The sequence below is a fragment of the Aotus nancymaae genome, unplaced genomic scaffold (genome assembly GCF_030222135.1).
Source record: "Aotus nancymaae isolate 86718 unplaced genomic scaffold, 86718_ANA_hifiasm-v0.15.2.pri h1tg000089l, whole genome shotgun sequence".
Lineage (NCBI taxonomy): Eukaryota > Metazoa > Chordata > Mammalia > Primates > Aotidae > Aotus > Aotus nancymaae.
In genome coordinates, this window is record NW_026988504.1 from 1,661,720 (window position 1) to 1,800,511 (window position 138,792).

A 138,792-nucleotide genomic window follows, 5' to 3' on the forward strand; every position below is an offset into this window, starting at 1 on the left:
CCCAAACTGCTCTTCAGGATAACATCTCCATTATAAAACAGATCAGCTCTGAAGATATTTTGCAGACCCTGCACTCCATGGTTCAGCTGGCACCACCCAGATTGATAAACTGGCTCATCTGGTCTGTGGCCTCTGACCCAGGAACTGACTCAGCCCAAGAGGACAATTTTGACTCCCTGTCATTTCATCTCTGACCCAACCAATCAACACTCCCTACTTTCTGACCCCATACACACCAAATTATCCTTTAAAACTCAGATCCCTGGCTGGGCCTGGTGGCTCACACCTGTAATCCCAACACTTTGAAAGGCCAAAGTGGGCAGATCACCTGAGGTTGGGAGTTGGAGACCAGCCTGACCAACATGGAGAAACCCTGACTCTACTAAAAACACAAAATTATCTGGGCGTGGTGGCTGTCGCGTGTAATTCCAGCTACTGGGGAGGCTGAGGCAGGAGAATCGCTTGAACTCGGGAGGCAGAGGTTTTGGTGAGCTGAGATCACACCGTTGCACTCCAGCCTGGGCAACAAGAGCAAAACTGTCTCAAAGAAAAAAGAAAAAAACAAAAACAAAAACTCCAATCCTCGAATTAGCGAGGATACTGATTTTTTGAGTAGCAATAAAACCCCGGTCCCTGGTAACCTGAACAGCTGGCTCTAGGTGAATTAAACTCTTTCTCTATTGCAATTCGCCTGTCTTGATAAAGTCTAGGCAGTGGGCAGGGAGCACCCATTGGGCAGTTACAATGGCAGTCTGAGTAAACTAATACAATTACTAACATAATTTAATCAATCAATATAATTTAACATAGTTAAAAAGAACCCTCAAATTGTGATGTTGTGAAATACGTATATATTTGGTCTTCCAGTTTCCCGGCATGCAGCTCCTAGAATCCTTAGAATCTGTGAAGTGGTGTCTTTTTTCTGTTGTTTTTTGAGATGAAGTCTTGCCTGGGCTAAAGTACAGTGGCACTATCTTGGCTCACCGCAGCCTTGACCTCCTGATCTCAGGTACCTCACTGCCTCAGCTTCCTGAGTAGCTGGGATTATAGGCATGAGCCACCTCACCAAGCTAATTTTTTTTTTTCTTTTTTGAGATGGAGACAGTCTTGCTCTGTCGCCCAGGCTGGAGAACAGTGACCGCATCTCCGCTCACTGCAACCTCTGCCTCACAACTTCAAGTGATTCTCCGGCCTCAGACTCCTGAGAATCTGGGAATATAGGCGCGCAAGACCACATCTGGGTAATTTTTGTATTTTTAGTAGCGATGGGTTTCACCATGTTGGCCAAGCTGGTCTCGAATTCCTGACCTCAGATGATCCACCTGCCTCCGCCTCCCAAAGTGCTGAGACTACAGGCGTGGGCCACCGCGCCTGGCCTGAGTTTGTGTTTTTAGTAGAGACGGGTTTCACCATGTTGGCCAGCCGGGTCTCAAACTTCTGGCCTCAGGTAATCCGTCCACTTCAGCTTCGGTAACCCACCGCGCCCGGCCTGAAATGCAGTGTAAATTCATTTGTTTTTCTCATGTTAAATTTAAAAAAGACAAAGAAAATAACAAAGGTGTCGTCCTTTCTTCCTGAAATTGTTTCTCTCCTCACCTGTGCACGGAGGGAAGTGTGGAATGCTATTCCCCCAGTTATAATTCGCAGTAATACGCAGCAGTAGTTATTTTTGGGTGAGATTTCGGATGCTTGTCTTTGCCTCCTTTTTGGGCTTTTCTTTACGGCTTGGGTTTCCGAGGACGAGCATTTATCATCGACGGGGCATTTTTCCAAAATTCGCCTCCTCGCGGTGCCGGGAGGGGAGGCGGGTCGGCGGCGCCACTCTGCGCATGCGTCGGGCCGTTGGTGGGGCCGGAACCTGGTTTCCCGGCCGCGCGCCCGGGGGAGAGTCTTGAGCGAGGCACCGGGACGTCGGCGGCTGGCGGAGCCGGGCGGGCGAAGCTGGAGCGGCGGTGGCGGCGGCGTAGGGAGGCCGGGGCCGGGTCTGAGGCCGCGGCCGGGTCTGCGAGGCCCTTGGGGCGGCAGGCGGCGGCGGCGGCCCGGGACTCGAGCCCGGAGGCAGGAGCGGCCGCCATGGCCGAGAGCATCGTGAGTGCGGCAGCCGGGCGGGAGCGGGGACGCCGGCATGAGGCAGCAGATTTGCCGGCCGCGGCCTGTGGGGGAGGCGGGCCTGTCGGCCCCGCGACCGGGTCCCTTTCCCCTTTCTCGCCCGGGCTTCTCAGCAGAGGCCGGGCCCCCCTCGGCGACTTTCACCCCCTCGGCTGCTTCCCGTCCCTGTCCCTTCCCGGAGGACTCGCGACCCGGGTTCCCCGCCCTGGGCAGGGAAGGGCCGAGCCTTTCTGCAGGGAGAATGGACTGTGCCGAAGAGAAACCGCCCTCCTTCCTCACCCGGTTCCCGGCGCCGGGAGACTTCCTGGTCCAGTTCCAGGGACTCCCAGCCAGTCCCCCCTCTCAGGCCAGGGCCGCTTCTTACCCCAGTCTCCCTCCGGTTCTCTTCTGCCGCTCTCCCGCTTCCCAGCAAGTGCCTTGTCATGAATCACTGAGGAGAGCAACTCTGCAGACGGGGACGTTACAGAGCTCCCTCCCCGCCCGCGGAGCTGGGAAAATGAAAACGCAGTAACTTCTGGCTTTGCTCCTTCTTGGAAGGAAAACTTGACAACTTCTCTTTAAAAGGAATGTCATAAATGAGGTTTATTTCACTTTTTACCTGAAACTTAGAATTGTCGGCCGGGCGCAGTGGCTCACGCCTGTAATCCCAACACTTTGGGAGGTTGAGGTGGGTGGATCACGTGAGGTCAGGAGTTCGAGACCAGCCTGGCCAACGTGACGAAACCCCGTCTCTACTAAAAGTACAAATAATTAGCCGGTCGTGGTGCCTGGCGCCTGTAATCCCACTTGGGAGGCTGAGGCAGGAGAATCGCTTGAACCTGGGAAGTGGCGGTTGCAGTGAGCCGAGATCGCGCCACTGCACTCCAGCCTGGGCAACAGAGTGAGACTGCATCTCAAAAAAAGGAAAAACGAACTGTCATCCCTACCACGGTAAAAAATGTCAGTGAAAAATCAGAGAAAACCAGCCCCTCGTTAACTTTTGAGAAGCTTTTCCCCAAAAGTAAATGTGATGGGAAAAAATTAACTGACCTTTGGACAGAATTTCGGTTAATTTTTTGTGTGTGTGTGAGACAGAGTTTTGCTTCTCTGTTGCCCAGGCTGGAGTGCAGTGGCCCTGTCTCTGCTCACTGCAAACTCCACCTCCCGGGTTCAGGCGATTCTCCTGCCTCAGCCTTCCGAGTAGCTGGGATTACAGGCGCCCGCCACAACGCCCGGCTAATTTTTTTGTATTTATAGTAGAGATGGGTTTTTGCCGTGTTGGTCAGGCTGGTCTCGGACTCCTGACCTCTGGTGATCTGCCTGTCTCAGCCTCCCAAAGTGCTGGGACTTACAGGCATCAGCTACCGCGCCTAGCCGAATTTTGGTTAGTATTAAGGAAGATTTGGGATTTCTGGGGGAAGCTGAGCAGTATTGGGTGAGGAGTAATGTTCATGCTGTAGCATTGTGACAGTCTCCGCAGTTTTACCAGGTGTCAAGAATCAGTCTTCAGGCTGGACGTGGTGGCTTACGCCTGTAATCCCAGCACTTTGGGAGGCTGAGGTGGGTGGATCACAAGATCAGGAGTTCGAGACCAGCCTGACTAACATGGTGAAACCCCATCTCTACTAAGAATACAAAAAATTAGCTGAGCGTTGCGGCGCACGCCTGTAATCCTAGCCTCTTGGGAGGCTGAAGCAGGAGAATTGCTTGAACCTGGTAGGTGGAGGTTGCAGTGAGCCTAGACTGCACCATTGCTCTCCAGCCTGGGCCACTAAAGCGAACTCCGTCTCCAAAAAAAAAAAGAATAAAATGAGCTAAAGACAAGAGATGATAATGCAGGTAATAGAAGATCCGCAGTGCACCACCAGTCATTGCTGAGAGGAGAAGCTAGGACTCGAGCACTTGCAGCGTGCTCCTGTCGGCCTCCTTCCCGTCTGTAGGGGGTTGGAGCAGGTCTTTGCTGCAGAGCATGCCATTTCATCCTCCCTGTCTGAACAGGGACCTGTACTGTTGGCTAGGCATTATAGCTCACCTTCACAATGGCTTTCATCAGCATAAAAATCAAGTCGTCTTAGGAAGTAATGCTCTTTGTCCCATAGTATTCCAGATCTTCCCAACCTTTTTAGGCTTACCATGGGGGAAAAAAATACTTAAAAATATATATATATAGGCCGGGCACAGTGGCTCACGTCTGTAATCCCAGGACTTTGGGCGGCCGAGGCGGGTGGATCATGAGGTCAAGAGATCGAGACCATCCTGGTCAACAAGGTGAAACCCCATCTCTACTAAAAATACAAAAATTAGCTGGGCATGGTGGCGCGCGCCTGTAGTCCCAGCTACTCGGGAGGCTGAGGCAGGAGAATTGCTTGAACCCAGGAGGCGGAGATTGTGGTGAGCCAAGATCGCGCCATTGCACTCCAGACTGGGTAACAAGAGCGAAACTCCATCTCAAGATATATATATATATGAGTGTGTGTGTGTGTATATTGTGTAAATAAAATACGCACATATTAAATTAGGATGGAGTCAAGCTTGCTGTGTTGGCCAGGCTGATCTTGAACTCCGGGGCTAAAGGGATTCTTCTGCCTTGGCTTCCTGAAGTGCTGAGATTATAGGCATGAACCACTGTGCCCAGCCGAAAATATTTTTTTAAAACCCTACTAAATTTTACCATTAATGACCTTTGTTGTTTTTAACTTTAATCTCTCTCTTTTTTTTTTTTTTTTTGAGGCAAGGTCTTACTATGTCACCCATGCTGGAGTGCAGTGGCACCAAAGTACTACAATTACAGACGTGAGCCACTGTGCCTGGCCATTTTAAAATCTTTTTTACAGAAAGTAAGTAATAGCTAGGTGTGGTTGCTCATGCCTGAAATTCCAGCACAGTGGCAGGGTCACCTGATCCTAGGAGCTTGAGATCAGCCTGGGCAGTATGGTGACACTCCATCACTACAAAAAAAAAAAAAAAAAAATTAACCTGACCTTGTGGTGCAGGCCTGTGGTCCCAGGGACTCAGGAGGCTGAGTTCAGAGGATCACTTGAACCTTGGAGGTCAAGGCTGCAGTAAGCTGTGATTTTGCTACTGTATTTCAGCCTGGGTGACAGCAAGACCCCGTCTCAAAAAAGTAAAAAAGAAAATAAGTAACAATTAGAAAATTTCCTATGATTCTTTTTTTTGAGACGGAGTTTTGCTCTTGTTACCCAGGCTGGAGTGCAATGGCCCGATCTCAGCTCACCGCAACCTCCGCCTCCTGGGTTCAAGCAATTCTCCTGCCTCAGCCTCCCAAGTAGTGGGACTACAGGCGTGCACGACCACGCCCAGCTAATTTTTGTATTTTTAGTAGAGATGGGGTTTCACCTTGTTGACCAGGATGTTCTCGATCTCTTGACCTCGTCATCCACCCACCTGGGCCTCCCAAAGTGCTGGGATTATAGGTGTGAGTCACCACACCCTGGCCCCTATGATTCTTTTAATTGTAGGACTCTTAAAGACTGTCTAATGTTTGTATAAATCCTGGAACAAAGTAACATCTTCTATAAAGAATGCAGTTCCTTCATGGTTCATGGTGGGTTTTTTTTTTTCCAAGTTAAGCCTGGAGATAGTTTTTGTTTAAGTTTGAAGAGTCAAAAAGCATTTCACATATACTCTATAAATAGTGGTTAGGAAATAAAGTTGTTTTCCAAGTGAAACTGAGTTGGGAGGACAGTATTCTTAAACTATCTCCCCAGATGTTGATGAATCTCACCCCTTGGCTTCGTCTTCTAGAAAGATTGAGCCGAGTATTCAAAAGTGAAGAATGAAGTTTGGCTTTTTTTTTTTTTTAATCCAGATCACAGGAGAAGGATTTAAATGAGGTTTGGCTTTAAATTTTAGTGACTCAGATACTAAAAGACCACAGATGTAAGTCTTAGCAGTAGAGCAGGACCTCACTAGGTTGTGCAGTAACCATCATATTTCATTTACAACAGATAATTCGTGTCCAGTCCCCAGATGGAGTGAAGCGGATCACAGCAACAAAGAGAGAAACAGCAGCAACATTTTTGAAAAAGGTATCCATGGCTTGGGTATTTACCCTCAGGATCTTTCTTATCCTCTACTGTTACTCCCATCAATACCTTTTCTCTCTTCCCCATTTTCTTATTTTCCCTATTCCCAAATAGCCCCTTGCATTGCTTTTCTCTATCTTGGTTGGGTTGGATTACTATAGGATGAGATGTTTGTCACAGCTGATCACTGCTCAGAATTATAGGACCAAGAGCCCAAAGGTAAATGTAAAAGTGTTTTACAAGAGTGGTCGGGTATAGTGGCTCACGCCTGTAATCCCAGCATTTTGGGAGGCTGAGGCGGGAGTTTGAGACTAGGATGGCCAACATGGTGAAACCTTGTCTCTACTAAAAATACAAAAATTACCTGGGCATGGTGGTGGGCACCTGTAATCCCAGCTACTCAGGAGGCTAAGGCAGGAGAATCACTTGAACTCGGGAATCAGGTTATAGTGAACTGAGATTGCACCACTGCACTCCAGCCTGGGCAGCAGAGCCAGGCTCTGTCAAAAAAAAAAAATTATTTCACAAGAATAATATTTATCAGAGTGTCCGGGCGTGGTGGCTCATGCCTGTAATCCCAGCACTTTGGGAGGCCGAGGCAGGTGGATCACCTGAGGTCAGGACTTTGAGACCATCCTCACCAATACGATGAAACCCTGTCTCTACTAAAATTACAAGAATTAGATGGGCGTGGTGGCATGTGCCTGTGATCCCAGCTCCTCAGGAGACTGAGGCATAAAACTTGCTTGAACTCGGGAGGTGGAGGCTGCAGTGAGCTGAAAATGTGCCACTGCACTCCAGTCTGGGCAACAAGAGCAAAACTGTCTAAAAAAAAATAAAAGGGAATCTTCTTTGTCATGTAGTCTGAACTTTTTTTTTAACCCTTGAATTGGAATCTTGCTCTGTTGCCCAGGCTGAAGTATAGTGGAGTGATCTTGGTTCACTGCAACCTCCATCTCCTGGGTTTAAGTGATTCTCCCTCCTCAGCCTCCCCAGTAGCTGGGATTACAGGTGTGTACCACCACACCTGATTAATTTTTGGATTTTTCAGTAGAGACTGGGTTTCACTATGTTGGCCAGGCTGTTCTCAAACTCCTGACCTCAAGCAATCTGCCCACCTTGGCCTCCCAAAATGCTGGGATTACAGGTGTGAGCCACTGTACCTGGCTGTTCCGATCTTTTTATTTTCACAAAGGATTGAAGGCTGGAGGGATAGAGATTTGCCGAGGATCACACTAGGTCTGTAATATATTAGTGAAGTCACAGTGCTTACTTGGAAAATTTAGTTTCTGAAAGGTAGCTGTCATTCCAATCGCAGTGCTTAAGGGACCACCTTGATAAGATTAAAAGGAAGAAGAATTAGATGCAATAGATGACAGAGAAGAGAATCTCTGCAGTCCAAAGTAGAAGAGAATCTTTGAGTCTTCAAGAAATTTTTAATAGCCTACTATTTGACATTTTACTAGCAGTTAACCATATTGGTTTGCTTCTAAGGATGATACTAGAATTCAGGAAATGGCTAGACTTCTTTTTTTTTTTTTTCTTTAGCTAAGATCGCACTACCTCACTCTATCTTGGGCGACAGAGTGAGACTCCATCTCAAAATAATAATAAAAAAAATAAAATAAATAAGTAAAATATAGGCCAGGCTCGGTGGCTCACACCTGTAATCCTAGCACTTCGGGAGGCCGAGGCAGGCAGATCACAAGGTCAGGAGATTGAGACCAACATGATGATACCCTGTCTCTGCTAAAAATACAAAAAAATTAACTGGGCGTGGTGGTGCATGCCTGTAGTCCCAGCTACTTGGGAGGCTGACGCAGCAGAATTGCTGATTGCAGTGAGCCGAGATTGCGCCACTGCACTACAGCCTGAGTGATAGTGCGAGACTGTCTCAAAAAAAAAAAAAAAAAAAAAAAGTCTAGGCGTGGTGGCTCATGCCTGTAATCTCAGCACTTTGGGAGGCCAAGGCAGGCGGATCACCTGAGGTCAGGAGTTCCAGACCAGCTTGGCCAACATGGTGAAACCCTGTCTTTAAAAAAAAAAAAAAAAAAAAAAAAAAAATGGCAGATTAGTGCCCTCAAAAAAGAAAGAAAAATAAATTAAAAAACAACTCCAGGCCAGGCATTGTGGCTCATGATACTTGTTAAAACAAGACCCCATCTATGCAAAAAAACAAAAAAGTAAGAAAAAGCTGGATGTGAGAGCACAGGCCTGTAGTTCTAGCTACTCAGGAGACCACAAAAAGATAAAAAAACAACTCCACCCGGTTGGGCGCAGTGGCTCACACCTATAATCCCAGCACTTTAGGAGGCTGCGGTGGGTGGATCACCTGAGGTCAGGAGTTCGAGACTAGCCAGGCCAACATGGTGAAACCATGTCTCTACTAATAAGACAAAAAAAACCCCACCGTTCTCCCGTAGCTCCTGGTCACCATGATTCTACCTTTTGTTTCATGAATTTGACTACTTCAGGTTCCTCATAAGTGAGAATTTGTTTTGTTTTGTTTTTTGAGACGGAGTCTTACTCTGTCACCCAGGTTGGAGTACAGTGGTCTGATCTCAGCTCACTGTGACCTCTGCCTCAGCCTCCCGGGTAGTTGGGATTACCAGTGCCCATAACTATTTGGGGGTAATTTTTTTTGTCTTTGGGTAGAGATGCTGTTTTGCCACGTTGGCCAGGCTGGTATTGAACTCTTAACCTCAAGTGATCGGCTCACCTTGACCTACCAAAGTGCTGGGATTACAGGTGTGAGCCACCATGCCAGTCTGTCATTAAATCTTTTAATCAGTTATATTTTTTAGTAGAAAATAGGGTTAGTATATAAAAATCATTAAATTTAACTCCTTTTTCCTAATAGTACTTATTAGGTCTTGCTCAGTATTCCATATCGAAGGATAAATGCATCGTCTGTATGAATTGAAGATATGACTACAGTGGATTCAAAAAATCATCCCTGGCTCCTCCCTGGTCTCCTGACCTGCATTGTGTCCAGGATGTTCATGACAGTTTTTCTTTTTTGAACCAATCACAAAATATTTTACTTACTGTGATGGTTGCATATTATGTACCTCCTGGCTTATCTTCACAGTTTCTCCCTTATCTACTTTTCCTGTGGAGTCCCTCAGACTGTTTCTGTCTGGTGTTACTTCCCTTCAGCCTGAAAAACATCCATTAGCCGTTGTTGTAGTATAGGCTTGTTGGTCACAGACTCTTGAGTTTTTTTTAAGTTTTCATTCTGCTCTTGTATTTATTGGAAGGATATTTTCATTCCATACCGATTTCTGAGCTGACATTTCTTTTTTGTTCCCCTCATGCACCGTTTTTCTTTTTTTGAGACAGAGTCTCACTCTGTTGCCAGGCTGGAGTGCAGTGATACAATCTTGCCTCACTGCAACCTCCACCTCCCAGGTTCAAGCGATTCTCCTTCCTCAGCTTCCTGAGTAGCTGGGACCATAGGCAGGTGCCACCATACCTGGCTCATTTTTGTATTTTTAGTAGAGACGGGGTTTCACCATGTTGGCCAGGCTGGTCTTGAACTCCTGACCTCAGGTGATCCACCCACCTCGGCATCCCAAAGTGCTGGGATTACAGGCATGAGCCACCGTGCCCACTCCTCCCACCTTTTTTTTTTTGGGTGGGGGGGCCTAGGTTGGAGTGCACTGGCTCAGTCACAGCTCATTGCAGCCTTGACTTCCTGGGCTCAAGTGATGTTCCCACCTCAGCCTCCTGAGTAGCTGGAAATACAAGCGCACGCCACTGCACCTAGCTAAAAAAAATTTCTTAATTTTTTTGTAGAAATGGGGTTTTACCATGTTGTCTAGGCTTGTCTTGATCTCCTCAAGTGATTCTTCCCACTTTGCCTCCCAAAGTGCTGGGATTCCAGGCGGGAGCTGCAGCGCCCAGCTATGTTTGGTGTTTGAAGCTGTCATTCCACTGTATTCTTGTCTTCATTGATCTCTGGATTTCAGCAGTGTGACTCTGGTGTGCCTTGCAGTGGTGTTCTGTTTGTATCCTAACTTGAGAGAGTTTACTGAACTTCCTGTATTTGTTATTTGATGTTATTTCTATCAAATTTGGGTTTTTTGGCCACTTCTTATTTATTTTTCTGTTCTGTCCTCATTCTTTGTTGTTTTTTTCTTTTTGAGATGGAGTCTTGCTCTGTCACCCAGGCTGGAGTGCAGTGGTGAGATCTTGGCTCACTGCAACCCTCGCCTCCTGGGTTCAAGCAGTTCTCCTGCCTCAGCCTCCTGAGTAGCTGGGATTACAGGTGTGCACCACTATGCCAGGCTAATTTTTTTTTGCATTTTTAGTAGAGACAGGGTTTTACCATGTTGCCCAGGCTGGTCTCGAACTCCTGACCTCAGATGATCTGCTGACCCCAGCTTCTGAAAGCACTGGGATTACAGGTGTGAGCCACCGCACCTGATCCTTATTCTTTTCTTTTCTTTTTTTTTTTTGAGATGTGGAGTCTTGCTTTGTTGCCCAGGCTGGGGTCCAGTGGTGTGATCTTGGCTCACTGCAACCTCCGCTTCCTGAGTTTAAATGATTCTCCTTTCTCAGCCTCCTGGGATTACAGGCGCGCACCACCACACCAGGCTGTTTTGTATTTTTAGTAGAGACGGGGTTCACCATGTCTCCAACTCCTGGCTTCGTGATCTGCTCACCTTGGCCTCCCGAAGTGCTGGGATTACAAGTGTGAGCCACCGCTCCCGGCAGCCCTCATTCTTTCGTAGTGAGGATCATCTGATGCTGTCCCATGAGTTCCTAAGGCTCTGTTCTTTTTTTTTTTTTTTTAATTTCTGTCTTCAGATTATATAGCTGAGGGGATGGAGTTATTTTTATTGATTGATTTTTTTTTTCTTTTTAGAGTTGGAGTCTCACTCTGTTGCTCAGGCTGGAGTGCAGTGGTGTGATCCTATCTCACTGTAGCTTTGAACTTCTGGGCTCAAGCAGTCCTCCCACCTCAGCGTCCCAAGTTGCTGGAACCACAAGCTATTTACCTATGTTTAGGTTGACTTTTCTGCTCTCTCCCTGCTGCTGATAAGCCCATTCAGTGAATTTTTTATTTCTGTTACTGTGTTTTTCAGTTGAGAATTTCCATTTCATTGTTCTTTTATAATTTGTTTGTTTTCTGCAATTCACATTCCTTTCATTTGGGTACTTGTACTCTGATGACCCCTAAATGTAGAGCTCTATCTGTGGCCCCTTTCCTGGGCTCATACACAGATGCCCACCGGCCCTGCTGGATGGCTTCACTGGAGTGTCTGGCTGTCATTTCAGATCTCAGTGTCAAATGGAATTCCTGATTATCCCTCTAGTCTTCTTCCTTTTTTAACCTTTCCTTTCATGGTTCCCTCACAGGTGTTACCTCCACATAGTTATTCAATCTGAAATTCTCAGCTTTACTCTGACATCCTTCCTTTCTCTTGTTGCATTCCTGCCCCTGGTCCTGCTCGTCAGCAGGGCCTAGCTATGCTCACCTTTGGAAGGGGTGCTCTTGTCTCCATCCCCACCGTTCTGTCCCTCTCATCCCATCTCAGCCCGTCTCTCTTATCTCTAGGATTGGCACTCCGGCTTCCTCTTCATGGTGGTGTTGAGAAACAGGAATTTTGTGGACAATGATTCCCTCTGCTTTTAGTCTCTGTGCTTCCCACAGCTCTTGGGATAGAATCCCAGACCTCGCAGCTCACATGGTCCTGTGTGGCTGGCCCCGTCTGCCTCGCCAGCCTCATCCCTTTCCATCTTCCTTCTTGTTTCTTGGGCTCTGGCCTCCGTGTTTCCAGTGCCCTTCCTGCCTCCTGGCCTTTGTGCTTGCTCCTGCTGCCTGTGGCCTTTCCTCCCAGCTCGTACATGGCAGGCTTTGGAGAGACCTCTAGCCTCCCATCTGGGATGACTTTTCCTTTTCTGTCATAGTGCTTATGTTAACCTTTGTTGACTTTGTCTCCCCCATTTGATGGTAAACTACTTAACAGCAGGAACCTTGTCTTTTTTTTCTTTTTTTTTGAAACAGAATCTTCTTATTCTGTTGCCCAGGCTAGAGTGCAGTGGCGTGATCTAGGCTCACTGCAACCTCTGTTTCTCAGGTTCAAGTGAGTCTCCTGCCTCAGCCCACTGACTAGCTGGGACTGTAGGCATGTGCCACCACGCCCAGCTACTTTTGTATTTTTAGTATAGGCGGGGTTTTTCCATGTTGGTCAGGCGATCCGCCCACCTCAGCCTCTTAAAGTGTTGGGATTACAGGCATGAGCCACCAAGCCCGGCTTGCTTCATACTGTTAGTTGTGTTACAAAGTTTCATCATTGACAACAAGACCTTTGCTTTTTTTGGCCACCTTTTAAATTTTAACTGACATCTTTGTGAGCAGTACAGATTTCTTTGAAATAACAAAATAACAAGAGGAATTTCGTAAATGATGAGCACTTTCCAAATTTGGCGAATACTCTTCTAGTAATGTCTGTGGTATGTGTGGCATGTGTAGTGATACTTAAATGTTTCATTAAGTTTCTGTTCTTTGGGGCTTGTTTTAGGTTGCAAAGGAGTTTGGCTTCCAAAATAATGGCTTCTCAGTTTACATCAATAGAAACAAGACTGGAGAGATAACGGCCTCCTCCAACAAATCCCTCAACTTGCTAAAAATCAAGTAAGTGTCCTCTGAGGAGGAAGCAGGGAATGGGGGAAGATGAGACTCCCATGATCTGCCCGAGGTTGCCCAGTTTTATCCTCTTTCCTTTTCACACCACTCTCATCATGGTCTTATTAATTGACCAGAATACATGCACCCATATTTCTTGCCAGGGATTCAGTAATTATCCTGAATCTGCAGTTGCTATTGAGCAGATTTGGTTGACTTTGCAGAATTCTGGAATTGGTGTCACTGAGGAGAAGGTTATCGTCTTGGTCCATGTATGGCCTGGAGCGTGCTGCATATTCAGCTGCGGGTCTGGAGTGAAAGACCTTGAACGCAGCTCTGTGCAAGGAAATCCTGTTTGCCTGCTTGCTTGGGTAGGAGGGCCGGCAGCACAGTGGCCCACTGCCACCCCTTAGAGTTGGTTATTCAGGACCTTCGGGACTCAGAGACCTATCACAGCCTGGCTACTGCCTATTTTTGTAAAGTGTTACTGGAACAGAGCCAGGTCACGTTGTTCCTGCTGGTTTTCACATTACAAGGGCAGAGTTGAGTAGTTGTAATAGACCATGAGGCCTGCAGAGCTGAAAGTATTGACTGTTTGGCCCTTTACAGAACAAGTGTGCTGGCTCCCATCTAAACCGTCTGGGCGCTTGCTCACATATCCCTCAGATCAGTTCGGTCCTTAAGGAGCAAGCAGTCAGTTTTCCTCCTGACGCTGTAGGCAGTGTGTGCTGTGCCCACTGGCTCAGTGGTGGGCCTGGGACCTGCTGGCAGTTGGCTGTGAGCCTGTTTACCAGCCAGAATGATAGGCTGTTTTGCACTTTGGTGACTTTTAGGTTCACATATCGATATATCTAGGGAAACAATATGCAGTTGTAGCATTCATTGATTTGTTCTTCAGCAAAGAGTTACTGGGCACCTACTGTTTGCCTACCCCTGTGATAAGGTGAAACAAAAGCTCTTGTTGATGTCATTTCCAGAATGACCCTGGTTCATCCTTCCTTTGAGCTTGTGAAGGGTTTTGCATCTTGATAATTCCTTCTTTCTTTCTTTTCTTGAGACAGAATCTCACCCTGTCACCCAGGCTGGAGTGTAGTGGTGCAATCATAGGTCATCGTAGCCTTGACTTTCTGGTTGCAAGTGATCCTCCTGCCTCAGCCTCCTGAGTAGCTGGGACTACAGGCACATTTTTCACTTTTAAATATTCTGTTTTATTCCTTTTTAAATCTGACTGGTAATTTTTTAAATAAAGTTTAAATCTAGAACCCGTAACTATATTTAAAAATAAAGAGAGTGACTGTGAGTGCACATGTTCAGTCCCAGCCAGAGGAATTCTCTGCTCATCACCAGGCTTGTGTCCCACTGCGCTTGCCCTCCTTCCTTCTCTCCTGTGGCGTGGCCTTTTTTTCTCCCTCCCCTTTTTAGTTATTAAACAAAATGTGTACTGAACACCTCAGAACAGTATGTGTCTTGATGGATGAACCTTATGTGTCACCATTGCAAGCACTGAGCAGGTCTGGGGATAAGGCATTGGTAGCCACCCCAGAAGCTTCTGCCTAACAGTTCCGCTGTACTGGTTTCTGTAATAATCATGGGTTTGCATTTCTTTATTCTTCCATTACTTGAGTGTCTATCCCTAGACACTGCCAGTTAGTCTTGGTTTTTTTTTTCGCCGTGTTAGCCAGGATGGTCTCTGTCTCAGTCTCCTGATCTTGTGATCTGCCCTCCTCGGCCTCCCAAAGTGCTGGGATTATAGGCAGTTAGTCTTGCTTTTTTTTTTTGAGATGGAGTCTCACTCTGTAGCCCAGACTGGAGTGCAGTGTCACGACCTCGGCTCACTGCAACCTCCGCCCCCCTGGTCCCGGTTCAAGCAATTCTCCTACCTCAGCCTCCCAAGCAGATGGGATTACAGATGTGAGCCACCATGCCCAGCTAATTTTTGTATTTTAGTAGAGACAGGGTTTCACCATGTTGGCCAGTCTGGTCTTGAACTCCTGACCTCGTGACCCGCCCGCCTCGGCCTCCCAAAGGCCAGGATTACAGGTGTGAGTCACTGAGCCCGGCCAGTCTTGCTTTGTAAGGAAATTTATGTCTTACATCTTTTAGTTTCCACATCCTTTTCCTTTTCTTAAAATTTGTTGAGGAACGTGGTCCATTGACCTGTAGGGTTTCCCACCTCTAGGATCTTGCTGATTTCACATTTGCAGGACCCTTCAGCGTGATCCTCTGTGTCCTGGATTTCCTCCTGATCCAAAGTGGGATGCAGAGGCCTGAAAGACTCAGGCCAGTCCCTCAGCAGGACCCTGGGGTGCTGTGTACACACCTCTCCTTTTTTTTTTTTGAGGCAGGGTCTTACTACGTTGCCTGGCTGGAGTGCAGTGGCATGATCTCAGCTCACTGTAGCCTCTGCTTCCTGGATTCAAGCGATTCCCCTGCCTTAGCCTCCTAAGTAGCTGGGATTACAGGTGCCCACCACCATGCCCAGGTAATTTTTATATTTTTAGTAGAGACGGGGTTTCACCATGTTGGCCAGGCTGGTCTCAATCTCTTGACCTCAAGTGATCCACCCGCCTTAGCCTCCGAAAGTGCTGGCATTACAGGTGTGAGCCTGTGTCCGCCCCCCGCCACCCTTTTGTTTTTTAGAGACAGGGTCTTTGTCGAACTGCTGTGAGCTGTGATTGTGCTCACCACTGCACTGCACCTGGGCAACAGAGCGAGACCTTGTCTTAAAAGTATATACATAAATAAATGATCTGATTTTTTTTTTCCCCCTAAACCTGGCTGTTGGCTTCAAGTGCTCACAGGGGCCATGTTGCTCCTGGTTTCTGCTCTGCTGTCACAGTGGCCCACCGGCCTCCAGTGAAGACCACTGGGTGGCTGAGGGCTCCCCCACGGGCTGTGAGACATGGGGGCCTACCTCTTGGTCTCGTGATGATTGGCGTCTGTCTGTCCCGCTTGTGCCCCTGCCCCCTGCATTGCTGTTGATGCATCAGTGGGACTTGGCACGTGGTCTGTCTGTCTGCAGGAGGGAGATATTGGAGGAGCCACTGACTTTGGCGCTTGCCACCTCCACGTCCTAGAATCCCGCCTGGTCATTTTGGATAGCCTCTGTCACTCACAGTCTTCCATTCCATTGTTCATTTAACATCCCCTCTAGAAGTTAATATTCTGTCTCAACCTCCATGCCTCAGTCCTTGGCAGTCTAACTCTGTTAATTATGTCTCTGCCCACTCTTGCTTGCATGGTGGTGTGTTACTCTTCTACAGTTCTTTTTTGGTCCTTATGACAGGTTATGTTTGACCAAACTTGGTCTTGGGAAATCCCGAAGGATCCAGATTAGTAGCTTTTCTACAGAGAAGGTTTTGCATTTGCTTTTGTTAGCACAGCGGGGTGCGATGGACCTACAGCTCCTTTGAATCAATTTCTGTCTTTGGGATTTCTGAACCAAATGGCTTCTTCCCTGGTTCTGTCCCAGATGTATGGCATAGCAGGCCTTTAGTTACAGAGTCTCAGAGGTGTCTTTTTTGGTTTATTTTGCTATGCACTGAATAGAGGCAGATGGGATTCCTCCTTGGTTCGTATTTTCAGCTGGTGGGTTTTTCACAGCTGTTCAGGCATCCTTCAGTTTATGTGGGAGTTTCAGACTCAGACCCCACTCTGGGCAGGGAGGCTCAAGTCTTTTGTCTCCCAGTGCCCAGCAAACCTCTGTAGGCCCAAAGCTGTAAGTGAATTCCTGATAGTGGCCTTGGCCCCACCAGCAGCTCTGAGCTCTGTGTCGCTGGCTGCTGTCTGGGTTTGTCCCCTGGGGATTTCCTCCACTTTCTTTAGAGCTCAGCAATTGATTTTGGAGTATATTTGTTAAAATTGGTGTAGTGTCCAAGTCAAGTTTTTATATTAGTAGTTAGAGGGTGTTTAGGAATATCTAATCTGCTGTTAGAAACAGATGTCTCAGGCCCAGTGCTGTGGCTCACGTTTGTAATCCCAGCACTTTGGGAGGCTGACACAGGTGGATCATGAGGTCAGGAGATTGAGGCCATCCTGGCTAACTTGGTGAAAACTCATCTCTACTAAAAATACAAAAGATTAGCCAGGTGTGGTGGCATGCACCTGTAGTCCCAGCTATTCGGGAGGCTGAAGTAGGAGAATCGCTTGAACCCTGGAGGTGGAGGTTGCAGTGAGCCAGGATAGCACCACTGCATTCCATCCTGGGTGACAGAGTGAGACGCCATCCTCCAAAAAAGAAACAGATGTCTCGGCTGGACACGGTAGCTCATACCTATCATCCTAGCATTTTAGAAGGCTGAGGGGGGTGGACCACCTGAGGTCAGGAGTTCCAGACCTTTTTGGAAAGTATGTCAGCAGCTTCAGAGACAAACATAAACCCTTAAGTCTGACAGGGCACTCCTGGGAGTTTGCCTTTAGAAGGAAAATTGCAGGGACGTCTGTCCGTGGGTGTTTTTGGGTGGTGTTGATGGTGGCAGAAACTGGCAGACAGTGTGCATACTCCTCAGTGTGAGAGTGACTGAAGGAGGGGTTAGGCAGCCTCACCAGGAATGTGCAGCCACTGTCATAGCAATTAGACGTGGACCCCTTCTCTTTGGAGGATTTTATGAGGGGTTGTTGAAGGAGAAAAGCATGTGTCCGGTAATCCCACTTTTTTTTTTCTCACCACCTCCTCCCATCCCACTTTTTAAAAGCAGAAATAGTTCCCATGCGTGTCTGTGCTTACGTGTGTATGTGAGCGCCGAGAAAGCAGTCACAGTTCCCTGCGTGTCTGTGCTTAACGTGTGTATGTGAGCGCCGAGAAAGCAGTCGCAGTTCCCTGCGTGTCTGTGCTTACGTGTGTATGTGAGCGCCGAGGAAGCAGTGACAGTTCCCTGCGTGTCTGTGCTTACGTGTGTATGTGAGCGCCGAGGAAGCAGTGACAGTTCCCTGCGTGTCTGTGCTTACGTGTGTATGTGAGCGCCGAGAAAGCAGTGACAGTTCCCTGCGTGTCTGTGCTTAACGTGTGTATGTGAGCGCCGAGAAAGCAGTCACAGTTCCCTGCGTGTCTGTGCTTAACGTGTGTATGTGAGCGCCGAGGAAGCAGTGACAGTTCCCTGCGTGTCTGTGCTTACGTGTGTATGTGAGCGCCGAGGAAGCAGTGACAGTTCCCTGCGTGTCTGTGCTTACGTGTGTATGTGAGCGCCGAGGAAGCAGTGACAGTTCCCTGCGTGTCTGTGCTTAACGTGTGTATGTGAGCGCCGAGGAAGCAGTGACAGTTCCCTGCGTGTCTGTGCTTACGTGTGTATGTGAGCGCCGAGGAAGCAGTGACAGTTCCCTGTGTGTCTGTGCTTACGTGTGTATGTGAGCGCCGAGGAAGCAGTGACAGTTCCCTGCGTGTCCGTGCTTAACGTGTGTATGTGAGCGCCGAGGAAGCAGTGACAGTTCCCTGCGTGTCTGTGCTTACGTGTGTATGTGAGCGCCGAGAACGCAGTGACAGTTCCCTGCGTGTCTGTGCTTAACGTGTGTATGTGAGCGCCGAGGAAGCAGTGACAGTTCCCTGCGTGTCTGTGCTTAACGTGTGTATGTGAGCGCCGAGGAAGCAGTGACAGTTCCCTGCGTGTCTGTGCTTACGTGTGTATGTGAGCGCCGAGGAAGCAGTGACAGTTCCCTGCGTGTCTGTGCTTACGTGTGTATGTGAGCGCCGAGGAAGCAGTGACAGTTCCCTGCGTGTCTGTGCTTAACGTGTGTATGTGAGCGCCGAGGAAGCAGTGACAGTTCCCTGCGTGTCTGTGCTTACGTGTGTATGTGAGCGCCGAGGAAGCAGTGACAGTTCCCTGCGTGTCCGTGCTTAACGTGTGTATGTGAGCGCCGAGGAAGCAGTGACAGTTCCCTGCGTGTCTGTGCTTAACGTGTGTATGTGAGCGCCGAGAAAGCAGTGACAGTTCCCTGCGTGTCTGTGCTTACGTGTGTATGTGAGCGCCGAGGAAGCAGTGACAGTTCCCTGCGTGTCCGTGCTTACGTGTGTATGTGAGCGCCGAGGAAGCAGTGACAGTTCCCTGCGTGTCTGTGCTTACGTGTGTATGTGAGCGCCGAGAAAGCAGTGACAGTTCCATGTGTGTCTGTGCTTAACGTGTGTATGTGAGCGCCGAGAAAGCAGTGACAGTTCCCTGCGTGTCTGTGCTTAACGTGTGTATGTGAGCGCCGAGGAAGCAGTGACAGTTCCATGTGTGTCTGTGCTTATGTGTGTATGTGAAGCAGTGGAGATGCATGTGACAATCACGTGCAGTGTTAGGAGAGGAGGAGCCTCCTGGAGGGCAGAATAATGCCTGAGGGAGGCAGGGGCCAAGCAGAGGGTGAGACTGGGAGGAGAGGGAAGCTTCCCAGTAAGGTAAAATTGTAAGAGAAATTAGATTCCTGAGAACCTGTATACTCATCTATATAATGCCAAGAAACACAGGGGAGATGTTAGAAGAGAATTCTGGTCTTAAAATTAGAAACCTCGGCCAGGCGTGGTAACTCACGCCCATGATCCCAGCACTTCGGGAGGCCGAGGCAGGCCGATCACCTGAGGTCGGGAGTTTGAGACCAGCCTGACCAACATGGAGAAACCCCATCTCTACTAAAAATACCAAAATTAGCTGGATGTGGTGCTCATGCCTGTAATCCCAGCTACTCTGGAGTCTGAGGCAGGAGAATTGCTTGAACCCAGGAGGTGGAGGTTGTAGTGAGCCAAGATTATGCCGAGCCGAGATTGCACCATTGTACTCCAGCCTGGGCAACAAGCGAAATTCCACCTAAAAAAAAAAAATTGGAAACCTCATTATTTAGGCCTACAGGGGTGGTTGGCATTTGCTTTATGCAGATATCCAAGCGGGTCTTCCATGAAGCTCAGGTGGTTTGTCATTTGAACAGGCATGGCGATTTGTTGTTCCTGTTTCCCTCGAGCCTTGCTGGGCCGTCATCTGAAATGGAGATGTCAGTTCCACCGGGCTTCAAAGGCTTTGGCACTCCCAACGTGGTGGAGGATGAGATCGATCAGTACCTCAGCAAACAGGACGGGAAGATTTACAGAAGCCGAGACCCACAGCTGTAAGTGATCCGTGGGATTCCAGGGTCCCACATGTGGTGATCTTAATGAGTGAATAAAGGGAAATATGTACAACATGTCACATTTTAGTAAGTATCTGATGAAGAAGTGTGTTTTTTACTATCTTCAGATTACATTTCACTTCAAGTTATCTTGTTAGCTTTTTATCAGGTTTTTTTTTTAGCATCTTATCAGTTTGAACCTCAAAATATGTTCCACATAAAAAGTTTTGAAGTATTTAGGTGCTAAGAGACTGGAAAGGTATCCGGGGAGCTGGGGGTCTTTACTGTGATGTCCCCTGGGGATGCTGACTCTCGTGCAGAGTGGGGCTTAGTCAGCAGCCTTGGGGGGATGGAGAAGGGAAGAGGAGGTGGTTGTGTGTGCGCCCGTGCGAGGCACTTGCTCTGTCTCTCATTTCCGAGCAGTTGCATGGTTTTGGCCTGACACACTAGTGTGCGCTCTCCATCCCTGCAGCGAGCATTTCACTTGCAGAAGATGCTGTGCCTTGGAATATTCCCTCCTTACCTGGGGCTATGTGAAGTGCTTATTCATATGTACATTTGTTTATTTTAGATTTTTTGCAGTTCCTTTTAAAGAAACCAGTGAGAAGGGTCTGAGTTTACACTTAGCCATGTGAAATTATCTGAGTGAAAGTTGTCTCTGCAGTGGAGTCTTTTTAAAAATGCATCACTCTGTAGATGTGACGGCGTGCTGACATTGAGATACTGGGATTCCAAATGCTGCATTAGCAACTTTTATGTCTTCGATCAGAGAGCTGTAAATGGCTCTCAGCTGCCGTTGGCATGGAGCCACTTTGTAGCCATCACCATTAGCCGGCATGCCTCTTCCACTGTGTTTCCTCCCAGGGGCCCTGTGCTGGCTTGCTTGCATGATCTGTGTCTCCGTTGCTTCATTATCAGCTTTTGAGAGTGTGGGTACCTGCACACCTGTGTGTAAGAATTCTGACCCATCGGCAGCAAATCATACTGCCACGTGTGCACCTGTGCAACAACCTTGCATGTTATTCACATGTACCCCAAAACCTAAAATGCAATAAAAATAAAATAAAATAAAATAAAATAAAAAAATAAATTAAAAAAAAAAAAAAAAAGAATTCTGACCCATCATCAGTTAGAGCCTGCCTATTGGGAAATGCACAGAGGCGATCTCTGTTCCGAAACACAGAGCTCGCATGCATCTAAGAATTCTGACCCCATTTAGAAAGGGATCTGATTGAGTCCCAGAGGGACTGCCACCTGCGTTCTCACCAACCCACCGCTGCCCTCATAAACTGGCAGATCTCCTTCAGGCTGTGTGTGTTGTGCTCCCAAGGTTTCTGTGACTGAAAATGTCAGAAACTCATGGGACGAGGCTTTTGTTATTGTTCTCTTCCAAAATGCACACGAAGTAGGTATTTTCCAAACTTGGGTAATTCATGCACCACTCACAGGCCCTTTGCCATGTTCACATGCCAGCTTTGTTAATATTTATTTAACACTTTTATTTAAATTGACTTGGCCAGGTGCGGTGGCTCATACCTGTAATCCCACCTGGATTTGGGAGGCTGAAGCAGGTGGATCACCTGAGGTCAGGAGTTTGAGACCAGTCTGACCAATATGGTGAAACCCATTGCCACTAAAAACACAAAAATTAGCTGGGCTCGGTGGCATGTGCCTGTAATCCCAGCTACTCGGGAGACTGAGACAAGAGAATCAATTGAACCCGGGAGGCAGAGGTTGCAGTGAGCCGAGATCACGCCATTGCACTCCAGCCTATGTGACAGGGCGAAAACTCAAATCTCAAAAAACAAAAACAACTATTTATTTTAGTTATTTATTTGAGAGGCCACCTTGGCCTCACAAAATGTTGGGATTAGAGGCATGAGCCACTGCCTTCGGCCAAAAAACTACTTAAATTGACTTTGAGTTCATTCACTTTTATCTTTCGTTTGTGTCATTTTAAGCAGTCGATGTCCATGAAGTCACAGGTTTGATGTGCGGGTCAGTTTTTTCTAATTCATGTCAAAATAAATAGTAAATTGCTGGGCGTGGTGGTGCACACCTGGAGTCACAGCTACTTGGGAGGTGGAGGCAGGAGGAGTGCTTGAGCCCAGGAGGTCAAGGCTGCAGTGAACCATGATGGCATCACTGCACTTCAGCCTGGGTGACAGAGTGAGAGCCTGTCTTTAAACACAACCAAACAATTAAAATATACATGTTCATCCATGTGCCATCTGGAATATAACTCCATGTGAGCAGGGAAACAGTCTGTTAATGCAGGACGTGCCTGTGGGATGGCAGCAGCGGAACACAGACGTCCTCACCGTTTTGCCTTTCTTCTGTCTTGTGCTCTCCTCAGATGCCGCCATGGCCCTTTGGGGAAATGTGTGCACTGCGTCCCTCTAGAGGTGAGAGTCTCTGTGGAGTAAGTTCTGGCCTGCGTGTGGGGCTGCGGGTGGACAGCCGTCTAAGTACTTTCCCTGAGTCCATGCACTTGGTTGTCCTGGTTCAAAGAACTTACCTATTTATTGCCCTGGGCCTCATAGTCCCCTAGTGCAGGCTGCACACAGGAAAAGCCTTTATTTATGGGAGTGACCTTCTCTCTGGATTATGAATGGCTGAAGCATTTGTGTGGCTGTGATGAAGGGGCAGCATTTACAGCGGGCTCCCTGGACAATCCTTTTCAGATCTGACACGAAGCTGAGCCTGTTGGCTTCCGTGCTTGTCATTGTTTTGATTTACTTTGCCTTGAATTTCGCATTTCTTCTACTGGTTTGTCCTGGTGAGATTGAGAGTTACCATAATAATGCTGACTGGAACTGTTAATGCTGGATTTACAGCAGCAAGGCCAACCTGATTTTCCTCCTGAGGCATCTCTTGCCTCATCTTTTGGCATTTCTTTTTGCAAAATTTTCCTGAAACTCATTTGACTTAGAACGTTTTGTGTTTAATAGGGATTCATTTTAATCTTGAAAAGATAATTGCCACACAAAGAAAAACTTGCCTCTGGTTCTGTGCAGAGGTTCATGCCTGTAGTCCCAACACTTTAGGAGGCCAAGGCGAGAGGATTGCTTGAGCCTAGGAGTTCAAGGAGCTTAGGAGTTTAGCCTAGGCAACTGGTTTTTTGTATACCCTGTCTCCTCTACAAAAAATTTAAAACATTAGCTGGGTGTGGTGGCTCATGCCTGTAGTCCCAGCTACTTGGGAGGCTGAGGCAAGAGAATCACTTGAGGCTGGGAGGTTGAGGCTGCAGTGAGCTGTGATTGCTCCACTGCACTCCAGCCTGGGCAACAGAGTAAGCCCCATCTCTACAAAATTAAATTAATTAAGAAAAAAGAAAGAAAAACGTAGTTCTGACCTAGAGTGTTAAGGGAGACCCCAGTACCTGCTTTTGCTGTGGGCCTTGACTTGCCAGGGCCGTGCTGCCTGGCCTCCCTGCACAGCGGAGGCTCCGTGCCTGCGGCGCCCGGCAGGTGTGGGACTGCGCTCGCTTACTCTGTGTTTTGGCAGCCGTTCGATGAGGACTATCTAAACCATCTCGAGCCTCCCGTGAAGCACATGTCCTTCCATGCCTACATCCGGAAACTGACTGGAGGGGCTGACAAGTAAGCAACTCGCTGTAACCTGGTTGTGTGTAAATCCTTTTTTGTGTGTCTGGCAGTTGTTGCTTATAGCCACTGAACGTGTGAATGAGAGAAGTAAAGATGAGAAGGGGTCACACGCCTTTGAATTTGTGAATGTTACCCTGGTTCTATTTTTATTTATTTTTTATATACATATATGTTTTTAAGAAACGGCCTCACTGTGTTGCCCAGGCTGATCTTGAACTCCTTGGCTCAAGTGATTCTCCTGCCTTGGTTTCACAAAGTGCTGGATTACAGGCATGAGCCACCTTACCTGGCCGACCTGATTGTAGAAGTGAGCTAGCTAGGCAGCGACTGCAGGCGCCTGGCTGCAGGTCCACAGTGACGTGTTGGACAGAGGCTGTCCCCTCGCACGCTGCCCCGGGAGGTTAGCATCTGTGATGGTGGCCTTCTGTGTCTGCAGTTTGAGTTCATTCTCTGCTTTTCAGAGAAACAACTACCCTGTCAGAATCTCAACTCCCCCATTTTAGCCCCTGCCAATCCTTTCCCTAGAGCCCAGCCTCTGAGTCAGCCTGGTTTTCAGCCACTCGTCCTCGTGGTACCACAGTAGTTGCCCACAGGCTGAGCCAGGTGGGCACAGGTGGTAACAGTGACCAGAAAGGGGTGAACTGAGCATTTTGATTTCGTTTAAGCCATGCCACACACTTGCCTGTACGACCTTCTCCTGTTGGCTGTCCGTACACCCTACCAGAAAGTAACAGGCTTCAGCTATTATTTTATAATTCTTGTCAGTGCGACAAGAGGAGATGGTGGCTGAACTGAAGTCAGCAACATTTTGTGAAGAATGTCATATTCGCCTGATTGTAGCTTTACTCTGACAGCCTGCTGACATCCTAAAATGACTTTTTAAAAATGTTAGACCAGGAGAAAAACCTACTAGAAATCCACTCTTGCTTGTCAGTGGGAAAGCCATGGAACTCTCTGGACTACGGAGTGGGTGCAGATTGATTGCTGTGAAAGCAACTTGGTCAGCCTTTTGTCAGTCTAGGTCAAGGAACACAGTCTCTAGTGGGGGTGTGTTTGTGGCTGCCATTAACTTGCAGATTTGGTGATGAGTCATTGCTTCCTAGATGCTGTGATTCCAAAAATGGTTCACCACAAAAAATGATAAGTATGTGACGACATAATGCATATGTTAGTTAGCTCAGTGTAGCCATTGGACATGTTTCAGAATATCATTTTGTACACTATAAGTATATAATTTTTATTTGAGAAACAAAACCTCAAGTCCACCTTAAAGATACAGATTTTTTTTTTTTTTGTCCATTATATTTCAATGAAGCTGGAAAAAAAGAAAGTTCAGAGTAGGGTCCAGGACTTTCTCATTGACAATCTTCAACAGTAGTTTTTATTTTCGCCTAAAGCAGAGTGAAGATGCCTTAATTATATATCCTAATCAGATTTTTGCCATGAATAAGAATTTTTTACAAATATGTAAGTACTGGACTAATATCAAAGTTTCTGATAACTTATGAATGAGCCTCATGTCCTCTCAGTTGGCATAGGTGAGATCAATAGATACTCCGCAATATTCTTGCAGACTTTCATGGATGCTAGTGATAGATGGTAAAAACAAAAATACCGTAGTTTGGTAGGAAAATAGTTGCTTGTTTCTGTGTAGTTTAAGTATGTGGGACAGAAGCTAGACATTTGAATGTGCTGAAACTACAGGTGGAGCTTCCAGTAGAATTATTTTTAGCACATCTTCTCTGCGGCCTGCCACATGCTTAGCTCCTGTGAGGCTACTGAGGTGTGAGATATTTACCTGTCATTTCCAGCCTCTTGCTCACCTTTTCACCAACGTAATGTTTAATTACATTGCTTCTCTTTTTAGGGGAAAATTTGTTGCCCTGGAGAACATCAGCTGCAAGATTAAGTCGGGGTGCGAGGGGCACCTCCCATGGCCGAACGGCATCTGCACCAAGTGCCAGCCGAGCGCCATCACGCTCAACAGACAGGTGAGATCTTCCCTGCCTGTCCAGATTTGTTTTCATGGCTGAGAAATGGATATTTCCAGAAGAGCCCCTTGGAGTGGAATGCCACTGGCACAGGGTGTTATGCGTGGTGGTTTTCAGTACGTTGGATGAATTGAATGACCCTTTTGTGGAAGTGGTACACTGAAGACGTCATTTTTAAGACTGCTTGCTCCTGGAGGTGTGCAGTGCGAGCCCTCAGTTCTCTGTTTTGCTGGCTCATGTGGAGGCAGAATGTTCCTGGTGATTATTTAACATCCTCAGTGGTAGTGAGGAAACTGGCTCTGAAGGTTGGTAAAGGGGCTCTCCTTGGACCAGCTGAGAGCACCTGTCCAGGTTGGCTTAAGGATAAAACGTGGCTCAGGAAGAAAGGCTGATCCAGCCTTTCTGGAGTTCTGCTCACCTTGTCCTGCCTCTAAGAGTGGCCTGCCTCGCCTTCCCGCTGCCTCTGCGCCCTTAGAGAAAATAGCTCTTTAGAGAGTTCCATGGCCTCCTTGACTTTTTTCAAAACCTCCCTTTCTCCATTCCTTTTTTTCTTCTTGAAAACTACTTTATTTTGGCTGAGCATGGTGACTCACACCTGTAATCCCAGCACTTTGGGAGGCTGAGGCAGGCAGATCACCTGAGGTCAGGAGTTCGAGACCAGCCTGGCTAATATGGTGAAACCCCACCTCCACTAAAAATACAAAAATTAGCTGGACGTGATGGTGGGCACCTGTGGTCCCATTGCTCAGGAGGCTAAGGCAGGAGAATCACTTGAACCTGGGAGGCAGAGATTGCAGTGAGCCCAGATCACACCACTGCACTTCATCCTGGGTGACAGAGTGAGAGACTTCGTCTAAAACAAAAAGGAAAATAGTTTGTTTTTTGCCCTCGAGACTGTGAAAACCTGTATTTTAGCTTAAATCACATTGGAATTATTTTGAATTTGTTGATAGATGAAATCTGTCTCCACCCTCCTATACCCCCACCCTGCCCCCTAGAGTCTGAAGTGGTCTAAAGGGCAGAGCTTTTTTTGAGACAGAATCTCACTCTGTAGCCCAGGCTAGATTGCAGTGGTGCAATCTAGGCTCACTGCAACCTTAGCCTCCCAGGTTCAAGCGATTCTCCTGCCTCAGCCTCCTGAGTAGCTTGGATTACAGGCATGAGCCATCATGCCTGGCTAATTTTTGTATTCTTAGTAGAGACAGGGTTTTACCATGTTGACCAGGCTGGTCTCGAACTTCTGGCTCAAGACATCCGCCAGCCTCAGCCTCCCAAAGTGGCGGGTTTACAGGCGTGAGCCAGTGTGCCTGACTGTTTTTTTTCTTAAGTAATGTTTATTGGCCGGGCGCGGTGGCTCACATTTGTAAACCCAGCACTTTGGGAGGCCAAGGCGGGAGGATCACCTGAAGTCAGGAGTTTGAGACCAGCCTGGCCAACATGGAGAAACCCCTGTCTCTACTAAAAATACAAAAAAATTAGCCAGGCATTGTGGCAAGTGCCTTTAATCCCTGCTACTGGGGAGGCCGAGGAAGGACAATCACTTGAACCCAGTAGGCAGAGTTTGCAGTGAGCTAACGCCACTGGACTCCAGTCTAGGTGACCGAGTGAGACTGTGTCTCCAAAAAAAAAAAAAGGAATGTTTATTGTTTTTATTTTTTAATAGAATAGCAGATTATTATTATTATTATTATTATTATTATTTTTGAGCCCTGCCTAAGCAGGACATCAAAAAATTCAGTTAGAAACTCATAATTGTTCCTCTCCACGGAAATCTTTAGTAAAAGGCAAAAGATTTATTCATTATGAAGAGAAACCAGAGCATGATTATTATTTTTTAAGATGCACTGGTCTCTGTCGCCCAGGCTGGACTTGAACTCCCAGGGTTAAGCGATCCTCCAGCCTCGGCCTCCTGAGTATCTGGGACCACAGGCGTGCACCACCACACCCTGTTGGTTTGTTGTTTAAAGATAAAAGATAATTACAAACAGTATGAGCTAGAAAAACAAGTGATTTATTTTTGATGACATGTTTTCATCAGCCCACTCTTGTTAACTCTACAGAAGTACAGGCATGTGGACAATATCATGTTTGAGAATCACACTGTCGCTGACCGCTTTCTTGACTTCTGGAGAAAGACAGGGAACCAGCATTTCGGGTACTTATATGGACGGTACACAGAGCACAAAGACATTCCCCTCGGCATCAGGGCTGAAGTGGCTGCGATTTATGAGCCTCCGCAGGTAAACATGACGGGATCCAAGTTCCTGGGTGTCCGAGTTTCTGTGTTTGGAGGCCGTGGGGGATGCCCTTTTGGATCAGGCCTTGCCCCGTTTGCTGTCATTTGTGCCTGCTCTGTCTCACACCAGTGCATGTGCACAACATTTTCTGAATTATTGGAGAGTGAAATCATGGGCCCTAAAAACTTCAGTGTATGTTACTAAGGATAAGGATGTTTTCTTATGCAACCAGTACATGTACCAATATTGATCGCATGTTTTCATTTCGGCTGCGGTCTGTGTCCAGGTGCTCAGTCCTCCTTGTGTCATTCTGTCTCTTCCACCGTGTAGCAGTCACTGTCTTAGGGACGATGGAGAGGGCCACAGACGCACCATAGCACCAGTCACCAGAGTGTCACCAGAATAACAAAAACAGCCACCAAAATAGGACTGAAAACAATTTAAGATTTGTTTGGAGGGAAGAGAAGGGTTCTGAGGGTGTGTCCCGTAGGTTGTGTGCACTGCTAGTCACTGTTGGAAGTCATTGGAATGCCCTCTGGGTATGATTTTGCTACCAACCAGTTACACGTTGTATTTCCAGTTTTTAGGAAATGGGCTGTGTAATTTTTTTTCTTTTCTTTTCTTTTTTTTTTTTTTTGAGATAGAGTCTCACTCCGTCACCAGGCGCCAGGCTGGAGTGCAGTGGTACAACCTCGGCTCACTGCAACCTCCGCCTCCCGGGTTCAAGCAATTCTCCTGCCTCAGCCTGCCGAGTAGCTGGGACTACAGGCGCGCACCACCACACCCAGCTAATTTTTTTGTATTTTTAGTAGAGACGGAGTTTCACCATGTTGGCCAAGATGGTCTCGATCTCTTGACCTCGTGATCTGCCCCCCTTGGCCTCCCAAAGTGCTGGGATTACAGGTGTGAGCCACTGCGCCCGGCGTGTGTGTATATTTATATAAATTTTAATTTGTTTTGTAACTATGTATAATATTTAGTGTATTTTACATACATTTTATTGCAAAAGTTAAAACAGATATTCAATGCTAGTTAATGATATGCAAGCTGAACTATTTAGGGAGAAGTGCACTTATGTCTAATTTACTTGAAATCCAGTAGAAAAATAAAGTAGACCGATGGGTGACTAGAGGGACAGATAGTGCATAGGACACGCTTACGCTGAGAGTCCAGTGGTGGGTAGGTGAGTATTCATTGTAAAATTCTTTAAATTAGCTGTATGCTAGAAAGTTTTAATTTTCATTTATTTTATTTTTTTTTTTTTTAGAGATGAGTCTTGCACTGTTGCCCAGACTGGAGTGCAGTTGTTCAGTTATAGCTTACTGCAGTCTTGACCTCCTGGGCTCAAGCAATCCTCCTGCCTCAGCCTTCTGAGTAGCTGGGACTACAGTTGCATGCCACCATGCCAAGCTAATTTTTAAATTTTTGGTAGCGTCAAGGTCTCGCTGTATTGCCCAGGTTGGTCTTGAACTACTAGCCTCAAGTGATCCTCACATCTTGGCCTCCCAAAGTGTTGGGATTACAGGTATGAGCCACTGTGCCCAGCCAGAAATATTTTTAAAAGTTGGAAAGGAAAAAAAATGTGCACAGTTCCAGTTATATTTACAAACAAGGTATATTCATTTCCCTTTACCCTGCTTTCTTTTATGCGTAGCCACCACAATTTAAAACTTTCTTTTTGAGACAGTGTCTCAGTCTGTTGCCTAGGCTGAAGTGCATATGCCATCATGGCTTAGTGCAGCCTCAATTGCAGCCTTCCTGGGCTCAAGCAATCCTTCTGCCTCAGCCTCCCAAGTATCTGGGACTACAGGCGTGCATCACCATGCCTAACATACATACATACATACGTGTGTGTGTGTATTTTTTTTTCCTGGGAGACATGTCTCACCATGTTGCCCAGGCTGGTCTGGAACTCCTGAGCTCACGCAGTCCACTCACCTCAGCCTCCCAAAGTTCTGGGATTATAAGCATGAGCCACCACGCACAGCCTAAAAATTTTTTAGTTGGACTTTCTGAAGTTTGATTTGATTTATTTATTTGTTTGTTTGTTTGTTTTTGAGATGGAGTCTCACTCTGTCACCCAGGCTGGAGTGCAGTGGTGTGATCTTGGCTCACTGCAACCTCCACTTCCTGCTTCAAGCAATTCTCCTGCCTCAGCCTCCTGAGTAGCTGGTATTACAGGCATGCGCCACCACGCCTGGCTGATTTGTGTATTTTTAGTAGAGATTAGGTTTCACCATGTTGGCCAGGCTGGTCTTGAACTCCGAACCTTGCAATCTGCCCGCCTTGGCCTCCCAAAGTGCTGGGATTACCAGCATGAGCCATTGTGCCTGGCAAAAGTTTGCTTTTTTTTTTCAAACAGTGTCTCACTCCTGACCTCCAGTGATCTTCTCTCCTCTGGCTCCCAAGTAGCTGGGACTACAGGTGTATATGACACTGAGCCTGGCTAGTTTTGTTGTGTGTGTGTTTGACATTTTTGATGTAAGCAGATACACACATGCATGCATACACATTCATACTGTCCCCCTTCTTTGTTTCTTTTTGCGTGTACTATATTATACGCACTTTTTCCACCTAATGCTGTCTTGTGGAGATCACTTGATGGCTAGCTTCCTATTTAGATAACCTGACTGGGAGGCTAGCTGGGGTGCCCTGCAGCTGCTTTCAGAGTTTGCTAATCAGAGTTTGAAACTGCAGGCTGTGCTGGTTGATAGCTGGTGTACAGGCTTGCTTGTGGCCCCTGGTCAAAAGTGTGTTTTTCTTAGCTATATTTATATGGATTTTCAGTGACATTTTGGTATCTTTGCATAGCAATAGATGTAGTGTTTCTTGAGGCATTTTGCCATGCCATGGTTCCTTTAAAAACAGACACTAGGTGGCAGTAGAGACCCCACCAGGGAAGTCTCAACCCTTAGGTCACTCTGTGTTGTGCTCAGGATGCTGCTTTTTGAAGCACAAAGTATTCAAATTTAGTTTTTTTTGTTTTTTTTTTTGTTTTTTTTTGAGACGGAGTTTCGCTCCTGTTACCCAGGTTGGAGTGCAACGGCGCGATCTCGGCTCACTGCAACTTCCGCCTCCTGGGTTCAGGCAATTCTTCTGCCTCAGCCTCTTGAGTAGTTGGGATTACAGGCACGCGCCACCATGCCCAGCTAATTTTTTGTATCTTTAGTAGAGACGGGGTTTCACCATGTTGACCAGGATGGTCTCGATCTCTTGACCTCGTGATCCACCCACCTCGGCCTCCCAAAGTGCTGGGATTACAGGCTTGAGCCACCGCGCCCGGCCTCAAATTTAGTTTTTTAAGGGGTCTTTTTCATGGGGAGTTCAACAGTTCTATTAAAACTATAATTGAGGCCAGGTGTGGTGGCTCATACCTGTAATCCCAGCACTTTGTGGGGGCGAGGCAGATCACTTGAGGCCAGGAGTTTAAGACCATCCTGGCCAACACAGCAAAACCCCATTTCTACTAAAAATACAAAAAAAAAAAAAAAAATTGCTGAGTGGAGGCTGCAGTAAGCGGAGATTGCACACTGCATTACCGCCTGGGCAACAGAGTAAGACTCTGTCTCAAAAAAATAAATAAATAAAATAAAAATATAATTGAAAAAAATTTGAGCAGAAACCTGGCATCCAGAGCACTGACAGCACCATCAGAGCTCCCAGCTCAGGAGTCCTGGAGGTTGAAGCAGTTGACCTGTAATAACCTCCAGCTCAGTAGAAGTTGGAGCTTATGCTGCCACATGTCATGAAACAACTCCTTTTCCTTAGATTTTCTCAGTTTGTGATTTGACCTGTGTTCTGGAGGTATTCATGACCTCCATATGGGTAATACTCAGCAAATGTAAAGTTCTTTGTGGTTTTGCCAAATTTTGACTAATTTACAAGGCTATGCCCAGTTACTGTAACTCAATTTGGGATGACCTTGACTTTTCCTTTTCTTATGGCTGGGATTTCTTCATCGAATGATACCTATTAATGAAATGACCCTCAAGCTGCATTTAAGTGAACATTGATAATTTTGGTAAGCTTGGTCCACTCTGGGAAGTGATGTGCTGTGGTGGTTTCGGTTGCATGGGAGCCAGTTGAAGCCATAACTCATCAACCGCCCTGGGCCAGGTGTAAGCAGGTCATTGATTTTTGAATGCCTTTTCCCTTCCTTAGGGTTTGTGAGCTCATCACTCACTGTGGTGTTCATAGTGTCTCTCCACCTCAGTATCTTAGCTGTGAAGCCAAGCACTGTCTCTGTAGGAGTGGTACACAGATTTTCCAAGGCTGTTTCCTGGGAATAGATGTTACCTTACAGTTTCATTCTTGCCTAATTTAGCCACACCTGTTTGGAGTGAAGCTACTTATCCGAGGAAGTTTGAAAACAACTTCATTCCCTGATGAAGGAACTTTTATTTTTTATTTTTTATTTTTTATTTTTTGAGAAGGCGTTTCGCTCTTGTTACCCAGGCTGGAGTGCAATGGCGCAATCTCGGCTCACCGCAACCTCCGCCTCCCGGGTTCAGGCAATTCTCCTGCCTCAGCCTCCTGAGTAGCTGGGATTACAGGCATGCGCCACTATGCCCAGCTAATTTTTTGTATTTTTAGTAGAGACAGGGTTTCACCATGTTGACCAGTATGGTCTCGATCTCTTGACCTCGTGATCCACCCGCCTCGGCCTCCCAAAGTGCTGGGATTACAGGCTTGAGCCACCGCGCCCGGCGATGAAGGAACTTTTAAAACAGGCAAAGTGTAGACCTTCCCTTAGTCCTGAGTGCTCCTGGTGCAGCGCTGAGCAGCACACATCAGCTGAGCCCTGCATGCCACATGCTTGCCAGTCCTGGTTAAAGGGGTAGTGCAACCCAAGAGGGAGAGAGGCCATGAGGAGTGTTGCGTGTTTATTTTTTTTTTTTGAGACAGAGTCTCGCTCTGTTGCCAGGCGCCAGGCTGGAGTGCAGTGGCGCAATCTCGGCTCACTGCAACCTCCATCTCCTGGGCTCAAGCGATTCTCCTGCCTCAGCCTCCTGAGTACCTGGGACTACAGGCACGTGCCACCATGTCCAGCTAATTTTTTGTATTTTTAGTAGAGATGGGGTTTCACTGTGTTGGTCAGGCTGATCTTGAACTCCTGACCTCGTCATCCATCCACCTCGTTACCCAAAGTGCTGGGATTATGGGTGTGAGCCATCGCACTCAGCCCGCGTGTGCTGTATCTGTGGCCGTAGTTTTCCTTTCTGGCAGGGAGTCCCCCAGCATGCCTTGTGACCTGGAACTGGAAGCGGGAGGGCTTGGGGTGCTGCTTCCTGAGTCCTCTGCTCTAAGACCATCTTCTCCCTTTGATTCCCTGCAGATTGGTACTCAAAACAGCTTGGAGCTTCTTGAGGATCCAAAAGCTGAAGTGGTCGATGAAATTGCTGCCAAACTTGGCCTGCGGAAGGTACTGAGGCATTTGACAGCCAAGCGGTGGGGGGTGGCCAGGCTCTGTTGGGCATCCAGGCGGCGGGGAGTTGGGGGAGTGGCCGGGCTGTGTTGGGGACTGACTCTCTCCACCTACACAAGATCACATGCAGGCTCCATACATTTTGAAACTTCACTTGTGTTTATTGTTCACCAATAACTTTTATGTTCCTCTGACTTAAAGTAAAATGAGAACATTTCCTTGAGCATATAAAAGAAGATTCCAGTGCAGATCTGGCTGTTATATTTCAGCCTTCCATCCACATGTCTTGATGACTGTTTCAAGTGGGAAACAGAAGCAGGAGTGAGACCCCAGCTGCCCCCCTGCTGGTTCCCTGTGCCTGTGTGTCCCTGTGGCCTGAGCTCTCCCTTCATGTGGCTTAGAAGCCGTGGACAGTCAAGGCTGGCTTTCCATGCTGTGCACTTGGAGCTTCTGCCATTCCTTCATCAGTCATCATTGAATTTCTTGTTTATAATTTAGGTCTCTGAGCCTAGAATTCTTCCTAGTTCCATGGAACAGTTAGAAGATGAGAAAATAATTTCCTTTTTGATTCTATTGATCTGGTTTATCTGATATCATTGAGAAAGTTCCCAGGAATGTTAAAGATAGATTTTTATAAATTCATGTTGAGCCATGAATTTGAACATATCTTACAAGTTTAATATTAATATGTATGTTTTATTTTTTATTTCCTAATCGACTTAGTGAAAAATAATCTCCAGATTATTTCATCTTATTTCTCTACAGATGAAGGGGGTGAGACTGCAAATGTGACTTAAAACCTGGGAGTGTTAGTGAGCAGTCCACCCAGTTTGTCTCTCATGAAAGGAACATCCTATTTGTAACAAGGAGTCCACGTCTTCATTTAGGGTCATATTTTGGTTCAAATTCTGGAAGTTCTCTTGTTGAAAAGAGAAATTGGTCCAATTTTTTGACCTAATTTGTTATGTAACCTTATAGTTCATAAAATCTTGATATTACCTAAATGCTTTTCTCCAAAACGCAAGGTTTTTGTTTTTTTTTTTTAGGAGTCTTGCTCTGTCTCCCAGGCTGGAGTGCAGGGGCGTCATCTCAGCTTACTATAACCTCCAACTCCTGGGCTCAAGCGATTCTCCTGCCTCAGCCTCCCAAGTAGCTGGGATTACAGGTGCCCACCACCACACCCGGCTAATTTTTGTATTTTTAGTGGAGACGGGGTTTCGCCATGTTGGCCAGGCTGGTCTTGAACTCCTGACCTCAGGTGATCCACCTGCCTTGGCCTCCCGAAGTATTGGGATTACAGGCATGAGCCACTGTGCTCAGCCCAAAATGCGAGTTTCTAAGCCTGTATTTTTCTCAGTTTAACTTTGATTCTGCTTGATTTACTGCTTAAATACATTAATCCTTAAGTCTCACTGTTGCCATCACCTTGGATGTTTGATTCCTTGGGGCATCTTTAAAGACAGTGAAAGTCTCCCAGTGTGCTGATCACATCTGCCAGGGATGGATGGCAAGAGTTGTGTGTCAGGTGGTGCTGGAGAGAGTCATGTGCCACACATCCCTCCTGAGGACAGAGGTGACAACTGCTGGGACTCAAGTGCTGCTCCTGTGGCCTCGCGACGGGCTTCTGGTGCAGGAATTCACAGGCAGAGGCAGGTCCAAGGATCACACAGCACACAGGCACTGCCACCTTGAACATGCAGGGGATGCTGGGTCATGGATTTCAGATCCTGATACCCTCAGATGTTTCCTTCTGGGCTTGAGCTGGAGCTCCCAGGAGCAGCTGTGTGAAGTCTGCATTATGTTACCCTTTTATCTCAAGGGCCTGTCTCTAGGAATCCTTTTCCTTAGCTTGTCGGGAAAGACCTACTCTCTGAAATGTTTATTTGCTTGCCTGTTGTCTCTCTTCCTCTTGGGAGTTTAAATGCCTTTTCACTGACCTTCTGTTGGTCTCACTCACTGCTGTGTCCCCTGCACCCAGCATGGTGCTGGGCAGAGCTGGGTCTGAGGAGACTCATCTCTAACCCAGCAGCACCAGAGGGAGGGTGGCCAGTTTCTACTGAACAGGGATGGAGATCCCTGGGTATGGCCTGGCATCTTACTTCAGCAGCCTGTTCACATAGATTAACCTGGCTCACAAAAAGGAGTTTCTGACTGAGAACATTCTTTTTAAGCTCTCTGGGCAGAAGCCAGAAAACATTCATCATCTATCTTTTTTTTTTTTTTTAACTTTTTTTTTTAGAGACAGGGTTTCACCATGTTGGTCAGGCTGGTCTTGAACTCCTCACTTCAGGTGATCCGCCTGCCTCGGCCTCCCAAAGTGCTGGGATTACAGGCGTGAGCCACCGCACCCGGCTGTTTTTTTTTTTTTTTTTTTTCAAATGGAGTCTTGCTTGTCGCCAGGCTGGAGTGCAGTGGTGCAATTTTGCTCACTGCATCCTCCACCTCCCAGGTTCAAGTGATTCTCCTGCCTCAGCCTCCCAAGTAGCTGAGACTACAGGCATGTGCCACAACACCTGGCTAATTTTTGTATTTTTAGTAGAGATGGGGTTTCACCATGTTGGCCAGGATGGTCTTGATCTCTTGACCTTGTGATCCCCCTGCCTCAGCGTCCCAAAGTGCTGGGATTATAGGCTTGAGCCACCGTCCCTGGCCATTCATAATCTATCTTAAGGAGATGTTTAAAAGATACTTTCCTTTTTATTAAGGTTGGCTGGATATTTACAGACCTTGTCTCAGAAGATACCCGAAAGGGTACAGTCCGCTACAGTCGAAATAAGGTGAGGTGGAAACAGGAGTGTGCACATAACCCTGTGACTCGGTCACAGATGGCATTGGCCTGCATTCTCAGGGCCTCTTTGCACTGCTGGTTCTAGCTTCAGGCCACGTTCTTTTTCAAGAAGGTCCTCCTGAGGCTAGGTTTCTTGGTCCCATCTCACAGAGCTAAACCCACCTTACTTTTACAAAGCAGTGACTTTCAGGGCTTAGCCCGTGGCGGGGTGGCTTGCGTAGTGCTTCTGGCCTTCCTAGTTGTGGGGGGTTTTAGATGAGGAATGCGTAATGCTTAGGAATTGTAGATACTTGTTTCAAAGTGGTTTTGAGCTTTATAGTTTGGTTCTTATTTTTTATTACTTTTTTCTTGAGATTGAGTCTTGCTCTCCTGCACAGGCTGGAGTGCAGTGGCACAGCCTTGGCTCACTACAGCCCAGGTTCAGGTATGCACCACATACCCAGATAATTTTTTTATTTTTAGTAGAGCCCAGGCTTTGCTATGATTAGTTTTTTTTTTTTTTTGATGGAATCATGCTCTGTCACCAGACTGGAGTGCAGTGATGGTGCGATCTCAGCTCACTGTAACCTCCACCTCCTGGATTCAAGTGATTCTCCTGCCTTAGCCTCCCGGAGTAGCTGGGATTACAGGTGTGGGCCACCACCCCTGGCTAATTTTTTATATTTTAGTAGAGACAGGATTTCACCATGTTGGCCAGGATGGTCTCGATCTCCTAACCTCCTGATCTGCCCACTTCAACCTCCCAAAGTGCTGGGATTACAGGTGTGAGCCACCACGCCCTGCCTCTTATTTTTTAAAGAAGAAGTAGAAGCATTTTTGACATGATACTGTAAAATGTTATAGGCTGCTTCTCTTGTCTTAGGACACCTATTTCCTAAGTTCAGAAGAGTGCATCACTGCCGGAGACTTCCAGAACAAGCATCCCAACATGTGCCGGCTCTCTCCAGATGGACATTTTGGATCCAAGTTTGTTACTGCAGTGGCTACAGGTATAACAGGGACAGTTGTACTGGGAATATTATCACTCTTGTTAAAACATTTTATTCCTGTTTTCGGTAGTTTTTTATTCTTAACTTAGATATACTGGATTTTCTTGTTGGGCTTGTGGGACATAAATTCCTCCTTTCATTTTATGGTAAAAATTCTGAACTTACCGACGTAAAACTGAAAACAGAAACCACAAAACTCATAATAGAATCGAAACCTCCACAGAGCTACTTAGGCCAGTGGTCTCATTAAAAGTCCACTTTTAGGCCGGGCGCGGTGGCTCACGCCTGTAATCCCAGCACTTTGGGAGACCGAGGCGGGTGGATCACGAGGTCAAAAAATGGAGACCATCCTGTAGACATGGTGAAACCCCGTCTCTACTAAAAATACAAAAAAAAATTAGCCAGGCATGTTGGCGCACGCCTGTAGTCCCAGCTACTCAGGAGGCTGAGGCAGGAGAATTGCTTGAACCCGGGAGGCGGAGGTTGCGGTGAGCAGAGATCGCGTCATTGCACTCCAGCCTGGGTAACAAGAGCAAAACTCTGTCTCAAAAAAAAAAAAAAAAAAAAGTCCACTTTTTTGGCTAGGTGTGGTGGCTCACGCCTGTAATCCCAGCTTTTCAGGAGGCCAAGGTGGATGGATCACTTGAGGTCAGGAGTTTGTGATCAGCCTGGCCAACATGGCGAAACTCCATCTCTACTAAAAATATAAAAATTAGCTGTGGTGGTGGGTGCCTGTAATCCCAGCTACTCAAGAGGCCGAGGCAGGAGGATTACTTGAACCCAGCAGGCGGAGGTTGCAGTGAGCCAAGTTCATGTCACTGCACTCTAGCCTGGGTGACAGAGCGAGATTCTATCTCAAAAAAAGAAAAAGGATGTTCGTTCCCCTGGGCGAAACAGTGAGATTCCATCTCAAAAAAAAAAAAAGTGGACTTTTTTTTCTTTTTCACATTCTTACTCTGTTATTTAGGCTGGAGTGCAGTGGTGCGATCTCAGCTCACTGCAACCTCCGCCTCCTGGGTTCAAGTGATTTTCGTGCCTCAGCCTTCAGAGTAGCTGGAATTATAGGTGCACGCCACCATGCCTGGCTAATTTTTGTATTTTTAGAAGAGATGGGTTTTTTCCTTGTTGGCCAGGCTGGTCTTGAATTCCTGACCTCAGGTGATCCACTCTCCTCGGCCTCCTAAAGTGCTGGGATTATAACACCTGTAATCCCAGCATTTTGGGATTTCATTTTGAAATGAAGTAAGTGGACTTTTAATGAGACCACAGGCCTAAAGAGAGCTCTGTGGAGGTCCCGATTCTGTTACGAGTTTTGTGGTTTTTGTTTTGAGGTTAAGATGGGAGGATCCCTTGTGAGTGGGAGTTTGAGACCAGCCTGGGCAACATGGCAAGACCCCATCTCTACAAAAAATAAATAAATAAAACATATTAAATAAAAAGAAAGAAAAGCGTTCAAGCTAACTGCAGAGCTTTTCACACTTTGCTGCATGTTCTTGAGCTTGCGGTTTTTTTTTTTTTTTTTTTTTTTTTTTTGAGACAGGGTCTTGCTCTGTCACCCAGGCTGGAGCGCAGTGGTGCAGTCACGGCTCACTGGTGTGACTCGTGGGCTCATGTGGTCCTCCCACATCAGCCTCCCATGTAGTTGGGACTACATGTGTGCACCACCATGCCCAGCTGATTTTTCAATTTTTAGTAGAGGGGAGGTCTTGCTGTCTTGCCCCAGCTACAGTTCTTTGATTTAAGGTGCATTTAGATTGATTTTTGAAATGAATATATTTTTAGGGGAGTGATAGGCATCTTTTACATGTTAATTATGTTAATATTTAATACATGTTAACTATTTCACTTGTGAATTAGTTGAGTCAGATTTATTTTCCTAAGTTGTTCCTTGGATTCAGTGCTTAAGGGAAGGGTTGGGAGTTTGGAGTAGGATTGAAGGAGGGACTGGGGATTCCGCGTCACAGAACCCGTTAGTGAGGGCAGGCTGGGAAAGGGCGCTGTCATGGTGGGAAACTCTGGAGAGCAACTGGGGCTAGAGAGGGGGCACCGGCCGCCCAGGAGGGGAGCAGAGAACAAAGGCGCCCATATCATTTAGAATTCTGCCCAGACAGCACTGTATTTAGAGACGGGGAGAAAAGTGTCATCCTGCTCTGCTCCCTGTCACATCCCCCCCACCCCTGCTGCTTGCTGGCTGATATCCGGGTGCAGTAGTTCAGGCTGGTAGTTTCCAAACCTATCGGATTCAACCCCTGTTTTTAGAACACTTTGTGATACCCCTTTACTATGCAAAAATAAAATTCATGGGTAATGTAACTAATGTAGGCTGCCCACACACAGAATTCTGAAATGGAAGGCCGAGTAGTATCCTAACTATAACATCAAGGGAAAATGAGAGGAAAGAAACAGAAGAAAGTCATACATTTAGGTGTGTCTGTGCTTCTGGACTGACCCATGAGGACAGCACAGTGGAATACGTGCTGGCGTGTGTGGGCAGGGGCTGCTCACAGGCTGGGTGCAGGCCTCTCAGCTGGCCTTGCTGTCAGCAACATGGCTTCCTGGGAGGCTCAGCAGCTCTCCACCCAGCTCCAAGCAGAACAGCGTACCCTTGCCTCAGCTTACACTATGACAGCCCCAGAGAATTCATATGCATTCAAACTCTGCCTGTTTTGTGGCTATTTATAAAATAGAATTGCTTCTAATCTCACATCATTGTAAATAGTGGTTTTTGCCTACTCAAATACGTAGTGGGCATTCAGGGTCTTGTGGGACATGAAACAGTTCTTTTCTCATGGGACTCTCTATACCTAGTAAGACATCTGGCACACCAAAGCAGTGTCCCTTCCCCATCAGTGAGGCAACCAGAACATTTCCAGAACTGCCGCCCTCACGGAAAAATGCTGTTTCAGGCTTCCATGGGCTCCCATGGTTACCTAACCCTTTTAATTACTGTTTCTTTTTTTTTTAATATATATGTATTTTTTTTCTTTTTTTTTTAAGACAGAGTCTTGCTCTGTCGCCCAGACTGGAGTATGATGGCATGATCTCACTGGATGGCTCACTGCAACCTCTGCCTTCTGGGTTCAAACAGTTTTCCTGCCTTAGCCTCCTGAGTAGCTGGGATTACAGGCATGCACCACCAAGCCTGGCTAATTTTTGTATTTTTAGTAGAGACGGGGTTTTGCCATGTTGGCCAGGCTGCTCTTGAACTCCTGACCTCAGGTGATTGCCCTGCCTCTTCCTCCCAAAGTGCTGGGATGGGACTACAGCACTTTGGGAGGCCCAGGTGAGCCACTGCACCTGGCCTTTTTAAATATATTTTTTTAAATTAAAAAAACGTATTTCAGTGTGGTTTTAATACGTTTTGTTCTGAGTGAAATTGAGGATCTTTTATTTACATTTTTAATTTTTTTTGAGACAGTTCTGCTCTGTCACCCAGGCTGGAGTGCAGTGGCACAATCTCAGCTCACTGCAACCTTTGCCTCCCAGGTTCAAGCGATTCTCATGCCTTAGCCTCCCAAGTAGCTGGGATTACAGGTGCATATCACCATGCCTGGCCAATTCTTGTATTTTTAGTAGAGATAGGGTTTCATTATGTTGGCCAGGCTGGTCTTGAACTTCTGTCCTCAAATGATCTGCCTGCCTCAGCCTCCCAAAGTCCTGGGATTACAGGTGTGAGCACTGCGGCCAGCCTAATTACTGTTTCTATGGAGAAGTTATTTCATGGGCCAGAAGAACTGGCTCGTTTTTAAAATTACAGTTTCTAACTTGGGGGCTACCGCCTTCAATTGGAGTCATACCTCTTGTTAAGAGTTGAGAGATTATATAGCTCATCCTTGGGCTTTTATTGCCTCTGGAATTGGCATTTACTGAAGGGTTTTGGAACTGAGAGACAGTAAATAACCTAATACGTAAACAGGCAGTGACTTGGTGCTTGGACTTGCTGTGGTCTCCCTTTCCCGAGGGTAGTGGTTGACTGAAGAGTGCTTATCCTCATGCGTGTTTTTTTAATCACTGCAGCTTGGATGAAGGTTTTCTAACTCAAGTAAATTTTGCTCTTTCCCTTGCACTAGGGTCTCTTGGTCGTGACCACGTGGGGACCCCGTGGTGCTGTTGGAAATTGTACTTGCTGCATTCCCGTCCCTCCTTAGACAGGGAGGTGCAGGCTGAGCCATGTGGCACAGGGTACATGGCACCCCTGCAGGCAGCACTCAGGTCCTGGCTCGGATGCAGAGGCCTCATTCCTCCCTCTGTGTCTGCCCTTTCTCCCCTTTCCCCTTTTATTGTGCACAGATGTTCTCTGACGTGAGTCTTCAGAGTGTAAGGGCCCTGATGATGTGTGCCCTTTGCTCAAGCAACCCTGAAGGGCCCCGTGGAAGGACAGTGCACTATGGGGCTGAGCTTACCCTCCACACTGGGCTGGGCGTCTCTGTTTCCTCGTAGTCTGGCATGCTCTCAGCTTAGGGCTCTGAAAGTTACTTGCTGAGGGTTTGATTTCAAAAACCAGAAATGGTTTTCAATAGCAACTGAGGGAGGACTTTTCTGTCACTGCCTCTTTGTAGGCCCTGTGACCCTTCTAAAGTAGGGATTTCCTGACCGGCTGATTTTCGAAGGGAATGATAGTTCACTTGTCCTGCCAGCTGTTCTGGCAGGGTTACACAAACCCATCAGGACATGTGTTTCCTGCTGCTCATGTGGGAAGGGGAGTTCGCAGTTCATCTCAGTGAGTTTACCCTTGAAGATTATCCATATGGCCTAATTTTGCTTTTTATAAGCAGCCTTCTGTTTTACAAATACTGCTTTCCATTTTTCTCTCATTCTCAACCACCAGATTTTTCTTTATTGAATGACCAATCATTTTAATGATCAAGCTAAAGACCAGTGCAGATTTTCTGTTTTGTTTTGTTTTTTCTCCCAGAGATGGGGTCTTGCTCCGTTGCCCAGGCTGGAGTGCAGTGGCACAATCTCGGCTCATTGCAGTCTCTGCTTCCTGGGCTGTAGCGATTCTCCTGTCTCGGTCTTCTGAGTAGCTGGGATTACTGGTGCACGCCACCAGGCCAGGCTAAATTTTTGTATTTTTGGTAAAGACGAGGTTTCACCATGTTTTCCAGGCTGGTCTTGAACTCCTGACCTCAGGTGATCCACCTGCTTCAGCCTCCCAAAGTGCTGGGATTACAGGCATGAGCCACTGCGCCCAGCCCACTCCAGGTTTTCACAGTGTCCTGACCAGATGTTTGCATGGTGGCTCCCTGGCGCTCTGTCCAACCTTGCCTGTGCTCTCAGCCCTGCATTCTTTCGGTGCCATTTATGCCACCAAGCACACAGGCAGGTGAGGTGCCTGTATCTGCTGAGATGTTAGTGGTCGTTTGTGCCGGGTCGGCTGCCTCATGAGCATTTGCGTTTGGGCCATGGAGAAAACCCTATGCTAGTGAACTGTACCTTTGGAGCCACTTTGACTCAGGGTTTTGAAGGCAGCCTTCACCCACCTCCTGTGTGTGTCAAGAGCTTCGTGGTGGCAAGCTGTCTTCTTCCTCACCTTTTCTGGTTGCGTGGCTGTTGGGTTTGCTTTCTGATGCATGTTTGAAAGCCACATGCACGCCGAGCATGGTGGCTCACACCTGTAGTCCCAGCTACTCGGGAGGCTGAGACAGGAGAATTGCTTGAACTTGGGAAGCGGAGGTTGCAGTGAGCTGAGATCTTGCCATTGCACTCCAGCCTGGTTGACAGAGCAATACTGTCTCAAAAAAAAAAAAAAAGGCTACATGCTCTCTGTTTCTGTTTTCTGATCAGATTGTTTTTGTCAAAGAAACTGAAATAGAGATATCGAGGGTTTTTTTTTCCTCCAAAGCTATAACAAATGATGAGGGCGGGGCACAGTGGCTCACACCTGTAATTCTAACACTTTGGGGAGCCAAGGTGGGAGGATCACATGGGGCCAGGAGGTAGAGACCAGCCTGGGCAACATAGTAAGACCTTATTTCTAAAAAAAATAAATACCTAAAAAATAATGAGATTGTAGTTAGTGTGTCACTTCAGTTTTGGAAGTACAGCTCTAGGTCGGTGGGTGCCTCCCCATGCCTGCTTCCTCCAAAGGCTCAGGCTGCCCCCCTGGCGTCATCTGCCCACCTCACTTCAGGGACTGGGTCTAACTCGACTGCTCTGCCGCCTCTCAGCTGTGATCTGTAGTCCCTTTGTCACCACATGAAGTTGATGGAGTGGAGACTGGGAGAGGAGGACATAGTGGACTGTGTGGAGGGTGAAGCCACGGAGGAGCTGAGCTCCAGTGTCTGCCTACAGCTGTGCGGTGGCACCAGCACCTCCACACTGAGACACCTGGTGGCATTGGCCGTGCGTGGTGGTCATGTGGGATTCCGTAAGACAGAGGCTGCTCTGTGTACAATACAGTGACTGGATTTCTATTAAAAATAGTTTCTGTCTTGATCTTCTCCCACCCCCTCCCTGTCTCTCTCTGCCTCCAGGCAAATTTATCCTCCCATCCTTGCCATGAACCTAGGGCTCTGTCTGCCATTTACACCCCGGTGTTATGAACCAGGAGCCCAAGTGCTGATGACGCTAAGCCTAGCTTTAGGGGCAGATGTTAGACAGTGTTTAACAATCTTTTATTTTTATTTTTTAAATTTATTTATTTATTGTAGAGACAGGGTCTCACTATGTTGCCCAGACTGGTCTCAAACTTCTGGGCTCAAGCAATCCTCCCGCCCTGCCCTCTCAAGATGCTTAGATTACAGGTGTGAACCACTGCACCTCGCCTTTTATCTATTTATTTTTTCAAAAGTTTAATAATCTTGATTTCCTGATTCTGATACAGCACATCCTTGGTGGCACCTGTTTGTGGAGCCAGGTGTGTGTGGAGCTGCAGGGTGTCAGGACCTGCATGTCTAGGTCTTGTATTGTGGCCACCTATCGATTGACTACAGAATATTTTTTAAGTCTTACCCCCGACAAGCCCTTGAGGGTTTGTTTTTTCTGTTGATCAGAGGTGAAGAGTTAACAGATATGGACTGGTTTTGAATGCCCTTTGGTAGACTCTTTTTGAAGGTCTCTCTCTTGCAGGTGGTCCTGACAACCAAGTCCACTTTGAAGGGTACCAGGTGTCCAATCAGTGTATGGCGCTGGTTCGTGACGAGTGTTTGCTGCCGTGCAAGGACGCCCCTGAGCTTGGCTACGCCAAGGAGTCTAGCAGTGAGCAGTACGTGCCTGATGTGTTTTATAAGGTAAAAGTATGGTAAAAAAAAGAATTCTGTACATGGAGAACAGTGTGAACCTGTCTTGGAGCTCTCTAATTTGGGTGCATTCTGCCTATAGCAGCCATTTGTCAGCTGTGGTTGAACTCTGCCTGTCACTAAAGACTTCTGTCACGTTTCTGGGGCTTGATATTAACTACTCGTGCTTCCATGGCGTTAGGGCTTCTCACCAGAAGTGGAGCTACATGCGCTGGGTTTGGGATCAGTAATACCAAATCCGACCGTTGAACATAGTCTCAGTTTCTAAAGATGAGAAGACGAGGCCTGGGCATGGTGGTTCGTGCCTGTAATCCCAGCATTTTGGGAGGCTGAGGCAGGAGGATCCCTTGAGCCCCGGAGTTCAAGACCAGCCTGGGCAACATAGCAGGAGACTATCTCTATAAAAAAATAGGTGTGGTGGTATGAACTATAGTCCCAGCCACTTAGGAGACTGAGGTAGGAGGATCACCTGAGTCTGGGAGGTCCAGGCTGCAGTTAGCTGTGACGGTGCCACTGCACTACAGGCCTGGGGTGGAGATGAGAAGTCAGTGGGAGATGTTTGGGGACCTTTTGTAGAATTCTGCCACTTGCAGCTATTCAGTGTTAGTTCTTGTTGGTTGTTTCCACTCCTTTGGGGGCTCCGGTTACACATATATTTGGCTGCTTGAAATTGTCCCGCAGTTTACTGATACTCTGTCCATTTTATTTCAGTCTTTTTCAGTATTTCATTTTGGGTAGTTTCTGTTATGTCTTCAGATTCATTCATCTTTGCTTCTGCAGTGGCTAATCTGCAGTTATTCTCATGTAGCATGTGGTTCATCTCAGACATTGTAGTTTTCATTCTAGAAGTTTAAGTCATTAATTGGTTTACCGTGTTTCTACTTAATTTTTTGCACATAGAGGATACAGTTGTATTAGCTTCTTTCTTTTCTTTCTTCCTTTCCTTTTTTTTTTTTAAATTTTTTTAAAAAATTTTTTCCTTTCTTTTTTTAAATTTTTTTGGTCTTTCTTTTTTTTTGAGACAGAGTTTCGCTCTTGTTACCCAGGCTGGAGCGCAATGGCGCGATCTCGGCTCACCGCAACCTCCGCCTCCTGGGTTCAGGCAATTCTCCTGCCTCAGCCTCCTGAGTAGCTGGGATTACAGGCACGCGCCACCATGCCCAGCTAATTTTTTTGTATTAGTAGAGACAGGGTTTCACCATGTTGACCAGGATGGTCTCGATCTCTTGACCTCGATCTCTTGATCCACCTGCCTCGGCCTCCTAAAGTGCTGGGATTATAGGCTTGAGCCACCGCGCCCGGCCTGGTCTTTCCTTTAACTATGCCTCTGAATTTTTTTTTTGCCCGCCCTCCTTCCCTCCCTCCCTCCCTTCCTTCCTTCCTCTCTCTTTCTTTCCTTTCTTTCCTTTCTTTTTTCCTTGAGACAGGGACTTTCTCTGTTGCCCAGGTTGGTCTTGAACTCCTGGCTTCAAGCAGTCCTCCTGCCTTAGCCTCCCAAAGTGTTAGGGTTACAGGTGTGAGCCACTGCGCCCAGCCCATATTAACTTTTAATATTCTTATTTACTGACTCATATCACCTGCTATTTCTGCATCAGTTTTAATTGATTTTTTTTCTAATTATGGGTTATTGTGTGTGGGTCTGCAGCTGCCATGTGTTTTCTGTGTACCATCTGTCTGTCTGTCCTTGTTACTGGACTGCTGAGTGTTTGTTGTGTGCTGCTCATTGTGCATTACAAGCCAGACTCCAGCAGGGTGTCTTCTTCCAGACAGGGCTTTGCTTTCCTCCATGGGGAAGCGCGGTGGTAGTGGGCTGTCCACCTCCATCCGTGAGGTGAGAAGCTGGTCAGAGCTGACTTGCAACTCGATGAGACTTCGTCTATTGTGGTTGCTTCTCTTTCTCTACAGTGTAGCCCCTTGGGGTGCCATCTGAGAGCCTGGTAGAGATCTTTGTGAGGTGACAGTCTACCTTAAATCTTTGTCTCATTGGCCCTGAAAGGCCAGAAGTTTCTTGTTTTTCTCAGGCCTCTTACAGCTTAAATATGTGAGTATCCCATGTACCTTAAAACTTTTGCAAGCATCTTTTTTTTTTTTTTTTTTTTTTTGAGACAGTCTGTCTGTGTTAGCCAGGCTGGAGTGCAGTCGTGCGATCTTGGCTCACTGCAGCCTCCGCCTCCTGAGTTCAAGCAATTCTTGTGCCTCAGCCACCTGAGTAGTTGGGACGACAGGCGTGTGCTACCAGGTCCAGCTAATTTTTTATATTTTTAGTAGAGACTGTGTTTTACCATGTTGGCCAGGCTGGTCTTGAACTCCTGGCCTCAAGCGATCTGCCCACTGTGGCTGCCCAAAGTGCTGGGATTACAGGTGTGAGCCAGCACGCCTGGCTGCAGACATCTTGCGGGGGAGAATGACTGCATGTTTGAAAATCCTGTGTCACCAGAGTCTCTGCCAGACCCTTATCTCCCAGAACTCACCTCCTGCAGGAGGAGAGAGGGGGCTTTCCATCTCAGTGCTGCGGTCCCCTTTGCAGGGGATCTTCCCTATCTGGTTTAGATTCAGTCTCCTGCCTCGCCTGCCTCCTTCCTTCCCAGTTGACCAGTCTGGTCTCAAACTCCTGACCTCAAACGATCCACCTACCTCAGTCTCCCAAAGTGCTGGGATTACATTCTTGAGCCTCCTTGCCTGACTTCTATTTTTCTTTTGAGACAGGCTCTTGCTCTGTCGCCCAGGCTGGAGTACAGTGGTGCAATCTCAGCTCATTGTAACTTCTGCCTCCTGGGCTCACGTGATCCTGCTGCCTCAGTTTCTCGGGTAGCTGGGACTACAGGTGCACACTACCACGCCCAGCTAACTCTTGTATTTTCAGTAGAATCAGGGTTTCACTATGTTGCCCAAGCTGGTCTTGAACTCCTGGCCTCAAGCAATCTGCCTGCCTTGGCTTCCCATAGTGCTGGAATTACAGATGTGAACCACTGCACTTGGCCTCTGTTTTCTTTCTTAATGATGTGGATAATCAGCTGTATGAGCACAGTTTTGGGAATAAAAGCAAACTTGCGTTTCCCTGTTAATATGTGATGCTTCTCTGTTGTCAGTCGTCTCCTTGAATCATGGCTGTTTCTGGACTCTTCTATTCCATTGGCCAGTTTTCCTAAATCAGAACTAATACCATGCTCGCTCGCTCTATCTTTTTTTTTTTTTTTTTTTTGACATGGAGTCACACTGTGATGCCCAGGCTGGAGTGCAATGACACCATCTTGGCTCACTGCAACCTCCTGGGTTCAAGTAATTCTTTTGCCTCAGCCTCTCAAGTAGCTGGGACTACGCATGTGCCACCATGCTGGGCTAATTTTTGTGTGTGTCTTTTTGTTTTTTTAGAAGAGATAGGGTTTCACCATGTTGGCCAGGCTGGTCTCGAACTCCTGACCTCGTGATCCGCCCAACTCGGCCTCCCAAAGCGCTGGGATTACAGGCGTGAGCCACCATGCCTGGCCACCATGCTCTCTTAATTACTGTCACTGTAACTAGAAAGATTTTTATGCCTAGTAAGTCACAGACCTTCCCTTTTCTTCAGGATCCCTGACTGTCCTCAGCCCTTTTCTCTTCTGTGAGAATTTTAGACTCAGCTTGTTGAGTTGCACCAAAGCCAGCAGTCCTGTGAGGGTTTCATTGACGCCATTTCAGGGCTGAGTCTTCCTCCCTTGAACTTGGTGAGGTGCTACACTTGTTCCTGTGTTGTGTGTGTGTTTTGTTTTGTTTTGTTTTTTGAGACAGAGTCTTGCCCCATTGCCCAGGCTGGAGTGCAGTGGTTCGATCTCACCTCACTGCAACCTCCGCCTCCCGGATTCAAGCAATTCTTCTGCCTCAGCCTCCTGAGTAGCTGGGACTACAGGCTCACACCGCCATACCCGGCTAATTTTTTCTATTTTAGTAGAGACAGGGTTTCACCATGTTTCCCAGGCTGGTCTTGAATTCCTGAGCTCAGGCAATCCACCCGTCACGACTTCCCGAAGTGCTGGGATTGCAGGCGCAAGCCACTGCGCCCAGCCTTGTTCCCATGTTCTTCAACGTCTCCTAGAAAGGTTTTCAATTTTTTTCTGTGGAGGCCTTACCTATTACTTGTTAGATTATTCCTAGGTACTTTATTTTTTTTTAACCTATTACAAAATAGCACCATTTAAAAATTACATTTCGTAACTCTCGCTGTTTGAAACAGGTAAATTTTTGTATCCAGCAACTGCTGTTAGTTTCTCAATATTCTGTTTATAAGTTTAGTCGTTTGCATTTCCTGCACATATTATCCGTGAATAACAGTTTTGTTTCTTCGTTTCCATTATCAGCCCTTTTCATTCTTTGACTTATCCCAGCGTTGTCTGGGATCTCCCAAACAACGCTGATGGCAGCAGAAGTCACTGACACCTTTGTCTTGTTTTTAATCATAAAGCAAGTGCTTTTAGGATTTTATTGTTAACTGTGCATTGCTTTAGGATTATTTTTGAATACCCTTTTCAGTTTGGAAATTTGCTTTTTTATTTCCATGTGTTATTGTAAGTTTCTTGCACTTAGGAATGGGAAGCTTCCTTTTGTAATGAAATATGTCACATTTCCTTAATCATTCTGTTGTTTTCATAGAGTGCTTATTTGCCCTCTCTTAGTGAGAATAGGCTAGAAATACTACCCCAAATTGTTTACAGCCCAGTAGGATTTGAGACAGATTTCTCATGTTTCAGGAAAATATCAGTTGGAGCAAAGAGAACTGTAAAAGCAAACATTGAATAATCCTTTTAGCCCTCCCATGGACTTTGCGGTGGGAGGTAAAATATGCCTTGTAAACAAAACCTGTAGCAATATTTGTCCATGGCTGTTTGCATCATGTTGTTGTCTCTGGCAATAAAAATTGGACACAGTTGAACAGCCCCATCTCAAGGAGATACTCAGTTACCATACAGCTGGACTCTGGAATAGTGTGTGATTACCAAAGGTATATGTTTGCAAATTACTTAAAGATAAGAGATAAAACTTAGTAAGTAAAATTAAAAGTGCACTTATTATTATTATTTTTTCTTTTTTTTTGAGACGGAGTTTCGCTGTTGTTACCCAGGCTGGAGTGCAATGGCGCGATATCGGCTCACCGCAACCTCCGCCTCCTAGGTTCAGGCAATTCTCCTGCCTCAGCCTCCCGAGTAGCTGGGATTACAGGCACGCGCCACCACGCTCAGCTAATTTTTTGTATTTTTAGTAGAGACGGGATTTCACCATGTTGACCAGTATGGTCTCGATCTCTTGACCTCGTGATCCACCCGCCTTGGCCTCCCAAAGTGCTGGGATTACAGGCGTGAGCCACTGCGCTCTGCCTTTTTTTTTTTTTTTTTTAAGATGGAGTCTCGCTCTGTCCCCCGGACTGGAGCGCAGTGGGGCGATCTTGGCTCACTACGGCCTCCGCCTCCCAAGTTCAAGTGATTCTCCTGCTTCAGCCTCCTGAGTAGCTGGGAGTACAGACGAACACCTCCACACCCAGATAATTCTTGTATTTTTAGTAGAGACGGGGTTTCACCATGTTGACCGGGATGGTCTCGATCTCTTGACCTTGTGATCTGCCCGCCTCAGCCTCCCAAAGTGCTGGGATTACAGGCATGAGCTACCGCGCCCGGCCAAAAGTGCACTTCTATCTAGAGTATAATCCCAATTTTTTTGTTTTGTTTTTTGAAGGCACATAGGCATTTGCACATGTATGTGGATGTACATTTACATGCACTCACACACACGGTGGGAGTAGACGCTTCCTGACTGTCCTTCTGGAAGGAGGAGAGTCTGTAGCTCTGCTCTGTCCCATGTAGCCAGTAAAAGAATGAGGAAGAGCCTTGTGGACAGATGAGGGAGCTTTGCACATATTGACCCTGAAGGAGTGATTTGAAGGCACATCTGTGTAATAGTTCACGTGTAGGTTTTTTAGAAAGCATGGGTGTACACATAGCCCTGTGAGGTCCAGGGGCTTCCCAAGGGACGAGCGCCAGCCAACTGCACTTGTCTCTGGGGCAGTCAGGTGGCGGGAAGTGGGGCTTTTCTCTTTCACATTTCTTGTGAAAGGGAACACTTGTTCCCTGCAAAAAAAAACATGAAGAAAACATATTTAATAATAACTACTGTTTGCATCTGGTAGAGTTTATTTCCTTTTCTATTTTAACTTCAGAACAAAGAATTGAAATTAGGCAGAATAAATGAGTGCATTTTTATTGACTATATGGCCAAATCAGAATGTGTTTAATTGTTTTTGTGTTGATGGTGTTTGGTTCTTCCTGGTTGTTATAAACAGTGCCACATTTAGCATCCTCATGTGACATCTTTCTGTATCTTCAAAATAGAATTGCCAGGGCAGAAGGTTTTTTGAGTTTTGATAGATATTTCCAACTTGCTCTCTAAAAAGTCATACTAACATCTCTCTTGATAATTAGGAAGAAGAGTTTAAAATAGCCTTTCAGGCATGAATGCACATGGGTGTGTCACATGTACACTAAGTCATATGGCAGTAGCTGCTGTAGCTAATGGCTGATGAACGAGTAGCTAATGGGTGCTCCGTCGTGAGTGCTCAGGGGCAGTGCTGCAGGGAGGAGGCCTGGCCCTGGCAGGGAGGCTCCTTGGGTTTCTGTGTGTCTTCAAATCAGGAGGCTGGCTGTGGCTCACTACCCGTCAGCCTCAAGAGGCTGCAGCTATGAAGGCTCATGTACAGGCCCCAGAGCCCAGCTGGTGGGGGTTGAGCAGGCTGGGACCTCCTGCCCATCACACAGTGACAAGACTCACACTCATACATGTTGTACAGCCAGGAGGCACTTGACTGTCTCCTGTGTTTTCCTTTTAAAAGAATACTGATAGACTAGGCATGGTGGCTCACACCTGTAATCCCGGCACTTCGGGAGGCCAAGGTTAGGGTTAGGGTTAGGGCTTGAGCCCAGGAGGTCGAGACCAGTCGGTGTAACATAGCAAGACCTCATTTCTGCAAAAAAAAAAAAAAATTAGTCGGTTGCAGTGGCATGAGCCTGTGGTCCCAGCTACTCAGGAGGCTAAGTCAGGAGGATCTCAAGGCTGCAGTGAGCTATGATTGCACCACTGTACTCCAGCCTGGGCGACAGAACAAGACTCCTTCACACACACACACACACACACACACACACACACACACACACTGCTGTTAGATGCTTCGGTGTTGTGTGGCTTCCTACTGAAGGTGAAACTCAGGTCAATGCTCCTCATCGTGCATCATATCCCAACACCTCCTGCTATGGATGTGACGCACAGGCAGCTCCAACTGTCCCTTTCATGCCTATCACTCCACAGCTCTCTTACCTCACGGCTCTCCTGGCTGTGCTGCTACAGCCTGCAGGACAACCGCTGGGCCTCAGCTTAGGCTCCTAGAATTGTAAGTTCTCCGGAAATGTTTCCTGAGTAAGGCTTCCAACTGGCTCTGTCGAGAGTCCATGTTTTCTGGTGATTCACTGTGGTGTCTGGGCCCTCGTTCTTCGGTGCAGAGGAGCCCTCCTCATGTCCCCGCTCTGATACCAGTGTGTGCTGGGTTCACACAGAAGGAAGCATGCCTTTGCTGTCAGCGTGTCCCAGAGACATTTCGAGATGGTCTGGGACTCCATCCAGGGCGTAGCGCGGCCACCAGCTCTGCTCAAGGCGCCTAAGTTATTCCTGCACCACTGCTTTCAGGAGCGCTCTCTCCTGCCGTCTGTGTGATATGTGAGGACGTGGCAGGCTACGATCCTTCTCCCCCAACGATTGCGCAGCCCCCAGTCCTTTCATTCACACGCCTCTGGACGTGGGATAGTGGCTCTAGTGTCCGGAATCTGACTTGGCTTTGTAGCTGTGCCCTTTCCACCCCGCTGGCTGGCTCCCTGGGAGTATACTGTCTTCCCCTGGGCTGTCTTCGCTGGCTGATTTCTGTAGTCCTTGTCAGCGGCCTTGTCGCTCGGAGGCCTGGCCGTCTCCTCACTGACCATACCTGTGCCGAGGGTCTGGCATCCGTGGAGCTTATTCCTCTGGGGCAGGGAGAATTGGTTGACTGGGTTTGAGGGATTCTCTTGAGAACAAGTGACAATTAGGCCCTTTGACAAAGGGCTGGCTTCCAGTTCTTTCTTTTGTGACATGGTGATTTTATTGACTGTTTTTTTTTTTTTTTTTTTTTTTTTGGAGACAGAGTCTCTGTTCCCCGGGCTGGAGTGCAGTGGCACAATCTCGGCTCACTGCCACCTCCGCTTCCCAGGTTCAGGTAATCCTCCTGCCTTAGCCTCCCAAGTAGCTGGGATTACAGGCACCAGCCACTACATCTGACTAATAATTTTATATTTTTAGTAGTGATGGGATTTCACCATGTTGGCCAGGCTGGTCTTGAACCCCTTACCTCAGGTGATCTGCCCACCTCAGCCTCCCAAAGTGCTGGGATTAAGGCATGAGCCATTGCTCTCAGCCTGTTTGTTTGAGGTGGAGTCTTGCTTCTTCTCCTGGGCTGGAGTGCAATGGTGCAATCTTGGCTTGCTGCAACCCCCGCCTCCTGGGTTCAAGCAATTCTCCTGCCTCAGCCTCCCAAGTAGCTGGGATTACAGGCATTTGCCAGCAAACCCAGCTGATTTTTGTATTTTTATTAGAGACAGGGTTTCACCATGTTGGCCAGCTGGTCCCGAACTCCTGACCTCAAGTGATACGCCCACCTCGGCCTCTCAAAGTGCTAGGATTACAGGCGTGAGCCAATCCTCCCGGCCCTAGCCTGTTTTTTAAAATCTCTATTTTCTTCTTCTTTAGTCATGAGGAAACAGGCTGAGGGGTGTGAGCCCAGGGGTGGGCTGGCCCAGGGCTGCTGGGAATTTTGTATCTTTACGTCTCTTCCAGGCCCCCAGCTCTTGCCCTGGGCCCCTCAGCCTCCAGCAGGCACTGACCCTGCTTGGGCATGAGAAGCTGAGCCTGGACCCCCTGGAGCTGAGCGGGCTTCTCTCCCTGCTCCTCACTGCTGGGAAGTGGGAGCTATTGTGCTTGAGTGGCCAAGCCCTTGGTAGCACTGACCTGATCACTATGTGATGCACTCACAGCATCCATTCTCTGGTGTTTAGGGAACACCTGTAAATTGCCAGGCCCTGGGGTTCACCGAGAATGGAGTGGGGCTCCCTGCATCGGGGAGGCTGCCGCAGCAGGGGAGGTGGGCCGCCGCAGCGGAAGGCCAAGAAGCTTGGAGTGCCGTGGAGGGTCGAGTCCTGAGGGGAGAGAACGTGTCGATGGACAGAGTGGCTCTGGGGATGTCTAGAGGAGATTGTTCAGACAGAAGCAGCAGCTTGTTCCCAGCACAGAGAGTGACAAGCAGGGTGGCTTCCTGGGGCAGAGGTGGGAAAGGCCCCTGAAGGCTGAATCTGTGGTTGGAAGTGAGATGGGGGCTCCTGAAAGGTGCTGAAGGGAGAGGGCTGTGCGCAGGCTGTGAGATGATCACTCTGGCTGCTGGGCTGGGAGCTAGAATAGGAGATGAGGGTAGAGGGCAGAGACGGCCATGCAGTAGTGAGGATGCTGAATGTGCGGTGTGAGCGAAAGAAGAGGCAGGCGGACTCCAGGATCTTCGGGCCGGGGATCTGAGGTGAGCATGTTGCTCAGGAGAGGACGTGGCACAGATAGTGTTGGGGTGGTGCTCAAGGCCTGGTGAGAAGCTGAGTGGCCCATCCTGGAGGGGATGGCTGAGGAGAACTCTCCTTGGGGGAAGAAAGGTGGAGAGCGCACCAGGGGACAGCAGCTGGGGAGGAGGGGCAGGAGCACAGCTCCCTGGGAGGCAGGCAGGAAAGGAGCTCCTGATGAGTCCAGAGAGGAGGCTTTGCCTTCAACAGCTCAGGGATGTCGGGAGCGTTGATGAGCCTGGCTGAGTAGAGGGCGAGCGGCTGCTGAGAGTGAGCTCACGGGGGAGAAATGGGGGGTGAGCTCACATCAGCAAGCTGCACGGCTCTTTCAGGGGGTTTCTCTGCAAGAGAAAGAACAAAGGACAGTCACCAGTGTGTTAATCGGGATTGAGTAGTATTCTTGTTTGGGTTTTTATTAACCTGAAGGAAATACTGGCATGGGTGTGTACTGCTTCTTGGTGTCCAACAGAGGAGCTAACTGGCGCGCAGAGGGGAATGGTCTGTGTGTCAGGGACAGCTTTGGGGCATCTGGAGACAGGTCAATGCAATGACAATGGGAAGCAGAGGTGGGCGGAGCTGGCAGGAGGGATGGGATGCAGAAAGTTTGATGGTCAGCTTGCTCACGGGAAGCCACAGGGTCAGCGGAAGGGAGGCTGGAGTGGAGACCACCTTTTAGACCAAGAACTTGTGAAGGGGGTGTTGTCTAGGCAGGAGGGAGAGGTTGGCAGCAGGAGGGGTAGGGTCTCAAATCTAAAGAGCCACATGCATCAGACAGCTCAAAGTCTGTTTTTGAGACGGAGTCTTACTGTGTAATCCAGGCTGGAGTGCAGTGGTGCGATCTCAACTCACTGCAACCTCTGCCTCCCAGGTTCAAGCAATTCTCCTGCCGCGGCCTCCCAAGTAGCTCGGATTATAGGCGCCCACCGCCACGCCTAGCTAATTTTTTTTTTTTTTTTTTTTTTTTAGTATAGAGGGGTTTCTCCATGTTGGCCAGGCTGGTCTCAAACTCTTGACCTTAAGTGATCCACCTGCCTTGCTTCCCAAAGTGCTAGAATTTCAGGTGTGAGCCACCATACTAAACTAATTAACGTGTGTGCAGTCTATGCTGCGTGCACCTGTGGCCCCAGCTACTCAGGAGGCTGAGGCAGGAGGACTGCTTGAACCCAGGCATTTGAGGCTGCAGTGAGCTTTGATTGCACGACTACACTCCAGCCTGGGCAACAGAGTGAGATCACCCTGTCTGTAAATAAATAAATCTGGAACATTTTAAATATGAAATCAAATGCATATTTATTATGAAAAAATTAGATATTGAAGGCCAGGTGCGGTGGCTCATGCCTGTAATCCCAGCATTTTGGGAGGCCGAGGCAGGTAGATCATGAGGTCAGGAGTTTGAGACCAGCCTAACCAACATGGTGAAACCCCGTCTCTACTAGAAATACAAAAATTAGCCTAGTGTGATGTCATGTGCCTGTAATCCCAGCTACTCAGGAGGCTGAGGCAGGAGAATGGCTTGAACCTGGGAGGTGAAGGTTGCAGTGAGCCAAAATTGCGCTACTGCACTCCAGCCTGGCGACAGAGTGAGACTCTGCCTCAGGGGAAAAAAAAACTAGATATTGTAGGTTGGTAAGAAAATGAACGCCCCCTCGTGCCACCCTTTGTGAAAGGGTTTGCCTTCGTGTCCCCACCCAAACCTCATCTCGACTTGTAATCCCCATAACACCCACGTACGTGTCAAGGAGAGACAAGGTGAAGATAATTGAATCATGGGGGTGGTTTCCCCCATTCCTGTTCTCTGGATAGTGAGTGCGTTCTCATAAGATTTGTGGGATTTATAAGGGGCCCTTTTCCCTTTGCGCAGCACTTCTGCCACCTTGCAAAGAGGCTGCCTTGCTTCTCCTTTGCCTTCTGCCGTGATAGTAAGTTTCCTGTGGCCTCCCCAGCCATGCTGTGAGTCAATTAAACCTCTTTCCTTTATAAATTACCCAGTCTCGGGCAGTTCGTTACAGCACTGAGGAAACGGACCAGTACGCTTCGCCTGTGCATCCGGGTGCCATCTGTGTGTATAGCGTCTCTAATGTGATCACCACCTGGGGCTGCAGTCCACCCTGTCCACCCAGTTCACACCATGTATCTGTTCAGCACTTCCCGTGGGTCAGGTGTTAGACCTAGGGCCTCGGGCACCATGGTGAGCAGGTCCCTCGTGGTCCCTCTCCTTGCAGATTCTGTGGAGGTGTCCTGTTGGGGAGCAGGGCATGCCCAGGTGGCCGTTCACAGTGCTGAGACGAGTGTGTAAGAGGAAGCCAGGTGGAGTGGGAGCTGCTGAGGCCATGTACCTGGAGAGCACAACATGCACTCTAGCTGGAGTGGCTTGTGGTAAACAGTGGGAGGTCATGGAAAGTGGGTTCTGGAATGTTCCTATTGCAGGTGGCAGGAGGGGTGATCTGGAGGCAGGAAGCTTTTGCAACAATCCAGGCATTGGATGCCAGTAGCCTGAGTCGGGGGAAGGCAGCAAGGTTAGAGTGAGCGGGGCTGAGATCCAGGAAGGAGAGGCAGTGAACAGTGTTGCCAGCCGGGCGGGGTGGGCAGAGGAGGTCCTGCTGTAGAAGACCCATCCTGGACTGCAGTGTGGGGAGTGGTTTGGAGTTGGGGAGCCCAGTGAGAAGATGATGATGTTGGTAATCCAGGCCATGTGTCAGTTCCCTGTGGCCTTGGAGACGGGGATGGTGTGCTGGGAATGAGAGCTTTGGAGGCCTGGCAGGGGCGCAGAGAGGAGCACAGGCTCAAGCCAGGTTCCTAGTTTGGGGGAGCAGGGTTGGCACTGGTGCCAGAGTAGAGCCGTGGGTCTGTGTGGGAGGATAGTAAGTCCAGATGCCAGCATGTGGAGTTGCCAGTACTCAGGTCTGGAAGCTCAGGCAAGAGATACGGGCCAGTAATGCCCTTTTCAGACTATCTGTGTAGAAACCCTAAATTAACCCAGAAGTAGACGAGGCAAGCTGTGGTTCAGAGGGAGAAAAGAAGAGGGCATTGAGCAACTCCAAGGATCGCTGCTCTCGAGATCAAGGAGAAGGGTCTGGGAGAGGTGGGAGGGTGATTTCCTGGTGCCAAGGGACAGTGCTGAGGTCCCCTGTCCAGAGAGCCATGTGGACAGGCAGTCTGGCAAGGACCACACAGTACTGGGGTGGGGTGGGTCAGAGCGCTGTGGGGAGCCAAGGGGGCATGGAAGCAGCAAGGGGATAGCATTCCTGCAAGGAGCTGGCTGTGGAGGGGCCAGAGGACATCTCTGAGGAACCCATGCCCCTTGCTGCAGCCAGGCGTTGCTTACTCAGCAGGCCATGGGGTTGTTCTGGCATCTGGTGCTGTGAACAGCACTCGGTGGACCCTGTACCTCATTCTTCGTGCATGCTTTAAATTTCTCGGTATGTATTCCCAGAACTAGGACTATGTTGCTGAAGCTTACTGTGTACTTGAAGGTTCTGTGTGCCCTCCCACATTTCCTCCAGGAAGGTGGCGGGTGGACACTTGTGGGTGGTGCTGCAGGCCAGCCTTTCCCCCATGCCTGTGAGGCTGGCAAGGACCAGTCGGGCCCAGGACTCTGCTCTGTGCTTCTTTGACCACAGGGAGTCTCTTGTGCTGACTATTTCTCTGTGAGTTGCCTCTCTGTGTGCTTAGGTATTTGTAAGGTGATTCATCATTTTTGGCATTCATTTGTGATGTCCTTGTATATTAACCCATTGTCGTACGTTGCAAACACATGCCAGGTTTTCATTCTTTGTCTTTTATACAAAGAAGCTGAAATATTTTCTGATTTCAAAGATACCTTAATCTCTTTTTCTTGCAATTTTGCCTTTGTCATCATACTTTGGAAGTACAGTTGTCCCTCAGCTGACACGGAAGATTGGTTCCAGGACCTCCGTGTATATACTCAAGTCCACATGCACTCACGCCCCAAAGTGGGCCCTTCCACCCTGCTCATATGTAAAGTTAGAGCTCCGTACACATGAGTTTCCCATCCCTCGAATACCGTATTTTCAACCTCTGTTTGTTGAGAAAGTCTGCCTATAGGTGGACCTGCTCAGTTCAAACCCGCGTTGTGCAGCAGCCAACTGTATTCTTTACCTCAGAGCTATGCATCTACCTACATACTCTTTGTGTGCTTTTGGGGTTTTATTTTACTTTGAGATCCATAATCCATTAATGCATGATGTTGGCACATGTAGGAATCTAGCTTTGTGCGTGTCCAGATGTTCGCCTGGTTGAGCTAGTCCTGCTCGTTGTAAACCAAAGGATCTGCATCTCCTCATATCTTATTTCGGGACATCATCCTCTGTGCAGCTTACCTGCAGCCTGTTCCTTTGTTGTTACCAAGATGCTCTGTTCACTGTAGCCCCACAATCTGCCTTCATATTTGTTGGGACGAGACCCAGCAGCACGCAGCTTTTTAAAATAAGCGTTTTCACTCATAGGAGATTGTGTTTGCCTCCAGCATTATTCAGGACAGTTTATCAATTAGTCAAGAGACTGCTATCGAGAGAAGAGATTCTGAATCACTTATTATTATTTTTTAAATTTCTTATTTGAACCCAAAGTAAGACTGAATCACTTATTATAGCGTACTCCTAGTCTAGGAGAAAGTTTTGCATCTTCCCTTGCGGTGGAGGTGGAGAGTCTCACTCCGTGTGAGGCCGCTATTGAGGTCTGAGCCTCAACTTCAAGGTTCCCAAGGGCAGGAGGGTGGTCTGCGTGTGCCCCAGCCCTGAAGTCCCAGCACTGACTCGGGAGGCAGGGAGCCTGTGCACATGGCATGGGGGGCCCAGCGTCTACACTGCTGTCTAGCCGTCCTCACCAAGCGCCCTTGTAACTGTCATCTTTGTAACACTTCCTGTCTTGCCGTATGTCAGCGACAGCAGTAGTGCCTGTGACCAGTGTGACTGTGAGGACCCAGTGGCTCTGTGCACACGGACTGGACTATTTTCTAAGCAGTGGTGCTTTAAGAAACCAAGTGTGTCAGAGACCTTTGCTTTTTCTGAGTTATCCTGTGATGGCTCAGATCCTGGTGTCATTTGTGACCCTTCTTGCCGGTTCTTAGGAGAACACATCCAGGATTTTATTTACCTTTTCTAAAGCAGGATGATGCCATTCAAGCAATGGAATTCACTGTTGTCCTGGCACAAAGCCCAAATGCTTTTGTGGTTTTTTGTTTGTTTGTTTTTTTGAGACAGTCTTGTTCTGTCACCAAGGCTGCAGTGCAGTAGTGTGATCTCGGCTCACTGCGACCTCTGCCTCCCAGGTTCAAGTGATACCAGCCTCGCTGAGTAGCTGGGATTACAGGTGCGTGCCACCACACCCAGCTAAATTTTGTATTTTTGGTAGAGATGGAGTTTTGCCGTGTTATCCAGGCTGGTCTCAAACTCCTGACCTCAGCCTCCCAAAGCGCTAGGATCACAGACATGAGCTACTGCGCCCGGGCAGCCCACATGCTTTTGGACTAGCAAAGACATCTATCCCTGGATTTCTCTTGGTGTCAAGACCTTGTCGCCAGAAGTGGCCTGTGGTGAGTGGCGAGGTGTTGGGGGCCGCAAAGTCGGACCTCCCAGTGCCTCACTCCAGGTGGAGATAAAGCTGCTGACACTTTGATGGCTGCCAAACTTAGAATTAAGACATCCTCCTCCCAGCCCATTCCAACTGACATTTGCTAAGGCCCATAAAAAGTAATTGCCTTTTAAACCGGTGTGTAGGCCTAGGGATTGGCTGGCGAAAACATCTGAGTGAAGGCTTGGGGGAGAGATAGACGTTCCCTGTTTTTCCCTCAGGGAGGAAGGAGGGATGCAATACCTTTATTTTCCTGGGGACTGGGAAGGGTACAGTTGGGTAGTTAAGTTTGAAAGAGAATAGCACGACACAAGCAAGAGAGAGGAGCACTTACCAAGAAAATCCCTGGAGGGGGAGATTAAAGTGAACAGGTGCTGGAAAAATGTTTCTGCATATTAGAGCTTAATTAGATTTGAAGATGAATTCCAGATGGGCTAATTATGTGTGAGTTGTTGCAGGTTATTTCTTGTAGGGGCAAGCGTGTATTTTGGAAATGGTGATTTAGTTTGATTGAATTTGATTTTTGCCTCCTACCAAATCTCCATTGAGAAACCACCTCTTCTGGGGCCCCAGGACCCCACGCAGTAGAGCCCACGTCTTTAGTACCCCATCCCAGCCAACAGAGCTCAGAATGAGGAAGCCTGTCCTGACTGTGGCAGTCATTCGTCACATAGAAGGCGGACACAGGATTCTCACCCAAGTCGATGGAAAGTCATTTCAGTGTCCGAGGAAGGCAAACAGCGCAGAGCCATGTATTTGCAGGAAAGTGGCCTTTGATGGGGCGGGGAGCAATATGTGAACTAGAAATAGAGTCCAGGTTCATTCTCCTGCCTTCCCGGAAAGATTGGCTGCAATGCAAGTATTTGGACCATTTTTTTCTGGGAGGGTAGAGGCAAGTTCTTGTTGGCAGCTCTCTAGCTGTGAGTAGAGAAAAGGCATGAGGGTATGGATAACTGACACACTTCAGGCCAGAAATTGAATTAAAATTTTGTTTTATTATTATTTTTTAAGACTAGTCAAGTGCAGTAGTGAGGAGGGAGAAACAGTAGAACAAGGAGTTGGGTTTGTAACTGACTGAACAGTCAACTGAGGTAACTCGCCACCTTTGGACCAGCCAGAAATTTAATTTTCAAGCAAGGAACAGGGCCAAGGGCCACATGGGGCCTGGGGCTTCTCATTAGGATAATGGGCTTGGTTTGACTGGGGAACAGCTTGTGATGATTGTCTCAAAAGACAGTGTGGCTCCCTGATGTCCCCAGGAAGGTGTGGTTGTGCTGGGGGTGGCCTCCCATCACCCTGCACACCTCAGGGAGATTTGCTTGGCAGTCATTTCGGGTTTGAGAGCTCCAATAAACATAAACTTTTATGTAAGGCCCTATAATTGGAAATTATGGATGTATAATTTATGTATGACTTAATGAATGATTTATATAATGTTAAGTGATGATTTAGATAGAAAATATGACCCCCTCTTGCAGAATCTTTAATGAAAAGCTTTGGTTCTTATGAATTTATTTCTGGTGCTCTGTTTGAACTCAGCATGTTTGACATAAATCAGATCTAATTGTCATTTTATGATTAATGAACATATGCTGGCCGTTTTCCCCATAATTAAACTTTATGTTCTGTGCATCTGACAAAGCAAAACAAGTTGAGACTTTGACAGATTGGTGTGGGGTTCCCATGTCTTCGCGTTTGTGTGTGCGCTCATTTGTGCATGCCTTTAATTTATTCATGTCCAAGTACTTGGTTTCTGGAAAGTCAGGTTTTCAGAGGTGTGAGAAAGATCCTAAGAGTTAGCATTCAGACCGTGAGGCTTCATGTGCTTTCGGAGGATAGAAGGGGCACGGGTCCAGCCTGAGGGGACCTCGGGCCCTTCTGCCTGTCGCAGACTGTACGTGAGTGCCAGGCGAGTGCCGTGGGTGGAGGGGAGGCGTTTGACGTGCTCTCCCAGTGGAGAGTCCCAGTGCCTGAGAGGCTGGCCGCTTTCTCAGGCTGTGGTTATAATAAAGAGCTCCAAAAAACGGGGGAAGGTGGTTTCACTGCAAAAATATGCACATTTCCTTTCTGCTATCCATACACTTCAGTAAGATTTGAAGTAATGTAAAAGGGGAGGTGAGTGTGTGAAAGGAAAATCATCACCCTGACTGCCTTTGCTCACCGCCGTTCCCCTCTGACTATTGCAGGATGTAGACAAGTTTGGCAACGAGATCACCCAGCTGGCCCGACCCCTGCCTGTGGAGTATCTGATCATAGACGTAAGTGTCCCCCCTGCCAGGCACAGCCTGGGTAGACGGACCCATCAGGTGCTTTGGAGGTGGGACTGACTGCTGGGTGGTGACTGCTCACAGGAGGAGGCTGCAATTTAAGGCACCTTCTGCCTCATGCAGGGCCCACCCCAGAACAGGCACCCAGGAAGGGGTTGTCGAATCACTGAGCGTGTGGTGTTGCTAAAATGCTCATGTTTTTTTGTTTTGTTTTTGTTTTTTGAGATGGAGTCTCGCTCTGTAGCCCAGACTGGAGTGCAGTGGCTCAATCTCAGCTCACTGCAACCTCCACCTCCTGGGTCCCAGTTCAAGCAATTCTCCTACCGCAGCCTCCCAAATAGCTGGGATTACAGGTACAAGCCACCATGCCCAGCTAATATTTGTGTTTTTTAGTAGAGACGGGGTTTCACCATGTTGGCCATCCTGGTCTTGAACTCCTGACCTCGTGATCCACCCGCCTCGGCCTCCCAAAGTGCTGGGATTACAGGTGTGAGTCACCGCGCCCAGCAGTGCTCACGGTTTTAAGGGCTTTTTGTTTTAGTTTCAGGTTTTTATTTCCTTGACATCAACCTAGAGGTTAACTGTCCCCGTACTAAAGTACAAAGGACCAGCGACCCCAGGCCAGGCAGCCTCTGGGAGGCAGCAAACCCCATTGCTTGGGTCTCCAGTCACCAGAGCATGGAGCATCATATCCATGCAGGTGCTGCCCTGGCCCGGCACAGCTGCCGCAGCCCACAGTGGATCTGGGCCGCTCTGTGCAGGCTGGTCCCCAGGAGACACGCCTGTGTACTCAGTGTGACTGAGTTAGGGCTCAGCATGGTTTACTGGGTGGAACTCCAGGAGCCACAGAGGCCCCTGGCTCTTCCACATCTTCCCTGCATCTCAGCTCCTTTCTGGAGGCATTTTATGGTCATGGAGATGTGGCTGTGCCATTGGCCATGAGGCAGCGAGGATGGCAGGATGAGCCTTTGCAGCAGCCAGTGCATCACCCCTACCAGAGCTGTCCAAAGCGGACAGGAGGCGGCTGATTTTCTATGCTGCTGCCATGCCAGGATCTATTCAGGCTACATTTGAACTCGGATGGGCATGTGATTCAGGCAGTAAAATATCATTGCATTCAGAGCAGTGGGTCTCCACGAGCCAAGCCCGTTGCTGCTCCATTCCAACTGACAGCTCCCGAGAACATATTTATTACCTAGGCCGTGAAGGCATCTGGTTTTTAGACTACCTAGGGTGTAATTAAGGTGAAAACAGATTGATGGAGCATACACCCAGGAGGAGCCGGCATGATTTAAAACCAGCTTTCTCAGGTCTTCTCCCCCGAGCGGCCTCCCCACCCCTTTCCTTTTCTTTTATAAAGGAAGTTAAGTTTTTGCCTTAGTGCAATTTTTCAGAAGTACTTGCCTGCGGGAGAGCATTCTGCCCCATGGTGCTCAAGCTTCTCGACCCTGTGGAAGTGAGACGTGGGGAGACCTTGAGAGCAGGAGCCCAGATAGGTGTGTCAAGCTGTGTGCCCAGCCCCAGGCCACAGACACTGGCCTGGGCCCAAGATTCTTAAACCTTGGGGTGGAGTGGCTGGGCAGGCAGGAAAGGGCACCGGCCAGTGTTCCTGGGGCCTCATTGTGGGTTCTGGGGGCATTGTCTAGCTGATAGATGATGGGCAGGGTAAGATGTGAGCTGATGCCCTGCACTGGGACATCTGGGATGGGCTATGTGGATTTTGGTTCTGTTGCCCTCCGAGGGCCAGTTACAAGGCCAGCAAAACCCCCTCTTGGTCCCACTAGCTCTCTCACCAGCACATGTTCTGGGAGTGCTGCCCTCCCCATTTCTAGCCCTTCCCAAAGGAGGCGGCCGAGCGGGCCAGGCTTCTGTCTGTGCAGGAGGTCAGCACCTCCCCTGTCTTCAGCTGGTACCCAGCACTGTGCGTACCAACACTGTTTGTACCAAACCCCGTGCCAGGCACCCAGGAGGCGAGTACTCCAATCGTCTCCGTCTCGAAGAATAATAAAGCGAGGCCCAGGATCCCTAACGGATGAGGCCATGTAGCCGAAACATGGCACTGTGGCCGAGTCTTCATGCCCTGCCTCGCCACTTGCCCATGGAGGGCCAGCTCAGGCCAGAGATGCTGCCGGCGGCTCAGCTGTCCTTCTAGAGCGGCTGGTGCTGGCACAGCAAATCCCGGGCCAGCCAGCTCTACAACTCACTGCCTTTGCTGATGCAGAAAACAGACCAGAACCACGCTCATTCTTTAGAAGTAGTCCCAAAGGACCCAGAATAGTTCCCCTAAATCTGGAAGAGGTGTGACTCCTGCTGCTGCCGTTGTGTTGCAGAGGAAAGCTGCATCAACCCAAGTCGGGTGCTTCTGTGGGGAGGTGTGTCTGTCACAAAGAATAAAACCTATATTTCTATTGATTCATGCACATTTACCACTGTCCCTGTACCTTCTATTGATTATATGTTAGGTGTAAAATGCCCTCTGTTGTCATTAAGGCATGTCTGAGCCAGTGAAGGACTTAGCTGCCCTTTGGATAACAGCTCTGAGCCCACTGTTTCTCAAGGGCCTGTTATATTCACCCCTGCCTAGAAAAGCCCACAGCTCCATGGAGTGGCTCCCAGCATTCAGAAGGGGCTTAGCAAGCTGGCTGGAGGGTGCTTTGTTTCTTAAAAGCTAACTGGCTGATTTTTCATGTGCCCTCCAAACCCAATGACACAAATTTCTCTTGAGCAAAGTCAGCTCCTGAGATGGCCTCCTGACCTCCTCCATTCCCTTCTCATCGCCTGGACAAGGGTTCAAACCAGCCTTTACTTCCTCCATAGCAGAGGGAGAGAATCTGTGTGACTCTCAAAGGAAGCCGTGCCGTGGGGGGAGTCCCAGTGCCGCTGTTGTCAAGGCTGTGCGCGGATGTGGTGTAGTTTGCTTCCAGCATGGCAGAGTTTCAGAGTTTTCATTTAGGGATGACACTGATAGATAGTGGTTCCCTTTGATAGACAGCTTGTAGAGAACTCTCTGAGAATTGCTGGCAGTCAGTCGTTAACTTGGGCTCTGGGAGGTGCTCTGGGCTGGCTGGGAGTTGGCCACACCATCTTCAGCCTAATTCATCATGGGTTTGTGTTTTTCTTCATTAGATTACAACAACTTTCCCCAAGGATCCAGTTTACACTTTTTCTATTTCACAAAATCCATTTCCTATTGAAAACCGGGATGTATTGGGTGAGACACAGGTAAGCTCTTTGTCTTTAGAAACGTAATTTAAGGTACCTGCTGATGGCTTACCTAGTGTCAGTATTGTTTTTCCAGAAAACGTCAAGCTTTCAAACGCTCCCAATTCATTCTTTTGACAGGCCAGCTAGGGCCTGCTGTGGAGCACTGTTGTTCACGTGGATGCCCTCCCTATGGCCGGGCGATGGATGGCCACAAAGGCTAATCCCCTGATGTCCTCAGACTGGCCAGAAGCACATCCTGCGTGGATCTTGTAATTTTCCCAAATGTGTCACTTTGTGTCTTCTGCCAGCAGCCTTGTCACTGTTGGTTTGGCCTGGCCCCTGCCTGGTGACCTGCTGCCTTTCTTGGGCACCTCGAGGCTGTGTGCCCCCTTTCGGCCTGGCCTCAGCCTTCCAACATGTGGTGTTGATCTGCGGCTTAGCGTGGCTCCTGTGTTGGCCTCTGCTCTCACCGGCAGATCGGTACATCAGGCCAGGTCCGATTTGCTCTCATGCTTTCTGCATACTGTGTAGACAGGCTGTGTACATACAGTTGTTCTGAAATCATGAGTTGTTAACAGACATTTCAGAAGCTGGTCAAAGAATGTCTGTAATGAGGCTTTCTTCAGGGGCTGACAAAGCTGCTTCTACGGTTTGGTCCCCTCACTGCCCATCCGCCCAGGGAACTTGGGGTGCTTGTAGAGGTGCAGAGCCAGCTTCAAGGCGGTTACACTCTTGAAGCTCTGTGGTCCTGCTGAAGGTGTCGGTGCTGCATTACGGCTGCCCTGCGTTTTCCTCCCTCTCACTGTCCTGCCGCCAGAGATGGAGAATATAGCTCAACAGGAAAAGCCAGAGGCATCTCCTGGCCCACAGGGGGCCCTGGGCCCCTGTCACAGCCCACTTTCCACCTGGGGGCCAGGGCACATTCCATCTGTTTGACTGTGTCTCTGTCTGAGTCAGCTTTTTTTTTTTCCCCCTTTTTTTTTTTGAGATAGTGTCTCACTCTATCGCCCAGACTGGAGTGCATTGGTGCAGTCTCAGCTCGCTACAACCTCCAACTCCTGGGTTCCAACAATTCGCCTGCTTCAGTCTCCCGAGTAGTTGGGATTATAGGAGGGTTCCACCATGCCAGGCTAAGATTTTGTATTTTTAGTAGAGATGAGGTTTCACCATGTTGGTCAGGCTGGTCTTAAACTCTTGACCACAAGTGACCTGCCCACCTCGGCCTCCCAGAGTGCTGGGATTACAGTGTTAGCCTCTGCACCCAGCCAGTCTGAGTCAGCTTTACAAGCGTGTCTTCTTGCACACCTGCCTCATCAGGTGTGCTGAGAGCATCTTCTTGGGAGAAGGGGGCAAGAGCTTGCTTTGCGCTGCCTGCTCCTCTTTCTTGGACCCCGTCCGTGGTTGCAGAGGGAGAGGGAGAGGCGTCTCTCAGCATTCAGTGTATTGAGATGCCTCTTAGCAGGAAATGACTGTTTCGGGGTCTGGCACTGGGGAACTGTATAGAACATTCATGTTTGTTCCCTTCTCTCTAGGACTTCCATAGCTTGGCCACCTATTTGTCCCAGAATACCTCATCCGTGTTCTTGGATACCATCTCAGATTTCCACCTCCTGCTGTTCCTGGTCACCAACGAAGTTATGCCTCTGCAGGTACATGCCCGAGTGTGGCGTCTGCCTGGGTACTTGGCTTAGGGTGGCAGTCCCCCAGTGGGCTTTGCCCGTGAAGAGACACCTGTGTCTCACTTTCTTTCCTCACAGACCAGAGCGTGTGTGGTTGGGAAATTGGGCCAAAGCTTGGGGTCATAGGTTGTCTTCCTCATTTGTCCTGTGGGCAATGTGTAGGCAGCAGCTTTTCACAAGGAGCTTGTTGATAGAAAGATGAATTTTTTTCACCTTTAGAGTTTTCATTAAGTGTCCACACCTCTGTGAGGAAGTAAGGTTTCATCTGTTAGAACTGAACGGGAAGCAGAGGTGATTTAGCTCTGCCTCTAGCATTAGAGGTAGCACAGTTTAAAAATTCCTGCCCTGGCTGGACGCGGTGGCTCACGCCTGTAATCCCAGCACTTTGGGAGGCCGAGGCGGGCGGATCACGAGGTCAAGAGATCGAGACCATCCTGGTCAACATGGTGAAACCCCGTCTCTACTAAAAATACAAAAAATTAGCTGGGCATGGTGACGCGTGCCTGTAATCCCAGCTACTCAGGAGGCTGAGGCAGGAGAATTGCCTGAAACCGGGAGGTGGAGGTTGCTGTGAGCCGAGATCGCGCCATTGCACTCCAGCCTGGGTAACAAGAGCGAAACTCCGTCTCAAAAAAAAAAAAAAAAATTCCTGTCCTAACAGTTTCAGAGTCACAGCCTCTGATTTTTACTGATATCTCCCCTCCTCCCGACTCAACTCTGGTTTTATTACCTTGGCCCAGAAGGCTTGGCCAGCTTCCAGACCCCAAGCTCACAGCTGCACAGTTGGCATTTTTAAGACACACTGTGGGGGAAAAGAGGGCGAGTGCTTTGCAGAAGCGGCTGCCCGGGCAGTGTGGGGCCGTGGGCAGCAGCCCCCAGGCGGTGCCTCGCGTGTGCCGTGTGCAGGTGTCCTACTTTGGCGTTTTCTTTTCTGCTCAAGCCTACAGGAAATGCCAAAGAGAAAGGAGCACGTTATTTCTCAGCCGCTATGCCTCTGACTCAGAACCTTTCCCTGAGGGAGACAGAATGCAGAGATTCTTCCCTCCCAGGGCTTTTCTCCGGCAGGCAGCCTCTAGCTGTTCTTACTAGTTTATTTTGTGTCTGTATTTTGTCTCAAAACCACCCACTCCTATATTTGACATCAGGCACCCTGTGCCTCTTCCTGCTGCCTGTGCCTTCCCCAGTCAGCCCAGGGAGCTGCCGCTCCTGCTCCCAGGTTCAGTTGTTGCCCATCTGTGCGGACGCCAGAGCCACCTTGCCAGTAAACTGCACTGTTTTGGCAGTCCACTGTTGGAAGACATTCTCTGGAGGTGCTGAGAGCCCCTGAAGGCTTTATTCATTTTTCATATATTAATGTATTATTTATTATTTATTTTTATTTTTATTATTTTTTTTTTTTTGAGACAGAGTTTCGCTCTTGTTACCTAAGCTGGAGTGCAATGGTGCAATCTTGGCTCACTGCAACCTCCGCCTCCTGGGTTCAGGCAATTCTCCTGCCTCAGCCTCCTGAGTAGCTGTGATTACAGGCACGTGCCACCATGCCCAGCTAATTTTTTGTATTTTTAGTAGAGACGGGGTTTCACCATGTTGACCAAGATGGTCTCGATCTCTTGACCTCGTGATCCACCCGCCTTGGCCTCCCAAAGTGCTGGGATTACAGGCGTGAGCCACCGCGCCCGACCCTATTTTTTATTTTTTGAGATGGAGCCTCGTCCTGTCACCCATACTGGAGTGCACTGGCGTGATGTGGGCTTACTGCAACTTCCATCTCCTGGGTTTAAGCAATTCTCCTGCCTCATCCTCCAAGTAGCTAGGATTACAGGCACCCACCACCATGCTGAGCTAATTTTGTATTTTTAGTAGAGACAGGGTTTCTCCATGTTGGTCAGGCTGGTTTCAAACTCCGGACCTCAGGTGATCCCCCTGCCTTGGCCTCCTAAAGTGCTGGGATTACAGGCGTGAGCCACCATGCCCGGCCTTAATGCATTATTTGAATCCCCTGCACTTTGACCCTGGAAGGCTAGGATAGAGAGTGCATTTTTCCAGACATGATGGAGAAGAGAAAGAGGCAGGGGATGAAACGTGGGGGTGGGACACGCCTCACAGCCAGGGCTCCTTCCCCTCTGCCCAGCCTCCAGGACCAGAGGCATGAGCCCTTATCCTCTGGGCTATTGAGTGCCGTCAGCTCATGGCAGAGTCACAGATGCCTGCTAAGGGCTTTTTGGGAAGAATTTATATTTTAGTTCAATTTAGCACTTGGCGTTTATAGATGTAAGTTGTGGCAGTTTGCATTTTATAGTGATAGCCTGTAAGGTTTTTAAAATTTCCTAAAAAATACGTCTTGGTGTTGGGGAAAAAGAAACCTGTTACAGGAAGCTGCCCGCCTCAGGCACAGTGAGGTGGAGCCTTCCTTTCGTCTTCTTGCAGGACAGCATCAGCTTGCTGCTGGAGGCCGTTCGGACCAGAAACGAGGAGCTCGCCCAGACATGGAAGAGGTCTGAGCAGTGGGCCACCATCGAGCAGCTGTGCAGTGAGTACCACCTGCCGCCCTGGCGCCCACTCCACACAGCTCCCACTCCACACAACTGCCTGTTGTGCCCTGGATTCTGTACCCCAGCTGCATCCTGGCAGGTGCCGTGGATGATGGAGTGCAGACTCAACCTCCCTGCCGGGCATGTGGCCGTTTCCATGGATGTGACATACATGTTGTCCAGGCCATACCTCTTATGTACATAGCCCTGTAAATTTTATAAATGTATACGTCGGAGACGCTTATCTTCAAACATCCTAGGAGCACTTTGAACATCATGTCTTAGAGAAACAGAAACTTTATGGAAGCGCTGGAAGTGGGGGCGCCTTTTGGTTTCCTTGAGACTTCCCTTCAGTGCTGAGTTAAAGCTTCCTTGCTGTAAAGAGGAGAAACCTGCAGCATCCACGTTCTTCCCGTGGATGCTCAGAACAGACTGCAGGCATTGCGTATCTCTGGGAGCCTCAGTCACTCAGGCCTGTACGGTCCCAGCCTTGAGAACTTTTGCTCTGAGTCCATCCAGCTGAGAACATCAAAGTGCCAGAGAGCTGTTACAGCCTTGAATAAACACTAGACTCCCTCTGCTCACACAGCCTTGAAAATACATAAAAACACATTTATACCATTTTCTCTCTTTTTTTCTTTATAAAACCAAACCATTTTTTTTTTTTCCTTTTTTTCTGAGACAGAGTCTTGCTCTGTCACCCAGGCTGGAGTGCAGTGGCACGATCTCCGCTCACCAGACACTAAGATCAGCTCAGGATAGGTTATAGGCCTAATGGTAAAAGGTAAAACTATGAAGCAGGCCAGGCACGATGTCTCATACCTATAATCCTCACACTCTGGAAGACCAAAGCCAGAGGGTACTGGATCCCAGAAGTTCGAGACCAGCCTACACAACATTGTGAAGCCCCATCTGTATAAAAAATCTGAAAAAAAAAGAATTAGCTGGGCATTGTGGGTGGTCCACACCTGTAATCCCAGCTCCTGGGGAGGCTAAAATGGGAGGATCCCATGAGTCCAGGAGATCGAAGTCACAGTGAGCCGTGATTGTACCACTCCAACCTGAATGGCAGAGTGATACCCTGTTTTTAAAAATATAAAACAGTTACTAGTTGTCTTCAGGGTCTTGGGGTACACAAAGATTATTTTAGGCAGGATGCAGGAATTTGGGGTTGAACACAGAAAGAGTGACATAAAAAAATTTGGTAAATTGATAAATTTATCTAAATGAAACAGTTGTGCTCACCAGAGGGCACTGTTAGAAACATCAAAAGGCACAGATGGGGGACGCCGCAGTCTTAGCAATACATGCACACGACATGACTTCTAGCTACATCTTTGAAAGAATTCCACCTGTTGACAGTCAAACAGAAAGAGCATAAGAAGAAGCTGGGCAGAGGGTGAAACATTTCGCAAAAGGAGATGGAGGCCGAGCACGGTGGTTCACGCCTGTGATCCCACACTTCTGGAGGCCGAGGTGGGTGGATCACCTGAGGTTCGGAGTTCAAGACCAGCCTGGCCAACATGGTGAAACCCCGTCTCAACTAAAAATACAAAAATTAGCCAGGCATGGTGGCGCACACCTGTAGTCCCAGCTACTCGGGAGGCTGAAGCGGGAGGATCGTTTGAACCCGGGAGGCAGAGGTTGTAGTGAGCCAAGATAGCGCCACAGCACTCCAGTCTGGGCAACAGAATGAGACTCTGTCAAAAAATAAAAAACAAAAGGAGATGCAGGAACAGTCGATTCATCATCAGGAAAATGCAAACTTAAGAGAAACCATTACACATTCATTGGTGTGGCCGAAATGAAAAAAAAAACGCAACAGTGTCAAGTGTGTGTGAAGACGTGAAGCAGCTGGAACCCTCTCACCCTGTGAGAGGCAAAAACATGCTGCCCCTCCAGAGAACTGTGGGTCAGGGTCTTAGAAAGTGCCGTACACAATTCATTACTCTGTGGGCCAGCAGACTCATTCCTAGGTGGTTTTTTGTTTGATTTTTTGAGATAGACTCTCACTCTGTCGCCCAGGCTGGAGTGCAGTGGCACGATCGAGGCTCACTGCAACTTGCGTCTCCCACGTTCAAGCAATTCTCATGCCTCAGTCTCCTGGGATTACAGGTGCGCGCCACCACTTCCAGCTAATCTTTTTTTTTATCAGTAGAGACAAGGTTTCACCATGTTGGCCAAGCTGGTCTTGAACTGACCTCAGGTGATCTGCCTGCCTTGGCCTTCCAATGTGCTGGGATTATAGGTGTGAGCCACTGCACCCAGTCTTGTTTTTTGTTTTTGAGATGGAGTCTTGCTCTGTCGTCTAGGCTGGAGTGAAGTGGCACGGTCTTGGCTCACTGCAGTCTCTACCTCCCAGGTTCAAGGGGATTCTCCTGACTCAGCCTCCTGAGTAGCTGGGACTGCAGGTGCATACCACCATGCCTGGCTAATTTTTGTATTTTTAGTGGAGACTGGGTTTTGCCATGTTGGCTAGGCTGGTCTTGACCTCCTGACCTCAAGTGATCTGCCCACCTTGGCCTTTCAAAGTGCTGGGATTATAGGCAGGAGCCATTGCACCCAACCTCACTCTTATGTTTTTATCCAAGAGAAATAAACACACAGGTCCACAAAGAAATTCTACAAGAATGTTGCTGGCAGCTTTGTTCGTATTAGCTCAAAACTGGAGGCTGGGCTTGGTGGCTCACACCTGTAATCCTAGCACTTTGCGAGGCCAAGGCAGGCGGATCACCAGAGGTCAGGAGGTCAAGACTAGCCTGGTCTCGAACATGGCAAAACCCCATCTCTACTAAAAATACATAAAATTAGCCAGGCAGGCCGGGCACGGTGGCTCAAGCCTGTAATCCCAGCACTTTGGGAGGCCGAGGCGGGTGGATCACGAGGTCAAGAGATTGAGACCATCCTGGTCAACATGGTGAAACCCCGTCTCTACTAATACAAAAAATTAGCTGGGCATGGTGGCGCGTGCCTGTAATCCCAGCTACTCGGGAGGCTGAGGCAGGAGAATTGCCTGAACCCAGGAGGCGGAGGTTGCGGTGAGCCGAGATCGCGCCATTGCACTCCAGCCTGGATAACGAGTGAAACTCCGTCTCAAAAAAAAAAAAAAAATTAGCCAGGCATTGTGGCTCAGTCCCAGCTACTCGGGAGGCTGATGCAGGAGAACTGGTTGAACCTGGGAGGCGGCGGTTGCTGTGAACCAAGATCACACCACTGTATTCCAGCCTAGGCAATACAGTGAGACCCTATCTCAAAAAACAAACAGAAACAAAAACTGGAAACAACCCAAATGCACATCCCCCAGGGAGTTAGGATGTCCACACAGAGAAGCAACCTCTGCAACAAAAAGGAATCAGCAGGCTCAGGCTCCCTGCCACTCCCCGTGGTGCAGGAGGCGTTTCTCTGAGCCTGTTGCAACTACCAAGGCAGCCAGGCAGTGAGGCTGTTAAACCCTTCAAAGCATGGCTGTGGTGGGAGTGCTGTGGGGCAGCATGGGGTGGGGGTAGGGGCCAGGGAGCTTGCAGCTGCCTGCCTCTGACCCCTGCCCACACTCTGGAGGTCTCTGGCTGGCCAGAAATGATGAGTGCTTGTGTCTCTCCCTCCCTGCAGGCACAGTTGGCGTGCAGCTCCCAGGCCTCCAGGAGTACGGAGCTGTCGGGGGCTCCACACACACGGCCACTGCGGCCATGTGGGCCTGTCAGCATTGCACCTTCATGAACCAGCCAGGCACAGGCCACTGCGAGATGTGCAGCCTCCCCAGGACCTAGGGCGCCAGCCCTCTGCTGGGTGGTACCGGGCCCAGCCCAACCCTTCCTGAAGCCACAAGTATTGCTCAGTGTGTTCCCTGTAACTGCCCCGAAGTGGGCAGTCCTGGAGGGGCAGGGGGCTGGCTGCCCTGGGTTCCCTGACCCACTGAAGCTTCTCAGCACGTTCCTTACTGGAGAGCAGGCGCCAGCACTGTAGTCTGAATGCATCTCCAGACTGGAAACAGAGCGGCCACACACGCCTAGCCCCATTGACAAGCCCCCCACTGTTGGAAGGACCGCTCACCTCTACACGGCCCCTGGAGTTGGGAGCACAGGGCGGGGCCGCCGCCTTTTCCTTCTTTTCCATGCTTTTCATTTGACCTCCCCGCCCCCGCGTTTTTCTGGTTGGGAGTTCTTGGTTCCCGTGTCTGACTGCTTGGTGGTGGACACTCTGCCTGTGAGGGTCAGTCTCCTCTTCGGCAGCTGGTGTCTGGCGGGGACGCGGTGGCCTGGATGCAGTTCCCCTCTGCAGGTCGGTCTGCCGCCTGCCCTCCTCTTCTTGCCAACATCCAGGTGGGATTTTAAAGTCTGCATTGGTTATAATAAGAGTTATCAGTAATTCCTGCCCAGAACACTTTTATTTATTTTTTTAAGATAAAAACTGCACAAAAGGGGAGTGAGAGAGTCTAGTTTCCATATCCTTCCCTCCTTTAGTGAAGCCCCCAAGGGTGTGTCCAGGGTGGTGAGTGTGGACAGGGGCACCAGGCAGTTCTCCCTTGAAGTAAACCTCAGTGCCTGAGACTTTTCTACCAAGCCACACAGCCGCAGCAGCTGCAGACACTGCAGGCTGAGCAGGGGCAGTGACGGGCCTGCCCTGAGGCTGCCCTGCAACGGCCTGGGCGGGAGAGCTGGGTTGCCGCACCGATCCTCCGGCCCTCCCCAACATGCTGCTTCACCCGACTGCACCGCCTGGCTGAGGGCATTAGGAGCTTTGCCTCTTGTGAGGGCCATTTGTGACCTCTCTGGGGCAATGGGCAGTTGATAGTGTACCGATGGAGGATTCTGGGCAATCTGGAACAGCACCTGGTGGGTTCCTGCGTGTGTGCTCTGTGGGCTCTGGTTTCCTCTGTGGCAGGGCCAGGGCACGGCTCTCACCCGGGGAGCTGGGGGCATCTTGATGCTGCTTTGCCTTAATGATGGCCACATCTGGGCTGCACTGCACCCATGGGAGAGGCCGGCCCAGCTACAGACTGTGCTTAGGGACTTCTGTGTCCACCCTGGGGGGTAAGCCCATGTGACCCTCCCTCATTCTCAGCACTGTGGACAGAAAACACTTGCCTATTGGCTTCTCACGTGGCCAGGGCTGTGGCTGGTGCCTCCAGGTCTGCCTGGCATGGGACACCAAGTAGAAGGCCTAGGCAGCTCATCTGCTCTTGGGACCAGGGGCCAGTTGGGTTGGATATGGTCATGGCAGAGCTGTCCTGGAGGGTTAGGAGGGGTGGAGAGGAGCTGGGCTGAAGCGGACTGCTGCGGGCTGTCTGCTCTCCCTCCTCACAGCTGTCACGGCTAGAGTTTTGTCCTCTGCTGTCTCCTCTGGTTCCCTGAGATCAGCTGTGAGCTAGGTGGCCAAGGCTTCCTGTGTTGCTTCCCTGTGAGTCCAAGGCCTTCCCCATCACTGGGCAGGGGCTGGACAGCATGGACGTCTAGAGACCTCGCCACATCACCGGTTCCTTTCCCACTCGCTCATCCTCTGCCACGCTATCCCAGCTTCCTTTTCACCTTCACCAGCATTTCCCTTACTCTCAAGTTCTGGCATCTACATCATTCATGTTTTCTTTTGTCTTTTAGCTAAAGAAAAAGAGTTGGCGGTTTGTCTGCTTCTGGTTTTGAGTTACTCTTTGTTCAGTAATGCACTTTATTTTATTGTCCAAAGAGAGTCAGAGCTAAGCCTACAGGCTTCGGGGTGAGCCCTGCTGTGAAAGTCCAGGCCCTGGGAGGCTCAGCCACCTTCTCTTGTGGGAGGGCGGTCTCAGCCCCACCTTGCCTCCTCACCTGCCCTTGGTATGGACACACCCTCTTATGCTACCAGCAGCATAACCCAGTGGGGGTGACTGGGTGCGCACCTGCCCAGGTGGGGCTGCCAGGCTCCTGGCCCTGGCCACCTCCAACCAGGCTGCTCCTGAGACACAGGTGCTCCTGCTTCGGCTCTGTTTTGGCTTATAGGTGTGCATCACTGGGCTTGGATTCGCATTACATTGACCGCAGCCCTGCAGTGGAACCTAATAAAAGCGCCTGAAGCAACTGCCTGCTCCCGGTGTGTCCTTCCTGTGCACTGAACTGTTGTCTGGCATCTGCTCAGTGTGGGGGTTTGATAACTTGTCCCCAAGATACCACTGTCTTCCGCTGATGGGAAGACAGGGTCTTTATAACAGTATGGACCGTTACAGGAGGGGACCCTCCTTCCCCAGCCTGTCCCTCCCCACCTTGGCTTGTCCATGAGGAGGAGGAGGAGATTGTATCAGTGTTGGACAGCATGGCCGCCCTTGGGTCCCTCTTCTGCTTCTGCCCCACCTGTCAGCCCTGTGGCTGCTCCAGAGTTACTGCTTTGTCGACAGGTGCACGTGGCGAAACAGCAGGTGAAGGACAAAGCCCAGACTGCACAGGGGGCAGCAAGGAGTGAGGTCTGGAGGCTGACATGCTGCCTGCGCTTGAGCTGTCTTTCCCTGTGACTGAACAAAGTTCTAGAACAAGCTCCCTCTGACCCTCAGGTAGGAGCCCTTGCATCCACTGTTCAGCACCACTTTGTCCTGTGGCCAGTGATTGCTGCCTTGAGCAGTTACTAATAAACAAAAACCCCAACTAACATCTGAAGGGGTTCCTGGGGTGAAGCAGCCACAGGGCAGTTACCAAGGCGGCCTGGCTTCTGGATGCCAGGAGTGAAAGGGTGGGCCCCAGCACCCAGCCTCCAGTCCTGCACCTTCAACACTGCAATTAACTTGATTACCCACAGCTCCTAGGATCGCTTGAGCCCAGGAGGTTGAGGCTGCAGTGAGCTGTGATCACAACGCCAGCCTGGGCCATGGAGTGAGACTATCTCAAATTTAAGACTCTTACCTCACATAAGATTCATGGCACGCTTATGTGAGAGGTAGTGAACGTCCTTGGAGCTTTCATCCTCTCTGGATTATGTAAAGATAAAAGCCAGACATAGTGGCTCACACCTGTAATCCCAGAACTTTGGGAGGCTGAGGCAGATGGATCACCTGAGGTCAGGAGTTCTGGCCAACATGGTGAAACGCTGTCTCTACTAAAAACACAAAAACTAGCTAGGCATGGTGGTGCACACTTGTAATCCTAGCTACTTGGGAGGCCCAGGCAGGAGGATCACTTGAACCTGGGAGGCCAGAGGTTACAGTGAGCCGATATTGCACCACTGCACACTCCAGCCTGGGTGACACAGCAAGACTGTCTCAAAAAAAAAAAAAAAAAAAAAGGTGGGTGGCACGGTGGCTCACGCCTGTAATCTGTAATCCCAACACTGGGAGGCCAAGTCTGACAGATGATTTAGGGTCAGGAGTTCAAGACCAGTCTGGTCAACATGGTGAAACCCCATCTCCACTAAAAATACAAAAAATTAAGGTGGGGTGGTGCGCGTGCAACTGTCATCCCAGCGACTTGGGAGGCCAAGGCAGAACTGCTTGAACCCAGGAGGCGGAGGCTGCAGTGAGCCAAGATCATGCCACTGCACTCCAGCTTGGACAACGGAGTGAGACTCTTTATCTCAAAAAACAATTTTTTTTAAAAAAATGGTTCTCAATGCGAATCCCCCACAAAATCAAGCAAACTGTACTGCTTAGAAACAGAACTCAGGCCCAGGGTACAAGACCAGCCTGTGCAACATGGCAAAACCCTGTCTCTGTTTAAAAATACAAAAATTAGTCTGGCGTGGTACTGTGCGCCTATAGTCCCAGCTACTAGGGAGGCTAAGGCAGGAGGTTGGCTTGAGACTGGGGTGTTGAGGCTGCAGTGAGCCGAGATTGCGCCACTATACTCTAACCTCAGGGACAGAGTGAGACCCTGTTTCAAAAAAAAGAAGGCGGATCCTCACCCCACCTTCCTGATCTGCTGTCACTGGGCTGTGCTGCTCTGGGGAAAGGTCCCTCAAGTGGGCCTTCCTCACCCTCAGCACAGGCTGAAGTTTCGTGGTTTCTCTCCCCTCAGTCTGACTCTAAATTATTAAGACTCCTTCGTATAATTTGTCCTTAGGGAGAGGCACCTCCAAGTTGGACATAGAAATGCAGTGTCCAGCGGTCCGCTCTGCTGTCTCAAAGTCTTCCGATAGGAGTGTGTGCACTTTTCACACCCACAGAGAGAGGCTGCCTCAGCCTGTCACCCTTCGCCAAACATAAGTCCCAGTAGCTGATGGAGAGCCGCCCTTGAGTCCTTTCCTGGTGTCTAACTCACCCCGTTTCCTCTGGGATCCATGCTTGAGGTCCCCCCACGTGACTGTTGATCATAAATCTTGTTGCAGAGAGAAGCTGGGCTTGGCGTGGGGTCAAGAGCCTGCCAGCCACCGGAACAGAATGGAGTGGGAAGCGGAGTAAACTGCAGGTTGAGGCTGCTGGTTTAGCGGGCCTCCTCCCGCCTCCGCTTCCTCCTCCACGTGATCGTGATCATTTCCTCTAGGACAGTCTTGGCATATTTCGTTCCGTATGGAAGCGATGGCCTGGGAGGACTGGGTGGGAGTTGGCGTATGTGAGCGAATGACTCACAGGCTTCAGAGAGTGAAAACTATCGGTCAGAAGACCAGCGGAGAATCTCTGCCAGGGAAATTCACAAGGACGGGGGAATTTGCACTTCCTGACTCTGAAGGCCAAGTGGGCTGCCCCTGGCCCTCCTCTCCCCAGCCCCCAGCATCAAAGAGAGGAGCAAGAAACTGAGTCCAAGTACCACACTTGAATCTGTCTAACCCAACACCCAGAATCAGATACGCCTGTTGCCTTAGGGTCAGTCCCCACCCCAACCACGAAGAGGAGGGGTAAGGACGTTTACACGTGGTGCCTTGTGCTCCGGCTGCTGCACCCGGACTTCACGATGTCTGCATAACTTCCGAACCCAGTTTTGCAGCCCCGCCCCTAGAGTCTCCCTCAAGGGTGTCTGGCCTTGGCGCTTTTCAGATTGGCTTTTTAAACGGAAGGAGGTGGGCCAGGGGCGGGGTTCCTTGGTCTTTTACTTGTGAATGGTGTGCCTGGTTTGCTCTCTTCCGGGCGTGGAGGTGTGCGTGCTGCAGGCCCCTCCATGGACGTCGTCTGGTCAGTACCTGTCTCCTGGAGGAAATGGAGAGCTGCCCAGGAGGGAGAGGGTGGAGGTGTCTTGCTCTGGCTCACAGTCATTTTCTTTGTTGTCCTGTGCCCCCAACCCAGAAACCCCATTGGTGTATTCGCTGTCCCCACGTGTTCAGCCACGGAGGGAGAGACGCACTTCCACCTAAACTGGCTCACACCGCTTGGCCATGAACGTGGGGGCGGCCGGGGGCGGCTCGCGGCATCCCTAGCGTGACAAGAGCCGGCGCTGCCCCACCCCGTTCCCCGGTGGAGTGCGCTCCGGCAGGATCCAGCTGCTCTCCGAGAGAATCCAGGGGTTGACGCAAAAGCCCGAGGAGCGGAGCCCTGCTCCCGGGAGACGCCCGAATGGAGCGGGATCTAGCCCCGCCCAAGAGCAACCTCTGCTCGGCCAGGCCCCGTTTCCCCACCCTGGGGAACCCGTGCAGCAGCCGGGGCCATGGAGCCACCGAGGGCGTCCACCGGCCCGGCCGGATCGACCCCGACGCACGGTGCCGCAGCCTCTGGGAAGGATCCCCTGCCTCCCGCGCCCAGCGGCCGCCGCCCCCTGGCGAGTCCCAGCGGCGCGGCCACTGCGGCCCGCCCCCGGCCCCGCGGACCACTTTACGGCGGAGGTCGCGCCGCACAGCGGGCTGCCGTAAAGCGCTCCGAGGCGGAGCCGCCGCCGTGCCGCCCGGGCTCCTCAGCCTGACCGGCCCGCGCGCACGATGGCCAGCGCCGCGCCGCGGGTCCGCTACCTGGCGGGCTTTTGCTGCCCTCCCGGGGGCCTGGCGGCGAGCAAGTCCCGCGTGCTGTGCCACGGGGCGGAGGTCTTCCTGTCCACCGGGAGGGAGTTCGTCTACGTGTACGACCAGGAGGGCGGGCTGCTGACCGTGAGCGCCGGCCCGCGGGGACGGGAGGGGCCGGGCGGGGGCGGCGGTTCGCGTGAAAATGAAGACCGCGGGCCCGCGCGTCCCGTCGGCCTGACGTGCGCCCCGGTCCGCAGGCGGCGTTCCGGTTCCCCGACCAGGTGTGGCACCTGGAGCTGCTGGCGCCGCGCAGGCTGCTGTACGCGCTGTGCGCGCGGAGGGGCCTTTACTGCCTGTCGCTGGACCGCCCGGGCAGGAGCAGGTGAGGGCGGGCCGCGGCCTCCCGCACGCGCCCGCCGCCCCCGGGCTGCCGCTCTGAAGCCTTGGCCGCCATCCCTACCCACGTGTGGAGCCCCTGCCCCCAGCACTCTTTCTGGAAGTGTCTCACAGCCCTTAGTTAGCGGGGTTCGGATGGTTCGCCCGCGGTGGGGCGCCAGATCCTTTGGGCCCCGGTGGCCGGGCGCCGTCTGGTGAGACACGCCCCCGAGGCCGCGTCTTTATTAGAGGGAGGAGAAGGCAAAAGCGCCGTGACCTCGAGTCGCTGATGAGTGGAGACCCTCTGGGTGGGAAGGAAGAGAGCTCGGCGCAGAGCCTGCAGCTGCTGAGCGCAGCCCGGGCGGTAGAGGGGGCAGCCCGGGCGCAGGCCGGACGGTTCTGTGCTGAGGGTGCCGGTTCGGGCTGGTTTTGGATGCGTTGCTGCTGCTTGTACTTCATTCCGTTGGATGCCTGGGTGCTTTCTGGGTACTTCGTGTCCTCTGTGTACCAGCGGAGTCCCTGGGGAAGGTGGGAGGCCGTGTGGCAGATGGACTGCTGAGCAGCCTTGAGGGTCACTGAGGGGACCTATGAGGCAGCCTGCTCCATGCCAGGTTATTGTGAAGAGAACCTGGGAATCCCACCCTGACCAGGCCTGACCAGTGTGTTCTTTGTTCTCGAAGGTCTACGAGCCAGGATGACAGGGACAGTGAGGACAGTGACCAGACTTGCCCTGTGATCCCTGTGGACCCCGATGCCTGCGTCCTTCCCGATGCTGCACTGTGCGCATTCACCGTCCTGGACAGTGTGCTGGTCACCCTGGTGCAGGGCCCTGCCCGGTGGAAGATGCAGCTGTTTGAGCGGCCCTCTCCAGGGGAGGACCCCCGGCCAGAAGGCCAGATGGGTGAGGTGGAGCTGTCCACCTACACCCCGCCAGCCGGGGTCCCAGGAAAGCCTGCAGCCCCCCAGTTCCTCCCAGTGCTGTGCTGTGTGTCACCATCAGGCTCCAGGGTCCCACATGACCTTGGGGGCTCCGGGGGCTTCTCACTGGAGGACGCCCTCTTTGGTCTCCTCTTTGGAGCCGATGCCACCCTCCTGCAGTCACCTGTGGTCCTCTGTGGTCTCCCTGATGGGCAGCTCTGCTGTGTGATCCTGAAGGCCCTGGTCACCTCCAGCTCAGCCCCTGGTGACCCAAATGGCCTTGTCAAGATCCTCCATCACCTGGAGGAGCCTGTCATCTTCATAGGGGCCCTGAAGACAGAGCCACAGGCTGCAGAAGCTGCAGAGAATTTGCTGCCTGACGAGGATGTGCACTCTGACTGCCTGGTGGCCCTTGGTCACCTGGGCCGGATGCTGGCCATCAAGGCCCGCTGGGAAGAGTCCGGGAAGCTGGTGCCTGAGCTGCGGGAGTACCGCCTCCCAGGCCCTGTGCTCTGCGCTGCCTGTGGCGGGGGTGGCCTCGTGTACCACAGCACCCCTTCTGACCTCTATGTGGTGGATCCGTCTCGGGGAAGCACCCTGCTGAGTGCTGAGCAGCCCGATGAAGGCCCAGGAGGCCTGCCCTCCGTGCTGCGTCCAGCCAGTCTGAACATCTGCAGCGTCGTCTCACTGTCCGTGTCTCCCAGGATGCAGGGAGGTACGAGCGGCTGTCTGAAATGAAAGAGGGGAGTCCAGGGTGGAGCCTCCTTTTTGACTGTCTTCTGCCATCAGGCCACCTCCCTCTCCTGGGCTTGTTCTTTTGCAAGGCTGACGGATGCTGGCACAGCCTAGTGGTTAACTCCCTTCTTGTCTCTGGGTCAGGCAGGGGCTGGTGGTGGGTCTGCGTGTTGCTCTGCCTTTGGGGGATCTAGGGTGTGGCCCTCTGCCTGGTAGGGGCTGAGTGCGCTGCTAGCTGGCTGCGGACTCAGAGGAAACTGAATCTTGGGGTCCGCCACACGCACCTCCTCAGCAGGTCCTGTGTGGTGAGCAGCTGAGGGAGGTCTGTTCTGGACCTGCCCTTCTTCCACAGGCTGCACACGCCTGCCCGTGTCACAGTGTGGCCTGCCTGTGAGTCTGCTCTGGATCGAAGGCGGATAGCGTCATAGGGCTCGAGTTCTGGGTTTTCCACAGAAAAAGGCAGAGAGGGTTTTACCTGTGTGCCCAATGCTGGGGTGAAAGGAATAGAGCCACTCCCTAGCCCACCAGTGCATTTTTTCCTGAGTGTACTCGTGAGCATGCTAAAAAATTTCGCCATGGAAAATACACAGTAGGAGAGAAGGGCTTCGAAGGGAAAAGCCAGACTCTCCACTGCGGAAGAGGCGGCTGCAGATGGGGTCAGAGATGGGGAGGCTCGGGGCCACCGACCGAAGCCCAGCGTGCGGACAGCGCCTGTGTCTATCTCGAGACTTTCTCTTCCTCACTGGACACTGGCCTTGGCCTTCTGCCAACTTCTGTCCTGGAGCCCAGGGAAACCACTGAGTGTCACATGCTTGCCCCCCCAGCCTGCCGACCAGGCTCCATGTGTATCCGTCACCAGGTGGCACTGAGCTCCTGGCCCTGTCTGCCAAAGGCCGCCTGCTGACCTGCACCCTGGACCTGGAATCAGAGATGCCTGGCTCAGCCAGGATGACCGCGGAGAGTGCAGGCCGGAAGATTAAGGAGCTGCTGTCTGGAATAGGCAACATCTCTGAGAGGTGAGCAGCCGGGCTCGGGCCGGGCAGAGGCTGGTGCAGCATCCTCGGGAGGTCGTGTCCCTGTACGGGGTCGTCCTGGGTCTGGGAGTCCTCGGGTGCCAATGGACCAGGCCAGGCCATTTCTTGGCCTCTTCTTTTGAGAGGGAGTCTCATTTTGTCACTCAGGCTGCAGTGCGGTGGTGCAATCACCGTTCATTGTAACGTCCTCCTCCAGGGTTCAAGCAATTCTCCTGCCTCAGCCACCCAAGTAGTTGGGATTACAGGCGCCTGCCACCACGCCTGGCTAATTTTTGTATTTTTAGTAGAAATGGAGTTTCACCACGTTGCCCAAGCTGGTCTCGAACTCCTGGGTTCAAGTGATTCACCTGCCTTGGCCTCTCAAAGTGCTGGGATTACAGGCGAGCCCCCATGCCCTGCCATTATTTGTCCTCTTAAGAGGACACTGCTTGATGACAGGCTGCCCAGCTGCCTGCCTCTGGAAGATGAGCTGGTACCACCCCCCAGCACCCCACACTTTCTCCCTAGTGGGGCACAGGAGACATCCCCTGCTGAGTCCTCACCCTTCCTGTTCTCAGCGCAGGACCAGCATGCTTTTCCTCCCGCAGCGCCGGCCTTGGGATGTTCAGAGAGAACACGGAGTGCGCAGCGTCCCTGCACCCCTCGCATGACCACTGGGGCACAAGAGCGAGGGCCTGCCCCTCCACGTCCCTGTGGTTCAGGGCTGTTTCTGTGGTGCCTGCCACCCCTCTGCCTATCGCTGTGAAGCCCACGAGGGAGAAAAGAGGCCCGCTAGGAACATCTGGGGGAGCCGAGGGCAACATTCCACCTGGCCCCTGCGTGGCCCAGACGTGGGTGGCGAGCTGGCACCTGGCAGTTAGCCTAGGCCCCCGCTAGCACCAGCTCCAGCTCCATCTTCTGTCCCCTTTCCTCCTGTGGCCCAAGAGGAGAGGTCTGGTCAGATGGCTGGAGGTGGCTTCCAGAGAGGATCTGTGTGGGTGGGACCAGCAGAGGCAGGCTCCTGGGGCGGGGTCACTCTGGCGTGGCTCCACCCCCACCACATTCAGTGCTTACCAGGCCTGAGTTGAGACGTAGCACCCGGTGCTGTGGGCGTCCCCCCTCTCTTGGGGGTCGTGTCTATCCTTCGCAGAGTGTCTTTTCTGAAGAAAGCGGTCGACCAGCGGAACAAGGCCCTGACAAGCCTCAACGAGGCCATGAACGTGAGCTGTGCGCTGCTGTCGAGCGGTGCGGGTCCCAGGCCCATCTCCTGCACCACCAGCACCGCCTGGAGCCGCCTGCAGACACAGGACGTGCTGATGGCCACCTGTGTGCTGGAGAACCGCAGCGACTTCAGCCTGGACCAGGGGTGGACCCTGTGCATCCAGGTGCTCACCAGCTCCCGTGCCCTCGACCTGGACTCGGCCTGCTCGGCCATCACCTACACCATCCCCGTGGACCGGCTTGGCCCCGGCACTCGGCGGGAGGTGACGCTACCCCTGGGCCCTGGTGAGGATGGTGGGCTCGACCTGCCCGTGACCGTATCCTGCACACTCTTCTACAGCCTCAGGGAGGTGGTGGGCGGGGCCCTGGCCCCTTCGGACTCTGAGGACCCCTTTTTAGATGAGTGCTCCTCCGACGTGCTGCCCGAGCAAGAGGGTGTCTGCCTGCCCCTGAGCAGGTACACAGTGGACATGCTGCAATGCCTGCGCTTCCCTGGCCTGGCCCCGCCACACACACGGGCCCCCTCCTTGCTCGGCCCGCCGAGTGACCCTGTGGCCACTTTTCTGGAAGCTTGTCGGGAGTCAGGCAGCCAGCCATCAGGACCCACCTCCCTGCGGGCCGAGTACCTGCCCCCGTCTGTGGCCTCCATCAAGGTGTCAGCGGAGCTGCTCAGGGCTGCGTTGGAGGACGGCCACTCAGGTTAGTGGCACTGATTGGCTTTGCTCAGTGAAGTCCTTGGGACTTTTTGTTGTTGTTTAGGAGACAGGGCCTTGCTCTGTTGCCCAGGCTGGAGTGCAGTGGTACAATCGTGGCTCACTGCAGCGGGAAGTGATCTTCCCATCTGGGCCTCCCAAAGTGCTGGGATTACCCGCGTGAGCCACTCCACCCCGCCCACCTCAGGCCTGTGGACATGGGCTATTCCTCCCTCTTCCAGCTGCTCCTGGGGCAGCCTGGCCCCCAGCCCAGCGAGCTCTGCTCAGAAATGAGCTTCGTTTGCGTCCTGTCCGCTGTTAGGATCTGGCCTTACGTGGTGCCCTCTCACCATGTGTATTTCTTTTAAATTGTGTTTTTTAAACCTATATATGGAAGCATAACCTAAATACAGAAGAGTCACAAAGGAGCCACACTGTGGGCTTCACAGCTTGGGCACCTGGGAAGGGCGTCAGTTGTGCTCACCCCAAAACCTGGCACCGTTCATCAGGCATGGGTGTGAGCTCCAGAGTGGAGTGTGTGGTCCCATCTCTCTGCCCTTTGCTCCCCCATGTGTGTGAGGCCCTCTGTTCCAGGTGCACGTGTCACCCTTGTGATGCAGTAGGGTGTGTGGATGGTTTCTGGATTTGGGCTTGTGCAGAGAGGGCAGCCGCAGCCATCCCATGGGGTGTTTCTGCCTGGTGCCGGGGTGGAGCCACCTGCTTCTAGCATCCGCCCCCAGCAGCGTCGGCAGGTCCCCCCCAAGTGAGGATTTCTCCTTCCACGGGTCGTCACTGCCACCACCGTCGTAGAACTTGCTCAGTGAGGAAGTCGAGCGGCGGCAGCTCCTTCCTTCCTCGGGGTCAGCTGGCCACGCCGCAGCTCAGGGTGGGGCTTTGAGCAGCTGGGATGCCGAGATTGCTCTGGGAGGCAACCTTGGGGCCATCACGCGGGTCCCCGCCTGGTCGGATCGGGCTGAGCTCTCCCGGTGCCTCCCCTCCAGGCGTGCCCCTGTGCTGTGCCACCCTGCAGTGGCTCCTGGCTGAGAATGCTGCTGTGGATGTTGTAAGGGCCCGAGCACTATCTTCCGTCCAGGGAGTGGCCCCTGATGGCGCTGATGTTCACCTCATCGTCCGAGAGGCAAGCAGGGGTTCAGGGAAACGAGTGTCAGCGCCAGCGGTTCTCGGAGTGGGGCCCCTGGCGGGAGGAACACTCCCCCTGGGCGGGGGCCCAGCAGCCTTTCCCCAGCCCTCCAGAGGGCTCTGATGTGACCTTTTCCCTTCACACCAAGCAGACCCCACTCGGGCAGGGAGGGCCTTGCAGCTCAGATCCCCAAGGACTGTCCCTGTCCCCGATGGGGGCCCCTTTCCCCTGCACATACTGAAGTCATAGCGGGGTCCACAGTGCTGCTGGGTGACACCTGTACCCCTGGAGCAGCCGCCACTAATCCCCCACTAACCCCCTGCACTGCCAGAGGGCTCGGGACCCATCGTGGAAGCTGCTGAGTGGCAAATGGCGCTGCTGCTCCCTGGCCCCTGTCGTGCACACCTTTCAGTGACTCGTGACTGTAGTGCCAACATCACCTCCAGCAGATCCTCACGTCCCACCTGCAGAGGCTCTTGAAGAGCAGCCCAGGTTGCCAGGTCACGTGTGTCCCTGAAGACGGGCAAGGCTGCCTGGGGCTCGGAGTCTGCACGTGTTTTTCTTTGTTTGAGACAGAGGCTGGAGTTCAGTAGCTCACTGCAACCTCCACCTCCCTGGTTTCAAGTGATCCTCCTGCCTCAGCCTCCTGAGTAGCTGGAGGCGCGTGTCACCACACCCAGCTAATTTTTCTTTTTCTTTTTTTTTTTTGAGACGGAATTTTGCTCTTGTTACCCAGGCTGGAGTGCAATGGCGCGATCTCGGCTCACCGCAACCTCCGCCTCCTGGGTTCAGGCAATTCTCCTGCCTCAGCCTCCTGAGTAGCTGGGATTACAGGCACGCGCCACCATGCCCAGCTAATTCTTTTTGTATTTTTAGTAGAGATGGGGTTTCACCATGTTGACCAGGATGGTCTCAATCTCTTGACCTCGTGATCCACCCGCCTCGGCCTCCCAAAGTGCTGGGATCACAGGCGTGAGCCACCGCGCCTGGCCGGTCTCGATCTCTTGACCTCATGATCCACCCGCCTCGGCCTCCCAAAGTGCTGGGATTACAGGCGTGAGCCACCACGCCCGGCAATTTTTCTATTTTTAGTAAAGATGGAGTTTCACCATGTTGGCCAGGTCTTGAACTCCTGACCTCACGTGATCCGCCCTCCTCGGCCTCCCAAAGTGTTAGGATTACAGGCTTGGGCCACCACACCCGGCCCGGTGCCTACACTTGGAATCAAGCCTTGGCTCTCAGGTACCTTGGCTGCCCACTACATAGCCCTTTCAGCCCTGAGGCTAGGTCTGGTGGTGGCACTGCGGGTAGGTGCTGATAGCCCTGTGGAAGAGCCACAGAGGACAGTGTCCTCTGTGGCTCCCAGGCCCCTGGCATCTCACTTCATGTGCTGGGTATGGAGAATAAGCCTGGCTTCCTGGCTCTTGGCCTGTTCTTGCCATTCTTTGTTGTCCAGCTCGGCTCAGTCCAAACTTACTAAGGGAGAGGTGGCTATCCCATAGACAGGCCCAACAGCTGCTGGTGCCCACGCCAGTGCCCTGACCCTGCTGCAGATGTGATCTGTGATGCCCAGTGTGGGGGTGGGTCTGGGCTCCCAAGGGCATGGCAGGATCTACATGTAGGCTGTCCACAAGGCGCAGGAGCTGGCCTCATCCTCAGTGGTCTGAGTGGACCACAGCACAGCAGTGGTCTCCTGGAGTGGGCCCCAGTCTGGCTCAAGGCCCTGCGTGGATTCCTTGGTCTGAGGGACAGGGTCTTCCTGGACACATCTGTGTGCACACAAGCGGGTTCTTGCCATTGGTTGGAGGCTGGTTCTTCAGGTAGAAAAACTCAGACCAGGGTACTGAGCTCTGCCCGCCTTCAGGGTATAGGACAGCCCAGGGCAGGGGTTGGGACCCTCCCAAGCCTCATATGCTGCCAGCTGGGGAGGGTCCCATGTAGCCTTGAGCCCCCAGGGCAGGTGGGAGTGCCATAGGCAGGTGGTGAGGCAGCTCATGTGTTGCAGGTGGCCATGACTGACATCTGCCCAGCAGGGCCCATCCAGGCCGTGGAGATTCAGGTGGAAAGCTCCTCTCTGGCTGACATGTGCAGGGCGCACCACGCCGTCATCGGGCGCATGCAGGTATGTGGGCTTCTCAGGAAGGAGGCTAGGGTCTGTGGGTTGCTCACTGAGGTCCTTGATGGAACCCTGTAACTGCTGGCTTCCGGGTCTGCGGCTCCCCGCAAGGGAACTGTTGGAAGAGGCATGCCCGCTCTGCGGCTGAGTGCGGTGTTCGCGGTGGGGCTGTGGGCGATGAGAGTCGTGGGGCAGACCCTCTCAGGAGGCCAACGTGTGCCGCCGCCCCCGGCCACCTGCAGGTCCAAGCACTGCCAGGGCTGCCGGGCCAGTGGGTTTCTATTTGTGACCTGTGGGGTGGGCCTGAGGTCTCCTCCCTTCCCCTGGCTGGGCAGAGGCTGGTGGAGAGGCCGCGGCCTGGGCATGGATCCTGGAACCAGGTGTTGGGAGCCTACACGTCTTTGCCAAGAGAGTGGAGTTTGTAGCCTGCCCCACTCACAGCCCCAGGGGTTCCCTGGCACAGGAATAGCTGCTTCCATGCTGTGCCTAGAGCCAGCTTGGGCCAGCAGTGCCAGATCTGAGAAGCAGCTCTTGAAGTTCCGAGCTAAAGTCTACGCTGGTGCCCCTGGCAGGGCAGCTGTCAGGCCCGCCCACTAGGACTGTAGTGCAGCTGCGGCCCATAGTGGGTCTGCAGTGACTCTAGAAACCGTTTTCAGAGTTAGTTGTTAGGGGTGGTCCCTGCCTCACTGCACCCAGGCTTGTTATTGATCTGCATGCCCAGGCCTGCCCAAGCCTGAGACCCAGGGCCTGTGGCCTGATGCCAGCTCAACTCCTGTGGGCGCCGTGGTGATGATGCCTGGTGACCAGGCCCTGTGGCGAGCAGTGGCTCTACCCAGCCCCGGCCGGTGGCTCAGATGGTCGACCCCAGTGAGCACGCCGCTTCACACAGCACCAGGACCCGGAGATCTTGTTTGGTGCAAGGACCCTGCAGCCTGCACCGTGACACTGCTGTGACCCTGACGAGCATGTCACACAGCACCGTGACCCCAGTGATCTCACGGCAGCACAGTGGGGCTGCCTGGGCTTGGGGGTCTCATCCTGAGTGCTGGGAGGCTGGTGGGGTGGTGCTCTGTCAGAGGAGGCTCTGTCCACTGGGCTGTCTGGTCCCCAAGAACATCCTGTCCCCTGCCGAGAGCAGAGCTCCAGCCCTGGGTTTGTGTCCAGATGTCTCTCTTCTTACAAGAACACAGGTGTGTGGGGTCAGACCCACCCCAGTGACCTCATCTTGATCACCTGCAGAGACCCCATTTCCAGGCGCAGCCAGGTTCTGAGTGCTGGCACTAGGGCTTCCATGTGAATGTGGGGGGCCTGAGTCACCCCAGAGGAAACCACACACTGCCGCTGCCTCCTGGACACAGATGACCTTGGTGTCCCCCGACGGCCAGGCGCCCGTTCCACACACAGGAGTGCTCTCAGGACCCTGCCCGGCGCACGGCAGCTGCCAGCACTTCGGGAACCAGGCGGGCCAGTGCTGCCCCTCAGGGTGGTGGGGTCTCTTCCGGGTTGTTTTACTCTAGGGTCTGCAGGGCCTCACTGCCCAGGCTCGTCTGGAAATTTATTTTTATTTACTTGTGTATTTATTTGAGACAGAGTCTTATTCTATCACCCAGGCTGGAGTGCAGGGGTGATATCTCTGCTCACTGCAACCTCCACCTCCCAGGTCGAAGGGATTCTTCTGCCTCAGCCTCCCAAGTAGCTGGGATTACAGGCTCCCACCACCACATCCGGCTAATTTCTTTGTATTTTTAGTAGAGATGCGGTTTCACCATATTGGTAGGCTGGTCTCGAACTCCTTATCTCAAGTTAACCACCTGCCTAGGCCTCCTAAAGTGCTGGGATTACAAGTGTGAGCCACCACGCCCGGTCCCATCTGAGAATTCGAGTCCGAGCCCAGGGAGTGGGTGCCACAGCCCACAGTGGGCTGTACTGCAGGAATGAGTGAATGGCCAGGCCAGGGTCTCCGCCCAAGACACTGAGGCAGCTCCCGGCTGGTCTGTGCTCCTGAGTGGCCCGAAGGCCAGGATGGGAGAAGGGGGCAGGTAGGCAGGTATGGATCTGCACAGCGTGTGGCTCTTGGGGACAGGGAAGATCCCAGCAGTGAAGAAGAAAGAACCAAACAAATTCATTTCCAAGAAACTGTCAGGCCAGGGGCCCTGCCCTGCCACTCTGGAGGGCAGGAAGTTGAGGTGAACAGCAGGGTGGAAAACAGCAAAGTGCCGGGCGGGGGCGAGGCCGGGAGCAGAACTGGGCAGAGGGGAGGGAGAGGGTCACCCTGCTCCAAGAGAAGTGGGGGCAGGTGCTAGGGTACATCCTCTCCAGCGTGGTCCTTGTCCCCCCAGACGATGGTGACAGAGCAGGCCGCCCAGGGCTCCAGTGCTCCTGATCTGCGTGTGCAGTATCTCCGCCAGATCCACGCCAACCACGAGGTGAGCACCTGGTCCAGGCCGTCCCTCCACCTGGGTAGCCGGGAGCGCCCCTCACCAGGCCCCCGTCCAGTCACCTGGGGTCTGTGAAGTCCTCACAGCACACGAGTGTGGCTCCCACGGGCCAGGGGCGGAGTTGAACGGTCACAGCTGTTTCCTGCGCCTCATCATACCTGAGGGCCGGTGTCTGGGCCAGGCTGCATGTCCCATGTTTGAAGGTTCTTTCTCGGACCACCTGCCACTTCCCAAGTATGGTCCTGAAGTGGTGGGTCCCTCAGAGGCACCAGTGACATCCCCAGGGCCAGGTGGCGCCTGAGCTGAGGCTGTTCCACTGCAGACGCTGCTGCGGGAGGTGCAGACCCTGCGCGACCGGCTCTGTACCGAGGACGAGGCCAGCTCTTGCGCCACCGCCCAGAGGCTGCTGCAGGTGTATCGGCAGCTGCGACACCCCAGCCTTGTCCTGCTGTGACCCCACGGGGCTGCCCCGGCCACGGCTCTGGCTGCGATTCCAGACTCTGTAACAGCCCCCCGGGCCTGAGTAGTTTTCGAGGAAAGCTGAGTGGGCCCCGGCCAGAGCTGTGGAAGGTCGGGGAAGGTGTGACCTGCCTATGGAGGAGAACGGGAAAGTGCTTGGAGGCCGTGGAATGCAAAGCAGATGCTGACTGGGAGCTACCGAGGCGGGCTGTGAACCTGGCGGGTCCAGCTTCGCATCCTCTGCTGGTGGCTCCTCTCCTGACTGCGGCCTCCGCACTCACCTTCCTCCTGGCCAGCTGCCTTCCCACCGCAGCAGCAGCCCCTGGGCCAGGAGGTGATGGGGACATTCTGGACCCAAGCGCCGGAAAAACAGGGTTTCTGGGGTTTGGACTGGGGTCGGTTTGTAACTGTTGCTGCCACTTCACCAGGAGCACCACTGCCCCTCTGGGTGGCACTGTCAGGCACCCATGGTACCCTTGTCACACTGTCCACACCTGCCCAGCTGCCCACACTGGGACCCCGAGGTGGGAGGGTGCTCCCTGAAACCAAAGCACAAAGCACCATGCAGGCAGCTCCTGCCAGTGCCCGTGGCTCTGAGCCACAAGGAAGGGCCATCGGGCGGCCTGTGGCCGGAACGCTTAACAGTGAGGGACCTCCGGCCGGGCTGCACCCAGCACTGTGCACTATTTTCAGGGCCACTCAGGGTGGGGCTGTGGCCCGGGGGTGCCCTGAGCTCCAGCCCCCAGCCTCCTCCCTCAGCCTGGGCTACCGCCCAGCTCCTGGTGCTGGCGTTTTCATCGGAGGCGGGGAGACCTCATCCTTCCTCCTGTGGGTGCTCGCGCCGCTCCCACCGCAGGCACTGTCTGATGAGAGTGGGTGGGAGCCGTGAGGCGCTTCTCTGCTGTGACAAATGACCCTGTCTGTGAAACTTCAGGCCTCTGCTGGTTTTTTTAACCCCTTCCCACCCTCTCTCTGGGTCCCTTCAGAGCTAGGGCACTACTTGGAGCCCCCAGCACTGGGGTCGCCTCCAAGGGAAGAAGTGTTCTCTGTGACCCAGTCACCTTCACGGAGACCTGGGGCACTGCCTGGCGGCTCCTGCCTTCCTCTCTGAGGAGTAGGAGGGGCCTATGAGGTGCTGCCAGTCAGGGTTTGTCGCCCTCAGGGCTGACATCCAGGAAGCAGGCTCAGCTGGTGACACTGGTAACCCGGCCCTGCCCAGGTCTGTGCTCCTGGGGAGAGCTGGGGCTGAGCGAGCCGCCCCTAAGGAGGGCCTGCCCCTCTTAGCATCCCGCCGTGCTCCAGGGCCGTCCTCTGCCACCCCTGGCAGGTGCCTCTGGCTCTGACCTTTGTCCAGTGCTGGTGCCCGTGTCTTGTTCTGAGTATCAGGGAGAGTGAGGGGCTAGACCAGCCCGTGGGTTCTCCTGAACAGGCCCTGGATGAGTGGGCAGAGGACTGTCCAGGGCCTGTGTCCACCCGCCTGGGGGAGGGGGAATCTGTCCGGGACTGTGCCAGCCTTTCATTCGCCTTCACAGGCCACAGGGATCCCAGAGTTGGCAGATCTGGGTCTCTTGCAGGACTCACCTCCCCACCCCCAGCCGGATGCCAGCAGGTCTCAGGAGGCTGGGAGCCTGAGGGGCCTTCCATGGGGCTGCCGCCTGTCCAGAGTGGCACTGTCCACCCCTGTCAGCCTCAGCTGTGCAGGGGGTGTGGGGGCACCACTGTGGCTCATGAAAGAGCAGACACCAGGATGAGCCACACTGGGGTGCAGGTTGCTGTCCTTGGCACTGCAGGCTCCTGACCTAAGGCAGTGCTAGCCACCAGGTCTGAGACGGCGTCCCCAGCTGTCCTGAACCCCTCTGTCAGGGCATGCTCCAGGGTCACCCTTGAAGAGGCATCAGCACTGGTGTGTTTAAAAATGTTCATGCCCTGTAATCCCAGCACTTTGGGAGGCTGAGGCAGGTGGATTATGAGGTCAAGAGATCAAGACCATCCTGGTCAACATGGTGAAACCCCTTCTCTACTAAAAATACAAAAAATTAGCTGGGCATGGTGGCGCGTGCCTGTAATCCCAGCTACTCAGGAGGCTGAGGCAGGAGAAGTGCCTGAACCCAGGAGGCGGAGGTTGCGGTGAGCCGAGATTGCGCCATTGCACTCCAGCCTGGGTAACAAGAGCGAAACTCCGTCTCAAAAAAAAAAAAAAGAAAAATGTTCATGCCCACCTGCCGGCCTCACATCCTGCTGTGTGGGCGCCTGGTTCAAGATGCCGTGTAGTCCCCCCAAAAAAGCTGTAGCATAGACCCTGAGGGGGCCCAGAGGACAGGTCACGTCGAGCAACAGAAAGGAAATCTACAAAGGCAGGAAAGGGGACCACAGCGGGCAGCTGCTGGAGTGCGCAGGGCTCCGAAATGCCTCCAGGGAACCTGCCGTCAACACTGGGCATTCAGGGAGTGCTTGGCCTCAGTCAGCTTCTCGGGGAGCCTGTGGACCATGCTGTGGCCGGCCCTGCTGCCCGTCCTGGGCCTTCCCGCCCTCACCTGCTCGGTGCACAGCTGGGCCCTCGTCGCCGAGCTCTCCTATGTGAGGCCCTTCCCTGGTGCCAGGGGCGGCCTCTCAACCTTTCCGGGTTTCTCCACCTGCTCCAGCTTAGATCCTGGCTTGACACCATAGCCTTACGTGACCCTCAGCCCAGCTCACACGTGGGGTGGGAGCAGCTCTTCCTCATCCTCCTCTCCGGGGCACCCGCTGGGCACCACCTGGCAGCTGTCTCTGCACAGGGCACCACCTCCCTCAGCAGCAGCAGTGGGGTCCACCCTTCCAGGCCCGGCCATTATTCCCTGTTCGAAAGGGTTTCTTGGACCTCTTACCCCACCCTCCACAGGCTGGCCTCTGCCTCCAGCCTCGCCCCAGGCTGTGGATGTGGATGGAAGCGGGGGTTCCTGCCGTGGTAGGCCAAGTCAGGCAGGGTGGTGCTGGGAGACCCTCTCCAAGGCTCTGCTGAGCGGGGAGCCCGGAGGTGTGGAGTGCCAGCCACTGTGGTTCCACCTGGTGCCCCCAGCCCTCCTGCCCCAGCCTTGGCTGCCACCAGGGGACACTGCAGGCACCACGCCGGGAACAGCCCTAGCTCTAGGGCTACTGCTCCTCCCTGCCAGCTTGGACCAGGTGGCGCCTGGTCCTCCAAGGGTTAACTCGGACCGCCTTGCCCACGTGGTTGGGACAATTCCAGCCCCTTCCCACCGAACCCTGCCCTTCTTTGTCCCTAAGGCCGGCGGGCTTAGGGGAGGGGCATCCCAGCTGGTTCCTCCTCCTACTGTGGGTGCCACCTCCCTAGGATTGGCGCTCCCCCACCCTCTGCCACTTGCTTGGCCTTGAGCAGTGTGCAAGGAAGGAAGCACCGAGGGAGCTGCCAGGGGCTGGCGGGGGTTGAGGGCCTGGGCTGGGGAGGCGTGGTGTCGTGAGATCATCTGTGATCTGTGTTGGTGGCCTCACCCCGCCCGGGCTCAGGCTGTCCCCCAGCCCACCCTCAGCCTCCGTGCTCCCCAGGTCCTCAAGACCTCCCCTCCCTCCCCACCTCCACCGGCTTGGGTCACCCCGCCCATCCACGAGGCCACCTCCTGGGCCGAAGTCCTTGGGCGCTCTGTGGGGAGAACGGCGGGCCTCCACCTCCAGCTGCAGGCCCCCAAGCGGCGTCCCGGAGCCCACGCGCAGCTGCGGGACAGACTCGGTTTAATGCGCGACAGGCAGACCCGGGCGCGGCCTCAGTATTCCCAGAGCGCGGGCCCGGCCGGGGCGTCGGCGTCGGCGCGCAGCAGGCCCGAGGCGCCGCCGCGCAGGTACTTGCCGCTCCGGGCGCGGATGGCCAGGCGGCCGCGCTCGCGGAACTCGAAGAGGAAATCCTCGGGGCGCTCGCCGTCGCTGCACACGCTGCCATGGCTGCCGGTGTACCAGAACCCGCCGCCGCGGCCTGTGGGAGGGGACGGCGTCGGCGGGGTGTCCGCCTGCCCGCCACCCATTCCCCGCGCCCACCCGCCCGCTGCGCACCTTGGATCTGGTACGCGCCGTCGCTGAAGCTCAGGTGGAAGACGTCGTAGACCGAGCGGTTGGTGTCCAGCTGGTTGGAGCCGCGGCGGTGGCAGACGAAGCCGTCCAGGCCGCGCAGCACCAGGATGGGCCGGTTGATGAGCTTGAGGATGAACTCCTCGTCCTTGCCTGGCGGGGAGAGCGTCTGCTGCGCCGCCCCTCCCGTCACCTTCCCCGTCCAGGCCGGGCGAGGTGGTCCCCTGGGAAGCACCACCCCCAGATTTGGGGGCCCAGACCTGGCACTGCCTCATGTGCGGCCTTGGCAAGGTGCCTAGGGGGTTCCCGAATGTGCAGTGGAGATAAGGAGACTCCCACAAGGCCACTCGACCTCACTGCTGCCCTTGCCAAGATGGATTATGTGGACCAGCAAGTGAGACTGCCATGGCAGCAGCTGTTCCGTGGGCTGGGGAGGGTCCAGCTCTTGGTGGAGGTGGGGTTTCCGGGCAGGTGCTGTCCCTGGGTGGAGACAGCCCCTGCCCCACTCCCTGGCAGGCAGAGTGCTCACCCACAAAGTCGCTGATGGCCGCCAGCTGCCCATTCTTCTTCATGCACACGTAGCGCCCATTGCTGGCTTTGAGTGCCACTCGGCGGCCGCGCCACTCCAGCTCAAACATGGTGTCGGCGGAACTGGAGGAGCAGCGAAAGGTCTCAGGGCAGCAGGAGATGGGGGTGCAGGGTCTCACTTCCCCATCCTCCTCAGCTTCCAAGGACGGGGACAGGAGCCTGCCCTCCACTGACACACCTACCACCATCAGGAGCTACCACCCCCAGTGGCCTTTCCTCCCTGACCAAGCTGCTATGGCAGTCTTCATCTCCGAGGCAGTGATGGTGGTGGAAGTTTGGGGATGGGGATGGGGATGGGGATGATGGGGATGGTGGGGATGATGGGGATGGAGATGGGGATGGAGATGGGGATGGGGATGGTGGGGATGGGAATGGGGATGGGGATGGGAATGGTGGGGATGGTGGAGATGGTGGGGATGGGGTTGGTGGGGATGGTGGTGATGGGGATGGTGATGGGGATGGTGGAGATGGTGGGGATGGGGTTGGTGGGGATGGGGATGGTGGGGATGGGGATGGCAATGGAGATGGTGGTCATGGGGATGGGGATGGGGATGGTGGGGATGGGGATGGTGATGAAGATGGTGATAGGGATGGTGGTGATGGGGATGGTGGTGATGGGGATGGCAATGGAGATGGTGGGGATGGGGATGGGGATGGGGTTGGTGGGGATGGGGATGATGGTGATAGGGATGGTGGTGATGGGGATGGGGATGATAGGGATGGTGGGGATGGGGTTGGTGGGGATGGTGGGGATGGGGATGGCAATGGAGATGGTGGTGATGGGGATGGTGATGCGAATGGTGATGAAGATGGTGATGGGGATGGTGGGGATGGAGATGGGGATGGGGATGGGGATGGGGATGGGGATGGTGGGGATGGGGTTGGTGGGGATGGTGGGGATGGTGGGGATGGGGATGGCAATGGAGATGGTGGTGATGGGGATGGGGATGGGGATGGGGATGGGGATGGTGGGGATGGGGATGGGGATGGTGGGGATGGTGGGGATGGGGATGGTGGGGATGGGAATGGGGATGGGGATGGTGGGGATGGGGATGGGGATGGTGGGGATGGGGATGGGGATGGGGATGGGGATGGGGATGGTGGGGATGGGGATGGGGATGGGGATGGTGGGGATGGGGATGGTGGGGATGGGGATGGGGATGGTGGGGATGGGGATGGGGATGGTGGGGATGGGGATGGGGATGATGGGGATGAGGATGGGGATGGGGATGGTGGGGATGGGGATGGGGATGGGGATGGTGGGGATGGGGATGGCAATGGAGATGGTGGTGATGGGGATGGTGATGCGAATGGTGATGAAGATGGTGATGGGGATGGTGGGGATGGAGATGGGGATGGGGATGGTGGGGATGGTGGAGATGGTGGGGATGGGGTTGGTGGTGATGGTGGTGATGGGGATGGTGATGGGGATGGTGATGGGGATGGTGATGGGGATGGTGGGGATGGTGGGAATGGGGATGGGGATGGTGGGGATGGGGTTGGTGGGGATGGTGGGGATGGTGGGGATGGGGATGGCAATGGAGATGGTGGTGATGGGGATGGGGATGGGGATGGGGATGGTGGGGATGGTGGAGATGGTGGGGATGGGGATGAGGATGGTGCTGATCCAGGTGTTGGGGGTGGTGATGGTGGTAATGGGGATGGTGGAGGAGGGAGGGGTGCATGCACTCACACTTCTGTGGCTGTGGCCTCAATGCCCCCATGGGTGACCAGGGTCCAGTAACCCCCAGTGCTGGAATAGAAGGTGCACTTCTTTGTCTCCTGGTCAATTTGCATCAGGAAGGTCTCATGGTCTAGTTCTTCATCCTGATTGGCTGAGACGTTGACTCCTGGAGGGAGGAGATGGGGAAGCCCCTCACGCCTCTCCTGAGTAGGGAGCAGGGGATGGGGAGGCATGCTTTTTGGGGCACCCTTGAAGCCAGAAGGGGATCTCATGTAGAACCTGCTTGATTTGAGAAGATTGGGAAGGCACCTCTCAGAGAGCCTGGGAACCCTGCCCTGGGGCCATATGTGCCATCTGTGGACCCTGCACACTGTCCCCAAGGGAGTCATGACCTCCCTCCACAGCCCCAGGAGTCAGGCCCTTCTACTTGGCACAGCCCCCACTCTCTGCTGATCAGTAATCAGCTGGTAATCTGCTTGCCCTGCTCTCTTGAGCCAAGGCTTACACCAGCCTCTATTTATAACTTACCGTAAGCTGCTGGGTGGGCACAGCCAGGACCTAATGATCGGGATGGTGAGGATGGGGATGGGAATGGGGCATCCATGGGCATCAGGCAGGGGCTGGTCCCTGTTCCTTCTGCAGCTTCCCCAACCACCTATGCTTGGCCTCCCAGGAGCCATGGGGGAGGATAAGACTGCCCCTGCCTCCATCTGGGGTTCCTGCGAGGGGATGGAGGGGCACCCATGCCCAGCGTGGGGACAGCAGGCACCAAAGCCTCTCCAGCATCTTCTGTGAACTGAGTCCCTGGCTCTTCCCACAAACCACTTCCCTGTTTCCATGGCAACCAGCCCTGGGAGTGGTGTGGCAGATTGCGGAGCCCCCCAAGAGGCCCAGGGACTCTGGTGGCCTGTCCAGCTGGGGGACCAGGAGGGAGTGGTGGGCAGAGCCCCATGGGGCCTGAAGATGGGGCCAGATCCCACCCCACGCTGTCCCGAGGGGAGGAGGGTGCCAGGCTGTGGCTAACCTAGAGAGGCTAGGACCTGTTGCCAAGGCTGCCCCTCATGCCCCAGGCTGGGGTCTCCATCACACCCTTCACTGATCAGATGCAGAGGAGCAGCCAGCATTCGTGCTAGCGTCCCCACTACCACCAGCTCTAGATCCTGGCAAACACTGAGCTAAGAACTGTGGCCACATCCCTGGAGCCTGCCTAGGCCCAGTGGAGGGGAACACGGACACGGTGCCCAGGGCAGCAGGAGCCCTCAGGAGGAGGCGCCCATGAGGGGCGTGGCAATGCCGTCCCCGCGGCACTGAAGGAAAAGCAGGTGCGAAGCCACCGCATCGCAGGGCTCCCGCCGCCACCGGGCCTCCTCGGCCAGCACTTCGGTTCCCCAGGGTTGCTCCACACCTCCTCCAGACAGGACGCTGTCCAGGGCTGCCTCACTCGGCCATGTGCATCCAGGGACACGGCCTCAAAGTAGGAGAGACCTGGGATCCGCGCTGATCTAGGCAACGCTGGTTTTAGGCCCCTCCAAAGAGGCTGGTTGAGCAGCTGGGGGACCCTCAGTTCTGGCCAGTGAGCGTGAAGCAATGTCTGCTAGGATTTAGGGGAGAAGTTTCCTACTCCTGAGAAGACACAAGCAGCGCCAGTGCCTCTTTTTCCTCTGGACTTCGTCCTGCCTGGATGTGAGGCCTGGAATACCAGCAGCCACATTATGACCGTGAGGGTGTCAGGCTGAGGTCAGAGCTGACCCTGGAGGGTGGTTTGGCAACAAGGTAAGAACAGAGGACCCTGGGGAAGCCCTGAGCTGGCGCTGGTGGCCGCCTGGGAGCCCACCAAGGCCAGGGGCTCTGCACTCCCGTTTTAGGAGATGATCGATGTCACAGCTTGAGCCAGTCTGTGGCCAGTTTTCTGTTACCGGCCGCATCAGACACTGCCTCCTGTCTGTCAGCAGAAATGAGCAGGCTCCAGCTGATGGAGACACCACGCAAGCTGGGTGCGCACAGCCCTCAGGGGAAGAGGCTTAGGGGCCACCCAGCCAGGGAGATGCCTCGATGAAGGCCCGCCAGGCGGTAGCCATGCTGTGGCAGCACCCACATGGCAGCTGCCTCGAAGCTGGGAATTCCAGCCCCAGGACTGAGAGGCCACACCCCGCTCCCACAACACCGGCCACCAGGTGAGGGCCTGAAACACCTGGTGGCCAGGTCGTGGCCCTCTCAGCCCTGTTGCAAGGCAGGGAGGGAGGTGACTGGCTGCCATTTCCTGCTTCTAAAGTGGGAGATGGGAGCTGGTCTTTAGTAGGGGATTCTCCCCTCAAAGGGACGACGGAGGCAGATGCAGGGTGGTTGAAGATTAAGAGACTGAAGAATGGGCCACACAGCCCCCAACCCTCCACCACCACCACCATCGTCATTGCCACTGCCACCACACTGTCCCCATGCCCTCACATCCAACTCCACACCACCGTCCACGTCACACATCACTGCCACCAATGCCACGGCCACTGCCATGTCCACCATTCAGGCTTCATCACAAGCTGTCCACATACGAATGCTTAAAAGTCCAGTGTCTTTGGCTGGCTCTCATGGAGGAAGAATTCTCACTGCCACTGTCCCACTTACCCCTTTAACCACCTAAGGATTGCCACGCACCCAGGCCCGGGCCAGCAGGCATTGCAGCTGAACTGTGGGCTGTGATGGGAAGTAGGGCCATGGCTGTGCATCCACAGTTGAACCCTCACTCCTGGGACCCTGTCACCGCTGGGTCAGGCCCAAGGACACTGACTGCAGTGGCAGGGCCCCTGTAGCCACAGCCAGGTTCTGCTCTCGGTGCTCAGGGTGGGGCCTCTGCCATCTGGCCCCAGAGTATCAGTGTGTCCAGGGGGCCTGGACTTCCGTCAGGGCGGGGGCTTGGTGGCGGGGCACCTGGGAGCTGCCGGGAGATGGGGAGCCCTCCTTGCCCAGCTGGTGCTGGTCTGGAGAGGCCCAAGTCGGGAGAAGGAGCTCCATGCACCCGGCTCTCCCCACCTTGCCTCCTCAGACCAACTCAGAGCCCCTGGGTTGTGGCCTGCCACTCTGGGGCACATGGAGCCAGGAGCCCAGGGGGTAGCGACTGCCTGGGCCAGGGTCTTCCCCCAGAGCTCAGCCTGCTTGTGGGGAAGGAGAAACTGCTGGGGTTCACCCCACAGGTGGCAGAGGAGTCACGCAGGGAGGGTACTGGTGACCTGGGAAATGGGGAGACCAGGCCACGCCTACTGAGCAGGGAGGCTCCTCCCCAACAAGGGCGAGGCTGTGTGCCCCAGTGTCCTCTAGCACTGGAGCTGACCTGAAGCCCCTACTCCTGGGGCTGCATGAGGCTCCACTAGTCGGGCACGTGGTGGTGCCATCCCCTCCCTACCACCGGCTCCCTGCCCTGCCCCGGTCCCTCCCAATTTCCTTTAAAGTCCAGAATGTGGGGTGAAGGAAGAGAACGGGAGAAATGGGGCTCCCACAGCCTCCTGCCCACATGCCCCTTGTGGTATCAGGCCAGGCTGTGGGCCCCCTGCCCCTGCTGGGCACTGCCCCACCAGACCCACACCTCTCCAATCTCAGATGGCGCAGCTGCCCAGGGCTTGACTGAGACATTCTCCAGCTGTCCTGTGAAAGGCTGGGACCCCTTGCCTCTGACCCTGAAGCCACCACACCTCAGTGTGGGCCCCTGGGCATGGCCCGAGGCCCACCTGCCTGCACTGAGGGCCACACATGTCCCATCTGACACCCAGCTCAGAACAGACATGGGAACACGCATAGACAGGATGCCACTCCCCGAGAGACCCCCACGGCCTCCTCCCTGAAGCAAGGGGTCCCAGCAGCCCTCAGGAGGCCACCATCTGCGGCCCCTTACCTTGGCGCACAGAGACGTAGCGGTGGTTGGCAGCCACCATCACTACCTGCGGGTGACTCTCCTCCAGGTCAAAGAGCTCATCCTTGCCCGGCCGCGTGTTCCGGCCGGCCTTGAGGGTGCCAGCAGGCCCCGCGGGTGCCAGGTAGCGGCCGTCGCAGTCCTTGAAGGCCAGCTTGCCCGCCTTGAACTCCAGTGTGTAGCGGGCCCGGGACTCGGGCTCCCAGACCAGGCGGCCGTCGCTGCGCAGGTAGCGGCTGTCACAGGTCTTGAGGCAGTATTGCCGGCTCTGGAAGATGAGGGTGAGGAGGGCGTCCACGCCCCAGGGCACGTCGCCGTCCGCCGCCATCTCGTCCTCCCGCAGGCACAGGTGCACGTAGCGCCGCCGGCTCACGCTCAGCAGGTGGGCCTGCGGGTGGATGGCCAGATGCACGGTCCACAGCTCGGCCGGGGAGATGGCCGTGGCGAAGCAGGACAGCCGGTCCTCAGTGCCCCCGAAAAAGCGGCCGTGCGGCTCCGACTGCAGCGCCCAGCGCCCGTCCGGCTGCGGCAGGACCAGGAAGCGGCAGTCGCGGCCCGGCTGCTCCGCCTCGCAGGCCACGCGCCCGTCCTCTCCGGCCGACAGGTAGCGGCCCAGGTGGCTGCTGCGGAACAGCACGGCCGTGCCCTGCCCGGGGTCGGGCTCCAGCACCCAGGTCTGCTTCCTCTTCAGGCTGGGCGCTGACGCATTGACCTTGAAGCCGAAGCTCTCGGCTGTCAGGTAGCGGTCGGCGCCGTTGAGGAGGCCGAACTGGATCTTCAGCACCTGGTGCAGGCCATTGGTCGGCATCCTCGGGCGGCCGGTCCCCCTGGGGGGCCTGGGGCGCTCCCTCTGAGTGCTCACGGCCCCCACAGTCCCCCAGACCCAGCGGGCGTCATGGACCCGCTGCCTGCTCTGACCCGCCTCTGACCCGCGGCGGCAGCCGCCTGGGCAGCTCTTAGAGGGCCAGTGGGCAGCAGAGGGCGGGCGGGGAGAGCGGATCAGAGATGTGCGGCTTAGGAGCGGCGCCTTTCATTACCCCCAGCTTGGATTTCAGCCACTCCCGGATTGCAGAGGCCAGAGCCTGAGGGCCTGCAGGGCTGGGGAGCAGAGTCGACCCCCTTTCCTCACAGCGTGGGCCCGGCGCCCCTCCTCATGGCCCTGCACCTCTTGGCCTCTCTCGTTCCTGCCCACCTCCTCCGACCCCCTGTGTGGGCTCCCAGCCCGGCCCGGCCCTTCCCGATGCAGAAGCCGCCCAGCACTGCCGCAACCCGATCACTCTGCTGGATCCAGTTACTACTTCTCTGATTCCTGCTGCCAGGAGCAGAGCAAGGACCCCACCCGCAACCTGCAGCCCAGGTCGCCTCCACCCCAGGCCGGCCTCTGGCCATGCTGCTCAGGCCCCAGCATGACGCCCGCGGGACCGCTGCCTGTGCAGCCCTGCACAAGTGGGCAGGGTCAGAGGCCTCGGGCTGTCCTGGCCCCAGCACTCCCGTGTACTCTGAGCAGGTCACTGGGCCCTGAGGCGGCCCCTTCCTCTGCCGCGAGCTGGAGTGAAGCCACCTCACTTCACTTCGGGGTCTTTATGGGTGTGGATCCGGGAGGCTGATGGGACAATGTCCACCCCATGCTCCCAGCGGTGGCTCTTGGATTCTGGGAGAGGATGAGGCCAGCAGGCTGGGAGAGACTGGAAGTGGTCACACCTATCCCCAGCACCTCCCGCCCTGGGCTGCCTGGCCGCACCCCTTCCCCAGAGCCTGAGGAGCACTGGGCCCTGCTCACTGTGCCTGCCCGGCTCCCACATCTGCCTCAGGGGCTCGGAGCCAAGGAGTGAAACCAGAGCTGCCCACCCTGGGCCAGGGCCAGCCCGGTGTCCTCTTCTCATAACAGCGGGTGACCCTCTGGTCTCCCTGGGGACTGGGAACAGGGGCCACAGTCTTGGCCTGGAGTCACTCCCCTGTCCTCCTGGACCCCTATCTCCTGAGTGGCCATCATAGGGTCCCCATATGGCAGGGGACTAGCCAAAAGAAGGGGCCTGGCCTGGGCCCCTGGAGACCATGGTGGTGGGGTGTGCACAGACTGGTGGTTCCTCCGTCCCCTAAGCCCTGAGCAGCAACGGTGCCAGGCACCTGCAGACACCGTCCCCAGTCCCCACGCTCAGGGGCCAGGGCGGAGAGACTCCCACGTGCAAATGCCCGCCACAGCACTGTGCACGCCGCCACTCCAGGGGCTGGCCTTACCCAGCTCTGTGATTGACACGCACAGCCAGGCCCCGTCCTAGGAAGACACAGTCTGGGGTTGTGCTTCCTCTCCAGAGACTATGATGCCCACACACACTCGCCACCCTTTCCAGGGGACTGAGGACCCAGGCTTAGCACCCAAGCCAGGGAAGAGCCTGGTTCAGGGGCACAAGCCAGGGGCGCTGCCTGCACCTCAGTTTCTCCTTGGGTCTTTTATTTTTTCTTGGAACAGGGTCTCACTCTGTCGCCCAGGCTGGAGTCCAGTGGCACAATCTTGGCTCACTGCAACCTTTGCCTCCCGAGCTCAAGCAGTCCTCCTGCCTCAGCCTCCCAAGTAGCTGGGACTACAGGCACTTGCCACCACGCCCAGCTCATGTTTGCATTTTTAGCAGAGAAGGGGTTTCACCATGTTGCCCAGGCTGGTCTCGAACTCCTGAGCTCCAGTGATCTGCCCGCCTTGGCTTCTCAAAGTGCTGGGATTACAGGCATAGCCACTGTGCCCAGTCTCCTGTTGGATTCTGAGGGCACAGCTCAGTTGGTCTGAGTGGTGGGGGAAGCCAGGGGGGCAGCTGTGCCCATGGTCCCCCCACCCCAGGCAGACACTGGCTACACCTCCGTGCCCCAACACCCAGCCAGGCTGTGAAGGAACCCGGGGTGGCCTGTCCCTCTGATTGGCATGACAGCCTCATTAGCACTGCCTGGGCTGGCAGGGTGCTTAGGCATCAGGTGCCTAGCAGGAGCAAGCCTGGCCGCCAGGCATTAAGCGGGCCTGGCTCTGGGCAGCCTCTCAGTGGCAGAGCCAGAAGTGATGGTGGCTCATCACTTCTGGGGCCCATAGCTCCACGCTGGGTAGGGCTGCCTGGCACTGACCCAGGTGTGTGAGCTAGGGGGACTCTCGGGCCCCAGGGGAGGGCAACTGAAGGGTGGGCACCTGGGCCAGGCTTCCTTGCAGGGAGGGTTTGCAGGGCTCCCAGCCCCTCCGGCCTCCACCTCAGGACCCCAGGCTCCTGCCCAGCTGCCTGCGGGGTCATGTTTCCTCTGGATCCCCAGCAAGGCTTCTGGCACAGAGCAGGTCCTCAATAAGTGCCTGAGATTGTTGACTCTAATTCTTTATTATTGAGATGGAGTCTCACTCTGTTGCCCAGACTGGAGCGCAGTGGCACAATCTTGGCTCACTGCAACCTCTGCCTTCCAGGTTCAAGTGATTCTCCTGCCTCAGCTTCCAGAGTAGCAGGGATTACAGCACCCACCACCACACCTGGCTAATTTTTGTTTTTTTTTAGTAGAGAGGGGTTTCACCATGTTGGCCAGGCTGGTCTCGAACTCCTGAACTAAGGTGTTCCACCCACCTCAGCCTCCCAAAGTGCTGGGATTACAGGCGTGAGCCACTGCGCCCAGCTTTCTTTTAAGATTTGTTTTAGGGACAGGGTCTTGCTTTGTGACCCAGGCCGGAGTGCAGTGGTGCTCTCTTGGCCAATGGCAGCCCCAGCCTCCTGGGCTCAGGCGATCCTCCTACTTTGGCCTCCTGAGTAGCTGGGACCATAGCACAGGGGCCCGAATCTTGTGTGATGGGCTGGCTGGGCCTCTGCTGATGGGTGCAGCGTCGTGCGTGTGTGCGTGTGTGCGAAGGGCCACATGGACCAGGGTGGGCAAAGGTTGCCAGCAGGGTCACCTGCTGGGCCAGCCCTGGACCCTGGAATGCCACCCTGGATCCCAGCCAAGAGCCCAGGTTGTACACTGCCCAAGGGAGGCTGTTTCCAGGGCCCTACGCGTTTCCTGCAGAAACAAACTCACAAGGGCCTGTGGTGGGCTGGGGTGCTCTATCCCCCTCCCCACCCCTACCCCTGCAGTGTTCTCAGACAACAGGGAGCACCCTTCCCATCGACTCCCACAAAGCCCTGTGGCCACACCTCTGGAGATGCCACGCTCCCACTCACAGGGGTGCTACTCGCCTGCCACCCTGACCTGTGCAGGCTGTACTGGGGACATTCAAAGCCACTGCCACTCTGAGAGCTCCACACCCTGCCCTCGCTCTCCTCTGAACCTGGTGGGTGGAGGCATCTGCCTGGTGTGTGCCTGAAGCCCAGGCTGAGGTCTGCACCCAGGAGGGATGCCTCGTCCTGGTGGGCACTTGAGAGGGTGTCTGGGGTAGCCAGACCTGGCTCCAGCTGGGCCCAGAGGGCAAGGAATTACTCAGCCATCAGCATCCCCTGGCGGCCTCCCCTGAGCCTAAGCCTCAGCCTCCATCCCTCTCAGTGCTGGGCCAGCTACAGGGAGCGCTGTGGTGGGAACAGGAAGCCGTGTGCCCCCACAGACCCCTGGTGGCCCCCCACCCCCCACCACCCAGGCTTTCCTGAGAACTCTCAGGTAACTGTTCCCTTTCTGGGGTGCTGGGGGATGGGCTGCCCTGGCGTCGGGGGGCCCCACTTCCCCTCACTCAGTTGGCCCCTCTGGTGCTACAAGGGGAAGGACCCCAGTCCCCCATGCCTAGACCACTGATCCTGGATGCTAGAGCCCAGCCTGGGCTCCTGCTGGCACACTGTCTGCTGCCATGGTGACCAGCACGTGCTCCCGACTGGGTGCCCTGAAATGCTGATGCTGGTGGTGTGAGCTGGCACAGGCCTGCGGGTGTGCAGCTAGGGGAGAGGTGGCTCCCCGCCCTGCTGGCCTGGAGCCCTGGAAACGGAGCCCTGGGGCTGCCCTGCGGCTGAGGACCACCAGCCCCCACAGGCCCCACAGGCATCGAAGGAGCCCCCACCTTGGTGCCAGGCCCCAGCTGCTGCCACTCCTGTAGGCATCTCTGTCCCCAGTAGTTCCCAGGTGCTCCACCCTCCCCCTCATCCCCGTGCCAGGCCCCTGCCCAGGATCTGCTGACCCCTGGTCCTGCGGCCAGGTGAGGCCCCCCTGCTGGGCACACTGGGCCTTGATGTCCTCGCTCCTGGCCCCGCACCTGCTCCCAGGGCCCAGCCCCCAGTGCCCCTCCTGAGCCCAGGCCCGCAGCCCAGCAGCCTCATGATTTTTTCATGGCCGAGCTATCGGCCTCGCTGCAGTTCCGCTTACACTGGCGCGGGGGCTGCACTACTCTCTCTCCGACCTGGGTTGGTTTACTGAGGCCAGGTTTAGGGTGACAGGCTCCATCGGCCAGACAGGGGGCAGCGCAGGGTTGAATGAAGAGCTTGGGGAGGGGCTCTCCAGCGTGGTCTCCTACACGCTCAGAGGGACCCCCTCCCCTCCCGGCCCCCGCCAGCAGGCCACTTCCTCAACTACGGTTGGTTCACTGCCGGCTGCTCTGGGCCTCCCCTTGGGACCATCAGGGTGGAAAGCCCAGGAAGTCTCCTGGCTTTTGCCCTGTGAGATCTTAAGGTGCTGGTCGGGGGCTGTGCCCGGAGAGGAGGGGAGGAAGAGCCCCTTGCGGAGGGCTCTAGGCCTTGCCAGAAAACTCTGCGCCCCAGCAAGGACAAAAGCCCCAAAGGGACCCTGAGGCCAGAAGCAAAGGTGTCTCGACCAGCCCAGATGCCCCACAACCACTGGGGTGACTGAGCCTCCCGCCCCCGAGCCCCACGGACATGGACACCTGGCGTGGAAAGCCCTCAGCTCGGCAGGTGGCAGCCTCCGCGCAGCCCATCCACCTGCATCTACACACACACACGTGTGCACACACCCTGCCCACACGCAACACCACACGCCAGTAGCTACAAGGTTAGTCACGTAATAACAGACCGTCACAGGTGCCCAGAGAGTACCTACTGTGTGCCAGGAACCATGCTGGGGAAAGGAAAGGAATTAACTCTGTTTCTGACTTCTGGGACAAAACAGAAATGGATCATTTACCATTCTGCAGTGAGCAGGTTTCTGCACACAGTCACCATGATGGGTCGACCAGCTCCCTGGGGACAATGCCACTCTACTCAGCTCCAGGCATGCATGCCGGTCTGCTTTCTAAAAAAGTCTCGGGCTGGGTGCAGTGGCTCATGCCTGTAATCCCAGCACTTTGGGAGGTTGAGGTGGGTGGTTCATGAGGTCAAGAGATCGAGACCATCCTGGCCAGCAGGGTGAAACCCTCTCTCTACTAAAATACAAAAAATTAGCTGGGTGTGGAGGTACGCGCCTGTAATCCCAGCTACTCGGGAGGCTGAGGCAGGAGAATTGCTTGAACCGGGGAGGTGGAGGTTGCAGTGAGCTGAGATTGTGCCACTGCACTCCAGCCTGGTGCCTGGTGACAGAGCAAGACTCTGTCTCAAAAAAAAAAAAGTCTCATTGCCTATAGTTAATGAAATGGTGCAGAGAACAAGAGAGGCCTTGGGAATTAAAAATATGATAGTTTGGACAGGAGTGTTGGCTCACGCCTGTAATCCCAGCACTGTGGGAGGCTGAGGCAGGCGGATCACCTGAGGTCAGGAGTTCGAGACCAGCCTGGCCAACATGGTGAAAACTGTCACTACTAAAAATGCAAAAACTAGCCAAGCATGGTGGCGGCTGCCTGTAATCCCAGCTACTCGCAGGCTGATGCAGAATTGCTTGCACCTGGGAGATGGAGGTTGTGGTGAGCCGAGATCACGCCACTGCACTCCAGCCTGGGTGACAGAGCAAGACTCTCATTCAAAAAAAAGAACATAGTCTACAACAACAAAATGTAATACATGATCTTGGATGAGGTGAGGAGAAAAGGCCACGGAGGACACTACTGGGACAAGCGCCATTACTGAAGCTGGATGGTCCACGCCGTCACTGATCACTGACTGCCAGTTGGATACACACTGTGATGCTGATGTTGTCTCATTTTGATCACTGGACCCTGGTTATAGAAAACAACATCCTCGCTCTTAGGAAACAAACACAAAAACAGTAAGGGCGTCGTCCTGAAACCCGCTTCCAAGTGGCTCAGAAAGAGAGGAGAATGAGAAGCCAATGCAAGATGTGTAGAACGGCCGGGCGTGGTGGCTCACGCCTGTAATCCCAGCACTTTGGGAGGCCGAGGTGGGCGGATCGCGAGGTCAAGAGATCGAGACCATCCTGGTCAACATGGTGAAACCCCGTCTCTACTAAAAATACAAAATTTAGCCAGGCCTGGTGGCATGCGCCTGTAGTCCCAGCTACTCAGGAGGCTGAGGCAGGAGAATCGCTTGAACTCAGGAGGTGGAGGTTGCAGTGAACCAAGATTGCGCCACTGCAGTCCAGCCCGGTGACAGAGCAAGACTGTCTCTCACAAAACAAAAACAAAACCAAAAGATGTTTATAACTAGGTAAGTTTGAAATTTCAAAACAAAGGCTGGGTGTGGTGGCTCACATTTGTATCAGCATTTTGGGAGGCCAGACAGGTGGATTGCTTGAGCTCAGGAGTTCAAGACCAGATTGGGCAACATGGTGAAACCCTGTTTCTACTACAAACATGAGCCAGGCATGGTGGCATGAACCTGTGGTCCTGGCTGCTAGGGCGTGAAGAGAGCTGAGGTGGGAAGATGGCTTCAGCCTGGGAGGTCGAGGCTACAGTGAGCTGAGATGGCCCCAAGGTACTCCAGCCCGGGTGAAAGTAAGACACTGTCTCAAAAAAGCTTTTTTTTTTTTTTTTTTTTTTTTAAAACAAAAGGTTAAAAACTATAATAAATAAAACGAAAAATTCCATTCAATGGTTACAAGTCAAGGAAATATCCCAGAAAGTTTAAAAAAGAGAAGAAAAACTAAATATTATAGAATCTAGAAGGTATAATACCCAATTGACAGAAATCCCAAAACAGGTGAACAGAAAACAGAAGAAAAAGACAGAAATTGTTAAAGAAATAATATAAGAAAATTACCAAGAACAGGGCCCAGGAAGTGGCCAAGATAATGATGCAAAAGCATCACCAGGGACATGAAGCCATTCCAGATGAGCAAGAAAAAGCCTGAAAGCTCTTAGAGAAACATAAACCAACCCGGACTCTGGCTCAGGAATCCAGAGACATTCGGTTTTCAGCAGCAGCAGGGCCGGCCAGAGACGGGGGCTAAGCCTTCAAAATCCAAGGCCAGTTCTCAACTTGAAATTCCATCCCTCCCCAAACTGCCAGTTCCAGGGGGTGAGCTCAAGGTACCTGCAGATATGCAAACTCAACACTCACTTAGGGGCTCACCCAAAGGATGCCTTCGTCTAAGGACTAGAGGAAATGGGGCCTGTCAAGGTGCTGGGCGCAGTTAACCTTCAGGAGAGCCCCAGGTGTTTTTGCGGGTTGGGGCCAGGCACGGGGGACTCCCTGGGATGATTCCCTCCCACAGACCAAGCAGACACATGGGTTGGGCCAACCACTGTCCTTCCTTGGTCATGACGTGACCCCAGCACGTGATCTTGGGTTAGATGAGGAAAAAATGCTCTCCTCCTTCAGGGTCACCTCCTGGGTCTGTCGTCTCTCACTGCAGCCCCTACCCTAGATCTTCCTGTGGCTCCCCACAGCCCCGGAAGAAGCGTGACTGCCCTGGTGTGGGATTGGACACCCCCTGCCCAGCACTGCCCCTTACTTTCCAGGAGCCAGTCCAGCCCCAAACAACCTGGCCCCTTGGGGCACAACTCTGGGGAGGCCCCTGCCTGACCTGGCCCAGCCCTGGGACAGCTGGAGAAGCCTGTGTCCCAGCAGGCATGTGTGAGGCTGAGTGCCACTCCTCCAGTCCTGGAGCCACCTTTTCCTGCTGTGTGGCCTCCAACCAGCCTCTCCACCCCTTTCCTTTCCTGGGAACTGGCAGTTAGCAGGGGCAATCCACTGCAGGGAGCAGAGCGCCAGAAAAACGCCCCACACCCAGGGCCAAGGTCCTCGTGCTAGGGGCCCTCTGTGAGCACCTTCTGTCCCTGGTCACAGGAGGGACCCCGGACATCTGGGGTGAGTCGTGAAGGTCTGGCACTGAGTGGAGGACCGGACCACCCATCATTCGCTGCCCTGGGTGACCCCATCCCACCTTCCCGCGTCAGCCTTGGCCGAGGGCAGCCCTGCCTCTGTCACTGTTGAATGTGTGGCGGTGACTCAGCGGCTGGCTCCAGCCAGTGACAGGAGGAGGGGCGGGGGTCCTTCCTGGCGCTCGGGGTGAGCTGGGGCTCCAGCAAGCTGGCAGGTGCGGCTTCCTAGCGATAGCAGGACCCACCTGGTGGCCCAAGTGGGAACGACACCGGCTGGCCATTCTCAGCCCTCCCTCGGGGCCACGCCAGGGGCGCCACCTCCCGGTCCCAGGCCTCCGAGCTCGCGGCCCTGGGGGTGCATCCCTGCCGCCAGCCAGGAGATGAAACCCAGGAGCACCCTGGGGCCAGGAAAGGCCGACTGTGGGGGAGGGGGTGCAGCAGCTCGGGGTGGCAGGTCAACTTGCAGCCGGGCTGGACCGCCATCCTGCACCAGGTGAGGGCTGCAGCCCTGGGCCCAGCCTGCGAGACAGCCCGGGGCTCACTTTGCCCGAAGGCAGACCCGCTTTCCAAGTCCCGGCTTCCCAGGCCAGGGCTGGCAGGGTATGATGCAGTGCTCGTCCCCCAGCCAGCCCGCCCTACTGTGCCCACCCCCTCGGTGCGCTGGGGAAGGAGGGCTCGGTCACCGCTCGGGTACCCCGACCAAGTCTGGGGTGGACCCTGGCATCCTCCATTCTGCGCATCCCAGAGGCAGCCTTTGGGATACAGCGCCCAGAGCAGTGGTCCTGCCCTTGTCCCGCCCTGACCCTTCTCTGTCTTCCACGTGGCGAGGGCCTAACCTAGTCGCTTTGCAGAGCTCCTTGGGCAAACTGCAGGCCAGAGCAGGAGGTGCTGGATGGCTTCAACAGGCTTCCCCTACCCTGGCCTCCTGCATACTCTGGACAAGGCAGCCACTCCCTGCCCTGCCTGCCGAGGAGAGCTGGAGGAGCCCACCAGCTGGGGGCAGAGACGTCAGTGAGGAAAGCCAGAGAAAGCCCCCCAGCCAGGCCTGGAGCCCCAGCTCCTTCCACATTGTGGAGATAAGCAGCTCCGAATCTGCCTGGCTTCGTCTCTGCCCTCCCTCCTCCCAGGCCGGGAACCCCTCCCTCCTCCCAGGCCTGGAACCCCTCCCTCCTCCAGGCCGGGAACCCCTCCCTCCTCCAGGCCGGGAACTCCTTCCTCTGCAGTCCACCCCTACTTGGGCTTCCTGCACACGCAGCTGCTGGGGGCAGAGGAGCTATGCCAGGTAGAGGCACCAGCGTCACCATGGAGAACAAGCACGCTGTGCCCCAAGAACCAGTGCTCTAGGGCAGAGATGATGACACAAGCTAATAGTCAGTGGGAGCTCATGGGAGGTCATGGGTGGCATGGGGGCCGCCAGTGGGAAGAACTTTGGGGGCAGAGGAACAGCCGGGGGTGGTCAGGGTGGGGAAGGGGTGGAAGACCTCCTGCACTGGAGGAAGGGCTTAGATTCTATCTCGGGGCAGCGGTAGCCTCAGGAGCAGCGGGGATTTGAACCCTGGGAAGTGATTGTGGAGGCCAAGGCCCTGGGAATGGGAAGGGTGCAGGCAGGGCCACGTAGGGCGGCCTGGGAGGGTGGTTTCCGGCCTCAGCCCCAGCTGGGGGTGGGGGCCCCCGGGTTTCATCTTTGTTTCTGGCTCCTCCCCTGCAGTCTGTGACCTCAGCTAAGAACCACCCTGAGGGGAAATGCAAGCTTCAGGCAGTGCTGCCTCTGGGGAGGAAGGAGTGGGGCTGGGGGGCAGGAGCTCCTGGACCAGGTGGAGACCAGACACTCCGTACTCCGTGTGGCCCTGGAGGACCAGTGGGGACCGAGGCCTGGGGAAAAAAGCCTTCTTCTCTAGGCCCAGCAGAGGGTCACAGCCGGGCCTGGGGCTACGCCCTCGGAAAGAGTGAGGATTGGGTGGCCCGGTCTCAGGCCTGACACATGACGCACAGAGGAGCTGAGCATGTCTTACTCATCACTGAAAACTGAACCCTTGGGTGTCAGGCAAGAGGCCTGGGGGGTTTGCTGGGCCACCTGGCGGCCTCCTCTCCGCAGACCTCTCGTCCACACAGGAGGGCAAGCAGCCTGAGCCCTTGATGGGCCACACACGACAAGAAATGGTGTACAGAGAGGTCACATGGCAGGCACAAGGGCTGAGCCGGGCCCAGAACCCGGGGTGTCCGACTCCCAGCTCAGGGCTCTTCCTGGGCCTCCTTGGTTCCCGCTGCACAGCTGGGATGGGGAGCCTCGGGTAACTGCAAGGGGTTCCTGTCTCCAGAAGGCCTGGCGCAGCAGGAGCGGGGCGGGCCAGGGCTGGGCGGGGGGTGCAGCTGAGGGACTCTTGGCCTTAGTGTCTCTGTGCACCCCAGCCCCTAACCCTTGTGTGAAGTGCCCATGCCACCCCTCCAGAACCTTCTGACCTCCCAGGATGTGACCTTGCTTCTGGCTCACTAACCTGACCCAGGAGACTGCCTCAGTTTCCTTCCCTGTAAAACGGCACGGTCTGGGACCGTCCTCCAGTGGTGAGAATCGGATGACACGTGCGGAGACCTGGTCTGTTACATCCTAGCACCAGAGAGCAGCACCTGGCCACTCAGCCACCTGCCCAGCGATTCTGCAGGGGGGGCCGGCAGGACGGCCAGCTGACCCTCCTGGGCTTCCGTCTCTACGGTGGGGCAGGAGAACCAAACCCCAAGCTGGGCACCAGCCAGGAGACAGTAGTGTAGGACCCTGGCCTCGTCCCTTCGGCCAAAACTCAGAGGCAGCCGGGCCAAGCTACAGGAAACCAGCCTCGCCCACCGGGACTGCCTGTAGGACCACTGTTCCTGAAGAGACAGAGCCCGCCCAGGCCCGGGAAAGGGCTTCAGGAAACAGGACCAGCTCTCCGAAAGGGTGTGGGAGAACAGGGAGCTGGGCTGACAGTAGGTGAGCTTTGGTTTCCTGGGATTTCTTTCAATTAGCTTTCTATTATGGGATAACTTTAGAATTACAGAAAAGGAAGGTTCCCCAATGCTCTACTCCCAGTGCCCCCTAATGCTGGCATCTTACGGGGTCATGGGACAGCTGCCATACTGAGGAATTAACTTCGGTACTTACGGCGAAACTCGAGGCTTTGGGGTTTGCTAGTTTTCCTTTTTCTGTTCAGGGTCCGTCGTTTCATTTAGTGGGAGAAGGTAAGACATTCCAGGCTGGGTGCGGAGGCTCATGCCTGTAATCCCAGCACTTTGGAAGGCCTAGGTGGGCGGATCACTTGAGGTCAGGAGTTCCAGACTGCTGATGAAAGCCTGTCTCTACAAAATACAAAAATTAGCCAGGTGTGGTGGTGCGTCCATGCAGTCTGAGAGACAGGCTGCAGTATGAGGTAACGCCACTGCACTCCAGCCTGGGCGACAGGGGGAGGGAAGGAAGGAAGGAAGGAAATAAGGAAAAGACGGTCCAGGCAGGTGGAGTGACAGAGACAAAGGCCATGGGTGGGGACCCATGCCTAAGCCCGTGTCTGACTAGTAGCAGGTCTTGGCCAGGTGGGAGGCGGTGAGGGCCGCGGCGGGGAATGTCAACAGTGTGGAGATGACCCACAGTCCGGGGGCTGACCCGGTGTAGAGGGAAGTACAGGGCAAGGACCTAGAGGTGGGGCAGTGCCAGGCCGTGGGGGGTGCAGGCCCTGGGTTAAGTCTCAGCTCTGCCACACCTCCCAGCTCAGGCCACCACCCTGGGCCACTGTTCTCATATCCACAAAATGGGCCGAAATTGAAACAAGATATAACAAGGTCATAATAAAAAACCACTTTTCACATTGCTGATGGCAAAGAAAAAAAAAAAAGCCACCAAAGCCAGCACTGAACTAGATAAGAAAAATCACACCGCTCCTCTGAGCCCCGTCTGCGTTCCTGAAATGTGAAGGACACACCCACCTCTGGGGAAGCGCAGCTGCTGACTCGCCCAGCTCCCCAGCTCCGTCCATGCAGCGCCCTCTCGGCTCCAGTTCCAGAAGGGTGGCGGCCGCCCCGTGCCACCGATTTCCCAGAGCATAACCCAGGACGGCCCCGGAGCGACCTTGGGCGAGGCGCAGCTGCAAAACAGAACAACCACAGCGCGCGCTCCGGCCGCCCGCGCACTTCCCAGGGGGAGGCAGCCCGGCGTCCCCCGCCGCCCTCGGCTCCCGACTCCTCAGGCTCCGAGGCCCCCCACGCCCGGCTCCCGCCCCGCCCCCTCGGAGGCGCCGGGCCGCTCCCTGCGCCCCGGGGCTGCTCCGCCGCCGCCACTTGGTCCCGCGCGCCAATCGGCGGCCTCCTTGACTAAATAAGGCCAGGAGCGCCGGTCGGGCGCCCCCCGTCCGTTACTTCCGCCCCCCGCCCGCCGTGACTCAGGACCCGCGGCGGGCAGGGACGGCGCTGCCCAGGGCTGGGCTTCCCGGCGGGGCGGGCGGGGCTCCGGCAGCGCCGAGATCGCCAAATATGGCCGCGCCGCCGCCCCCCGCCGCGCACCTGGGCCGCACCTTTGCCCCCGCCGCGTGACGCGGCCGCGGAAGAGGAAGTCGCTTCTCGCCCCGGCCCGCGGCGGCGGCCACTCCCCGCGGCTCAGGCCGTGCCGGGGGGCGGGGAGTCCAAGGGTCTCGAGGCGCCAGCCCGCCCCCAAGACCCTGGCGGGCCGTCCTGGGTCCGCAACGTGGGAAAGAAGCGGGGGTCGCGCCCGGGGCCCGCGCCTTCCCGCACTTCCCAGACAAAGGAGCTTCAGAGGAGGCCGAGGCCCGGAGGGGCAGGGTCCCCAGCGGCGCTGAGCGGAACGCGGGGAGGGCGGACGCAGGACAGAGGGGCCTGTGGCCACTCCCCGCCTGCCCCGAGTCCCTCGGTGTGCGACGTCGCATGTTGGGACCCCCAAGTGGAAGTCCCCATCTGGGGGGGTCGAGCAGGCTGCGGTTCTTTTGCCCAGGGACGCGAGTCCGGGTGTGTTTGTTGCGGGCCCGGCCCCGGTTTCGCCCCGGGAGGGCACACACCTGAGAGGCTTGCCCGGGCCCCCGGAGTCTGTGCCTGGGGGGCTCGGCACCCCCGGGACGCCTGCGATACGGGGGCCTTAGGCACAGGTCTCGGGGTCCGGGGTGACTGCAGCCCGCGGGTGGGCTGGGCCGGCCGCCAGGCCCTGACTCGCTGTCCTCCCCCAAACACGGGGTCTGCAGCTCACTTTGCAGGGCTCGGGGCGCGGACTCCGCGCGGGGACCCCGGCCCCGCCCCCTAGCCTGTCGAGTCCAGCGGAACGGCCGGCGACCTTGGCCGAGTCGTCGCCTCACTGCGCGGCCCCACTGCCCTCCGTGGCCGGCGCTCTCACCCTGAAAATTCCACAGCGCACACGGAAACCGTAGTGCCGGGAGCCCCTCGGGGTGTCACCGAAGCACCCGCGCCAACAGGTGCGGCCAGGCCGCTCCCGGGGATGACAGGTCTTCCCGCGGAGTCTCCCAGCGAGGCGTGCGCGCCCCGGACCAGCCTGTGCCCAAACCCACGCCAGCCCTGACCCCTGCCCTTAACTGGCCTCGAAAACAGAGGAGGGGATCCCCCCGGCCTCCCCAGACTGGGGAGCCGACCAAAGTCAGGATTCCGGTCTCTACCTCAGTTTCCCTATAACGTCTACAGGTGACCAGCATGAAACAAAGGCCTCGCTGCGCACCGCCTCCTCAGCAGATGAGGGGGCGGGGTAGCCCCAACCCCGAGCGTGCGCCTGGGGACAATCGGGACTGTGATTTGAGGGACAGGGATGTGTCGGCTCGGGTAGAAAGGGGCATCGGTCTCCAAAGCCACGGAGACCCGGGGCGGGGCGCCCCGTGGAGGGACCTGTGGGGTAGTGGCTGCGATCGGGGACGGGAGGCTCCTTCCTATGCTAACCGGGGCGAGGTGAGGGTCCTCCGCGCCCAGGAACGCCGAGCGCCGGGGACCCCCGCCCCGCCCCTCCCCCAGCCCGGCAGGGGCGCGGAGCCCGAGGGGAAAGCCCGCAGGGAACGTCCCAGGGAGCAAAGCCCCGCAGCGTGGCCCGGACCGCGGGGACCCACCCAGCTCCCGCACGGCCCCGCCCCGGGTCAGGCAGTTTCGGGGCGCAGCCCGGCCCTCCCCACGGTGCGGCAGTCCCGGGGCGCGGCCGGGCCCATCAGCCCTTCGGCCTTCCGAGCGACCCCGAGAGGGCGCCCCCACCGAGCCCCGCCCGCCAGGCCCGCCCGCCAGCCCGCGCAGGGTCGCGAGCGCGCGGGGGTGGCGCGGGCGGGGCCGTTGGGAGGCGGCGCGGGCTGGGGGCGGGGCGGGCCGGGGCCCCACGTGACCTGACCGGGTGGGCCAATCAGCGCCCGGCTTTCGGAAAGATCGCCATATATGGACATGTTCTGGGGCCGCGCGCGCCGCCGGGCCGCGCGCGCGCGCCGCTTCCTCTTAAAAAGCGGCGGGGGAGGCCGCGGTCGGTCTCAGTCGCCGCTGCCAGCTCGCGTCCAGCGTTCTTTCGCCGCTTCGCTGTCCTACTGCTCCGCCGGTAAGCGCCCCTCCCGTACCCGAGGAGGACGTCTCTGGTTCTCGCCCCTCGACCCCAGCGGGCCCCGCTTTCCGCCGCGGAGGCCTTGCCGCGTCGTTTTCGGGAGCGAAAGGCGGGCCCCGGCTGGGTGGGCCACGCGGGTAGGGTCGGGCGGACGCCGTGGGTTTAGGGCGCGGCCCGGCCGCAGTGCGGAGTCCCGGGCGGTGCGCTTTACGTAAAGGGCTCGGGCGCCGGTTCCGGGCGGTTGCGGTCTTGGAGGCTTCGGCTTCCGGGGTTGGGGTAGAGCTCGACGCTCTTGCGCGGGAGGGTCCTGGTTGGCTCTGGGTCGGGGCGCTGTTTTCGTGCGGGGCTCGCCTGAGTCTGTCGCTCTCCTGGCAGGTCGCAATGGAAGAAGAAATTGCTGCGCTCGTAATCGACAATGGTTCCGGCATGTGCAAAGCTGGCTTTGCTGGGGACGACGCCCCTCGAGCCGTGTTTCCCTCCATTGTCGGGCGCCCTCGGCACCAGGTGAGTGGAGGGCGCCACGGGGCTCCTGGGTTCTGCGCTGCGGGGTGGGCTCGGGGTCCGCGGCGAGCCTGATGGCCACTCCCTGCAGGGCGTGATGGTCGGCATGGGCCAGAAGGACTCCTACGTGGGCGACGAGGCCCAGAGCAAGCGCGGCATCCTGACCCTGAAGTACCCCATCGAGCACGGCATCGTCACCAACTGGGACGACATGGAGAAAATCTGGCACCACACTTTCTACAACGAGCTGCGTGTGGCCCCGGAGGAGCACCCCGTGCTGCTGACCGAGGCCCCCCTGAACCCCAAGGCCAACAGAGAGAAGATGACTCAGGTGAGGCTCGGCGATGCCCGTGCGCTCGTGCGTTTTCCTAGTCATTTTCTGCCCAGCTTGAATTCTGACATTCAAGTGTTTCTTTCGCTGTTCCAGGCTCTGTTCCTCTCCCGGCATTTCCTCCCTGAAGCCTCCAGGTTTCTCATTTGGTTTCTGCCTGCGTTCTTTTCTTTTCTCCACACATCACACTGGCATGCAGCATGTTGTGGCGTGTGAGCATGGGGTGGTCGCGGGTCCTTGCCCCTGCCTAAGCCATCTCTTGTCTCCCTCCAGATCATGTTTGAGACCTTCAACACCCCGGCCATGTACGTGGCTATCCAGGCCGTGCTGTCCCTCTACGCCTCTGGGCGCACCACTGGTATTGTCATGGACTCTGGAGACGGGGTCACCCACACGGTTCCCATTTACGAGGGCTATGCCCTTCCCCACGCTATCCTGCGTCTGGACCTGGCTGGCCGGGACCTGACCGACTACCTCATGAAGATCCTCACCGAGCGCGGCTACAGCTTCACCACCACGGCTGAGCGGGAGATCGTGCGCGACATCAAGGAGAAGCTGTGCTATGTCGCCCTGGACTTCGAGCAGGAGATGGCCACCGCCGCATCCTCCTCTTCTCTGGAGAAGAGCTACGAGCTGCCCGACGGCCAGGTCATCACCATTGGTAACGAGCGGTTCCGGTGTCCGGAGGCGCTGTTCCAGCCTTCCTTTCTCGGTAGGTGGTGTGAGTCTAAGGCTTTCTGCTCTTTGATTCTGGGTGACACAGCACTACTAATGGAGGGCTTTGTCACCTAGGCATGGAATCTTGTGGCATCCACGAGACCACTTTCAACTCCATCATGAAGTGTGACGTGGACATCCGTAAAGACCTGTACGCCAACACTGTGCTGTCTGGCGGCACCACCATGTACCCAGGCATTGCCGACAGGATGCAGAAGGAGATCACGGCCCTGGCACCCAGCACCATGAAGATCAAGGTGAGTTGAGGGGTCGGTGGCCCTCGGCTTGGCTCGGGAGGCCTGGCTGGGGATGCTGTGTGAACTCAAGCCACGCCTGGCTGTCTTTGCAGATCATCGCACCCCCAGAGCGTAAGTACTCCGTGTGGATCGGCGGCTCCATCCTGGCCTCGCTGTCCACCTTCCAGCAGATGTGGATCAGCAAGCAGGAGTATGACGAGTCGGGCCCCTCCATCGTCCACCGCAAATGCTTCTAAACGGACTGCGAGCAGATGCGTAGCATTTGCTGCATGGGTTAATTCGGAAGTATAAATTTGCCCCTGGCAGATGCATACACCTCATGCTAGCCTCATGAAACTGGAATAAGCCTTCAAAAAGAAATTGTCCTTGAAGCTTGTATCTGATATCAGCACTGGATTGTAGAACTTGTTGCTGATTTTGACCTTGTATTCAAGTTAACTGTTCCCCTTGGTATTTGTTTGGTACCCTGTACATATCTTTGATTTCAATCTTTAGTACATATGTGGCTTGGTCACTTCGTGGCTGAGGTTAAAACGTGCTTGTGGGCAGACAAGTCTGGCTTGGTGAGTCTGCGTGGCCAGCAGTCTCCTATCTGTGCAGGGTATTCATGTGTCAGGGCTGAGTGTTCTGGGATTGCTCTAGAGGCTGGCAAGGACTGCCAGTCTGTTAGGGTTGGAAAGTCCAAGCCATAGGACCCGGTTTTCTTTCTTAGCTGATGTTTTGCTGCCAGAGCACCGTGGGCTGTTACTTGCCTTGAGTCAGAAGCAGTTTGCATTTACACCTGTAAATGTATTCATCCTCTTAATTTATGTAAGGTTTTTTTTGTACGCAACTCTCGATTCTTTAAAGAGATGACAAATTTTGGTTTTCTACTGTATGTGAGAACATTAGGCCCCAGCAACACGTCATTGTGTAAGGAAAAATAAAAGTGCTGCCGTAACTGACTGGCTCCTGTGTGGGGAAGTAGCGAGTGCTGGGAAAGGCGGCCCTGGAAGGGTTGGGCATGCTGGGGTGGGCGCTGCTCTGCTTGGCTTCAAGAACTGGTGAGAAAGCTGCTTATAATTTGAGCAACGGTTTGGTTTCTTCCAAACCGGAAGTAAGAAGGCCTAGTGAGTTTGGGTGTTAAGACATTACTGAGGCAGCATCACAGGGCAAAGTGCCACAGGTGCTGACAGCTTGGCATGCAGGCTAGGGAGGGGGGTGCTGAGATGGCTTTTTGGGACATTTTTGGGAAAAAGATGACTTGGTGACATGGGGTAAATGTTTGGGATAAAACTGCTAAGAACCACCTGAATCAGCAGGGCCTTTGTAATAGCGTCCCCCAACTCAGGTGGATGCGGTGCACGGGATAGCTTTACTTTGGCTGAATCAGAATGCAGCAGTCACGAAGTTGGCTAATGACTGAATCCTGGAACTCTACCTGCCAATAATGGGGTCCTCACCTGGTGTAAGTGGCTTGGCAAGTGCTCTTCAAAATGAACCTTGGTACTTAGAGCTTTTCTCCTGGCAGACGCCAGGGGAGAGCCTGAATTTGATCTTGCATTCAAGCTAGTGGTACATATCTCGGATGGGATTGCGAAGCCAATGCATACCCTGCTCTAAACTGCTTTACAGCTACAGAGTAGTTATTTGGAGGTTGGGTCAGGGAAGTGCGATCACTACTAATTGAAAAAAAGATTTGGAAGTTTTCCCACGGGGAATGTTTCCTGTTCCATCTGGTCAAGATTGTTTCTGCAGTTGCAAAGCAGATTTCTCCCAAGCAGGGGTAGTGGTGCTTGCTGGCTCCTGCTCTGGTAAGGGGAGGGGGCTTCACAGTCCAGAATGGGGGAGAGGGAGGGGAGGATCAAGCTGGGTGGGGTGCGGGGGGAGGCAGGCATGACAAATTTCAAGGAGCTCGCTGAGCTCCAGGCTCCCACCCTGCTTTGTTCCGTGACCTCACATCACAGCATGATTCTTCTCAGCGACTCTGACACCCGCAAAAAATAGAAATTATCTGTCCTGTGAAGCATTGCACTTTCAGCCAGGACAAACATGCTCACGAATACTGGGCATCAGCAAATACACATTAAAACAAATTAGATAACCAGTTTATATCAGACGAGCAGGAGCTGGGTAGTTCTGAGCATCAGCCAGGCCATGGGGACAGGGGCGGTCCTGCATTCTGCAGGCATTGGAAGCTACAGCTCTCTGGAGTGCTCAGCACAGGTTCCCAGGGAAATGAGATGGAGGGTACATCCTGCAGCTGCCAAGCCCCAGTCCTGGGCATACACCCTACAGAAAGCTCAGGGACCAGGACGTGCAAGCTGCCGTGAGGGCAGTGGGTAAGTGACATGTGCAGACATGCACCCTGCAGCAGTGACAAGGTACAGAAGGGTCTCAGCAGCACTGCTGACTGAAAGTTACAGAGTGAGCTGCATTTCACTGCTCCAGTTACATAAAACACGCAGACTATGTAATAGCAGCACTTTGCAAGGCTGAGACGGAAGGATCATCGGAGCCCAAGTTCATGACTGGCCTGGGTAACTTGGCAAGACCCCGTCTCTACTACAAAAAAAAAATTTTTTTTTTTTGACAGGGACTCTCGTTCTGTCACCCAGGCTGGAATGCAGTGGCACTATCTTGGCTCACTGCAACCTCTGCCTCCTGGGCTCAAGTGATATACTCCTGCCTCAGCCTCCTGAGTAGCTAGGACTACAGGCATAAGCCACCACACCCTTGTATTTTTAGTAAAGACAGGGTTTCACCATGTTGGTCAGGCTGGTCTTGAACTGCTGACCTCGTGATCCACTCACCTCAGCCTCTCAAAGTGCTGGGATTACAGGTGTGAGCCACCACGCCCAGCACAAATTTTTTTTTTTTTTTTGAGACGGAGTTTCGCTCTTGTTACCCAGGCTGGAGTGCAATGGCACAATCTTGGCTCACCGCAACCTCCGCCTCCTGGGTTCGGGCAATTCTCCTGCCTCAGCCTCCCGAGTAGCTGGGATTACAGGCATGCACCACCATGCCCAGCTAATTTTTTGTATTTTTAGTAGAGACGGTGTTTCACCATGTTGACCAGGATGGTCTCGGTCTCTTGACCTTGTGATCCACCCGCCTCAGCCTCCAAAAGTGCTGGGATTACAGGCGTGAGCCACCGCGCCCAGCCCTTGTACTATTTTTTTTTAGATGGAGTCTCGCTCTGTCGCCCAGGCTGGAGTACAGTGGTGCATTCTCAGCTCACTGCAACCTCTGCCTCTTGGGTTCAAGCGATTCTCCTGCCTCAGCTTCCCGAGTAGCTGGGGTTACAGGCCTGTGCCACCACACCCGGCTAAGTTTTGTACTTGCAGTAGAGATGGGGTTTTGCCGTGTTGCCCAGACTGGTTTTGATCTCCTGACCTCAGGTGATCCATCCTCCTCCTTGGCCTCCCAAAGTGCTGGGATTACAGGTGTGAGCCATCATACCTAGCCAATTGTACGCTTTTAAACGGTTAAAATGGCAACTTTTATGTTACATATTTCTTTTACCATAATAAATATCTTAAGGTTCTATGCATGTCTGAGGACACATACCAGGCACACGGTCTGCGTATGTGTCTGTGGGGACGGAATAGGATGGGAGGGAGAATGAAGGGTGTGTTGGTGAGGAATAAAATAAGAAAACCAGGAAGGAGCCGGGCGCAGTGGCTCACGCCTGTAATCCCAGCACTGTGGGAGGCCGGGCGCGGTGGCTCATGCCTGTAATCCAGCACCGTGGGAGGCCGAGGTAGGTGGATTATGAGGTCAGGAGTTCGAGACCAGCCTGGCCAATATGGTGAAACCCCGTCTCTACTAAAAACAAAAAAGTAAATTGGTGTGGTGGTGTGCACCTGTAGTCCCAGCTACTCAGGAGGCTGAGGCAGGAGAATTGCCTGAACCTGAGAGATGGAGGTTGCAGTGAGCCGAGATCATGCCACTGAGCTCCAGCCTGGGTAGCAGCAAGACTCCATTTCAGAAAAAAAAAAAAAAAAAGAGAAAGAAAACCAAGAAGGATCGTGCAGAAGCAGCTGGTGGGTGAGCTGTGGCTGGAGGACCCAGCTTTCCAAATCTGACATCTAAAAGCAAAGTAAATCAGAACAAATTGTTTCCAGGCTGAGAGCACTCCCCAGCCTTGGCGGGGTCGCATGCCCGCTCCGCCACAGCCAGCGCTGCTGCAGGCTCTGATTGGTCAGGCCCAGGTCATGCCTTCAGCTCCAGACCAGACCAGGGCCCCATGCCAACCCTCAGGGGAGCTCTGTGCAGTTCAGCAACCACTGGGGCACAGGCGCGCCCCCGAGCCCTGCGCATGCCTGGCCCAACGTCAGCCCATGCGAGACGCTAACGGCAAGTCTTTCATTGAGTTTTGTTTTGCAAGAGCAGGATGCTGACTCAGAGAAGGACAGGTACTGCTGAAAGGGGCTGAGAGAATCATATCCCGGCTCAGTACAGCCAGGGATTGGCCTCCTCAGTGGCTTGTTTGTTTTTGTGGGTTTTTTTAGAGACAGTGTCTCACTATGTTGCCCAGGCTGGTCTCGAACTTCTGGACTGCATGATCCTCCTGCTTAGGCCTCCCAAAATGCTGGGATTACAGGCGTGATCTATCACACACAGCCTAGGACTCTTTTTAAAAAAAATAACCACAGTATCCTCATGCCCCCAACCCCACCAATTATTCATCGGTACTTAGCATCATCTAATGTCCAAATTCCCTTGGTTGTCTTGAATTTTGTTGTTGTTGTTGTTTGATCTGTTGATTTGAGGGGACAGGGTCTTGCTCTGGTGCCCAGGCTGGAGTGCAGTGGCACCATCGCGGCTCCCTGTAGCCTCAACTTCCTGGGCTCAAGCCATCCTCCCATCTCAGCCTCTTGAGTAGCTGGGACTACGGGTGTGCACCACCATGCCCAGCTAAATTTTAAACTTTTTGTAGAGATGGGGTCTCCCTATATTGTTTAGGCTGGTCTCAAGCTCCTAGTCTCAGGAGATCCTCCCGCCTTGGCCTCCTAAAATATTGGGATTACAGGCGTGAGCCACCGTGCCCAGCCTTAAGTTTCTTTTTACTGTTGGTTTGCTGCAATCATTGCATTTGGCCGCTGTCTCTTAAATCTCTTTTAACCTCGGGATTTACCCTCTTTTACTTTCTCCTTTCAGGTTATTTGTTGAAGAAGCAGGCATTTTGTTCCAGAGAGTTCCACCTGCCTGGATTTGGTTGATTTCATCCTTGTGGTTGACATGACATGTTACTCAACCCCTTGTATTTCCTGTAGTTAGATCTAGGTGCAAATGTCCAAATTGGTCTGTTTAATGTCATTCAGGTTGGTTTTTTTAGCAAGAAGATGACCATATGGTGGATGTGACTTCATGGAGAGGGAAAGAGTCCTACAGAGCCTGACTTTGTGATGTTAGCAGCACTGGTAGTCCCTGCCCAGACCTGCTATTTCATTAGTAGTTACAAGTGTTCCTTCTCCTCCCCTCCACTCCCCTCCCCTTCCTTTCGCTCTTTTTCCTTCTTTCTTCTTTCCTCCCTCCCTCCCTTTCTTTCCTTCCTTCCTTTCCTTTCCTTTTTTTTTTGAGACGGAGTCTTGCTCTGTCGCCAGGCTGGAGTGCAGTGGTGCAATCTCAGCTCACTGCAACCTCCGCCTCCTGGGTTGAAGCAATTCTTCCGCCTCAGCCTCCTGAGTAGCTGGGACCACAGGCACGCGCCACCACGCCTGGCTAATTTTTGTATTTTTAGTAGAGACATGGTTTCACCATGTTGGCCAGGATGGTCTCGATCTCTTGACCTCGTGATCCGCCCACCTCGGCTTCCCAAAGTGCTGGGATTACAGGCGTGAGCCACCGCGCCCGGCCTTCCCTTCCTTTCCTTTTCTTCCTTTTCCTTTTCCTTTTCCTTCCTTCCTTCCTTCCTTCCTTCCTTCTTTCTTCTTTCCAGGGTCTTGCTCTGTCACCCTGGCTGGAGTGCAATGGCAATCGGGGTTCACTGATCCTCACCGGCTCAAGCAGTCCTCCCACCTCAGCCTCCCCAGTAGCTAGGACCCGCACCCCTGGTTAATGATTTTCTATTTCTATCCTTCCTTCTTCATGTATTAGTTGGAATACTTATGCAAAGAGAAACCACTTCAGCAACTATTTTGCTCCCCTGAGCTATGGTTTGTACTGGAAAGGGGAGATGTGCTGGCGTCCTCCCTGTGACTTCTGTGTATAGACAGATGAGCTGGTCCCCTAGCATCCTCCAAAAGTGGCCAGCTTTCTTTTATAGCATTATTATGAACTCATTAATTTGCACTTTTTTTTTTCCCAGACAGGGTCTCACTCTGTCGCCCATGCTAGAGTGGTGCAATCACAGCTCACTGCAGCCTCAAACTCCTGGGCTCAAGTGATTCTCTGGCTTCAGCCTGTGAGTAGCTGGAATTGCAGGCATGCACCACCATGCCCAGGAATTTTTTTTTTTTTTTTAATAGAGATGGGGGAGGTCTCACTGTATCGTCCAGGCTGGTCTCGAACTCCTGGCCCTCTCTCACCTCAGCCTCCCAGGTGGTAGGATTACAGGCGTGAGCCACCACACCCGGCTGATCTGCACGTATTTCATGTTTCCACGTACTACAGTTTGGGCCTCGGTTCTTGAAGCGTCCTCCTCCTGTCTGTTGGCGCCTGAGTCTGGCCGGGCGATCAGCAGCATTGCTGCTCCGTGGAGTCACTGTCCATTTCCCTCTCCAGATCTGAAACCGGCCACCTCCCCAGGGCCTGGGCCTCTTCCTGGGAAATGGTGTTTTAGAGACCACAATCTGGGCACACATCAGCTTTGTTAACGGAAGCTTCTGGAAGGGATGCCTGCTCTGAGAAGTGTCACGCATGCTGGGGAGCATGTGTGCCAGTGCACTCTTGAGAGGTCTCTCCTTCCCCAGGATCCCTGGGTCCTGATGGGAGGCAGAAGGAGATGTTCTCAAGCGGAGCGGGAGGCTCTCGAGGCCCAGTCTTCCTGCAGCATGCGGAGCCTGTCCACAGCAGCGGCATCCCACTGCCCACACCAACCTTCCCGGCAAGAGACGGACGCTGTGTTTACTGGATGCAGCCTCAAGCCCCTTTCGTGTTTCCATGGAGGATGGAGCCCATTCAAATGGGAAGTTCACGCGTCATGTCGGCAAATCCCGTCTCCGATGACAGAGATTTCATGACTTCCGGGACCCTCGCTTGGTTAGAGGCGGGGCCCAAACAGCAGAGCCAGAGAGAGCTCTGGGCAGGTGTTTTCCTCTGTGCAGCGTGTGAGCTGCCAAGTGCTGGGCTGCCCGCTCTACACAGGGCCCCCGTGGCCTCCACGGCCCTCCTCAGCCACGCTCGGCCTGCCCACCCCCTGGTGGTCATTTGGACTCCTTTCCAGCAGGAAGTGTCCCCACCCTGTCCAGCTCCCTGCTGGTGGCCCTTTTCAGGGTGCCCTCCAGAGAGGCCTGCCATGGTGCATCCATCCTGCGGAAAGAGCATCATAGTCTATGTGAGTGGCATCCCCTGGGGTTGTGCAGTGCGCCACCTGTACAGCTGTCCACAACATCCCCACACAGCCCAGTCTTCCCCCGTGAAGCACTCGTTCCACCACTTCCACCCTGTGTTATTTGTCTGTTTCCCTCCCTGGTCTGCAAGATTTAAAACAATGTTTTTAACTGTGGTAAAACACGCATGACACGAATGTTGTCGTTTTGATCACGTTTCGTGTACGGCTCAGTGGCATTCATCCCCGTCACGAGGGTGTGCCACTGTGACCGCCATCTTCAGACCCGTGTCATCTTCCCAAGCGGAAACTCCACATCTATTTTATTATTATTATTTTAGAAGGAGTCTCCCTCTGTCACTCAGGCTGGAGTGCAGTGGTGCCATCTTGGCTCACTGCAACCTCCGCCTCCCAGGTTCAAGCGATTCATTCTCCTGCCTCAGCCGCTGGAGTAACCGGGACTACGGGTGTGTGCCACCACACCTGGCTACTTTTTGTATTTTTAGTAGAGATGGGGTTTCACCATGTTAGCCAGGCTGGTCTCTAACTCCTGACCTCATAATCCACCCACCTCGGCCTCCTAAAGTGCTGGGATTACAGGTGTGAGCTACTGTGTCAGCCAACACTCTATATCTATGGAATAGCACAATTTCCTTCTTCTTTTTTTTTCAGACAGGGTCTCACACTGTCACCTAGGCCATAGTGCATTGGCGTAATCATGGCTGACTGCAGCCTCAACCTCCCTGGCTCCAGCAATCTGCCCATCTCAGCCTCTGGAGTAGCTGGGACCACAGGCATGTGCAGCCACACCTGGCTAATTTATTTATTTTTATTTATTTATTTTTCCCAGACAAGGTCTCAGTTTGTCGCTCACGCTGAAGTGCAGTGGTCCAACCTCAGTCACTGCCGCCTCCACCTCCTGGGCTCAGGTAATCCTTCCGCCTCAGCCTCCTGGTGCACACCACCAAACCTGGCCAATTTTTTGGTATTTTTAGTAAAGACAGGGTTTCACCATATTGTCCAGGCTGATCTTGAACTCCTGGACTCAAGCAATCTGCCTGCCTTGGCCTCCCAAAGTGTTGGGATTACAGGCATGAGCCACTGCGCCTGGCCGATTTTATTTATTTGTTTTATAGAGATGGGGTTTCGCCCTGTTGCCCCGGCTGGTCTCCAGCTCTTGGGCTCAATCAGTCCTGCTTCTGCCTCCCGAAGTGTTGGTGTTGGGATTAGAGCGTTGAGCCGCCACACCTGACCTTCCTTCCTTTTTTTTTTTTTATTGAGACAGAATCTCACTCTGTCACCAGGCTGGAGTACAGTGGCGTGATCTTGGCTCACTGCAACCTCCGTCTCCCAGGTTCAAGCGATTCTCCTGCCTCAGCCTCCCAAGTAGCTGGGATCACAGGTGTGCATCACCACACCCGGCTAATTTTTGTAGTTTTGGTAGAGATAGGGGTTTCACCATGTTTGGCCAGAATCGTCTTGAATTCCTGACCTCAGGTGATCTGCCTGCCTCTGCCTCGGGGCTGGGATTACAGGTGTGAGCCACCGCGCCTGGCCCTTCTTATTTTAAAGCCGAAGAATACTGCAGTCCGTGTCTACACTACATTCTGCTTGTGAAGTATGTGTTTGAATGCCTGCCTGCGCTCTTTGGGCTCTGTGGCCCGCATGGGCTGCTGGTCATGGGGTCATTCTCCGCACCTTTCTGCGGAACCCACACGCTCCTTCCCGTCGGCCGCATCATCTGCATTCCCGTCAGCAGTGGACGGGCGCTCGGTGGCTTCACAGCCTCAGTGGCGCTTGTTTTCCAGGTTTTGGATAATTGCCACCCTGGCGGATGCGCTGCAAGCCCCTGAGGACGGGGCTGACCTGCTCACCCAGGACCCGCCAGGCTCAGATGCAGCCTCCCAGGAAATAGCTGAGATTCCTCTGCACGAACAGACTCCATCCCGCCTTTCAGCGCTTAGACCCAGCTGCCCAGGGAGACACTTAGCTTGGAATTCAGGGAGCAGAATGGAGACAGGAAGGGACAGGAGGCCTGTCTGCCCCTGGACGGGTGGTCCAGGGGAGCCGGGACTTTCAGGCAGAGGGCTACCTAGGATCAGCGGGTACCTGGCTCAACCCACTTGGAGAACTGCCGCCTAGACGGACCAGGCTCCAGAACCTGCAGCCAGGATGGCGGGGCTGTGGGCAGCCTGGCCCCTGCCAGTGCGCGAGGGGGCTTTGCTTCCCCAACAGCAGTTCCCCAGACGAGTTCAGAGGAAAGGCAAGGCCCCGCTGTGGCTCAGCAGTGGGGTTTCCTCTGAGGACGACCGCAGACGTCCCCCTGTCGTCTCCCACAGCCCCTGCTGCTCCCTGAATGCCTCAGGTGAACTCCTCACCCAGGCAAGTGTGAGGCTTCTGTCCTGGGGCGGAGGGTGGGGGGACTGAGGGCTGGGGTCTGTCAGAGCTGGGCTCCTGTCCTGGGGCCCATCCCGGGGGACCCCCGCTTTGCATGGCCGAGGGCTGGAGGGGCTGCAGGGCCCATGAGGTCAGGGTCGGCCTGGGGTCCAGCCAGGGCCCATTTCCTGACTCCCCTGGCCTGGGTCGGCATGTGAATTTGTGGCTTCTCCTTCCCTTGGTGGCCGCGGGACGGTGGGCAGGAACAGCCTCAGGGCTGCCCAGCCAGGCCCTGCCCTCTCTGGGCCATTCCCACCCCAGATCCTGGACACGTCCAGCTCAGCTCCACGGCCCTAACAAGTGCCCTGGCAGGGGTGCGGCAGGAGGGGGTCACAGTGGAGTTGCTGGGCTGGGTCTGGACTGAACGCATTGCTGGCATGAAGCCAGGGAGCCGCAGATGCCCGGGGGTGTGGGACTGCAGAGCTGGGAGCAGGCGAGTAGCTGGGATTACAGGTGCGCGCCACGGTGCCTGGCTAATTTTTGTATTTTTAGTAGAGACGGAGTTTCACCATCTTGACCAGGCTGGTCTTAAACTCTGACGTCTGATCTACCAGCCTTGGCCTCCCAAAGTGCTGGGATTACAGGCGTGAGCCACCGGGCTTGGCCCCTGGGTTCTTATCAACCCAGGAACAACCAGTAATGGGCTTTATAACTAATCCATTCTCACAAGAGCAAGCGCGCGCTGACTCCCCCAGGATGGCACTAACCTGTTCTTGAGGGACTTGCCCTCAGGACCAAATGCCGCCCACTAGGCCCACCTTCCGACAGTGCCACCGGCAGTTCAGCCTCGACCTGAGTTTTGGTGTTGACAGAGGACGAATCACCTCCGCACCGTGTCGTCACATGAATGGAAGCATCCAGCAGGTGCCCCTTGCATTCAGCAGCACACACCCGGGGTGCTTGCTGGGTTTGTGCCATCTCAGTGGCTGACTCCATTTACCCTGGATACGCACTGCGGGGCACACCACAGTTTGTGAATTCATTTGCCTACTGAAGAACACCATGCTTGTTTCCAGTCTGGTGCACTTAGGAATAAACATTGCAGAGGTTTCTGTGTGGACGTGAGTTTTCAAATCAGTTGGGTAAAGTACCTAGGAGCGTAATTGCTGGACTGGGTGGTAAGAGTTTTTTTTTTTTTAGGTTTGCTCTTGTTGCCCAGGCTGGAGTACAACGGTACAATCTCAACTCACTGCAACCTCTGCCTCCGGGTTCAAGTGATTCTCGTGCCTCAGCCTTACGAGTAGCTGTGATTACAGGCACCACCATCGCACCAGGCTAATTTTTCTATTTTCAGTAGAGACGGAGTTTCTCCATGTTGATCAGGCTGGTCAGGAGCTCCTGACTTCAGGAGATCCACCTGCCTTGACCCCCCGATGAGCCACCATGCCCGGCCAAGATATGTTTATCTTTGTAAGAAATTGCTGCGGGGCGCAGTGGTTCATGCCTGTAATATCAGCACTTTGGGAGGCCGAGGAGGGCGGATCACGAGGTCAGGAGTTTGAGATCAGCCTCACCAACATGGTGAAACCCCATCTCTACTAAAAATACAAAATTAGCGGGGGTTGGGAGGTGGAGGGTGGTGGCGGGAGCCTGTAATCCCAGCTACTCAGGAGGCTGAGGCAGGAGAATCGCTTGAACCTGGGAGGTGGGTTGCGGTGAGCCGAGATTGCACCACTGCACTCCAGCCTGGTGACAAGAGCAAAACTCCATCTCAAAAAAAAACAATTGCCAAACAGTTTTCCAAAGTGGCTGTGCTGCTTGGCATCTCCGCCGGCAGTGAATGAGAGCTCCTGCTGCTCCCGTCCTCACCAGCAACTGGTATTGACAGTTTAAAAAAAATTCTGTGGTTCCAGCCTGGCCAACATGGTGAAACCCCATCTCTACTAAAAATATAAAAATTAGGCCAGGTACGGTGGCTCATGCCTGTAATCCCAGCACTTTAGGAGGCCAAGGCGGGTGGATCACCTGAGGTCAGGAGTTTAAGACCAGCCTGACCAACATGGAAAAACCCCGTCTCTACTAAAAAAATATATAAAATTAGCCAGGCATGGTGACACATGCCTGTAATTCCAGCTACTTGGGAGGATGAGGCAGGAGAATCGCTTGAACCCGGGGGGGCAGAGGTTGCAGTGAGCCGACATCGAGCCATTGAACTCTGGCCTGGGCAACAAGAGCGAAACTTCCTCTCAAAATAAATAAATAAATAAAAATAAGAATAAAATAAAATATAAAGATAAATAAAGCAATCTACATTGAATATTGGTGTGCACATGAAGGACATAGGAGCAGTTATTTTTAATTACATATCAGGAAATCTCTGTTCATATCAGGGAAATGCCTTTTTTTTTTTTTTTTGAGAGAGTCTCACTCTGTTGCCTAGGCTGGAGTGCAGTGGCACGATCTCGGCTCACTGTAACTTCTGCCCCCCAAGTTCAAGCAATTCTCCTGCCTCAGCCTGCTGAGTAGCTGGGATTACAGGCATGCACCACCACACTTAGCTAATATTTGTATTTTTAGTAGAGACAAGGTTTCACTGTGTTGGCCAGGCTGGTCTTGAACTCCTGATCTCAAGTGATCTGCCTGTGTCAGCCTCCCAAAGTGCTGGGATTACAGGCCTGAGCCACTGTGCCCGGCCTAATCACGGAAATATCTTAAAAGAAACTATAAACGTCTTTAATAAATATGACATGAAAATTAAAAATTTTGTGGGAAAACACCCATAACACAAAATTTACCATCTTGACCACTTTTTTTTTTTTTTTTTGTGATGGAGTTTTGCTGTCATTGCCCAGGGCTGGAGTGCAATGGCACGATCTTGACTGACTGCAACCTCCACCTCCCAGGTTCAAGCAATTCTCCTGCCCCAGCCTCCCATGTAGCTGGGATTACAAGCACGTGCCTCCACACCCGGCTAATTTTGTATTTTTAGTAGAGATGGGGTTTTACCGGGTTGGCCAGATTGGTCTCGAACCCCTGACCTCAGGTGATCCGCCCTCCTCGGCCTCCCAATGTGCTGGGATTGCAGGCGTGAGCCCCTGTGCCCAGCTGTCTACTTTTCAGCACACAGCTGAGCACTGAACGTCGGCACTGTGGTTCAGCCAATCTTTAGAACTCCTTTCATCTTGCAAAACTGAAAAGCTGTACCCACCGGTCAACTCCTCATTCTCCTCCACCCAGCCCCTGGTGGCTACGATGTCACTTTCTGTCCATGTGAATGTCGCTGCTCGAGGCTCCTCCCACATGTGGAATCCTACCGTATTTGTTCTTTTGTGACTGGCCTATTTCATTTAGCGCACTGTCCTGGAGGCAGACCCATGGTCTAGAGCGTGTTGGAATTTCTGTGCTGTCGAAAGCTGAGGAATGAATGCTCATCTCAGGGACGGTCTTGTCGCACTCCTCCACTCACACGTGGGTAAACCTCGCCTCCGGCGGTTGTAGAAGATTCCGCTATGAACACGAGTGGACGAACATCTCTTGGAGGCTCTGCTTTCAAATCTTTTAGGCACATATCCAGAGGTGGGACTGTTGAATCATAGGGTAATTCTATTTTTAATTTTTTGAGGAAATGCCATTCCAGTTTAAAACATTTTTTAGCCATTCTAATATTAGTGGAACTGTATCTTGTTGCTTTAATTTGCATTCTCTAATGACAAATTACGTGATACACATTTTCTTTTTGAGATACGGTGTTGCTGTCACCCAGGCTGGAGTGCAATGGTGTCAACTGCAGCCTTGACCTCCTGGGCTCATGCCACCTCCTGCCTCATTCTGTAGCTGGGACTGCAGGCACATGCCACCATTCCCGGCTAACTTTTTAATTATTTTGTAGAGAGGGAGTCTTACTTTGCTGCCCAAGTTGGTCTTCAACTCGTGGGCTCAAGCAATCCTCCTGCCTCGGCTTCCCAAAGTGCTGGGATTAAGGCGTGAGCCACTGCCTGGCCTGTGATGCATATAATCATGCTTCACTAAGTTTTATTTCATTTTTTAGAAGTGAAGTCTTGCTGTTGCCTACGCTCGGGTAAAGTGGCGATTCACAGGTGTGATCAAAGCCTTGAACTCTTGGACCCAAGCAATCCTGCCTCCTCCCAGCTCAGCCTCCCTGGGAGCTGGGACTGCAGGCCTGTGCCATCAGGCCTGGCTTCATGTGGTTACTTGTCATCTATCGACCTTCTTTGGTTGACTGGGTGTGGTGGCTCATCCATGTAACCCTAACGCATTGGGAGGCCAAGGTGGGAGGGTCACTTGAGTCCAGGAGTTTGAGATCAGCCTGGACAACATAGTGAGATCCCTGTCTCTGCAAAAAGTGAAAAACAGGCCTGGTACAGTGGGTCATGCCTTCCTTAATCCCAGCACTCTGGGAGCCAGAGGCAGGCAGATCACTTGAGGCCAAGGAATTCGAGACCAGCCTGGCCAACATGGTGAAACATCATCTCTACTAAACATACAAAAATTAGCCAGGCAGCCTGGTGTGGTGGCTCATGCCGGTAATCCCAGCACTTTGGGAGGCCGAGGTGGGTGGATCACCTGAGGTCAGGAGTTTGAGACCAGCCTGGCCAACATGTGAAACCCCATCTTTATTTAAAAAAAAGAAAAAAGAAAAAGAAATTAGCCAGGCATGGTAATGCACACCTGTGATCCCAACTACTCAGGTAGCTGAGGCATGAGAATCACTTGAATCCAAGAGTCAGAGGTTGCAGTGAGTCGAAATCATGCCACTGCCCTCCAGCATGGGCCACAGAGCGAGGCTCTGTCTCAAAACAAACAAACAAACAAAAAAAGTGAAAAAGTGGCCCGGCGTGGTGGCTCACACCTGTAATCCTAGCACTTTGGGAGGCTGAGGTGGGTGGATCATGAGGTCAGGAGTTCAAAACCAGCCTGACCAATATAGTGAAACCCCGTCTCTACTAAAAATGCAAAAGTCAGCTGGGCATGGTGGTGCGAATCTGTAATCCCAGCTACTCAGGAAGCTGAGGCAGGAGAATCACTTGAACCTTGGAGGCGATGTTTGCAGCGAGCCGAGATCACACCACTGTACTCTAGCCTGGGCGACAAAGTGAGACTTTGTTTCAAATAAAAAAAAAAAGAATAAAAAATAAGAGCAATAAATATTTTTTTAAAGGAGGCCAAGATATGACAAAGAGGATTATGGAATTAGCAGACAAGGATTTCAAAGGTCACTGTGACCTGGGTGCATGACACACACACACACACACAGATGGTCCCCAACTTATGATGATTTGACTTACAATTTTTCTACTTAACAATGTTGTGAAAGTGATATGATTTCAGTAGAAATCATACTTCAAATGTTGAAAAAAAAATTAAGAGATAAGGTCTCACTCTGTAGCCCGGGCTGGAGTTCAGTGGCGTAATCATAGCTCACTGTACCTTGAACTCTTGGGATCAAGTAATCCTTTTGCCTCAGCCTCTGAGGCAAAGTGCAAATCCCAGCACTTTGGGAGGCTGAGGCGGGCAGATCACGAGGTCAAGAGATCAAGACCATCCTGGCCAACATGGTGAAACCCCATCTCTACTAAAAATACAAAAATTAGCCAGGCGTGGTGGTGTGAGCCTGTAATCCCAGCTACTCATGAGGCAGGAGAATCCCTTGAGCCCGGGAGGCAGAGGTTGCAGTGAGCTGAGATCAAATCACTGCACTCCAGCTTGGTGACAAAGTGAGAATCGGACTCAGATTCTCCTGCTTCAGCCCCCTGAGTAGCTGGGATTACAGGTGCCCGCCACCACACCCAGCTAATTTTTGTATTTTTAGTAGAGACGGAGTTTCACCATTTTGGCCAGGCTGGTCATGAACTCCTGACCTCAAGTGATCCACCCACCTTGGGCTCCCAAAGTGCTTTGATTACAGGCCTGAGCCACCGCACTTGGCCTTCATTTTTGTTATTTTTTTAACTTAACAACCAGTGTGATAGTATCGGTCTGTATCTATTGACTGATTTCTCTCCTAGTTATGGGTAACATTTTCCAGCTTCAATACGTGCCTCGTAACTTTTCACTGAATGACATTGTAATCGTTACATCATCGAGCCTGTTTCTTCTTGTCTCTTTTTAGAATGCTAAACTTACTTTTGACAGAGAGTCAATTTGCAGAGCTCGTTGATCTATTTGAGGCTTATTCTGAAGTTTTGTTTAGTAAGTCTAAACTCCGCTTTTATTCTGGGATGGTTTAGATCTGCTACCAAGGTGAGCCTCCTCCGTAATCTTCACTAGATGTCCTGAGTGCCTGAGGAAGTCTGTTGGGAACACACACGCCTCAGGTTCTGTGCACCCTGTCACTCGCTCCGTGTTACAGCGGCCCAGCTGTCACTCTTTGCTGAGTCTCGTGGGTTTACCTTGTACATATGCACGGTTTAAGATTTAGCAAAATCCTTAAGGGGCCCTCTGTCTGGATTTCTAGAACTCATCATCCGCATGGCTGCCTCACATAGGCCCTCTGCCTTGGACATTCCAATCATTTCAGCCTCTTCAAACTCCAGTCTCTATGTCTCGGTTCACAAGATGTCTGTGTTCTGTCTCAGTCCAGAAAGACCTGCAGGTAGAAAACCACGGTAACTGCAGGGCTCACATCATTTGCGATGTCAAGGATCACGGTTGTGCATTGCCTCTTGTCCTATGTCTAAAAACAGTTGCTTCAGGACTTTTCTGTCCAGTTTTCTAGTTGTACGTGGCAGGAGAGCAAGTCCCATGCCAGTTGCCCCATGATGGCCAGAAGCAGAAGGCCCTTCTCTACTTTGTCATGTATGCTCTAAAGATACTTTACACGTAAATGACATATTCTTGCTGTCAGGTTTGGTGGCAAGTGGATCTGCAGGTAGAGAACCGTGGACTAGGATGACACGTGACACGTGTAATCCCAGCACTTTGGGAGGCCGAGGTGGGAGGACCACTTGAGCCCAGGGGTTTGAGAGCAGGCTGGGAAACATAGCGAGACTCCATCTCTACAAAAAGGAAACAAAATTAGCCAGGTGTGTGGTGCGTGCCTGTGGTCTCAACACTCCAGAGGCTGAGACAGAAGGCAGCTCTCGGGGTCAAGGCCGCAGTGAACCGAGATTGTGCCACTGCACTCTAGCCTGGAGGACAGAGTGAGACCTTTTCCAGAAAAGAAACCGAAAGGATATATCCTTCCATGACCTGATACTTACGTATTCATTTATTTAAGACGCGGGGTCTCGTTCTGCTGCCCGGGGTGCATTGATGCAGTCCTGGCTCGCTGCAGCTTTGACCTACTGGACTCAAGTGATCCTTGTGCCTCAGCCTCCTGAGTAGCTGGGAGTACAGGTGTGTGCCACTACACCTGGCCACACGATACATTTTCTTTTTAGGAACAGGGGCTTACTATGTTGCTCAGTCTGTCTCAAACTTCTGGCCTCAAGTCTTACAAGTCACTGCACAAGTGACCTGACTTTTTTTTATTGGAGACACTGTCTTGCTGAGTCCTCCAGGTTGCAGTATAGTGGTGCGAACACAACTCACTGCAGCCTCCCCACGTAGCTGGGACCACAGGCGGGAGCCACCATGCTTGGTTAATTTTCAAATGTTTTGTAGAGATGGGGGCTCTCACCATGTGGCCCAGGCTGGCCTCGAACTCCCAGCTCAGGCAATCCTCCCACATCAGTCTCCCAACGTGCTGGGATTACAGGCATGAGCCGTTGAGCTGGGCTGCAAGCATTCTTATTTATGGCGTCATTGAGAACTTCTCTGGGAATGCCCATTCTTTCAAACCTCTCACCCAACCATCTTCAGCTTTCTCCCAGGTATTTTCATTTTAAGCCTTTTCCTAATTTTATTCTCTCTCTTTCTTTCTTTTTCTTTCTCTCTCTCTCCCTCCCTCCCTCCCTCCTTTCCTCCCTTCCCTTCCCTCCCTCCCTCCCTTCCTCTCTGTCTCTTTCTTTCTGTAGTGCAGTGGCACCATCTTGGCTCAGTGCAACCGCTGCCTCCCGGGTTCAAGCGATTCCCCTGCTTCTATCTCCCAAGTAGCTGGGACTACAGGCTCACACCACCACATCTGGCTAAGTTTTTGTATTTTAGTAGAGATGGGGTTTCACCATGTTGGCCAGAATGGTCTCCATCTCCTGACTTCGTGATCCGCCTGCCTTGGCCTCCCAAAGTGCTGGGATTACAGGTGTGACTCACTGTGCCCGGCCGCCTGTTCCTAATTTTCAAGGGGAATTTTTTTTTTTAATATGAGCAATTTTCCAAATATTCCTGCCAACTAATTTCAAATCAGGCAGGCTTGCGCAACTGGCTTGTTGCTTTCAATGAATAATACCTCGTAAGACTTCGCCAAGACAACCCCAGGTAGATCCTGTTCTTCTCTCCATTTGCCGTTACAACTGAAGCTTTTTCCCTGGGTTATTAAATATTCATCGTTGGATGGCTGGGCTGAGATTCTTTTATTCTCCTCACTGGACAAATCAGTTGCTGCCACATGACTATGATTTGATCACCTCTGTTAAGATGACATGAGTGTTAAAAGTTTCCTACCACTCCAGACGCTACCTTTCTTTTTTTTTTTTTTTTTTTTTTTGAGACGGACTTTCGCTCTTGTTACCCAGGCTGGAGTGCAATGGCGCGATCTCGGCTCACCGCAACCTCCGCCTCCTGGGTTCAGGCAATTCTCCTGCCTCAGCCTCCTGAGTAGCTGGGATTACAGGCACGCGCCACCATGCCCAGCTAATTTTTTTTTGTATTAGTAGAGACGGGGTTTCACCATGTTGACCAGGATGATCTCGATCTCTTGACCTTGTGATCCACTCGCCTCGGCCTCCCAAAGTGCTGGAATTACAGGCTTGAGCCACCGCGCCCGGCTCCTTTCTTTTTTTTTTTTTTGAGAGATGAGGGTCTCAGTCTCTTGCCCAGGCTGGAGTTCAGTGGTGCAATCATAGCTCACTGCAGCTTTGACATCTAGGGCTGAAGAGATCCTCCCACCTCAGCCTCCCAAGTAGCTGGGACTGCAGGTGTGGTCCACCATGCCTGGCTGATTTTTAAATTTTTTTTAGAGACGGGGTTTCACCCTGTTGCTCAGGCTGGTCTTGAACACCAGGGTTCAAGTGATCTGCTGACCTCGGCCTCCCAAAGTGCTAGGATTACAGGTGTCCACTGCGCCTGGCCCCATCACCATTTTAAGAGAGATTATCTAAAATGAAATTACTGGGTGACAGGCTACAGCCTTTTTTAGGCTGCTCATATGCATTGCCACATTACTTTCCAAAAAGTTGTGCCAACTTATGCGCCCTGCATGTATAAGGAGACTCCTTCTCACCTAATCTCCAGTTTGCAAAGCAGGACTCATCTCTCCGTAGAAATTGAAAAATGGTAGATACTACCTTTCCCAGCATCCCTTGCTGTCAGGACTCAGTCACATGGCCCGGGCTCCACCAATCAGGTGCACCCACCTCCAACCTTCAGCTGGAGGCCTGCAGTGTCTTCACACCATAAGCAGGGGCAGCATAGAACCGGTTCTGGCAGTGAGGCCGGCAGCGGGTCTAGTGGACATCTGGTGGCTGGCATCTGTGGCATCCATGCTGTTGCTGAGGTGGCTGGAGCAGCAGGAGCAGCAGCAGCAGCAGGAGGGCTCTGCCCCCATCCAGCTGTGCAGCAGGATCCCGGGTTTTGCAGCCCGCCAGGCAGCCTTGATCTGATCCCCACCCCGCTGGGGAATCTGTGAGCCTCCCCGTCCTCATCTTCCCACCTGTGGCAGGCAGACCTGCCGCCCGCGCAATCTCCATTCCCCTTCTTTCCTGCCTATGGAACTCTACTTTTTGGGGGTCTGCCAAGCCCCTGGGAACGGAGCATGCTTGGCCAATGCTGCCATGACAACCTGGCTCTGTGCCGTCTCAGAATCCCTCATAGTGCAGCCGCTCATGGGGCCCGCTGAGGCCGTCGAGGCCTCGGGGAATGCGCTGCAGGGGCTTCTAGCGGGGGGCTGTCTTTCCCTATAAAAGGGCACAGATGTGACTGGCCCTCTCTCTTCGTCCTTTCTTTGTGCCTTGACTGTAGAGGCGTGTGTGGTATTTGGAGTTCCAGCAGCCGCCCTGTAAACAACATAGACAAATGCCCACCTGCTAAGGATGTTGGAGCAGAAAGACTGAAAGAGTCTGGGTTGCTGATGGGATAACTCCGACCTCCAGATTTCTAGTTACGTGAAAAAGAAAATAGGCCGGGCGCGGTGGCTCAAGCCTGTAATCCCAGCACTTTGGGAGGCCGAGGCGGGTGGATCACGAGGTCAAGAGATCGAGACCATCCTGGTCAACATAGTGAAACCCCGTCTCTACTAATACAAAAAATTAGCTGGGCACGGTGGCACGTGCCTGTAATCCCAGCTACTCAGGAGGCTGAGGCAGGAGAATTGCCTGAACCCAGGAGGCAGAGGTTGCGGTGAGCCGAGATCGCGCCATTGCACTCCAGCCTGGGTATCAAGAGCGAAACTCCGTCTCAAAAAAAAAAAAAAGAAGAAGAAAAAGAAAATAAGCCCCCGTACATGGAATCGCCTGTCGGTTGGGTATTCTGTGGCTTGCATCTGAATTTATTCCTCACCAGCACCACGTTCTTACCTGGATACCCTGTGGGCCTGCCTCTGCAGATCAACGCGTGTATTTGCACGAGGCTCGATGGCAAACAGAGGTTCTCACTTTTCTTTATCACAACATTCAGGCTGTGTTCTTGTCCGGGATTCTCGGTTGCATGCCACAGATGCCCAACCCTCAGTAACGAAGTGAACAAAGGCAGTCTGGGGGAGGAGACCAGGTCCCACTGAAGCCACAGCACGATAGAGCCCTTCTCAGAAGGTGGGAGGGAGCCCAGGGAAGCGTCGCCCCGCCCGTGCACACTCGTCGTGGTTCAGCGGGGCAGGGAGCGTGACCCAGCTTGCATCCTCTGTGAGGACCCAAACTCTCGGTGCAGCTGGTGATCTCAGTCTCTGAGTCTTCTCTGTCACTGCCTGGAGATTCAAAGTCCCCACAGAAACATCGGATCTGGGAAGCACAGTATGCGCTGCTGAGTGGAAGGCTGTATCTGGCCCTTTTGGCTTCAAAATGGGCCTTGTGGCCAGGCACAGTGGCTCAGGCCTGTAATTCCAGCACTTTGGGAGGCTGAGGTGGGCGGATCACTTGAGGTCAGGAGTTTGAGACCAGCCTGACCAACATGGTGAAACCCCATTTCTACTAAAAATACAAAAATTAGCTGGGCTTGGTGGTGGCAGGTGCCTGTAATCCCAGCTACACGGGAGGCTCAGGC

At 53.1% G+C, this 138,792-nt stretch overlaps 4 protein-coding genes and 1 non-coding gene across 8 annotated transcripts; 3 read left to right on the forward strand and 2 right to left on the reverse strand.

Annotated features, from left to right (window-relative positions):
* The first annotated feature begins 2,041 nt into the window (after window positions 1-2,041).
* Window positions 2,042-75,080, forward strand: NPLOC4 (NPL4 homolog, ubiquitin recognition factor). Of its 2 annotated transcripts, XM_064369276.1 has the most exons (17): window positions 2,042-2,088; window positions 6,057-6,137; window positions 12,665-12,777; window positions 19,663-19,839; window positions 22,196-22,244; window positions 23,347-23,441; window positions 25,315-25,438; window positions 27,499-27,678; window positions 33,011-33,097; window positions 35,806-35,877; window positions 36,751-36,877; window positions 43,949-44,109; window positions 61,538-61,609; window positions 64,745-64,840; window positions 66,355-66,471; window positions 68,929-69,031; window positions 72,642-75,080. In XM_064369276.1, the coding sequence occupies exons 1-17, from the start codon at window positions 2,074-2,076 to the stop codon at window positions 72,797-72,799; spliced, it is 1,827 nt and encodes a 608-aa protein (XP_064225346.1). In that variant the 5' UTR covers window positions 2,042-2,073; the 3' UTR covers window positions 72,800-75,080. The 2 variants fall into 2 exon arrangements, with proteins under 2 accessions (XP_064225346.1, XP_064225347.1); XM_064369277.1 differs by lacking the exons at window positions 2,042-2,088; window positions 12,665-12,777 and having other exon boundaries at window positions 5,711-6,137.
* LOC135271766 (U5 spliceosomal RNA) lies at window positions 27,144-27,260 on the reverse strand. The gene has a single exon (XR_010339894.1). It is a non-coding gene; the product is annotated as a U5 spliceosomal RNA (small nuclear RNA).
* A 2,926-nt stretch (window positions 75,081-78,006) lies between the features above and the next one.
* Window positions 78,007-91,069, forward strand: FAAP100 (FA core complex associated protein 100). 2 transcript variants are annotated; one of them, XM_012452738.2, is made up of 9 exons: window positions 78,808-78,992; window positions 79,106-79,230; window positions 79,904-80,856; window positions 81,736-81,892; window positions 83,040-83,809; window positions 84,804-84,940; window positions 86,949-87,065; window positions 89,399-89,485; window positions 89,820-91,069. In XM_012452738.2, exons 1-9 carry the CDS (start codon window positions 78,828-78,830, stop codon window positions 89,949-89,951), a joined length of 2,643 nt encoding a protein of 880 aa, XP_012308161.2. In that variant the 5' UTR covers window positions 78,808-78,827; the 3' UTR covers window positions 89,952-91,069. The 2 variants fall into 2 exon arrangements, with proteins under 2 accessions (XP_012308162.2, XP_012308161.2); XM_012452739.3 differs by lacking the exons at window positions 78,808-78,992; window positions 79,106-79,230 and adding an exon at window positions 78,007-78,090 and having other exon boundaries at window positions 89,820-91,066.
* A 2,642-nt stretch (window positions 91,070-93,711) lies between these two features.
* On the reverse strand, window positions 93,712-101,022 carry FSCN2 (fascin actin-bundling protein 2, retinal). 2 transcript variants are annotated; one of them, XM_012452741.2, is made up of 5 exons: window positions 100,162-101,022; window positions 96,291-96,447; window positions 94,539-94,660; window positions 93,995-94,162; window positions 93,712-93,917 (listed from the first exon to the last, which is right to left on the reverse strand). In XM_012452741.2, the coding sequence occupies exons 1-5, from the start codon at window positions 100,985-100,987 to the stop codon at window positions 93,712-93,714; spliced, it is 1,479 nt and encodes a 492-aa protein (XP_012308164.2). In that variant the 5' UTR covers window positions 100,988-101,022. The 2 variants fall into 2 exon arrangements, with proteins under 2 accessions (XP_012308164.2, XP_012308163.2); XM_012452740.2 differs by having other exon boundaries at window positions 93,995-94,233; window positions 94,535-94,660.
* Window positions 101,023-115,739: 14,717 nt separating this feature from the next.
* Window positions 115,740-118,569, forward strand: ACTG1 (actin gamma 1). The gene is made up of 6 exons (XM_012452742.2): window positions 115,740-115,820; window positions 116,199-116,327; window positions 116,416-116,655; window positions 116,929-117,367; window positions 117,448-117,629; window positions 117,722-118,569. Exons 2-6 carry the CDS (start codon window positions 116,205-116,207, stop codon window positions 117,863-117,865), a joined length of 1,128 nt encoding a protein of 375 aa, XP_012308165.1. The 5' UTR covers window positions 115,740-115,820; window positions 116,199-116,204; the 3' UTR covers window positions 117,866-118,569.
* Window positions 118,570-138,792: the final 20,223 nt, after the last annotated feature.

Bases quoted from the DNA above. Each gene is read 5' to 3' on its own strand.
- FSCN2 (XM_012452740.2), bottom strand. From the start codon at position 100,987: ATGCCGACCAATGGCCTGCACCAGGTGCTGAAGATCCAGTTCGGCCTC. The intron at 96,448-100,161 runs GTAAGGGGCCGC...TCCTCCCTCCAG, and splicing joins CTACGTCTCTGTGCGCCAAG to GAGTCAACGTCTCAGCCAAT. The intron at 94,234-94,534 runs GCACTCTGCCTG...GGTGCTTCCCAG, and splicing joins ATCAGCGACTTTGTGGGTGA to GGGACCACCTCGCCCGGCCT.
- FAAP100 (XM_012452738.2), top strand. From the start codon at position 78,828: ATGGCCAGCGCCGCGCCGCGGGTCCGCTACCTGGCGGGCTTTTGCTGC. The intron at 78,993-79,105 runs GTGAGCGCCGGC...CCCGGTCCGCAG, and splicing joins AGGAGGGCGGGCTGCTGACC to GCGGCGTTCCGGTTCCCCGA. The intron at 81,893-83,039 runs GTGAGCAGCCGG...TATCCTTCGCAG, and splicing joins ATAGGCAACATCTCTGAGAG to AGTGTCTTTTCTGAAGAAAG.
- ACTG1 (XM_012452742.2), top strand. From the start codon at position 116,205: ATGGAAGAAGAAATTGCTGCGCTCGTAATCGACAATGGTTCCGGCATG. The intron at 116,656-116,928 runs GTGAGGCTCGGC...GTCTCCCTCCAG, and splicing joins ACAGAGAGAAGATGACTCAG to ATCATGTTTGAGACCTTCAA. The intron at 117,368-117,447 runs GTAGGTGGTGTG...TTTGTCACCTAG, and splicing joins GTTCCAGCCTTCCTTTCTCG to GCATGGAATCTTGTGGCATC.
- NPLOC4 (XM_064369276.1), top strand. The intron at 22,245-23,346 runs GTGAGAGTCTCT...GTGTTTTGGCAG, and splicing joins TGCACTGCGTCCCTCTAGAG to CCGTTCGATGAGGACTATCT. The intron at 33,098-35,805 runs GTACTGAGGCAT...CTTTTTATTAAG, and splicing joins CCAAACTTGGCCTGCGGAAG to GTTGGCTGGATATTTACAGA.